Here is a 144179-nt window from a genome sequence, read left to right on the forward strand (position 1 = left end):
CAGCCAGTGTTTGCTGGTAAGGGGAAGAGCAGAGGATAGATCACATGGAAGGAAGAGCTGACAAAAGCTAGGGATCAGGCACCACAAAACAGGTCAGTCTTCTATCCCATTAGGGATGGGAAAATGAGCCAGAAATGTAGTTTTGTGCACTGTTAAGACACTGGTACCCTTTTTGGAGTTGTTGGTCATGAATTGTTGGTAGAAGGGTGTTATGACTCAGGAGCTTCCAGTTTCATCCCTGACATGTTTCATATTTGGGTGATTGACATCCAGATCCAGCCACCTTGTGGACAGACAATGAAGATAAATATAATAATATTTATCTTTATTTGGATCAGGTCTGGTGAATCCTCTTAGTAATACCATCTATAGAAGGCTGGGTAACTACCAGGGCCAACATATACATTTTTATCCTTCACCCTGAGGTCTAATTTAGCCACCTAAATATAAGAGAGAGTCAGTTAAGCAATGGAGACAATCAATGGCTATTAAAATAATAGTGGTCCTTGGCTATTGCACGTGGCTAAGATTTGAGAGAGGATTTAATTTGTTCCATACATTTAATGTGGAACAATGGACAGAATAAAAGCAATGACTGGATGTAGGAAAATGAATAGGAACTAGAGGATAATAGTCATTAGTAGAAGATATATTTTAAGAAAAAACCTTTTTTTTTTGTCTGTGGAAAGAGGAGTAGGAGTGCTGATAGAGTGTCATGGGAAGTTTCTTTATTCTAAATGTCTTTATTCTAAAATCATCTCATCATCTATAAATATTCAAGAAAAACATTACAATGATATTTAAACTCATTTAACTTTGTTTTCCTAGTTAGACTATAGACTTTGATATTCATAGATTCCCAGATTATTGTAGTGAGGAGGGGCTGTCCCAGTGAAGAGCAGGAAAACTACTCAGGCAGCTTAAGGGCCACACTTTTATAGTACTGATTTAAAAGAGTTAATTTTAGTACTTCTTAAAGAGCCAGTGAAAAGGATTTCAAAATTGACAAAATATTAACTGTTTTCTAGCTTTCACCTAAGGTTGATGTATCCCTCATGTATATACATAGAGTTAATGAAATACATATTTACAAGACATCACATTAATAAAAAAGAGTGATTGGAAAAAGCATCATCTGTATTTTGTTAATTTGCTGCAGGCTCACTCTCCCTACACCTGGCACATATTTTTAATCTTTTTATTTGGCAGGAGAAAACTATCTGTGGTGGGGAAACCAGCAGTAGTTCTTTCTTTTCATGAAGGGAGGGATGCTGAAAATCTGAGTAATTACAACCCCATTTCAGTTTTACTCACAGCAGTTAAATTATTTAAATGTCTCTTCTGCTGTCAAAATGAATATTTTTTCATTTACAAATATTTTATTACCATTAGAACAATTTTGTTTCCGTTATCTTAGCTTCCCAATTCTGTGTTGTTAAAAATGAGAAATAAACCTCACAAAGTGATTCCAAATTAGAGTTCTGGGGTCAAATTTTATTTATTGATTTTTTTAGGTTTTTTGACTAGGGGCACTATGTATATATCAATAGATAAGTTACATTCTCTTATATATATTTTGAATTTGAGTCAAGCAAGAAGCATTATATTTCAGGCCAAAAGTAAAATCTGTTGTGTGCATTACAGTGTTTCTTCAGTAGGAGACTTAATACTAACCACTCTTAAGTTAGAATTTACGATGTAACCATTTTATTGATTATATCATGAGTTTGGTGTCTTGGGGCTGCTGATATTGTAAAGAAACAATTAAGAAACTTTTTTATTTTTATCCCATTATCTTTTGTGAACTCAGCTACATTTGATTTTTTTAATTTTGGAAAATCATATTTTAATAACTTGAGAGTATTTACACAGAGGATATGAGAGTAAAACTTTGATAGGTTTTGGTTAGGCTCAGAAGTTTTCAGTTCTTATTCTGTTGGTCATGATAAAATGCTTTATCTCTCTCTGTGGTTTAGAGGAGGAAACCTTCTTATAATGCTTACTATCTACATGGAACATCAGAAGGAGATGATGAGGTAATTAGAAATTTTGTTTTATGTGTACATTGACTGCTATGTAAACCTATGCTCAAGAGAATCAACTGTACAAAGAGATTTTCAGTTTTTCATTATTTGACATTCTATATTATTAATATTTCTTATTTGATAGAATATTTGCACTTTTGCATATTGACTTACAAACTAAGTACGATTATACCATTATCAACATTTTGTACTGTTATTCCTAGGGCTGAATCTTAGAGCGGTTAAATATCTAATTGCTTAGTGATTAGAAAGTAGGTTCTGTGGTTAGCACTTTGGGATTAAGAATGCTTTTATTTTATCTAATAAGGCAAAGCAGGTATGAAAAATACCTAAATTGTCCATTTCAGAAGCAAGACTTCTGGAATAGCAAAGTAAGAAACTTCAAAAAATCTGCTTCTCCATAAAATCAATAAGGATACTGGAAAAAATTGTCAAAGTCAACTTTTTCAGAACTCTGGAAAATAACAGAATGCTTTACAGTATATGAATTATATTTTAATAAATCAGTTATAAAAAAGTGTTCAATCTAGGTTCACCAAAATAACTTCCTTATTTCTCTCTCTGTGGTTGGACGTTTAGATCTCTTCTATTTACAGATGATAGTGTATGTGATGCATATATTGGAGAAAAGTGAAAAATCAGAAATAGCCTGAAAAGTAGACAGCCAGTCAGGAATCATGTTCATGGGCATGATATATGAGTTATCAGTGCTTGGAAAATCTCAGTATTTAACAAGAATTGAAAGAGATCTTGTCAAGCCACACAATGAAAGCTTAGCTTCACTCAAGGCCAAACCCCGACAGAACACAGAACAAAAGCCTTGGAGTGAGGCAGTAGAGTTTAATGAAGAGAATCAGAGGCATTTGGGTCTGAGTTCATGTCACATCTCACCCACTTATAAGCTGTGTGACTTAAATTATTCACTCTAAGCCTTAATTCCTCAGTTGTAAAACAGAAGCACCACTAGATATCAAAGCTCTATTGTGTACATTAAATGTGATAACTGTGAGTAAAACACCTAGCACAAGTCCAGGAACCTAATATTCACTTCCTACTTCCCCACATCTAAGCCAAATATAAACAGGTCACTCGGCCAGTTTCTTATTCTTATTCTACTGAGTTGCAATATTAGAGTCAAATTTATATTATGAGAGTGAATTTCAAACTTTACACTCAGATGTATGGGAAATATAACCTTATTTGGTTTAATTTGATTTGATTACAGATCTACATTCAACCTCAATTATTATTTAGGTCCCCTTTCTTTCTCAACTTTGCAACTGATCTTACAGTCTGTATAATCTACTTTATGCATTATAGGACCAATTGCAGCTCAGTGTAAGGTCACAGGGTCTCTTACAGTCCAGTGTTTTTCTACTTTTCTGCCATTCATAGACCCAGAGCAGGTAAACCTGGCTTTTAGGCTCCAAACTCCCTTGGCACACTGTGTACCTAGTCCTTTCTAAGATTTGCCCACTTTTTGAGGGAGTTGCCCCATAGAGTTTTCTACTCTGCTGGGAATTTCCCTCCTCCATCTCCATTCTAGGCAGCCCTGTAGACATTGCCACACTAAAGGCAATTTCCATTTGCTTCCCACCTCTCCTCAAAACCCAGCATCCTCTCTTTAATAAGAGTAGGCTTTAACCAAAAACAGATGGTCCCTGACTTAGAATTTTTCAACTTTACAGTGGTGGTGAAGTGATACACATTCAGTAGAAACTGTTCTTTGAATTCTAAATTTTGATCTTTTCCCAGGCTACTGATATGCTGTACAATACTCTGGGATGCTGGGCAGTGGCAGTGAGCCGCAGCTCCCAGTCAACCCTGGAACCATGTGGGTAGATGATACACTTAGAACCATTCTGTACCCATACAGCCATTCTGTTTTTCACTTTCAATACAGCATTCAATAGATTACATGAGACATTCAACCCTTTATTATAAAATAGTCTTGTGTTAGATGATTTTGCCCAACTGTAGACTAATGTAAGTGTCCTGACAGAGCATGTTTAAGGTAGGCTAGGCTCAACTGTGATGTTCTGTTGGTTAGGTGTATTTAATGCATTTTTGACATAAAATATTTTCAGCTTAGGGTGGATTTATTGGAACATAACCCCATGATAAGTTGAGGAATATCTGTATATGAAGCAGTTCTATCATTAAACACCTTCTGCTTTCAGCCCTTTCAAACTTCCTGAAGGAAGGAAATACAGTACCTGACCACATGTTGGAATTTGAGGGTACGTGGAAGACAAGTGGAGTGCATGTGCGTGCACACACACACACTATTATGTCAGTAAACTGCCTTCTACAATTTGGGAAGAAATATGATACTGTAGATAAACTCTTCTGATAGCATTTCAGTGAAAATTCTGGTACAATACTATGAAAAAGCTGATCATAACAGACTTACTTCCTAGTGGTAATTACCTCTATATTCCGCATTCAGCTTCCCATGTATCTACAAAATCATATCATTGGAATTTCATAGGAACTTCAGAACCTTTTGGAGAGAGTGGCATGGACTTATATATACTACCAAATGTAAAATAGATAGCTACTGGGAAGCAGCCGCATAGCACAGGGAGGTCAACTCAGTGCTTTGTGACCACCTAGAGGGGTGGGATAGGGAGGGTGGGAGGGAGAGGCAAGAAGGAGGACATATGAGGATATATGTATATGTATAGCTAATTCACTTTGTTATAAAGCAGAAACTAACACACCATTGTAAAGCAATTATACTCCAATAAAGATGTTAAAAAAAATTGTTGATGTAACCCAATATTTTGTACATGGTAGATGCTGAATAAATTAAACTGGTATTGGAAGATGATTTGATAATGAAATGGAAAGGCAATTTTTAAATTACTTAGTTTTCATATAGAGGACAAGATTAAACTCAAATTTATTCTAATCAGTATATAACATTCAACTGATAAGTTCACATTCAGTGTAATGTAGTCAAAAAAGAGTACTAAACCAATAGCCAAGATTCTTGGCTTCTAGTTAAGGCTGTGTCACCAGATGGACAACCTTGAGAAAATTGTTAAAACTTCTGTGCTTGTGTTTTCAGAACAATAAAGCAGTGACAATCCCATATTTTTTTTTATTTACCTTATATCCTTGTTAGAAAGACCAAATGAGGCAAAATGAATGTTGGGATTTAAATACAAAGTTACAGAATAAGGAACCTCCATACTGTTCTCCATAGTGGCTGTATCAATTTACATTACCACCAACAGTGCAAGAAGGTTCCCTTTTCTCCACACCCTCTCCAGCATTTATTGTTTGTAGATTTTTTGATGATGGCCATTCTGACTGGTGTGAGATGATATCTCATTGTAGTTTTGATTTGCACTTCTCTAATGATTAATGATGTTGAGCATTCTTTCATGTGTTTATTGGCAATCTGTATATCTTCTTTGGAGAAATGTCTATTTAGGTCTTCTGCCCATTTTTGGATTGCTTTGTTTGTTTTTTTGATATTGAGCTGCATGGGTTGCTTGTATGTTTTGGAGAATAATCCTTTGTCAGTTGCTTCATTTGCAAATATTTTCTCTCATTCTGAGGGTTGTCTTTTCGTCTTATTTATGGTTTCCTTTGCTGTGCAAAAGCTTTGAAGTTTCATTAGGTCCCATTTGATTATTTTTGTTTTTATTTCCATTTCTCAAGGAGGTGGGTCAAAAAGGATCTTGCTGTAATTTATGTCATAGAGTGTTGTGTCTATGTTTTCCTCTAAGAGTTTGATGGTGTCTGGCCTTACATTTAGGTCTTTAATCCATTTTGAGTTTATTTTTGTGTATGGTGTTAGGGAGTGTTCTAATTTCATTCTTTTACATGTAGCTGTCCAGTTTTCCCAGCACCACTTATTGAAGAGGCTGTCTTTTCTCCACTGTATATTCTTGACTCCTTTAGCAAAGATAAGGTTACCAGATGTGCGTGGGTTTATCTCTGCTCTTTCTATCCTGTTCCATTGATCTATCTTTCTGTTTTTGTGCCAGTACCATACTGTCTTCATTACTGTAGCTTTGTAGTGTAGTCTGAAGTCAGGGAGCCTGATTCCTCCAGCTCCGTTTTTCTTTCTCAAGATTGCTTTGGCTATTCGGAGTCTTTTGTGTTTCCATACAAATTGTGAAATTTTTTGTTCTAGTTCTGTGAAAAATGCCAGTGGTAGTTTGATAGGGATTGCATTGAATCTGTAGATTGCTTTGGGTAGTAGAGTCATTTTCACAATGTTGATTCTTCTAATCCAAGAACATGGTATATTTCTCCATCTATTTGTATCATTGTTAATTTCTTTCATCAGTGTCTTATAATTTTCTGCATACAGGTCTTTTGTCTCCTTAGGTAGGTTTATTCCTAGATATTTTATTCTTTTGTTGCAAGGGTAAATGGGAGTGTTTTCTTAAAAATCTAAAAATAGAACTACCATACGACCCAGCAATCTCACTACTGGGCATATACCCTGAGAAAACCATAATTCAAAAAGAGTCATGTCCCAAAATGTTCATTGCAGCTCTGTTTACAATAGCCAGGACATGGAAGCAACCTAAGTGTCCATCAGCAGATGAATGGATAAAGATGTGCCACATATATACAATGGAATATTACTCAGCCATAAAAAGGAATGAAACTGAGTTATTTGTAGCAAGGTGGATGGACCTAGAGACTGTCATACAGAGTGGAGTAAGTCAGAAAAAGAAAAACAAATACTGTATGCTAACACACATTTATATAGAATCTAAAAAAAAAAGAAGAAAGAAAAAAAGATGGTCAGAAGAAACTAGGGGCAAGACAGGAATAAAGATGCAGACCTACTAGAGAATGAATTTGAGGATATGGGGAAGGGGAAGGGTAAGCTTGGACAAAGTGAGAGAGTGGCATGGACATATATACACTACCAAACGTAAAATAGATAGCTAGTGGGAAGTAGCACAGGGAGATCAACTAGGTGCTTTGTGACCACCTATAGGGTTGGGATAGGGAGTGTGGGAGGGAGGGAGACGCAAGAGGGAAGAGATATGGGGACATATGTACATGTGTAATTGATTCATTTTGTTATAAAGCAGAAACTAACACACCATTGTAAAGCAATTATACTCCAATAAAGATGTTAAATAAAAACAAAGCAAAAAAACAGAAAAAAACCCTAAAGTTACAGAATAAAGTTGTGAAATCTTTACTTACTTAAGTATTTAAGAAAGAGGCAAAGGGGTTGTGTTTATTATGTTAACACACCAGTACTTTACAGATCATTTAGATAGACAAAGAAGATGATTTAGATTCTTTCTAAATCCTACTAAACAAGGTGGTTATGAGATTATTGACCAACTAAAGAATAAACTTTTCTATTGTCTAATTTCAAAAGTTCCTTTTGCTAGGAATACTGTTTGTCCCAGGGCTCTATATTGATAGGATTACTCAGTTCTGGAGTAAGGAGGTAATGCCAATCTGAAATCTGAACAGATGTTAACATGATAGAGTGGTTAGGTTGTGTACTATGGCACTGTCTAGATTTATGGGTTATTGTCCCAGATTACCACAAAGAATGCCACTATTGGGAAAGTATAGATCACATCTGTAATTTAGTCTCTATTATCTGAGATAAAAATAAGATCAGTAACATCTAAGATATTATATCTATCATTAACATGTGTGGTGATTAGTTTTATGTGTCATGTTGAAGGGTATTTCTGGATGAGATAAGCATTTAATTTGATAAACTTTGAATAAGCAGATTGCCCCTTATAAGTAAGTAGGCCCCATCCAAGCAGTTGATGGCCTGAATACAACAAAAAGATCATTCTCCCAGATCAAGAGGGAATTGTCCAGCAGACTGCCCTCAGACTTCATTTGCACCTAGATTTACCTCCTAGATTTCCAGTTTGCCAGCCTACACTGCAGATTTTGGACTCACCAGTATCCATAACACATGTATCGCTTTCTTATAATAATTACATATATTGCTTTCTTATAATAATTCTCCTTCTGTATATTTACATTATATCTACATCCTATTAGTTCTGTTTCACTGGAGAACCCAGTCCAGTAAACACAGCATGTATCAACTTTTAGACATGTAGTGAAGAGAGATATCCTGTTTATCAATAATATGAGAGAAAATATCCTACTTTACTCATTTTTAATGTTGATGCTTCTTGAGCAGAAGGACTTTGAGATATACCAAAGTGTAAGAAGAAAGAAACATATTATATTCAGTATGCATATGAAAGTACAAGGGATGAGTGGAAAACAGACACAAGAAAAACCAAGTGAATATAAATGAAAAAGTGCATGACTTAATGTCAATTTTCTTCTCAGAATGTCAATACTGATATAACAGTCTACCCTCTGAATTAACCTGATATTTTAATGTGAAAAATTTTCAGAGATTATTGTGTCAAATTCTAAATAAATCAATAACAAATATGGAGATTTAAAACCACCTAGTTATAATTTGAATGTCATTTGGAGAGCTGGAGAGATAAGGTAGCTTTATGCTTGTTCAATACAGCATCATTATCCTCTTACCAAAGCAAGAAACAGGCACAGATGTTGTCGAAAGCCTCTCGCATCAGGATACTTTTATTACAATCAGGCAATCTTTGCACTTAGAGCCTACAAGATATTAAAATTTAGAATATTAAATAATAAGATCACATACAACTGCATTTCAATACCATTAGCTTCCAATAAATCTAATTTGCAGGAATTAAAGTATCTAGTTATTATGTTTCTGTGAGAGGAAATATTAAAATTCATGAGTATTCTAAAGGACACCATAACTAAATCAGAATAGATTACAGTTCTGCCAATAATTAGAACTGGAAATTTCTAATAGGTCTTTACCATGAAATTATCAGAAATCAACAGGAAAATAAATATCTTCACTGAAAAAAATGTGTAGGATTAACTTGAATGTTGGTTATAGAAGATAAAAAAGTTAAAGATGTAATTTAAAAATAGCTGATATCGGGCTTCCCTGGTGGCGCAGTGGTTGAGAGTCCGCCTGCCAATGCGGGGGACACGGGTTCCTTCCCCGGTCTGGGAAGATCCCACATGCCGTGGAGTGGCTGGGCCCGTGAGCCATGGCCGCTGAACCTGCGCGTCGGGAGCCTGTGCTCCGCAACGGGAGAGGCCACAACAGTGAGAGGCCTGCGCGGACCGCAAAAAAAAAAAAAAAAAAAAAAACAAAAAACAATAGCTGATATCATTTATAGCTACTAGGAAAGAAAAAATACCAGCAAAGAGGTTGAAGAGAACATGAAGGGCATCTTAAAATAGTCTAAGGAGAACAAGATAGGAAAAAGATGAAATATACCCTTTTAGAAAAAATTGATTATAGGAGCCATAGAAATTGATAAATAATAATTAGATTTAGAAATAGCATAATTTATAGTAGAGAGAATATTGAAATTTTATAAACTGCTGTCAAAGGTCTTTATATATTATAAAATTGAGAAGCAATATGAATTCAGAAAAAGTAAAGAAAAACTTTAAAAAGTGATATAGAATATTATTTAAATGCTCACCTTCAATAAAGGTATCTCATTGCTAATGATTTCTTTTTTTAATACTGGCAACAAAATCATTCAATATTTAAATAGAAATATTCATTATATTCAGGGACACTATAAACCTTTTTAATCACAAGCTTTTTTCATTATTAATATCCTAAAAGCATGATAAACTATTATGCCTGAGATGCATCAGTCAATTGAACTGACAAATTGATTTATCTTTTAGCTTAAGCTTTCTTGCTCATATACCCTACCCAGGAAACATTGCTAGTGCTTCGATTCACAATGGGAGATGTTCATAAAGGAATCATTTGGGGATGCTTTAATTTATTAGGTTCTTTTGATTTAGAGTATAGGAACAGTAATAATTAGCAAATAGGTTTAAGCTTTTTCTCTTATGTTATAATTCCCTTTAAGTAGCCCATTACTTTCTGTACATGACACTGTCCTTAGATTTATACAACCTAAGATTCAGTTAGATTTTTCTATCTCATATTGTTTCCCATATTGTTCGCTTATATTGAACTTGTATGTCTCTAAAACCTCCTACATTTAACTCTTGTGAATGACTCAAGCCAAGTCTTGCCAATAAATTGTTCAATAAAGTCTTTTTAACAGAATATCTTCTCCCATTTCCCTTACCAATAATTTCTTTTAACAATCCTCTTGCTTTTTGCTCCCTCCAGAAGTCTGTATACTATGTGAAGCTCTCCTGAGATCCCATTTAGCCTGCAGAGAAGAGAAAATCTCTGATTATCTAATGGAGTTGAAAAGTCAATCAATAAGCAACGTGAATTTAGTAACAACAAATAAAGCCAAGCACTAAGGCTTTGTTGTTTGCTGCAAAACTAGTGGCATTCTGAAAGAAAAGTATTTCTTTTATATTAGCAGTCAGGTAGACTTCTTAAAAAAAATAAAGACCCTGTCTGAGGCCAAATTTGCATATAATAGTGTGTCATGGGACTTAACTAAATAAATAATTGAGGCAAGGATTATTTATCACTAATTTAAAAGAGAACAATATGTTTAGTTATGAGTAACAATCTTGGAGAAGTGGCTAGATGTCCTTGAGCATAGCAAAAGAGAGACATAATGATTATTGGAGGCTAAAAAAGCATAACTATAAAGAGAGAGGAAATGAGCTAAAAACATTCAGACTAAGGAAAAGAAGACCAAAAACAAATCAACTATAAAAGATATTGAGGGGGAAACATCAGATACTCTTTCATGACTCCAAAATGAAATGAAAACAGATAGAGTATAAAATTTGCTGCAGAAAAAATTTGAAGTTAAGTATTAGGATTCGTCTGAGAATTCAGTCAAGAATACAAGGAGATTTCTGTCAAGAGTGTAGAAATGCCTGCTCTTTGTGAGTCAAATCATAATAAAGAGATTGGTTTATGGATGTAAGTGTGCCGATAGGCTCCCTGCCCCTGCAGTTGCTTCCCTTAATTCTCTTGATCTCTGGCTAGCTAAAGATTCAGTCACTGGAATTGATTTCTATGAAAAAAAAAAATCTAAGACTTCTAAATCCTAGTTATATCAGTATACTTAATGAGGTTATATTTGCTTATTGAATTATTTAGATTTTTGTTTTGGAAAACCATGGTATATGTCAGTTATGGTTTATGTTGGGTTCCTCTCTCTAGTCTGGAGCCCTACCCAGAGGGATGCTATCCCATCCAAACATCCCTGGAAAGTTGGAGCAAAGGAAAGCCATTCCTAAAGCATTCTGTGGAAGCATATCTAGGAAGGGATAGCAGAATTAGAAAACCAAAAAATTAAAAGTAAACTCATGCCTTGAGCATGAAGGGCTGAGGATGGATGCCAGATTGAATAACAGGACAGGGAAGTGAGTGGCAGGGAGAATTAAAATCTGGTTGCTCAAAAGGAAGCCTTAGGTGAGGTAGTTCTGCATTTGTCATCCAAGAGTAAAACCTGACCATTGCTTTTAGAAGCTTTTGTTGTGGTGTGTGTCAGCTTAAAGCAATTGTATGTACATCTTTGGAGAGCTTATACCTATCTTTCATTGTTTAACCATATGCTTCTGTTTCACTAGTCTGGTACTATAAGATGAGATCATGCTCTGTTATTACCCAACATGGTTAGGGGATGGATTCATCCCTGATATCCTTCTGGGAAATTAGTATCCCTTTAAGGATAGAATACCTATATTTTATTCTTGGCGTTTCTTAGAGTAATAACCCTACTATGCTCTGGTAAAAGTCCTCCATTTCCTCTGATCTGGTCTCACATCTTCTAATTTTGTCAACGTCTAGCTGTTTCAACTACTACTCACCCATGTGATTGAGCTCTTGGCTAAGCAAAGCTAATCCACTGGCAGCTAGTCTAATGCACTGCTTTCAGCAATTCATGACCTACAATTTTCATTTATTCTCACCTGTTCCTTCCAGCTTAATGTATGATGTTACCTTCTAGGCCATATGACTCTTCCAATTCTGCCTCCTCATCCCAGATACTACATGGCCTCGAGGAAGGCAACTTTAGTCCCTTTATTTCCCTACAGCACAAGTTAGAGCAAAGTTGGACTTTTAACAAGACTGCAGATACTTTGCAGTAGTGGACAATATATGGAAGAGCTTACAGTTTGTCCTAGACACAATTACTTATAATTACTAACTAGTTGAAACTTTTTTTCAGGATATCTGCCAGGCTCCTGCAAGGTTTCCCTGTGCTACCAGGGGGCAAACTCAGTCCCCACAATAGGAATCTCCTGAGTCTTGTACATCTCAGTTCTTACATACACTTTCCTTGTGTTCCTCTGAGAAACGCAGAGCTCCTTCCTCCTCCAGTCTATTGGTCTACTGAGAGTTCTGTCATAGGAGCCTGACATATTCTCAAGAAATTTCCCCAAATTTCTGATGCCCATTTTGGCCTTTCTCCACAAATGTGTGGAATGAATTTTATGTACCACACAAACCAATCATTCTATTCCGTAGTATATTTATCAAAACTGAGTTTTTGAATCCTAAGTTATGCCGTTCATTGTGTTTTTGGCTTAGTTTGGAGCTGTGCCAAGCCCATTCCCATTCCTTTACATATTTTTTTCCGTTACATGAGGTGGAAGTAAGGTCAGGACTCTATTATTCTTAGGACAAAGTCTGTTCTAGGGCGTTAACATGCATACACATTCTTCCTTAGAAAGATACACATATACCAAGTACAGATGACTTACAACATCCAGATTTTTGAGAGGAAAACAAAATAAATTGATAATTAAAAGATTTTTCCAACTTTCTATGGGTACTCCTCTGCTAAGGAAACCTATTAAAGTTAACAGACCAAAGATCAAATCCCTCTCTCTCAAATTTTCCTCAAGAACAATAGAGAGGTCTGTTTCTTATATATGTATAAATTGGAGTTCAGTTAATCCATCCAAGCTGATCAAAGAGTGGTCTTCCCTAAAAACAAATGCTATTTTTATCCTAGAATACAAAGTGAGATTTGAGATTTGTGCCATCTCAAAATGGCAGTATTCCAGCCTCAAAATTGAAGGAGACATTCTTTATCACATGCATCATTATAAGGATATTAAAGAACTAAACATTGAGTATTGATAAGCCTGAGTCGGACTCTTTCTTAAGAGGAAATGTTGACTTGGTAAGACCCTCCTTTAGGTTTAGTTTTCTTCCTGAATGTGAAGTCTGTGTAGCTACTCTGCTTATTTATGGTCCTCACATGGATGTGGTCTCAGTGGTAAAGTTTTAATTATTTTAGAAAATGTAGAGCTCTTACAGATTTATGATGTTTTCTCATTGGGGCAAGGAAAGAGTTATATACAAAAATCTGTAATTTTTCCTTCCAGAAGTAGCTATGCTATAAACATTTATATCCATAGCTCTATCTATATCTATGCTATATACATTTACAAAATAAGGTTATTATTTATTTTTATAGTTACATTTTTGGACTCCATTAAGACTGCTTTGGGAAGTAGATAGATTTTCTTGATGTTGACTATAATCATGACGTCATTAGAGGTTACTCTCTCCTTTGAGATGCATATAAAATTGATTTGCATCCTCTATTTTATGTCCAGTAAGAAATCCAGTGCTTTTCCCAACATTTCTGTGAATTCCCAGGAATGTGTATTTTCACAGTCACTTCTAATTTCAATTTCTTGTTCACTCTGAATTTAATCTACCTATTTGTCACTTCTCCTAGCCGCTTTCTCCATTATCTAGTCAAATAAGGAACATTTCCCATGTATTTAAGTTCTCTCATGTACCACTTACAGAGAGCATTTGTAGTTACAGCAGATTACTCTGAAAATTTAGAGTTAAGGGGTGTGTTAAGGGGGAGTTAAGAGTTAAGGGGGTGTGAGAAGGGACACGACAGTACTATATAGCAGTTCATGTAAAAAGTATTAGATATCCTGTTCTCTGAAGTTCTTTTCTTACCATCTCATCTTTTGCACCAACAGCCAAAAATTTCTAACTGGCAAAATTTTTGCAGGTGCTCCACTGGGGTAAGTAGATTTTCACGTACAAAGTGTTTTCTGAAATAAAATAGAGAAAATAACCAAGTGTGATTAAACATAATCAATTTTTATAAAGTTCAGTTAACCATTTTAATTTTTATTATTTTTTAAACTTTTTATACAATTTTTAAAGATATACTCCATTTACAGTTATTACAAAATATTGGCTATATTCCCTGTGTTGTACAATACATCCTTGTAGCCTATCTTACACCCAGTTGTTTGTACCTCCCATTCCCCCATCCCTATATTGCACCTCCCCCACCCCTGGTAACCACTAGTTCGTTCTCTATATTGGTGAGTCAGCTTCTTTTTTTGTTACATTCGCTAGTTTGTTACATTTTTTACATCCCACATGTAAGTGATACCATATAGTATTTGTCTTTCTCTGGCTGACTTATTTCACTTAGCTAATGCCCTCCAAGTCTATCCACGCTGCTGCAAATGGTAAAATTTCATTCTTTTTCATGGCTGAGTAGTATTCCTGTGTGTGTGTGTGTGTGAGTGTGCGTGTATTATATATTGTATATATAGTATATATATGTATGTATATTGTGTATATGTAGTGTGTATATATATATATATATATATATATATATCACATCATCTTTATCCATTCATCTGTTGATGGACACTAAGGTTGTTTCCATATCTTGGTCATTGTAAATAATGCTGCTATGAACATGTATCTTTTTGAATTCGTGTTTTAGATTTTTTTTTGGATATATACCCAGGAGTGGAATTGCTGGGTCATATGGTAATTCTATTTTTAGTTTTTTGAGAAACCTCCATACTGTTTTCCACAGTGACTGCAACAGTTTACATTTCCACCAAGAGTGTACAAGGGTTCCCTTTTCTCCATATCCTTGGCAGCATTTGTTATTTGTGTACTTTTTGATAACAGCCATTCTGACAGGTGTGAGGTGATATCTCATTGTGGTTTTGATTTGCATTTCCCTGATGATTAGTGATGTTGAACGTATTTTCATGTGCCCCTTGGTCATCTACATTCCTCTATGGAAAAATGTCTATTCAGTTCTGCCTATTTTTAAATTGTGTTGTTTGTTTTTTTGATGTTGAGTTGTATGGGCTGTTTATATATGTTGGATATTAATTAATTAATTAATAATTAATCCCATTTGCAAATATTTTATCCCAGTCAGTAGGTTGTCTTTTCCTTTTATTGATGGTTTCCTTTGTGTGCAAATGCTTTTGTTTAATTAGGCCCCATTTGTTTATTTTTGCTTTTATTTCCTTTAGGAGATGGATCCAAAAAAAATATTGCTGTGATTTATGGCAGAGTGTTCTGCCTATATTTTCCTCTAGGAGTTTTATAGTATCTGGTCTTACATTTAGGTCTTTAATCTATTTTGAGTTATTTTTGTACATGGTGTTATAGAATGTTGTAATTTCATTTTTTACATGTAGCTGTCCACTTTTCCCAGCACCACTTGTTGAAGAGACTGTCTTTTCTCCATTGTATATTCTTGCCTCCTTTCTTATAGATTAACTGTCCATGGGTGCATGGGTTTATTTCTGGGCTCTCTATCCTGTTCCATTGATATATGTGTCTGTTTTTGTACCAGTACCATACTATTTTGATTACTGTAGCTTCATAGTATAGTCTGAAGACAGGGAGACTGACTTCACCAGCTCTATTCTTCTTCCATAAGATTGTTTTGACGAGTTGGGGTCTTTTGTGTTTCCATACAAATTTGAAAATTTAGTTGTTCTATTTCTGTGCAAAATGCCATTGATATTTTGATAGGGATTGCATTGAATCTGTAGATTGCCTCGGGTAGTATGGTCATTTTAACAATATTGATTCTTCAATCCATTAACATGGTATACCTTTCCATATACCATGTATTGTGTAGTCTTCAATTTCTTTCATCACTGTCTTATAGTTTTCCAGCTACAAGTCTTTTGCCTCCTTAGATAGGTTAATTCTTATGATTTTTTATTTTCTTAAATTCTAAAAAAGTTGGTAGTTTTTTCAGGCTAAATTTTGATAGATTTATCTCAGAGATAAGTACATTTATCTATATCAAATTGTATCAATTATGGCTTTGTTTTTCTTTTGTCACTCTTTTTTTTTTTTTTTTTGTGGTACGCAGGCCTCTCACTGTTGTGCCCTCTCCCATTACGGAGCACAGGCCCCAGACACGCAGGCTCAGTGGCCATGGCTCATGGGCCCAGCCACTCCGCAGCATGTGGGATCCTCCTGGACCGGGGCACGAACCCATGTTCCCTGCATCGGCAGGCAGACTCTCAACCACTGCGCCACCAGGGAAGCCCATGTCACTCTTTTGTGTTTAATAATAATTTGAATTTCCCCATGTCAAATTTTTCAAATCTAAAATTTTTCTATAAATCGATTTTTCTAGCAATTTTTAATGATTAACATGTTTTGATATGTGCATTGTTGGCCATTGTCAACTTTTTATGTTGGTTATTTCTACCAGAAATATTCTTTTTAATTTGAATAGAGACAGCTTAAATTTAACATTTAATTGATAACATTCTCACTTTAATAATTAACAACCATATTGTTTAATGAATTTAAGTAATATAAGCCTTTGGTTGTGAAGATCTGTTTATTGTGGTTTCAAATGAAATGGGAAAGAGAAGGGGTATACATAGAGGACTCAGAACCAGAGGTGGAGAAACAGACAGGTGGGTACAGAAACAGGATCATTGAACAATTCAGAGAGGTGCTACTTCTTTTTGGTTCCATAGCTCTTATTGCTATGCATGGCAGTGTCAGAATTCCCCTAGGGCCAACGTGCTGATGTCAAAAGGATGAAATGAAAAGCTTTCATGGTTCTATTTTAGATCGTACCTCCAAATGCCTCTTCATCTGCTCAGCTCTACTCTTATCCTGTATTCCAGTCTCTACTATATTTGCTACACCCTCCAATTCTCATTGTTTCTTACAGAGAGCAGTTTAGAGAGTTTCACGTCTCCAGCTAAAACCCTAGTTTCCCACCTAAAGCAATATGTTCTGCTAGATATGTGACCATCCACCCTGGAGAGGAATTGCCCTCTTTCTTAGGGGAAGAATTAACTACAAAAGATTGTGGTGTTCCTTGAATGAGTTAATTACCCTGTTATCTTTCCCCTCTGTGCTTGTTCCAGTAGCATCTTGGTTTCCATCCCCATCCTCCAGCACTCTTTGCAAGTGCTTCTCTTGTTCCTAGTTCCTAGACTTTTGTTTTCTGTAGGACAGGAGATTTCCATTCAGGAGCCTCCTCACTCTACCACAGCCTATTCCAAATATACTTATTGCTTGAGGGGATTTTCAGGGCTGGAACTAGCTGGTAGAGATGATTCTGTACCCCTCTTTCCAGTTGGTCCTGCTCATATGATACCATGTTATTTCACTTATGTGTAAGGCTAGCATTAAGGATCCAAACCGTTGTGAGAATAAGTAGAACATACTATGCTTAAAACCTCTATTTGACATGAAGAATATATTAGAATGTGCTTTTATTGTTCTGTTTTCTCAAAGCTAAGAATTTAGAATATAAACTTGTTTCTTCAGTAAGCCTGATAGCCATTGCATTTTCTTAATATTTATACCAAATTGCACAAATGAAAGAATTTTACCTCATCTGAAACATCCTGTTAAGTTTATGGTTATATTTAAATATAAAATATCTGCCTTGTTGTTTAAAGCACATGCACAGATTTGAGTGTGGAGATTTATTTATTTATTTTAAAGTCATGATGTGAATCTATTCAACCATATTTTCTTGCTCCAGGCTCTAGCCTACACACAATTTTTCATTAAAATATTATTTGAACTGAGGACATCTGCAGTTGTCTGGAACATATTTTCTCCAGTACTTAATTTTAAGCTCTCTATACATCTTGGAATTCTCTAAAAAATTCTATGGCATGTTTGAGTATCACTGAACAAACAACAGCTATCCTTCTATCGAGAATAGTGCTAGTCTGAGTGGAAAATATGCCAGCTTTATTAAGAGCATCTTTAACAGATTTAATTTTCTTATTCTGTCAATAACACTGCTCTCTGAATAAAGAACTTCTCCATACATAACACATTATTTATTATGAGATGGTTTAAGAATAAAGAAAAATGTAATGAAAATAATAATGAATATTTACCATCACCCAGCTTTGTCAAACCTTAATATTTTATCATGTATGCTTCTGATATTTTAATTAAACATTACATATTAATTTGACTCACATTGCTCAATTACCTCCCATTTTCCTTTCCTTCTTTCCAGAAGTAACTGATATATTTATTGTTTATCAAAACAATGTATGTTTACATTTTTATTATGTTTGTGTGTATTCTGAACCAATATTTAAGTTTTTGTTATTAAAACATATAAATCTTATCACAATATATCAATTTCTTCACATTATACTTTTAAGATTGTTTTACCTGTTAATACTTGCAGGAGTAATTTATTCATTTTTCACTGTATAAGGATTCCTTTATATGAACACAGCACAATTTATTTCCCCTTGTCTTGTCTTCCTTACTTTTTTCACAGCAGTTACACTCTAAGGGCTCTTTGATACAAAAACGTGTGAGCTTTAATAAATGGTTTCTCTTTTAAGCCATTGAGATTAGGAATGTTTTTTTGGGCAGCAATAGTGCTAATTCCTTCAGTTGAAAATAACAGAGTATCTTTTCTTAATCCCCAAAGCACTTTCTATTTCTCATTGGATCCATGTTTGTAATGTCTTTGATTGTGGTTATTGAGGGTCTCTGTCTTAGTTCACCACTGAAATGTGTGTTCTTTGAGAGATGGGCCTGGAATCCCTGTTTAATTGTTTATTCCCCTACACCATTATTCCTGGCTTGGCAGTTGTAACAGTTATTTCATTCCTATAAGAAGGGAAACAAGTTAATGTTAAAATAAATTTTGTTAGTGTTTTTCTTTTCTACAAAAGCCTACTCTTTGTTTTCATTTAAAACTAGTATACCCCACATTTCCTTACTGAGTTTTTCTAGACTCAGTGTAGACAATCAAAAAGAGCGTATTCTTGGTCCTTTCATTGCCCTCTCCAGTGCTGCCCACCATTAATTTTCTCTGCTGTCTCCAGCTTAGTCCACTGAGGGCATAAGAGCTCCCTCTGAAATGATGAGAAGTCCATGTTATTGGTGATACCAACAACTTGTCTGTTTTTCCCTTTTAGCTTGAGACCAACTCCTGGAGTCAACTTCTGACTTCAGCCCTACTTACTCTTCAGTATTTGGGGTCTCCTGATTTTTTAAAACATTTATTTATTTGTTTCTGTTTCCTACTGTGACATTGTAATTTATAAGAAATATGTATTTAGTCATTCAGATGACCAAAATATATTTCTCATATATATTTGGTCTTCATCTGCAGTTTCTGGCTCACAGATGCCAAAATCTTTGGGATTTTTAACTATTAAAAGTGATAAAGGGTCCTTTGCTGTACTAATGAGGTAGCTTTTGAAAACATCTAAGGATGGGGGCTGATTGCTGGGGAAACTGATTGTGTGATTAGAGGGATGGAACTTTCAGTCTTACCCCCTGATCTCTTGGGAAGGGGGAAGGCTTAGAGGTTGAGTCAGTCCCCAGTGGCCAATGATTTAATCAATCATGCCTATGTAATGAAGTCTCCATAAAAATCCAAAGGGACAGGATTCAGAGAGCTTCTGGGTTGGTGAACATGTGGCGATTTGGGGATAGTGGCCAACCTGAAGAGGGCATGAAAGCTCTGAATCCTTCCCTCATGCCTCACCCTATCATCTCTTCTATCTGGCTATTCCTGTATTGTATCCTTTTACAGTAAATTGGCAATCTAGTAAGTAAAATTTATTCTGATTCTGGGAGCTTCTCTTGCAAATTAATGGGACCCAAGGAGGAGGTCGCGGGAACCTCTGATGGGTGGTTCAGTGGGTCAGAAGTACAGGTGACAACCTGGCCTTGAGACTGGTGTCTGAAGGGGGCAGACTTGTAAGACTAAGCCCTTGACCTGTGGAATCTGATGCTATCTCTGTAGACAGTGTCAGAATTGAGTTAAATTGTAGGACACCCTGCTTGTGTCTGAGAATTGTTTGGTATTTTGTGCCAATCCCCCTAACCCTCCCCCCACCATACACATTGGAATTGAGTTCAGGAACCTAATTTACCTACTTAGCTTACTTCTTGATATTCGGGAGTGGACTTAGATCTATTTCTTGAACAAATGATTGATTTATTTTTATTATTTGATCCACTGGTAAATTTTAACTCATCCTTAACAAACTTTACCCTACATTCTTTGTTCCCTGACTCTCCCTTGCCCCTGTGAGAGATCATCCTATTTAGTAATTTTTCTGGTATAGTTTTACAAATGAAAAAGCCAATATTTTTGTCTTATAAACATTCCTCCCTTTTATTCTCTTTCTTTTTACTAGACTCTATATCTTGAATACCAATTGTTCATTTTGAGTACCAAGTTATCAATTTTATTCCTTTAATAGTTGCCTTAATTTGGCCATTAATATGACTTAAAATTACTCAGCTGCAAACAATCCATTGTTTATGCTTAGGTAGTATGAGGGTGATGAAAAATGCCAGCCTCAACATTGTAATTTTTGATTTGATACACTCAATAGATATGGTCCATGTTGAAATAAAATGTTCTTGTTTTACCTTTCTTCACTGTGTTTCCTAATGATTGTGATAGAAAAGTTATCTTATGATTTCTTCATCATTTTAGATACATTACAATCGTGTTGTTAATAATCACAAGATGTTCAATCCTTAGTTCATGATTTAAATTTTTCTTTATTTATAGAGGTTTCACGATGTCCTTACTCATAGTTCCTTCTTTTGTTATTTTCCTAGATCTATTGAAACTCTGGCCCAGTTATAGTTTTCTTTAAAAAAACAGATGGTTTATTGGGGTCCATGGTATACTCTGCATGAGCCAAACATGCTAAGCCATCTCTTCTATGGTCTATTTTCTTATCCAAAATATAGATGATGATGAGTAAGTATGAAGCAGTTGGGAAGAATGTTTTCTGAAAAAGCTACTTGGTTACTGATTAACTCTGTTCCCCAGAAAGTACAAATCTCTATGACTCTCAGAATTATTTAGATATCATCAAGAATGGACTCATCCAACCATAGAATATCAGAGCTTGGAAGGATCTTAAAGTCCGTCTAATAAAATCTTATTTTATCAAGGCATGAATTGAATGAAATAGTCAAAATTTGATCAGTTTTGCTTTTCAAAATGTAATATTCATATGATTCACCTAATAGGTGAGGTGGGGAGGCCCTAGTCACTTGTTGATGAGATGTGTCTAGGACAGGGCCACTGCACTATGTAGATTTATCTCTATGATCTCAATGGTACCACCTGTTCTAATACTCACCTTACCTATCATTAAAAAAATTACGATAGTTGATATATATTTGGAATGGAAGAAGAGAGAAAAGAACCACACAAAAATTTCTCCCAAGGGAAACTAGGACATTTCAAATGAGATGAACTACCAAGATATATTAGTGCAATTCTTTGCCAGCAGGGAAGCATCCTGGATCGTTTCCTTTGTTCCAAGCCATTCTATTATTATCTAAATAGACTCTTCTCAAGTGATGAGTCGGTAGCACTTCAAAAATAATTTGTGAGTTCCTCTAGATCTTGGAAAGCATTTTGCTATACAAAAAACATAATAAATGATTATTACGTTCCCTGACAAATATCGCAAAATTACTTAAATACGCAAGGTACCTACATATATTGGAATTGTTCTAAATATATCTAACTATCATATGTCTCATTATTTCTATGGGAAAATTGCTTTCATAATTCTAAATCTTACCCCATCAGTAGTAGCAGCTATTTCCAGCATTGATGTAGAATAGGGTCTTCATTAGAGATAGGTTGTGGGGTACACCCAGGAACCATTAAGAAACTTTTTTACTCAATCCATTTTTGTATCCTCTTGATAGGAAGGGTGTTTGAGGATAACCACTCTCCAGTTGTTCAGAAGAAAAATAAAAGGAGAGCTGCACCCATGAGGAGCATGCAGCTGTAGACTTGTGTGGAAATGTGTTATGATATAGTTGTTTATGACATGAGGACCACCTAATCCTTGATTTCTATGTTCTGAGCTTCCCATTTTCTATCTTGATCTCATTTAAAAAGTTATGCTATTTTGTGACTAGCTTGTGAAAATTTGAGTGCTGCATTTAATTAGAACAGCAATGTTATACTGAACTACTTCAGTATTTCTTGGGTCTGAACTTTTCAAATCGTTTTTTATTCAACCCAATGCTATATTTTCTTTCAACTTCATGACTTTTTAAATGTGCACTGTGGTAGCAGGAACTTTCAAAATTAAAAATTAACTCTGAATTTCTGAAAGAAGCTTTGTTTCGGAAAGTAATTATTTGCAATAATTGCTACACCATTTTCTGAAGAGGTAAGATTCCTGGTGTCACATGGCAACCTCATCCCTGGGTCTCCTGCTGGCACTTGTCAGGTTAATGTGTGCTATTCCCCTGCTGAAAAACCCACATGGGTTCTTCTCCAGGCCAACTGTGGAGGAGGAGAGGATTTTTAATTTTTTCCTTAAATTTCCAAGAGACTGAGAATATCTAGAATGTGAATTGGAGGACAATGTATCACTTACAGTAATGCTGTTTTTTGAGAATATTCAGTCTCAGGAACAAAACAATTTGAACTCTGGTCTTGCATTATCTTATAGTTTTTCTTAAAGAATTTGACAAGACTTTGCTGCATCTATATGCCCTCCAGATTCTGTTCAAATCTTGCTATCTTCTACTTCCTTACTTTAAATCAAGTTTTCTTTAAAAAGGAGCAAATATTGGCTCTTGGTAAAGGTGGAGAATGTTCAGACATGAATCTCTTACTTTTTAAATCACCCAGTGTCTGGGTTGATAATATCTGTACTTCCCCCCACTACTTGCTATCATTATTAAAATTTTTCTCAAAGTGAAGCCACCATCAGTGAACTTCAGGTGCTAGAACCTCCTCTCCATTGTCTTCCCTTACTGGGGAGGGGAGAAGCTTGCAAGTGAGGATGGCTGCATTCTTGTCAGGCAGTGTCAGACTGCATTTCCTTTTAAAGATCACCAGGCCAATATGGATCTGAAATACCAAAGGTGCCAAGTGTGAGGGCTGGATAAGTCTTTTGGATTTGCCATATCAGATATTTGAAATCAATTGTAAACCCTACTGGAATGTCTTTTAATTTCAAAAAGCTTATCTGCAGCCTCCTGAAATATTTATTTGTTTCTTTATTTCCTCTATTTTAGTGGACTCTCTTCTCTGCTGTTAGGTGAATGGTGTGAAGGTCTACGTGGTTGGGTTTTGATGTGGGAAGGGCTTTATGAGTCATTCCTTATGTTCTCAAGAATGAAACCCTTTATCTTTTTTTTTTTTTTTTTGAAACCCTTTATCTTAATGAATAAAATTTCCAGACAACATATTCCCTACTTCTGGGGTAAGAATTAAGCTTTTAATATTTGTTGACTGAAAAAAATAGGTGATGACTGACATTTGCTATAAATTTAGTAAAGATTTTGAAAGTATTTTATTAATCACCAAGTCATTTTAATATAACACATGACAAGGAGTATACGTGTGTGAAGTATATTTTAGTCAGTCTACAATGTCTAGAGAGCAAATAGATGCTGTGATCTCTAATTCTACCCCCGTGGTGCTCCCTTAAGGCACCCAGAGGTTGTCTCTTATTGAGAACTGCAGGCTGTTGTGGCATAAGTTGTGATTGTGTTGTTTTATTAGGATGTTACATATATGATAATCATTTACTTATAAGATGAGTTGTGGACCATAAATTATGCTCTATGTGAAATGCATTTCTTAACTTTCTAGGAAAAAAAAAAGAAAGATAAGATGATTTAATGTTCTGGTTTATACCAAATCTGATATTTGTTACAATGCATAAACCTTTACTTAACCCCAGCTCTTAAGTGATACTGTGTTTTGTGTTTATGTGAACTGATCTCTCCTTAGCCCCACTTACTCATCACTTAGGAAGGCTTAGCTCCATTGCTGGTTACTCATAATATTTAGCAAGGAAATTATTTTCATTTCTCAAATTTAGTTCTGGTGAATTGCTATTAACAGTCATCTGCCTTATTGGAGGAATTTCCTACCAGATACATATATATCCTTGACTTTGCTGATAAATGCTGCTAGCAGGGAATATAGAAGGCTTCTAGCTCAGCATGACCCATGGTAAATCCATTATCTTCCCAGATCCTTGTACATTTATGTCTCTTTCTCAAAGGGTCTTGCTCTTGGGCTTCCCTGGTGGCACAGTGGTTGAGAATCTGCCTGCCAATGCAGGGGACACGGGTTCGAGCCCTGGTCTGGGAAGATCCCACATGCCGCGGAGCAACTAGGCCCGTGAGCCACAACTACTGAGCCTGCGCGTCTGGAGCCTGTGCTCCGCAACAAGAGAGGCTGTGATAGTGAGAGGCCCGCGCACCGCGATGAAGAGTGGCCCCCACTTGCCACAACTAGAGAAAGCCCTTGCACAGAAACGAAGACCCAACACAGCCATAACTAAATAAATAAATAATAAAAATAAAGGAATTCCCTTAAAAAAAAAATGGGTCTTGCTGTTGATTTTTTGTTCTATGAGAGTAAAGTTTTGTTTTTTACATGAAAATGGGAACATATTCTTTCCCTTAATACCTGATTGTGACTTAAGGCATAACTGCTTCTAGAGATAGTTCTCTAAGGGTAGGGAAAGTGCCTATTTTGCCCATTCTGGTATCCTAAATGACTAACATAGGAAACTGCCCCTAGTAAGTCTCAATAAATATTATATGAATGAATGCACAAGTGTCCAAATGACTCTTGAGTAGCAAAACTCATTCGAGTATATATATTTTTTCTGAGCCCTCAAATTATACCACTCCTGTTACCTATTAATGGAGCTATGCAATTGTGAAGTCTAGGCATAGGGGCTATTTTGTTGCTTTTCAAAATCTATATCATTATCTTACAGGATATCTACTCTCTTATTCAAATGCTGTCACCTGATTTTGGTACATTGTTTTATTTATTTATTTATTTATTTTGCGCTACGCGGGCCTCTCACTGTTGTGGCCTCTCCCGTTGCGGAGTACAGGCTCTGGACGTGCAGGCTCAGCGGCGATGGCTCACGGACCCAGCCGCTCTGCGGCATGTGGGACCTTTCCGGACCGGGGCACAAACCCATGTCGCCTGCATTGGCAGGCGGACTCTCAACCACTGCGCCACCAGGGAAGCCCCCTTTTTTATTAATTTTTATTTTTGCTTTGCAATGTTAGTTTCTGCTGTACAGCAAAGTGAATCAGCTATATGTATACATATCCCCTCTTTTTTGGATTTCCTTCCCATTTAGGTCACCACAGAGCATTGAGTAGAGTTCCCCGTACTGTACAGTAGGTTCTCATTAGTTATCTATTTTATACATATTAGTGTATATATGTCAACCCCAATCTCCCAATTCATCCCACTCCCACTTCCCTGCTGGTATCCATATGTCCATTCTCTATGGCTGTGTCTCTATTTCTGTTTTGCAAATGAGTTCATCTGTAACATTTTTCTAGATTCCACATATAAGCAGTATTATACAGTACTTGTTTTTCTCTTTATGACTTACTTCACTCTGTATGACAGTCTCTAGATCCATCCATGTCTCTGAAAATTGCACAATTTTGTTTCTTTTTACGGCTGAGTAATATTCCATTGTATATATGTAAATATGTACCACATCTTCTTTATCCATTCTTCTGTTGATGGACATTTAGGTTGCTTCCATGTCCTGACTGCAGTGAAATAGTGCTGCAGTGAACATTGGGGAGCATGTATCTTTTTGAATTATGGTTTTCTCTGGGTATATGCCCAGTAGTGGGATTGCTGGATCATATGGTAGCTGTATTTTTAGTTTTTTAAGGAACGTACATACTGTTTTCCACAGTGGCTGTATCAATTTACATTCCCACCAACAGTGTAAGAGGGTTCCCTTTTCTCCACGCCCTCTCCAGCATTTATTGTTCGTAGATTTTTTGATGATGGCCATTCTGACCAGTGTGAGGTGATACCTCATTGTAGTTTTGATTTGCATTTCTCTAATAATTAGTGTTGTTGAGCATCTTTTCATGTATTTGTTGTCCATCTGTATGTCTTCTTTGGAGAAATGTCTAGTTAGGTCTTCCGCCCATTTTATGATTGGGTTGTTTGTTTTTTGTATTGAGCTGCATGAGCTGTTTGCATATTTTGGAGATTAATCCCTTGTCAGTTGCTTCATTTGCAAATATTTTCTTCCATTCTGAGGGTTGTCTTTTCATCTTGTTTGTGGTTTCCTTTGCTGTGCAAAAGCTTTGAAGTTTAATTAGGTCCCATTTGATTATTTTTGTTTTTATTTCCATTTCTCTAGGAGGTGGGTCAAAAAAGATCCTGCTGTGATTTATGTCAAAGAGTGTTCTGCCTATGTTTTTCCTCTAAGAGTTTTACAGTGTATGGCTTGTGGATCTTAGGTCTTTTCTTATTTGATATTCTCCATAAGACTGCATGCATTGGTATGGACTAAGGACAAAGTTACATCAGAACTTAGAATATAAATCCCATTTCACTGGTGAGCAGCTCTGACAGTAATAGATTGCTCATTTAATGGAAGAATCTGTGATGATATCTGCTGAGATCAGCAACAGGGGCCCAGGTAGTGTACATGAAATTACCACTTTATCAAATGATAATATGGCTATTAATACATTGATGCTCTTGTAAGTGTTTCCCTTCTCAAGGAATCATAATAGATTCCTTGGGCACATCTGAAAGTAAATCTGTAGAGACAGAAAAAACCCTCTGTCTCTCTTGCTCTCACTCTCAGAGCTAATGGATAGAAGATATACCTACAGCAAATAGGATTTTTTTTTTTTTTAGTGACACTTATCACAGTGACATGACCCATTCAAAGGTTTATAGGATATTTTGCCAAAGCACCACCGGAGCTGTCGTTTTGCTCAGCTCCTAATAGGTTTTGGCAGTTATCCATTTTGGGAGGCCTGGAGGCTCTGAGAAAGGTCGGAGTCTTCATTGCCTCTCAGACACCTTTCTGTGACTTGGAATGAGATAGATCTGCTCAGAAAGGGGAGAGGAGAAAAGGTTGATAAAAATCTTCATCTACCATTGAGAATTTTTTTGTTTGCTTTGGAACCTTGCTTGTCAGAATTTGGAAAATTTAAGGAAAAACAAATGTCCAATCTGCTATGAGGTTGTATATAAAAGGTACATCTTTTGTGACATGACATACTAAAAGGTCAATTGAACTGACATGTTATGCCTAAGAAATGAGATTTTATTTATGCCTCCTTCACAAGAAATAATTGATGACTTTCAACTGTCCCTTGAATACACCTGAGTCATCACTGAACATGAGAAAAGGAATCAAGGTCCTATTCTTGAAGGTTGACTGTTGATCTCAACTATTGAGCAGAGTTGTCATGACTGTCACATACATGTGTATAGGATATTTGCTAGTGATAGAAATATTTCAAGGAATAATAAAAAATATTGGGTTCTGCTGGTTAAAGCCCTGGGATTAAAAGAGCAGCTAAATAGTAATTGTCAATATTGAGTTCTTCAGAGAAATGTGCAAGATAAACGAGGTTATTTTTAATCCATTTGTTTAGCAGGATGATCATATTCAGTAATGAGCATTTTTATGTCTCTAAACTCAGAGAACATGGTTCTTCATGAGATTTACATGATTGGGGAAAATTTCATGAATATGTGTGTACTATGAGAGCTTCCCAGTCAACAAAGCTGCTTTGCCTAAAAAGAGCTGGGCATCATCTGGGTTCTTTCCGCCATAGTTAATATTTCACAGAGATCACACCTACAGGACAGTATACACTGATGGTGTAACTTAATTTTCATATTACCTGCTTACTAGTGCTGCTCATGGTAAATTTGAACATTAATAATTGGAATTTTTTTTGAGCCTTGTAATACCTGTTTCTATTGGCCACTCCTCCTCCCCCACCCCCATGATGAGCTTCTTTTCCTTGTCCTGTAGCTCCTACAGGTTAACATGAATAAGAATCACCTTGGAAGCTTGTTATAATGAGATTTTAATTTAGTATGTGGGGATGATCTCAGGAATTGCATTGAAAAGAAACTCTCTGAATAACTCCAGTGAATGGTTGCCTACACTTGGAGAAACATAGTTTAGACTTTCCTTTGGTTAGCCTCCTCCTTCTGATTAGCATTAGACTGGCTTTCCAGCCTCCTGGATGTGGATTCTGCAGTGTTTAAGCTGCCCTTTTCTTTGCCACCTATACTTTGTAGTGTTGCAGATAGATCAAAAAATAGGGTGGTTGAAGATCTGTGAATATAAGAACTGCTACCTGACATGGCAAGAGGGACTTTGCAGATGTGATTAAGTTAAGGATTTTGCTATAGGGAGACTATGTTGAATTGTCTTGCTGGGCCCAATATAATTACAAGGGTCAGAGTGAGAGAGAGAGAGAGAGTGAGAACGAGAGAGAAACATGGTATGATACTGGCCGTGAAAATAGAGGAAGGGACTAGGGAAACTCTTCCGTCGACCCTCCAGAAGTAACACTAGCTTGCCAACACTTTGATTTGGGGCCAGTAAAACTGATTTTAGACTTCTGACCTCCAGAATTATAAGGTAATAAATTCGTGTTGTTCCAAGTCATGAAGTTTGTGGTAATATGTTGCAGTAGCTAATGGGAGTCTAATATATTGTCTTTAAACTTGTTTGTTCAGTTCAATGAAAAAATAAGAATAATAATTCCTACTCCTTAGAATTTTTGAGCAGATCAGATGAGATACGTCACATAAAATATATGGGTGCATATTAAATATATGCTGCTGCTGAAGATGGTGATGACAAGGATGCCAACAACTCTGCTTCTTCACTTCTAGTTAGGCAGAGCCTCCACCACTGCTAAAAATGAGGGTTATTCCTAACTCATTTGATTTTAGATCACTTTCTACTTCCCACTGTCCCCCTAGATAATAAATTTTCTCCCTTTTGTGTGTTTCTAGGAAAAGGTAGCCATATTCTTGTTCCCATATTAAATCAATCCAATTAACAAGACTTTTTGATCATCTACCAATTACCCAGAGTTATATGTGCCAGGAATCACTTGGCTCCATCATATTTCCCTTGAGTTTCTATAACTTATAGTTTGAAGGTTGGATGAGGCTATTTTTCCCTCCAAGTAGAGCTTCTTTTGAAAGTCTTATGGTCCCATGACTCTCTACTGCTTCTCTTTTTCAGCATCTAGCATGCTCTGAAATGATGTAAATGATTAAAAAAAATGATTTGCCTCTTAAGGAGCTGATAATCTACTGTTACAAGTGTAGCATGATCAGATGCCAATTAAATGGAGTACAGTTGAAGAATGGTAAGAACTCAAGAGAAGAGGAGCTCTATATTGCTAGCTTTGGAAAAGGCTTTAGGGAGGAAGTAAGTCTTGAGACCTGATTTGATGGATGTGTATAATTTGGATAGAAAAAAAGGGATGAGGCGAGGTACTTTAAATTAGGGGGACAATGAAAAATCCATTGAGTCCGTTTAGAGATGATGGTGAGCAGGGATTGCATTGGAGGGGATCAGGGAGGTGGAATTAAGTTGAATCATGATGTGTTCAGGCTTTACAGGTATTGTATGCAATGCTTATTCCATTGTATTCTTGAACCTCCTTAGAAATCCATACTAACACATCTGTAAGTTGAAACAAAAATATATTTCTTCCTTTTTCTTTTGTAACAATCAGATTGAATAGTGTATGCTCTTTTTCATCCACGCTGATTCTCAGCTTGAGATACCAGTGTTAATGGACATTCATCCTCTCTCCTGCCAAATAGCTTGCACCCTCTAATACTGAATGCCATTAATGGTGATGAAGTTCCAATTTTAGATAGTTTTAAAAGGAAAAAAAATTATCTGACAGGCATAAGGAGAGAAGAGAACAGGACTCTTCTAAGTATCAAGGGAACTGTTTTGGAGAAGGAACAAAGCAATCAGCAGTTTATTACTGCTTCTCCCCAGTCACATTAATATAAAAGGGGCCAATGACTCAGTGAAGAAGTAGTGCAGGAGGCATTAGCACCAGAAACCCTGGCAAAATCTCAGCTGCCTTCTGGGTAGGAGCAAAAGAATAGGAAGCAAATGAGACGATTCAAGAAAATAGCAGGGATGGTGAATCAGAGCAGTCATAGACTCCTTCAGAGATAATTTATGTTCATGTTCAAAAGACGGTGACTTCTTCCTCAAAGACACATAATCAAATAAACAAATAACAGAAAATAGTCCATTTCATGAGCCCAAAGTAAGTAAGGAAAGACATGGGGTTTTAAGGCAAGGGGCATCTTCAAGTTCATTTCTGAGATCTGTCAGAAGAGGTGCATCCCTTACTAAAGAAGTCCCAGGGCGCTTGGCCTGCAGGAGCTGTTGCATGCCACTTCTCGCGTTTCCTTTCCTAAGGCTTTCGTGAGCCTCCGACTATATGCACCAAGATAAAATGAATCAGCACAACACCCTCAAGTTTTCTACTGACTTAAAAAAATAACATGCAAAAAAGTACATAAAGCAAACAACCTGTTAGTGAATAATCATAAAATAAACCCAAATGTAATGCCTGTCCCAATCAAGACATAGCGTATTGTTAGTAGCACAGGTGCAGCCCCCCCACCACCGCGGGGCCCTTCACATCACTATTTCCTTCTGTCCCCCAAAGGTAACCACTATCCTGAGTTTCTTGGCAGTCACTTCGAGTTCTTCTTTATACAGTTGGCACTTATGTATATATTCCATAAACACTGCAATTTTGTTTTACTTGTTTTGTTGGTGTTATGTAAATGGAATTGTATGATAAGCATTCTTTTGTGTCTGGCTTTTCTTTTTTCCTTTTAATGTTATGTTTACGAGATTGATCTATGGTGTTGCTTGTGGTTCTTGCAGTTGTCTTTGAAGTCACTCTAATGGCTATAGGCAGACCTCAGAGATATTACGGGTTTTGTTCCAGACCACTGCAATTAAGTAAATATTGCAATAAAGTGAGTCACAGAGGTAATTTTTCGTTTTCCAGTGTGTATAAAAGTTGTGTTTACACTATACTGTAGTCTGTTAAGTGTGCAATAGCGTTACATCTAAAAAAAGCAATATACGTACCTCAATTGAAAAATAATGCTGTTGGAAAAATGGCTGATAGACTTGTTCAACTCAGGGTTGCTACAAACCTTCAATTTGTAAAAAATGCAATATCTGAGCAATAAAGCAAACAGCAGTAAAATGAGTTATGCCTATATTATAGTGTGTACATGGATTATAGAATGCATATGTAAATAGTGGCTGTATGTTTCAGATAACATTTCTGTATAGAATCTCTGTTAAGATGAACACTCATCAGCTTCTAAGGGAGTTGTATTTCTGCCTAATAAATTCCCACAAATTTAGCAGCTTCAAGTACCACCTATGTAGTATCCCACAGTTCTGGAGGTAAGACATTTGGGAGAGCTTGACTGGTTTCTCTCATAAGGCCAACATCAAGGTGTTAGTCTATTCTCTGATCTGAAGGTGTGGTGAAGAATTCACTTCCAACTCATTCAAGTTGTTGTCATAATTCAGTTTCTTGTGGTTGTAGAACTGTTACCAACCAGGGTTCTTGGACTCCCTAATCAATGGAAATTGATAAGAGGCCAGAGGAGACATTCAGGCAAGGCTTTATTGGGACTCCCGCTGCAGCAGGAGGGAGTGAAAACAAGTAACAGGTTCCCTTGCTTGCGCTCTGAGGGGGGCGAGGCAAGCTGGCCCCTTAAATGGAGTTGGAATGGAGTCAGGCTGGAAAGGTGGCTTAGGTGGTCAGCCCACCCCCTTAGTGATGCTGTGTGCAGGGGACATGCGCAGTACCATGCTTTTGCTCCCGAAACCTCAGAAGTGGCAGTTGGGTTTTTGGTCTTTTTGTATTTTGTTTATTATTGTTTGTTTATTATTTGCCTCAACTGCACATGTACAGTTATTTTAGTCCCTTATATTTTCTTTGTGTTCTGTTGTTGGAGGAGGTGTAAGTACTGCAGCAAAGGACAACAGGTGTTGGTCCCAGCCTGTCTCAGAACTAAAGTCCCATCTCCTTGCTGGCTCTTGGCAGGAGGTCGCTCTCAGCCATTAGAAGTTGAGCCAAGGTTCTTCCTTGTGGCCCCCTAGTCTTCACAGCCAACCAGATCTCAGGCTTCCAATCTCTCTCATTTTCCCTCTGTCAAGAACAGGAGAAAACTCTGGTTTGAAGTGATTGGATTCATGTAATTAGATTACCCACCAGGAAAATTTCTTTTGTCATACAATGTAACATAATCATGGGAGTGATATATCATCATATTTACAGGTTTCACCCACACTCAAAGGGAGTTTTACAAGGTGAGGATCATCAGGGGCATCTTTGGATTCTGCCTTGTGTAGGAGAAGAAAATAATTTTATTTGTTTAAAATTCAGTGTTTCTAAACACTACATCCATTGTGTCCCACTGTTGCTGAAGCTTGGTGCTTAAAATGACCAGGGGCACTCATACTTCATATAAAATTGATAGCTATCTTTAACAGGGAAGGCTGATATTTGGCATGCTATTTTTCTCTATTCCTTAATTCAAGTATATTTATTGAGCATATTCTATTAGTAAAGCACTGTGGATGGATACAAGGATGATGTGACAGTTACATAATAACCTATGGAACAAAAGAGAAACTGTGACAGCACTATATTTGGAATTTGATATCGGTTCAAGGGAGGGCAAGACTACATTCTCCTGAGGAAGTTAGGGAAGGCTTCATGTTTCAACCAAATTTAATACCCATCCTTTTTCTTTGGCCTATCTCCCTTATTTCTGTTCACCTCACCAATTTTTTTTTTTTTTTTTTTTTTTTTTTTTTTGCGGTACGCGGGCCTCTCACTGCTGTGGCCTCTCCCATTGCGGAGCACAGGCTCTGGACGCGCAGGCTCAGCGGCCATGGCTCACGGGCCCAGCCGCTCTGCGGCATGTGAGATCTTCCCGGACCGGGGCATGAACCCGTGTCCCCTGTATCGGCAGGCGGACTCTCAACCACTGCGCCACGAGAGAAGCCCTCACCTCACCAATTTTTAAAATTTATTTAACAAACATTTAATTAGCGTTTCCTGCCAAGTACTGTTGAAAGCCGTTATAGATATGAACTCATTTAACCCCACAACAACTCTATGAAGTAGCTGTATTCTTGTTATCTCATTTCACTGGGAAAAATACCTGAGCACAAAAGCTAAGTAACTTGTTCAGGTTTCAACAATAGGTAAGTAGCACATCCAGGGTTTGAACCCAGCCATGCTGGCTCAGAGTCCTTGTTTTAAAACCATTAAGCTGTACTGCACCAAAATATAGATAAAATTCAGATTTAACCATGTAATATACAGGTTCATATCATTACAAATCATAGAGGGCAGTGGTTTTCATCAGAGTCTATTTTTGTCCTCCCCCAACTGGACTCGATGTTTGGCAATATCTGGAGACCTCTCTGGTTGTCACAGTGACACTAGCATTTAGTGGGTAGAGGCTAGAGATGCTGCTAACTATTCTAATTCTTTGCCTCCCACAACAAAGAATTATCCAGCCCCAAATGTCAGTCGTGCTGATGTTGAGACACTCCTGTAGCCCCCATGACCCCCAGGATTAAATCAATGATCTCAAACATGGCCAACAAGGTGATTCTCTACTTGGCCTGTCCCTTTGTGCTCATCAATCCCTTCCAGTAGTTTATGTGCACAAGGTGCATGCACAGTGCTGTTTCTTGTCACCGTGGCTGTATTTATTCTCTCCACTCCGCCCAGAATGCCTTCTCTACCCATCCTCTCACCCACAACAATTCCCAGCCATTTACTCATCCTTTGGATCTTAGCTCAGGCCGTTGTCATTCTTGGAGCCTTTTCCCTATACTCCAGTCAGGGTGAGGTGCCCCCACATCATCGTTCCACATTATAGTCTGCAGTATTGAAGTGTTACACTTGACACACTAAACACTCTTTCTTTGCCCCTCTCAATATGAGTTTGGGAATCCCATGGGAGCAAGGACTCTGTCAGACTCACATCAGTGTCAAAAGTACCTGGTAGAGTGTGATTTCTGACACAGATGAATTCATTACATCTTAGTTGAGTGAATTAGTGAGGAAAAGTGTTATATTCCTCTGCTAGGGCTGCTATAACAAAATACAGCAGACTGGGTGACTTAAACAACAGAAATTTAGTTCTGGAGGTTCAGAAGTCCAAGATCATTGTGCCAGCAAGTTTGGTTTCTCCTTGGCTTGCAGATGGCCACCTTTTCTCTGTGTCCTCAGGTAGCCTTTCTTTGTACGTGTGCGTTCCTGTTGTCGCTTCCTCTTCTTATAAAGAAACCCATGCTATTGCATTAGGACCCCACCCTTATGACCTCATTTAAGCTTACTTGTCTCTTTAAAGGCCCTATCTCCAAATATAGACACATTGGGGGTTAGGGCTTCTGCATATGAATTTTGAGGTGAGATAATTCAGTACAAATCAAGTATGAAATGAAAAAATACAGGAAATAGCAGTTGTTTCAGTTTAGATAGGAAAATGCTTCTCAAATCTAGTCATTTGATATAATTAAAATATTAATAGCTTTCCCTTGACACAAGGGTTTAAAAAATATATTAATAGCTTTGATTGTTTAATTTTTTCTTTCAAATGAATGTATTTATAACTGCAAATGAAAATCAAGCTTATGTCCTTAAACAAAAGGTATCCACATAAAGGCATGCAATGAAAACAAAATAGTTATTATATTGTAGCCAAAAAATGTTGCCCATGGAAATATCTGGACTTGCGTTTATGCTCTATTTATTATTAAAAAGATTACCAAATGTTTGAGACATGTAAAGAGTCACTTGCACCAAAGCAATACAGTCAAAAAGAAGGAATGAAAACTGAAAAATGGAATGTCATACTTACCATGTGAGTCAATGCTGTTTCTTCCACATCTTCACCAAGCTAGATGCATCCCAAACTTGGTCACAGATTAGATTAGAGCCTAGGATGAGGAGTGTGGGGACTCTCGGCTGCTGAAGCTGATGAGGGCTGGGAGGCAGGAGACTGTGCCCTGACTGATGGCTAGGGCTCTGTTTGTTCACCCTTGTCTGCATTATTTGATATTGTATAACTAAAAGTTACTTGGATTTCAAGTATCAAAAAATTTTTACCAAAGGTAGTCTTTTAGTACTAAGAGAATTTGCAAACAGACTTTATAAACCTTTTAAAGTTTCAATGCTAATTTGATTCCCATTCCATAATCATGTTTTATTTTTGGTGGTTTCATTCTCCAAGCGGTGCTTTGGTTTGATATTGTAGTGATGTATGGCAAGGAGTCTCACATTTGGCATGCAGCAAAATCACCTGGAGGGCTTGTTAAGACAGAGTTTGCTGGGCCCCTTATTCCCAGAGTATCTGATTAGTAGACGTTGATAGGGCCTGAGAATTTGTATTTCTAACAAGTTCTCAGATGATGCTGATGATGCTTTTCTGGGAACCCTATTCTGAGAACTACTACTTAATGGTTCTTCTAAAAAACTGCCTTGCCTCCTTGGAAAAGCCATAGATGAAATGCAACCCCATATTGCTCTTCCAGACTGAGAGATTAAAGCCATATGTAGGTGCAGTTTTTCTGCCAGAGCATTTTGGAAGCTTCCTTGGTATTTCAAGTGCAGTTCTTATTTGGACCTTCATCCAATTGCTGAAGACTGATTTATTGAAATTCTTCATTTGCCAGGTTCTGTGCTAGGTAATTGGTATGCAACACTGTGCATGGGTAAGATTGCAGACTTTTTAAAGACAATAGTGTTTACAGGCAGTTATGTGGCTATTTTAGTCAATCTGTGAGCTCACAGACCTGGGAATAAGGTTCTGTCTCAGTTTGCCAAACTCTAGCTTTGTGACCTTGAACAAATCATGGAACTTGCCTGGGTTCTAGGTCCCTCTTCTCAACAATGAGATTAACATCACATTCAGTGAGTCAAATATTTCTGGAAAGGTATGACATTAAAAATATGTCTGGAAAATTATAACATATGATAAGCTCACTTTTTTCTCTCACTAGGTGGCATAATGGTATGAACTGAAACAGTCACTATTAGTAAAACACAATAATAATTTGTCTAGCGTTTAAGATTGGTTCATTAGAATCTTGTTTAATCAGAATTACTTCTTCTACTTGGGACCTGATATAGTGGAAGCTATCTGAAATAAGTGTCAAACATAACACAAATCAGCAAATTACATTGAAACCATCTGAATCATCCTGCAGTGTGTCCACCATGAAGTCTTTCCTGTCTCTTTTATGAGGTTTAACCCTACCTGTTGGCAGCTCTGCCATAACTGAGCACACACATGCTGAAATAAGTCAGCCCCCTATCTCCAGGCAAAGGCAGGACAGCCATCTAAGAGACATTTAACAGACACTCCCCACACCCCCCAAAAAATTCTGGGTGCTTGGATAAATGTAATGGGTAGCATATGCCATTTCACTCATTTGGAATGGTTGTATTTTTCTCCTAAAAGTGAACAGAATATTGGCTTTGGAGCTATACGGATTTGGATTTGAATCCTGACTAAGCTACTTATGACTTTGGTGATATCAGACAGGTTACTACAACTCATTCACAGTTTTGTCACCTATAAAATGTGACTAATATAACTCATAGGATGTTACGACAGTTGAACGTGATAACACATGTAAACATCTAGCAACATTTGTGACATATTGTAGATGATAAATCCTATTTAATTTATTTATTTATTCTTATTAGTCATCCATTTTATACACATCAGTGTATACACGTCAACCAAATATCTCCCAAATCATCACACCACCACCCAAACCCCCGTCACTTTCCCCACTTGGTGTCCATACATTTGTTCTCTACATCTGTGTCTCAATTTTTACCCTGCAAACAGGTTCATCCGTACCAATTTTCTACTTTCCACATATATGCATTAATATATGATATTTATTTTTCTCTTTCTGACTTACTTCACTCTGTATGACAGTCTCTAGATCCATCCACGTCTCTACAAATGACCCAATTTCATTCCTTTTTATGACTAATATTCCATTGTATATATATACCACACCTTCTTTACCCATTCGTCTGTTGATGGGCATTTAGGTTGTTTCCGTGACCTGGCTATTGTAAAAGTGCTGCAATGAACATTGGGGTGCATGTGTCTTTTTGAATTATGGTTTTCTCTGAGTATGTGCCCAGTAGTGGGAATGCTGGGTCCTACGGTAATTCTATTTTTAGTTTTTTAAGAAACCTCCATACGGTTCTCCTTAGTGGCTGTATCAATTTACATTCCCACCAACACTGCAGGACGGTTCCCCTTTTTCCACACCATCTCCAGCGTTTGTTGTTTGTAGATTTTCTGATGATGCCCATTCTAACTGGTGTGAGGTTAGTAGTTTAGTTTAGCAGTACTCATTGTAGCTTTGATTTTCATTTCTCTAATAATTAGTGATGTTGAGCAGCTTTTCATGGGCTTCTTGGCCATCTGTATGTCTTCTTTGGAGAAATGTCTATTTATGTCTCTGCCCATTTTTGGATTGGGTTGTTTTTTTTTTTTAATATTGAGCTGCATGAGTTATTTATATATTTTGGAGATTAATCCCTTGTCCGTTGATTCATCTGCAAATATTTTCTCCCATTCTGTGGGTTGTCTTTTGGTCTGGTTTGCAGTTACTTTTGCTGTGCAAAACCTTTTAAGTTTCATTAGGTCCCATTTGTTTAGTTTTGTTTTTATTGCCATTACTCTAGGAGGTGGATCAAAAAAGATCTTGCTGTGATTAATGTGAAAGAGTGTTCTTCCTATGTTTTCCTCTAAGAGTTTTATAGTGTCCAGTCTTACATTTAGGTCTCTAATCCATTTTGAGTTTATTTTTGTGTATGGTGTTAGGGAGTGTTCTAATTTCATTTTTTACATGTAGCTGTCCACTTTTCCCAGCACTACTTATTGAAGGGACTGTCTTTTCTCCATTGTATATCCTTGCCTCCTTTGTCATAGATTAGTTGACCATAGGTGCGGGGGTTTATCTCTGGGTTTTCTATCTTGTTCCATTGATCAATATTTCTGTTTTTGTGCCAGTACCATATTGTCTTGATTACTGTAGCTTTGTAGTATAGTCTGAAGTCAGGGAGTCTGATTTTTCCAGCTCCACTTTTTTCCCTCAAGACTGCTTTGGCTATTCGGGGTCTTTTGTGTCTCCATACAAATTATGCAATTTTTTGTTCTAGTTCTGTAAAAAATGCCATTGGTAATTTGATAGGGATTGCATTGAATCTGTAGATTGCTTTGGGTAGTAGAGTCATTTTCACAATATTGATTCTTCCAATCCAAGAACATGGTATATCTCTCTATCTGTTGGTATCATCATCATTTCTTTCATCAGTGTCTTATAGTTTTCTGCATACAGATCTTTTGTCTCCCTAGGTAGGTTTATTCCTAGGTATTTTATTCTTTCTGTTGCAGTGGTAAATGGGAGTGTTTCCTTAATTTCTCTTTCAGATTTTTCATCATTAGTATATAGGAGTGCAAGAGATTTCTGTGCATTAATTTTGTACCCTGCAACTTTCCCAAATTCATTGATTAGCTCTAGTAGTTTTCTGGTGGCATCTTTAGGATTCTCTATGTATAGTATTATGTCATCTGCAAACAGGGGCAGTTTTACTTCTTCTTTTCCAATTTGTATTCCTTTTATTTCTTTTTCTTCTCTGATTGCCATGGCTAGGACTTCCAAAACTATGTTGAATAATCATGGTTAGAGTGGACATCCTTGTCTTGTTCCTGATCTTAGAGGAAATTCTTTCAGCTTTTCACCATTGAGAATAATGTTTGCTGTGGGTTTGTCATATATGGCCTTTATTATATTGAGGTAGGTTCCCTCTATGCCCACTTTCTGGAGAGTTTTTATCATAGATGGGTGTTGAATTTTGTCAAAAGCTTTTTCTCCATCTATTGAGATGATCATATAGTTTTTATTCTTCAATTTGTTAATATGGTGTATTACCTTGATTGATTTGCATATGTTGAAGAATCCTTGCATCCCTGGGATAAATCCCACTTGATCGTGGTGTATGATCCTTTTAATGCGTTGGTGGATTCTGTTTGCTAGTATTTTTTTTTTTTAACATCTTTATTGGGGTATAATTGCTTTACAATGGTGTGTTAGTTTCTGCTTTATAACAAAGTGAATCAGTTATACATATACATATGTTCCCATATCTCTTCCCTCTTGTGTCTCCCTCCCTCCCACCCTCCCTATCCCACCCCTCCAGGCTGTCACAAAGCACCGAGCCAATATCCCTGTGCCATGCGGCTGCTTCCCACTAGTTATCTACCTTACTACGTTTGTTAGTGTGTATATGTCCATGACTCTCTCTCGCCCTGTCACAGCTCACCCTTCCCCCTCCCCATAACCTCAAGTCCGTTCTCTAGGAGGTCTGCGTCTTTATTCCTGCCTTACCCCTATGTTCTTCATGACATTTTCTTTTTTCTTAAATTCCATATATATGTGTTAGCATACGGTATTTGTCTTTTTCTTTCTGACTTACTTCACTGTGTATGACAGACTCTAGGTCTATCCACCTCATTACAAATAGCTCAATTTCGTTTCTTTTTATGGCTGAGTAATATTCTATTGTATATATGTGCCACATCTTCTTTATCCATTCATCTGATGATGGACACTTAGGTTGTTTCCATCTCCGGGCTATTGTAAATAGAGCTGCAATGAACATTTTGGTACATGACTCTTTTTGAATTTCGGTTTTCTCAGGGTATATGCCCAGTAGTGGGATTGCTGGGTCATATGGTAGTTCTATTTGTAGTTTTTTAAGGAACCTCCATACTGTTCTCCATAGTGGCTGAACCAATTTACATTCCCACCAGCAGTGCAAGAGTGTTCCCTTTTCTCCACACCCTCTCCAGCATTTATTGTTTCTAGATTTTTTGATGATGGCCATTCTGACTGGTGTGAGATGATATCTCATTGTAGTTTTGATTTGCATTTCTCTAATGATTAATGATGTTGAGCATTCTTTCATGTGTTTGTTGGCAGTCTGTATATCTTCTTTGGAGAAATGTCTGTTTAGGTCTTCTGCCCATTTTTGGATTGGGTTGTTTGTTTTTTTGTTATTGAGCTGCATGAGCTGCTTGTAAATTTTGGAGATTAATCCTTTGTCGGTTGTTTCATTTGCAAATATTTTCTCCCATTCTGAGGGTTGTCTTTTGGTCTTGTTTATGGTTTCCTTTGCTGTGCAAAAGCTTTGAAGTTTCATTAGGTCCCATTTGTTTATTTTTGTTTTTATTTCCATTACTCTAGGAGGTGGGTCAGAAAGTATCTTGCTGTGATTTATGTCATAGAGTGTTCTGCCTATGTTTTCCTCTAAGAGTTTGATAGTTTCTGGCCTTATATTTAGGTCTTTAATCCATTTTGAGCTTATTTTTGTGTATGGTGTTAGGGAGTGATCTAATCTCATACTTTTACATGTACCTGCCCAGTTTTCCCAGCACCACTTATTGAAGAGGCTGTCCTTTCTCCACTGTACATTCCTGCCACCTTTATCAAAGATAAGGTGTCCATATGTGCATGGGTTTATTTCTGGGCTTTCTATCCTGTTCCATTGATCTATCTTTCTGTTTTTGTGCCAGTACCATACCGTCTTGATAACTGTAGCTTTGTAGTATAGTCTGAAGTCAGGGAGCCTGATTCCTCCAGTTCCTTTTTTTGTTCTCAAGATTGCTTTGGCTATTCGGGGTCTTTTGTGTTTCCATACAAATTGCGAAATTTTTTGTTCTAGTTCTGTGAAAAATGCCAGTGGTAGTTTGATAGGGATTGCATTGAATCTATAGATTGCTTTGGGTAGTAGAGTCATTTTCACAATGTTGATTCTTCCAATCCAAGAACATGGTATATCTCTCCATCTATTTGTATCATCTTTAATTTCTTTCATCAGTGTCTTGTAATTTTCTGCATACAGGTCTTTTGTGTCCTTAGGTAGGTTTATTCCTAGATATTTTATTCTTTTTGTTGCAATGGTAAATGGGAGTGTTTTCTTGATTTCACTTTCAGATTTTTCATCATTAGTATATAGGAATGCCAGAGATTTCTGTGCATTAATTTTGTATCCTGCCACTTTACCAAATTCATTGATTAGCTCTAGTAGTTTTCTGGTAGCATCTTTAGGATTCTCTATGTATAGGATCATGTCATCTGCAAACAGTGACAGCTTTACTTCTTCTTTTCCAATTTGGATTCCTTTTATTTCCTTCTCTTCTCTGATTGCTGTGGCTAAAACTTCCAAAACTATGTTGAATAAGAGTGGTGAGAGTGGGCACCCTTGTCTTGTTCCTGATCTTAGTGGAAATGCTTTCAGTTTTTCACCATTGAGGATGATGTTTGCTGTGGGCTTGTCATATATGGCCTTTATTATGTTGAGGAAAGTTCCCTCTATGCCTACTTTCTGCAGGGTTTTTATCATAAATGGGTGTTGAATTTTGTCAAAAGCTTTCTCTGCATCTATTGAGATGATCATATGGTTTTTCTCCTTCAATTTGTTAATATGGTTTATCACATTGATAGATTTGCGTATATTGAAGAATCCTTGCATTCCTGGAATAAACCCCACTTGATCATGGTGTATGATCCTTTTAATGTGCTGTTGGATTCTGTTTGCTAGTATTTTGTTGAGGATTTTTACATCTATATTCATCAGTGATATTGGTCTGTAGTTCTCTTTTTTTGTCATATCCTTGTCTGCTTTTGGAATCAGGATGATGGTGCCCTCATAGAATGAGTTCCTCTGCAACTTTTTAGAAGAGTTTGAGAAGGATGGGTGTTAGCTCTTCTCTAAATCTTTGATAGAATTCACCTGTGAAGCCATCTGGTCCTGGACTTTTGTTTGCTGGAAGATTTTTAATCACAGTTTCAATTTCATTACTCATGCTTCATCTATTCATGTTTTCTATTTCTTCCTGCTTCAGTCTTAGAATGTTATACCTTTCTAGAATTTGTCCATTTCTTCCAGGTTGTCCATTTTAATGGCATAGAGCTGCTTGTAGTAGTCTCTTAGGATGTTTTGTATTTCTGCAGTGTCTGTTGTAACTTCTCCTTTTACATTTCTAATTTTATTTATTTGAGTCCTCTCCCTCTTTTTCTTGATGAGTCTGGCTAATGGTTTATCAATTTTGTTTATCTTCTCAAAGAACGAGCTTTTAGTTTTATTGATCTTTGCTATTGTTTTCTTTGTTTCTATTTCATTTATTTCTGCTCTGATCTTTATGATTTCTTTCCTTCTGCTACTTTTGGGTTTTGTTTTTTCTTCTTTCTCTAGTTCCTTTAAGTGTAAGATTAGGTTGTTTATTTGAGATGTTTCTTGTTTCTTGAGGTTGACTTGTATAGCTATAAACTTCCCTCTTAGAACTGCTTTTGCTGCATCCCATAGGTTTTGGATCATCGTGTTTTCATTGTCATTTGTCTCTAGGTATTTTTTGATTTCCTCTTTGATTTCTTTAGTGATCTTCTGGTTATTTAGTAACGTATTGTTTAGCCTCCAAGTGTTTGTGTTTTTTATGTTTTTTTTCGCCTGTAATTGATTTCTAATCTCATAGCGTTGTGGTCAGAAAAGATGCTTGATATGATTTCAATGTTCTTAAATTTACTGAGGCTTGAATTGTGACCCAAGATGTGATCTATCCTGGAGAATGTTCCATGCGCACTTGAGAAGATAGTGTAATCTGCTGTTTTTGGATGGAATGTCCTATAAATATCCATTAAATCTATCTGGTCTATTGTGTCATTTAAAGCTTGTGTTTCCTTGTTTAATTTTCTGTTTGGATGATCTGTCCATTGTTGTCAGTGAGGTGTTAAAGTCCCCCGCTATTATTGTTTTCTGTCGATTTCCTCTTTTACAGCTGTTAGCAGTTGCCTTATGTATTGAGATGCTCCTATGTTGGGTGCATATATATTTATAATTGTTATATCTTCTTCTTGGATTGATCCCTTGATCATTATGTAGTGTCCTTCCTTGTCTCTTGTAACATTCTTTATTTTAAAGTCTATTTTATCTGATATGAGTATTGCTACTCCAGCTTTCTTTTGATTTCCATTTGCATGGAATATCTTTTTGCATCCCCTCACTTTCAGTCTGTATGTGTCCCTAGGTCTGAACTGGGTCTCTTGTAGACAGCTTATATATGAGTCTTGTTTTTGTGTCTATTCAGCAAGCCTGTGTCTCTTGGTTGGAACATTTAATCCATTCACGTTTAAGGTAATTATTGATATGTATGTTCCTATGACCATTTTGTTAATTGTTTTGGGTTTGTTTTTGTAGCTCCTTTTCTTCTCTTGTGTTTCTCACTTAGAGAAGTTCCTTTAGCATTTTTTATAGAGCTGGTCTGGTGGTGCTGAATTCTCTTCACTTTTGCTTGTCTGTAAATCTTTTGATTTCTCCATGGAATCTGAATGGGATCCTTGCCGGTAGAGTAATCTTGGTTGTATGTTCTTCCTTTTCATCACTTTAAGTATATCATGCCACTCCCTTCTGGCTTGTAGTATATCATGCCACTCCCTTCTGCTGAGAAATCATCTGTTAACTTTATGGGAGTTCCCTTGTATATTATTTTTCGTTTTTCCCTTGCTGCTTTCAATAATTTTTCTTTGTCTTAATTTTTGCCAATTTTATTACTATGTGTCTCAGTGTGTTTCTCCTTGGGTTTATCCTGTATGGGACTCTCCGCACTTCCTGGACTTGGGTGGATATCTCCTTTCCCATGTTAGGGATGTTTTCGACTATAATCTCTTCAAATATTTTCTCAGGTCTTTTTTCTCTCTCTCCTCCTTCTGGGACCCCTATAATGTGAATGTTGTTGCATTTAATATTGTCCCAGAGGTCTCTTAGGCTGTCCTCATTTCTTTTCATTCTTTTTTCTTTATTCTGTTCCACAGCAGTGAATTCCACCATTCTGTCTTCCAGGTCACTTATCCATTCTTCTGCCTCAGTTATTCTGCTATTGATTCCTTCTAGTGTAGTTTTCATTCCAGTTATTGTATTGTTCATCTCTGTTTGTTCTTTAATTCTTCTTGGTCTTTGTTAAACATTTCTTGCATCTTCTCGATCTTTGCCTCCATTCCTTTTCCAAGGTCCTGGATCAACTTCGCTATCATTATTTTGAATTCTTTTTCTGGAAGGTTGCCTATCTCCACTTCATTTAGTTGATTTTTGGGGGTTTTATCTTTTTCCTTCATCTGATACATAGCCCTCTGCCTTTTCATCTTGTCTATCTTTCTGTGAATGTGGTTTTTGTTCCATCAGCTGCAGGATTGTAGTTCTTCTTGCTTCTGCTCTCTGCCCTCTGGTGGATGAGGCTTTCTAAGAGGCTTGTGCAAGTTTCCTGATGGAAGGGACTGGTGGTGGGTAGAGCTGGCTGTTGCTCTGTTGGGCAGAGCTCAAAAGTAAAACTTTAATCCTCTTGACTGCTGATGGGTGAGGCTGGGTTCCCTCCCTGTTGGTTGTTTGGCCTGAGGCGACCCAACACTGGAGCCTACCCGAGCTCTTTGGTGGGCCTAATGGCGGACTCTGGGAGGGCTCACACCAAGGAGTACTCCCCAGAACTTCTGCTGCTAGTGTCCTTGTCCTCATGGTGAGACAGAGCCACCCTCCACCTCTGCAGGAGACCATCCAACACTAGCAGGTAGGTCTGGTTCAGTCTCCCCTGTGGTCACTGCTCCTTCCCCTGGGTCCTGATGCACACACTACTTTGTGTGTACCCTCCAAGAGTGGAGTCTCTGTTTCCCCCAGTCCTGTTGAAGTCCTGCAATCAAATCCCGCTAGCCTTCAAAGTCTGATTCTCTAGGAATTCCTCCTCCTGTTGCCAGATCCCCAGGTTTGGAAGCCTGATGTGGGGCTCAGAACCTTCACACCAGTGGGTGGACTTCTGTGGTATAAGTTTTCTCCAGTTTGTGAGTCACCCACCCAGCAGTTATGGGACTTGATTGTATTGTGATTGCACTCCTCCTACCATCTCATTGTGGTTACTCCTTTATCTTTGGATGTGCAGTATCTTTTTTGGTGAGTTCCAGTGTCTTCCTGTCGATGATTGTTCAGCAATTAGTTGTGATTCTGGTGTTCTTGCCTTAGATGCTATTTTAAAAATAACTTGTGAATGGAAAACTGTTTCAACTATATTATAGATAATCACTTTGGGCCCAGAAAGTATAATAGTATAAGGACATGGATTGCTGAGAACTGCTCCTGCATGGATAACCTGAGGCAGAAGTCCGAAGGGAGGTTTAGGGAAATATCTTAGTTTGGGTTCTTCTGAATCCCAGAGACTGAGACAAGATCTTGGTTACACTAGGAAGTAGGAATTAGGGAGGGGGGGGAGAATTGGACAGGGAAGGATCAAAGGTCAATATCCAGGTGTGTTTTTTGAGGTAATCACTGTCAATTCCCCAGGATTGATTCTCCAGGATCTCCTGAGAAGTATGGAGGACTCCTCCTACAAGAGACCAGCTGAGAGAAGAGCTGCCAGGAGCATGGGGTGAGGATTGTCATGGGAGCTTTAACCCACACTTCTGGACTGTATTTACACATGGATTAAGGGAGTTCCCATTACCTTGGAGAAGATGCCTAATAAAAAGTGGAAGGTTCATCTAAGCATCCTTGACAGGTAGAAATGCCACCAGCAAACATTGACAGTCTGAGCTGCAGCTGAAGTCAGAGCTTGGCTGAGGGACTCTGACATGGGGGAAGCCAAGGCATCTACCAAATGAGGCTACAGTAGTTTTGCTCAGAATTCTATAAGGCCACCCCTTATATATAAGTATAAGTGAAGGCCACCCCTTCACTTTCCACAATTCCCTAAGGTTATTAATCTTCATGTTCAACTCAATGAGTATTGCCTTATTTGAAGCATAAACTAAAAGAAAACTATATACTTGACTTCATACATTTTCAAGTACAGCAATGCTCCTAGGCATAATGACACAATAATAGACATTGTCTAGACAAATGTTTTGGATAAGGTGACCCTTAAACTACCTATACCAGAATTACCATTAAGACCCACTACATTAAAATCTCTCAAGATAAGGTGTCTTTTCTTTAGTAAGCTCTGTACTGGAATTTGGGGAATTAGTATGCTATATTATTTTAATCTTGGGGTTTTCTTATTTCTTGTAACATTCACTGTCTTAACATTTTCTTCTTAACCCCTTATGTGGTAGAATAGAATTTTAGATAGTTCTCCCCCATGTCTTTTGGTGAGGGTATGGGGAAATCATTCACGGAGCTATTTGTTTTGGTTATATTGTGTGCGATATGTGGATGAGAGAGTCCTTCATCTTCGTCTATGTGATTAAACATACACACACTTGATGTAGCCTGCATACCTTAGAATCATCCCATCTGCCAGGTATAACAGGGAGAGTAAAGTTGACTATATCATTTAAGGAAACAGAGCTTCATAACACTTGAATGTTTTATTTCAGCCCAGATACCAAAACATAGCTCCAGCTGAGATCAGAGCCCTGTTCGATGCCCTAATATTGTTGGGACAACAGCTGTCTGGAAAGTGGCTGATGGTAAATGGCTCATAGGTTTCTTGTTTCATCTTTAAAAGGAGATAACAACCATATACATTTCTCAGAACCTCTTTTCTCAGACAGACTATAGTTTTCCTTTAGACATTTTATAAAAGTACTTAATCTTATTGAGCATATAGTCAGTGATATCTGAACACAATGAACTGATTTAAGAATAAAGAGAACCCTTAAGCTCAGGATTTACTTTCTTGTCAGCTGGTGTCACTGATTAGTTTTACCAATATGTAGGGTTTCTAAAAATATATTCTCTATGACTGGAAACATGCCATTCAATGTATGGCAGATAAATGTATGGACTGTGTCTTCCAAATTCTCCTTTGTTCAATATCCTCAGAATGTCCTCCTATCATTTCAGGTTCTCAGGGCTCAAACAGGTTTGCTAATAAGATCAGAGTGAAAACTTTATTAAATATTGGTTCATGGAAGATTTTATGGTTTTATTATACAGTTTCACTGTACTATCTTAAGACTCTATTGTATCGCTCCCTAAATTCCATGCTCTTGAAATGTTCTCTTTCCAAAAGGGCATCACTAAAATGGCATTGTAGTGACAAGAGGAGAAATTAATTGATTTCTCATTTCTCATTACCTGTAATAGGTCAGAAAGTAAATGTTTAGAATTTATTAGATCATACATGGGTAATCAAATATTTGGGTGGTAGAACAGATTGGATAAGTGAGATGGAAACTATTGGAGCTGAAATTCTTTGGGGCTGGTTAAATCTCAGAAGCATTGTTTCTATGTAGTCGCTTTAGTATTAAACATACAAAAAGCATAATTAACCTTTATTTTAATACCTCACTTATCAGGGAGATTCTCACTCAGCTTTCACAAAGGTACAGAACACAACATAGAACATAACACTAAAATTAAATTTTTTTTTTTAAGTGTGGGTGGGTGAGTAGGTATAAATGACAGCAAACCATTACTGAGTTCATATACCTGATAGCTATCGTTTTTCTGCATCTCTCCCCACTGCTAGACTGAGCAAGTACTTCTTTCTGCCTTAGTCTCCTTATCTGTGAGATAAAGATAAATATAATAGTCACCTCTCAATGGGATTGTATATCTATACACACACACACATACATATTATGTATATACATTTTGACTGACATCATACTGTTACACAGTGTGCATAAACCATCTAGAGGTGATTTGGTATAATTTTACACACAATGCTAACAACGTTGGCTATTTTATTAGTCCACAGAAAATTTTATTAAAGAGGATATTGATATATAGAGGCATACTACACACAAAAATTATCATTAATAATAACAATATAGCTTACAGCTGATATAGTGATAGTGCTTATTATGGGCCAATCCCTACAAATACTTTGTGTATAAATTGATCTACTGTTCACAAATCCACTTTGAGGTAGCTACTATTATAATCTTTATTTTACAGATCAGGAAACTAAAACAGAAAAAAATGATTGCTCTCAGTCTGACAGTGGGCAGAGAGGCAGAAAACTTATGAATATCTGGTATATTAAATAAAAAATCAGAAATCTGTAGTTATTTATTCTATGTCAAGGCATCCCTCAGTAACCTCTTCAGACAAAGTAGTGTGTCAGCTAAGTAAAATACGTGGGGTTCATAGTGACAATCCTGAAACACACTAAACAAAGGAGCCAGTTGTTGGGCCCTTTAAGACAAAGATATGTCTCATATATTTCAAAATTATTTTCACCTAATTTGAAAGAAAACTAAAAAATTAAGTTCCTTTCCATTGGTCAGGATATTAAAGAAAACATCTGTTTAATTATGCCCAGAGTAAAAAATATCAATAATATTCATCATAGCTTTCATACATTAAAAAAAAAATAAAAGCAAAAATAGCAACCACACACATACATACACACACACTCACACGCACACATACACATACACACACAAGAGTTTTTGAAATTTAAGGAGGTAATCTGGAACTTCCTGTTTCAAAACAGGTTTTAAAGTCAAGTAAAATTTCCCCTTTGTTTTTCTGCCAATTGTGTTGTATTAGAGGCCTGTCACTCTGCATCAAGCATGCTTATAGCTACCCACACCTTTCCTGTTAATAATGAAATGAGATGATAACTCATCCATTTATCTAGATTAATATTCACTTTCCTTCAAGTTGATAAATAGGAATTACATGTTTTGGAATTCATCTGCTCTGTTGATGTTGAACATAAGGGGAGATTCAAGGATGTGCCCAGGATGATTTTTAAAACAAGGACCATTTATACTTCTGAAATGAGACTTAGGTACTGAGACCTCTTAGACTTTTTGATTGTAATCTGACCCTACTAAAAAGGGGATTGCATTGAAATTAAGGACTTTTGTTTAACAAAGTTACAAAGTAGTACAAAGAAGTACAAAGAAGTACAAAGACGGGTGATAGGAAGAATATACTTCAGTAACAAAATAAGGCATGAGATGTAGAGATATCAAGAATATTTAAGGAACTCTTTTAGCAATAGGGTATTCAAGAGAAGAGAGAACTTAGAAAATGAATAGTAATTCACAGAGGTGGAAATCAGAAAGACCAGTAAGCATTTGAAGAGCTGTTTATTCTTGCTATTCATCAGGGAAATGTAAGTTAAAGAACACTTTGAGTTCTCCAGAATGACAAAAATTAGAAAGTCACATAATATCTAAGCCTAGTGAGGATATGGCAAAATGAGATCTCAAGTGCGTGGCTGTTGGTGGTATAAATACTGTAGGGCAGTTTGGCAGTATGTAGTGCCTGTGATCTAACATTGTCTTTTCTGGGTCTATTCTTTCAAGATCGTGTACCTCATAAGAGAACAGGTAGTGGGATTTTCATATCCACACTTGGGTGATAGCAAGAATTGCAGGGTATACAATGACTATCACTATATAACAATAGGAAAAAGTGGAGTGATATTAGAAGCACAGTTCAGCTTAAATGAACACCCACCAGCAATACGACAATATGGTTTCAAGGATATAACACTATTCAAAATATCCTTGAATGATAGATGGGAAGGATCTATATTACTAGCACTAAAAAGTGCTTTTGTGGGAGTGGAGGCTTAGAAGAGAACAAAAAGAAGAGAATCATTTAAAAAAAGAAAAGTAGATGATCATTATTTAAATCAATTATGGGATAAGAATAATTAACTCAATTGAGTATGCACTCCAAAAAAGGAAATGGACAAACAAACAACCCTCTACACCATACTATCCTGTCCCTTCATGCAATTTATATGAATACAAGGCAAAGTGGGCTAAGACTGGGGATGGTTTTGGAAAAGAGAAGAGGAATTTCTGTGATCTATAGAAGTCTTGTCCAAAGATCTTTGGTGCTTCTTTGTGAGCAGCTTTCAGGCCTCTGATGAGCCTCGCTGGCTTCACAAAGATATTACAATCTTCCAGAATACTAAACTAAGAATGATCTATTTAATCCTTCTATTTATTTGATGATTCAAAGTACCATGATTTCTGATGAGTAACCACTGTCACATGTTACAATACAGAGCTCCTTTTGGATGATATGCTTAACCTGAGAAAGAGTGTAGACATAGTATTGACCACCAAATATATAGAGTTTGAATTGTAGCCACGATGTACCAGATATGAAGTTAAAAACAAGTTGTTTTGTTAAGAAATATTAAGAAATATTGCCATCTAGTTTATTTTCCACTGCATTTGCTATTGATCTTGGCACTTGCAGTTCTAATTAGGAAATGGGTGAACTTAGCAAGTAATGTAAGTTTAATAAGAATACCTTATAAAGAGATCAAATATATTTATAAAGCATCTCATGCACTAATATAAATCATAATTGTATTAATATATTAAGATATTAATTAATTAAAATTAATTAAATTAATTAAAATTAATTAATTAATTAATTAAAATCTTATATTAATACCTTAGAATTGATTTTTAAAAATAAAAGTTGTTTTGATTTTCATGAAATCAAATCTTATTTATTTATGATTGAAAAACAATAGAAGAGAAATATATACACTGTGTTGAAAACTTTACATGTTTGGTAATAGTAAAAAGATTCCAGATAGGGATAGTATACATGACAAAAAGAGTCACTAGTTGTGAATTATATATATATTTCAGTGATTTAAAACTGATTGAGCTTGACAATGAATGCAACCAATGACCGAAAACTGGCTACCTGACACTATTTATTTAGAGCAAGTGAATGTTAACCATCAAAGGAAATGAAATATTAGATATGCCCCAAGATAAAATAATTATACTTTGAGAATTAATATTAACGTAAATTCAAAGATGACTAATGATCTGTAATAATGCTTATCATGCAACAATATAATTACCTGATTACTGGATTGTCAGACTACCAATATTCTTTCAAGCTATGTATTTTATTTTATTGAATAAAAGAATGAATGATTAAATGCATGGACATATGGCTATATTGGTGAAAAGATGAAAACAATAAAAAAATTTAGAATCATCTTAAGTGGGAGAAGACATGACTTTATCTATTTATCATTAGAAATTGAAGAATTTAGGCTGCATTGGTATTTGGAAATAATTCTCAGTTAAAGTTTTAGCTGTCATCACATATAAAGTTCAGAATCTTACTGAAAATATGGAACTTAGAACCATATTTCCTAAAATAGAAGTAATGGAATAAAGGAAAAATACAATAAAAGCTGAGAGTCTTGTAGTACTGATCTCATAATTTGTAGTCACTGCCAGAAATAAGCTGCGTGAGTGAGGTGAGGGTCAGTGTCAGAAAGGGCTGTGGCTAATTTTTTAAAAATAATGTACTAGAAGCATTTATGACATCTATAAAGGTATTTTATTTTTGACCAGTGGCAAAGATCAAGGTACAGGACAGATTTGGCTATGCTACACTATTTTGGCCAAATGTCAAATGGGAGACATGGTCTCATTTATATAATGCAGTAAAGAATATAAATTTTGTTTAATTTGCTCCTTTAGATTGAATATTAAGAAAACATACCTGTGATAAAATGTTTATGATCCTTAATTTGTACTTCAAATAATATGCTATGACAACCATTCCATATGTACTCTGGAATGTACATCTAAACAAGATATCCAGAGTAAATATATTTTTTAAAGGTATTTCTCTGTGATTTGAAACACAATAAATGATTTTAGATTTATTTATAGGTTTATATCCCTTATCTTGTTTCCTAAGTGTTTAAATTTCTCACAAAGTGTATATAATACAGGATAAAGCAAAATTTTAGATTAAAGTGGAAATGAAAACCCAATTAAAATATGTAAATGTGGACCATTTTGTATACTTGCTACAGATGGATCTCGGAATGACTCTGTCACAGCAAAAGAAAATATATAAAATTTTTGTTTGTTGGGTTAAAAACCATTTAACAATCAGTTTAGTACAGCTTTTCTTTTTCTTTCTTTTTTTTTTTGCGGTACGCGGGCCTCTCACTGTTGTGGCCTCTCCCGTTGCGGAGCACAGGCTCCGGACGCGCAGGCTCAGCGGCCATGGCTCACGGGCCCAGCCGCTCCGCGGCATGTGGGATCCTCCCGGATCGGGGCACGAACCCGTGTCCCTTGCATTGGCAGACGGACTCTCAACCACTGCGCCACCAGGGAAGCCCTAGTATAGCTTTTCTTGATATCAGGATCTGATAGGAAATTCCCTCATGACTTCCATCAAGGATGTTTTAGCTAATGGTATCTCTAAACCTACAGTTTCTATCACTGAGTATGTGTGTATATCCTAAATTCACACACACACACACACACACACACACACACACACACACACACACGTAAAATGCAGTAATGGAAATTCTATTGGGTAGGTTGCAAAATTAGTACAAATTGATACTCTGGTCTCTGATGACATGACCTCTTAATCCAAGGAAATAATTTAGATTGTCTTAACAGGGTTTCTTACCCCAAGATGTGTATCATCATAGGGGTTCCATTATTGGGATGAAGGAATTTTGTAAGGCACCCAAAACTGTATGTAAATACTGCATGTACCATTTTACTTTTCCCCTACTTCCAGTATCATATAGCATTCTCAAAATAAACTGTAACATACAAAATGTAGAGAACCATTGCACACAATGTGCTTATTGAATTAACTGTTTTAATTCTGAATTAGCATATATGGTTATGTTCTTTGATAATTTTTAGCTTTTATGTAATTTTCTATTGGTATCAACAATGTCAGAAATGAAAGCCCCTTTATTTTATGGTATTCATGATATCTTATTTAAAATTACAGATTTAGATATGTTATATGATTTTCTCCTAGAATTTTCCTTTATAGAGTTTAACATATGGCTGGAAAGTCTTAACTATCACAGAGATTGATTTGTTATTGTAAAAGCCACAGATACATTGTTTATGAATCATTATTTGGAGAAGGATTTCACTTTTTGTTAATATTTATATTGTCTCAATCAATGAAACTATTTCTTCATATAATACCCAGGTATCTCTCTGTATAAATCAGCAATATCATTTAATTCTTATGGTATAAACTGTTTTCTCCCAGAACAGAATTTATACTTGCTACTTTGTGATCTTAATCCATTTACAACCCCAAAGACATGTGGGATGATAGGGGTGGAGGATAGGACAACTGCTATCTACGTGCAAGGTAACTGCCTCAGGTGAGGTTACTGCAAATCACCAGGCAAGGCAGGACTTCTGTCACTAGACAGGAGAAAAGGCACTTTTTCTGCTCTTCAAGAGATTTTTTTGTTATTTGTGAGTTAAAATCCATAGACTCATCATAATTCATCCAAATGCCCCATTCCACTTTTTGGAGACTTAGTCAATCTCGTAAATTTTATGAGATCTGGGGGGCTGATAAATCCGTTTATGTTATAATTTAGCAACCTGTAGGAGAAATTTCTGCTCTGCTTTTCAATTTCAGCAACACAACCTTGCATCTGCAAGAGATATGAGATACCTTTAGGATAAACATGGGAACTTTCTTGTTCTTTATTATTACTTAAGCTGAGAACTTAAAACCTTGAACTTACCTTTTTTTTTTAATTAAAACTTCCTACTGCCATCAGCATAGCCGGCTGCATTATTTGTATTACTCAGTCTTGTCATAACAGCCTGTCACAGCAGCCAGCCTGTCTGCCAGAGGTTGCCTTCAATGAGCATTTCATTCCAGGGATTTAGAGGATAATAATTTACGGAACTGTTTCAGCACACATCTGTGGACTAATGGTATCCCATTTTCCAACTTCCAAAACAACCAAGCTAAATAAGTCAACTATGAGAGTCAGTTTCCTGCAACCTCTCTAGTTACCGAATACTCTCTCAGGCAAAATTCTAGGTGTTTTAAAAAGAGAGGGGTTTAATTTGGGGAATTTGGTGTCAAACGGTATTAGAATTGTTTGGTTAAGAAGAGTTGTAAACATCACTCAACCTTTGATTTAAAGCCCAAATCATTTAATCTAGAAGTCAGGAAGCTGCCACTACTGCCATCAGTGTTGCTACCTCCACAATTAGCCTTCATTTATGACACTGAAACTAGATACTGGAACATGAAGTCTACCTCCTACACCCACTCATGTCTTTTAGAACTTGTTTAAGAGCTGTAGAAGGATTACTTCTATTTTACCCCTACCTTTCAAATCTTTCATGGATGCATCTCAATGGCAGAAACTAAATTGTGTCTAGTACCTTAGCCAAAAAGGAATCTGAGGAAAGGACTCTTTGCCCTTGCAATACAGGTTGGAGCATGGGAAAGATCTGTTTTACTCAGTCTTCTCAGCATCAGTTGACATAGTTGATTTTTGTCTTTCTTAAAGCACTTTCTGCTCTTGCTTTCCATGTAACCATATTTTTCTGTTTTCTCTCATATGTTGCCTGCTATTTCTGAGGATCCTTTTCTGGATGAAATGAATAACGATAATGGAGGCAGAAGGATGAGTTCTTTATCTTTGATATGATGGCAGGGAAGACTTAGAATAGATACCATCTAAATGGAATACACACATACAAATGTGGGGTGGGTTTTAGGAATAACCAATCTTTTTCTTTCTTCCTTTCTCCCCTCTTTCTCTTCTGTGGTGACTGTGGAGGCCAAATGCAGAAGGTGGTAGCATCGCAAGGTGGAATTCCTTGGCATCCATGTGTAACTTCTTGAAGAGGGGCCCCACAAGAGAGAGCTACCTATCATAAAGAACTATGTGGACTGTCATACTAAAAATAAATAATTTTTACTTTGTCTTAAGCCACTTAAAATAAAAGAGAACATTTAGTCTGTTTCATGCAGGTTTGAGGTTTATCAGAAAATAACGCTAGAAGGGACAAGAAAAAATGTGGGCGTAGGCAATAAAGTGATTGTCATGGTAGACAATGAAATTTAGGTCAAACAGGAACAAGTGGTATTGATAGATAGTTAGAAAGTGATAGTGTCAAATATGTTTACGACATTGATGGGTAATAGGATTGTGAGGATATTTGACCAAGTGAGAAGAGTATGGAATACTGTTTTAAAGTGTATGTTTGCTGTTGAGAGTTGATGCGATGTTCGTTTTCTTGTGATATTAAGATCAAGGGTGTGACCATAGAAGTGAATGATTGAGGAAATATAAAGGAGAAATGAATACCAACTATGAGGAGATCAACAAACTAAGGCCAGAGGTTTATGCAGGATCATTTGAAAGACATGTATCTATTCCAATATTTAATTTTTTCTAGTTTTATTAGTAGATGAAGCCAGAATAGCAGAAAACTCTTATTGGTCCTCTCTGGACCCTTTGCTCTTTATATTTTACAGACTTACTTCTGGTGAAGCAAAGATAATGTTGCATATAAAAACATGGACATTGGTGTCAGACTGCCCAGCTTCTGATTTTGGTTTAGTCATTTACTAGTTAAGTGGCACTTGGAAATTGGCTTACTCTTGAAATACATTTTTTTTTCCCGATGTGAAAGGAGTTTTGAAGATTGAAGACAATGATTTTGAACATCTTGGTTATTAAATTACTATCATTATTGTGTAATATTATGGCTCCTACTTGGCTTGATGACTTTTTAGTGGCATTAAAATTTGCCACTACATTTACTGTAGGGACGTTGGCGAGGACAGTATCCACTATATGGTTACCTATATAACTCCTTACTTGACCACACACACACATGCACACACACACAAAACAGAAATAGAAATAAACTTCCAGATTGAAATGACAAAAGAAATTTGCTTCCACTGAAAATCTGTTGTGTATTCTCAAATTCTGACAAATCATGCTAACAAATATTCAATCCTTTTTAGTTTTGGAGATTATATAATTAAAGTCAAAATTGTGGCTTAACTTTAATGTAAGAAATGACTCTGTGAATATAGTATACACACTCCCCTCCATTAATTATATACTTTATTTTTATTTTAGATTTAACATTTATTCATTTTTTTATTGCATACATTTTCCAAGTCACCTCAGTTCTTCTGTGTGTGCATATGTGTGTACAAATAACCTCAATAGCCTAGATTTTGAGACCACAAACTATTGAAGGAAAATGGATGCCCAGAAGAAGAAGATTCCTACTGGTATAGAAATATTTTTTTTAAACAGTGCAGGGTTTTTTTATTCAAGGACTAGGATGAATCAGCTCTTCTTTTGTGAGGTGCAAGTTGAGCCTGTGTTCCATTACAACTCTTTCTACAGGTCCCATTTTGATTTAGAAGGTTAGTTGTGCATCACCTATTGACACCGTTTCTTAATTTGTTCCAATCTATGTTATAATTATTATTTCTTTACATCGTGATTCCTAGAGTCTAATGAGGGTTCTAGAGCTCTTTTCTCAATTACATTTATATGGATATTTTAACGGTAAGGGGAGATAAAAAAAATAAGGTACTGTTTCCTACTCTACCATTGAATCAAGGAGATATCACTTTAATAATGTCCTATTTCCATCCCTGCAAGTAGAGCTTGCTGCACTGTGGCTGAGACACTATGTTAAGTAGGACAACTGTGAGCATCTTTGAGAAATTGCTCAGAGATTAAATGTCTCTTACTTTTCATACCAGCAAATGATCTCATCTTTGACCCATAATTTGACATTCTAAGTATAGGTTGTTCTGTATTTTAGTATCATGTGTAATTAAACCCATTGGATTTCATCCAATGTCCTATTAATTTTGAAACTGAGAAGGCTGAGGATACGGCATTGAATTTGAAGCCTACGCAAGTTTCAAGCAAGGCAAATACAGAAGCAGATAAAGAAAGTGCAGTTCTTGTGAGTCCTGACAACTCTGTGAAGTCTCGCACATGATAAAACAATTAGGGTACTCATAAACTGTTCTCTTCTGGACAGATTTATATTTAGTTTTAGGAGACATTTGTTGTATACCTACTGTGTGGAATATAATAAGTTCTTAAAAGACAAAAGAAATGAAAACAAAATAGTCTGGGCTTCAAGGAGCAGTTCTTGTATTCATAGTATTACCCAAGTTCAGAGGGAAAAAATGTGCTCTTTATAATGTGTACCTGATGAGGTAACTTTTTGCAAATTTCTAAGTAATAGAAAATTATGAGTATGTACCACTGGGCACTGAGGTAACTTTAGGAAATAAGAGGTCAGGGGCTAACTGAAATCAGAGGTCAGGGCCTAACTCAAGTTCAGATTCACCATTCATTTACCTGATTTTTGAGTTCTCTAAAATTTTTCCCTACTCTGTATTCAGTCTGATTTTCTACTGCATCTGTCTACATCTGATTCATTTAAGCTTATATATTTTAATTCATTCATTAAAAAATTTGAAATCAAAGAAGAACTAAATAAGTGGAGAAGTGTTTTATGTTCCTGGACAGGAAGACTCAAGATGTCCATTCTTCCAAGATTTGCTTGTGTTCATTATTATTTCTTTTCTTATGCTTACTGTGGATTTAATTTGCTCTTTTTCCAGTTTTCTAAGGTGGAAACTTAAGATATTACTTCTTTTCTAATATATGCACTTGGTATTGATTTCACTGCAACCCGTGGATTTGGATAAGTTGTGTTTTCATTTTCATTTGGTTAAAAATAGTTTTTAATTTCTCTAGACATTTCTTCTTTGACACATGTCAAATAAGTGTGTTGTTTAATCTCTATATATTGTGGGATTTTTCATTTATCTTTCTGTTACTGATTTCTAATTTAATTCCATTGTGGTCTGAGAGCAGACATTGTATGATTTCTAGACTTCTAAATTTGCCAGAGGGTGTTTCATGGTCTATAATTGTGGTTAATGTTCCGTATGAGCTTGACAAAAATATATTCTGCTATTGTTGTATGAAGTAGTCTATAGATGGCCATTATATCTAGTTGATCGATGGTATTGTTGAGTTCAACTATGCCCTTACTCATTTTCCATTTGCTGAATCTGTCCATTTCTGATAGAGGATGTTGAAGTCTTTGAATCCACTGTATAGTGGATTCATCTGTTTCTCTTTGCAGTTCTATTAGTTTTTACCTCATGTATTTTTACACTCTGTTGTTGGGTGCATAAATATTAAAAATTGTTATGTCTTCTTGGAGAAATGACTTATCATTTTGTAATGCCCTTCTTTAACCCTGATAACTTTCCTTGCTTGGAAGTGTGGTTTGTCTAAAATTAACACAGATTCTCCTGCTTTTTTGGATTAATGCTAGCGTGTTATATTTTATTCCATCTATTTACTTTTAATCCTTATGTGAATTTATATTAAAGTGGGTTATTTATAGACAACATATAGTTGGGTCTTGTTTCTTGATACACTCTGTCTTTTAATTTGTGCATTTAAACCACTGATATTCATAGTGATTATTGACATAGTTGGATTAATGTCTAACATATTTGTTAGTATTTTTCTGTTTGCCACCTTTGTTATTTATTCCTATTTTTGTCTTCCACTCGTTTTCTGTCTTTTGTGTTTTTAATTGAGCATTTTGTATGATTTCATTTTTTCTTTATCATGTTCATTTTACTTGTTTCTACTTTTATTTTGGTGGTTGCAATATATATTTACAGCTAACCCAAGTCCACTTTTAAATAACACTGTAATGATTCACAAGTAGTGAGTACCTTAAATAATAAAATGATCCTTATTCTTTCCTTCTGACCCTTTTATCATTGCTGTCATTCATTTCACTTATACATAAGCACATATAAATATACATAAGCATATGACTGACTACACTGGTACCATTATTATTTTGAACATACTGTTAGCTAATAGATCACTTAATAATAAGAAAAATAAACTTTTTAAATTTTACCTTTACTTATTTCTTCTCTGTTTCTCTTCCTGTCTTTATATAGATCTGAGTTTCTGTCCTTTATCATTTGCCCTGTCTCTAAAGAATTTTTTTTAACATTTCCTGCAAGGTGTTCTACTGTCATTACTGTTTCAAATATTTCTTCTGTTCCTTTCTTTCTTTCCTCTCCCACTAGAATTCTCATTAGGCATGTGTTATAACTTTTTCAGTTGTCCCACATATTTGGATATTTTGTTTCTTCTGGTTTTTTTTTCTTTCTTCAGTCCTTTTTCTCATTGCTTTTCAGTTTCAGTGGTTTCCATTAAGATATCCTGTAGCTCAGAGAATCTTTCCTCAGCTGTATCCAGTCTACTAATAATCCCATCAAAGGCATTCTTCATTTCTCTTTTCTTTTACAGTGTTTTTTCATCTCTCTTTGTCGTATTTTTATTTTTCTTTTTTTGGTTCTTTGTTACAAGTTCCTCTCTGCCTTCATTGTCCATCTGTTCTTGCATGTTGTACTTTATCCAATGGAGGCCTTAGCATCTTATTCATAGTTGTTTTAAACTCCTGGTCTGATAATTCCCACATGCCTGCACTATCTTAGTCTAGTTCTGATCCTTACTATTTCTCTTCAAACTTTGATTTTTCTATTTTAGTATGTCTTGTACTTTTTTCTTCATAGCTGAGCATTATGTACTTGGTAAAGGGAACTGCTGTAATTAGGCCTTCAGTGGTAAGGTCTGGGTGGAGGGGAAGTGTTCCATAGTCTTATGAGTAGGTTTCAGTCTTTGAGCGAGCTTGTACCACTGAACTGTGAACTTCACACAGGCTTCTTAATTTTTTGCTCCCCTTCATTGGGACAAGATGGCTAGAGTGGGCTGGATTTGGGTATATCCCCTCTTCCACATGGAAGGCTAGAGTGGGCTGGATTTGGGTATATCCTCTCTTCCACATGGAAGGCTAGAGGGGGCTGGAATTGGGTTTTTCCTTCCTCCAGGTCAATTAAGCTCTGATTAGCCCCAGCAGGTTAGGCTCTAGCTAAATTGTTTCACCTGAGGACAGACATTTTAAAGACAAACAGGGTGCTCTGGCGTATTTCACAATGGCTCCTTTTCCTCTCTTCCTGCCAGAAGCACAAAGGGATTTTTCTCTGCTATTCACTGCAAGAACCTGGTCCACCTCCTGGAGGTAAGACGCAAAAGTGTGGGGATCCCCTGATGTTAAAGGCCAAAGACAGTTTGTTATTTCAGTATTGCTTTTTCCCATTTTACAGGTAACCCGAGATGTAGGTAAGTTTTGTATTATATTTATTTTACCTGAAGGATGTCCTTTAATATGTGTTGTGTATTGAATTCTCTGTTTTTGTCTGTGAAAGTTGTTATTTAGCTTTCCTCTTCGCAAAATATTTTCACTTGTTACAAAGTTCTTGGGCTGATGTTTTCCTTTCAGAACTTGAAAGTTGCTGGTCAGTTGTCTTTTGGCTTGCATAAAACTTGAGTGTGGATTTTGTTGTACCTATAGTTACCCTTAGTGCTTATTTTGCTCCAAAATTGTTCAGGGTTACCTTGTGCATAGGGTGCGAGTTGGATTTTTTTCTTGATGCCCCGGTTCTCCTATTACCTTTAAGATTTTCCCTGTGTGCTTCCACAGGTCTCTCTCCATATATCTCACCTCAGGCATGGACTACAGCATAAGTCAGCACAGAGTAGCATGGTGGTAGGGGCAGGGGGGCCTTCTCTGTTGTCTTGTTCCAATCTCAGGCTTAGATTGGCTTGGTGTTCCTGGTTCTTGGGGATGGGCTTTCTCTATGATCTTGCTCTGGTTCCTTTTGCTAAATGCCTCTAAGAGCCAGAGTCTGGAGAATCTCTAACCCTCCTTCCAAGGGTAGAATTTTTTTTCTTTTTGGTGCCCCAGGTGCAGCTGTTTGCTCTTTCCCCTCCTCTTTCCCCAACTCACAGCTCAAGAATTTTTTTCCCTGTAGGAGAGAAGTTTCCAAATGGAACTTTATGCTTTCCTGCAGTGGCAGCTGCTTTTCTTGTTCAGGCTTGAACCACAAAGGGGGCCTTTTTGTAGTGTCTCACTCTGCTCAAAATTGTTTTTGTTGCCCTGTGGTGACATCCATGGAAAACTCTGAGACTGAGTGTAAAATCCCTGGTATTTTGGGCTCTTGGGAGTTCTATATTCTCAGGTTATGCTACACTGGTAGGAATTTGCTAAAATTTTTAGCTGAAATCTTTTTATTGGCTTATATGTCAGCCCAGGTTTCCTACTCTGTTCTGCCCCAGATAAGCCACTGCTTGTATTTCCTTGAAGGTGCCTGTCTTTTCTCAGATATCAGCCTACTGGCTTTCTCTGTGATCTCAGCTATTTTAGTAGCTAAGAACAAATTATAATTTTGTAGATTATTTGGCTTTTTCCTGTTGTCTGAGTGGGAGCTCTTTCTACATTTCTGTATCTTAATGGGAAGACAATCCTTTCCGGAGAAGAGTTTTCGTTCAGCTGGAAACCATTAAAACTGACACCTGCTTCACATAATGAGAAAGTAACTCATAATTGTTTTTGGCTATTGATACTATTAGTTTCATTAGCAGATGTATTGGCATCACCCTTTGAAAATTTAGATCTTTAACAGGGCAGAACACAATTTTTCTATGACTAAAATGTGTATGTGATACTATCTTGTAAATGTGATGCCTTTGGCATATCATTATTAAACTGTTGGCTTTAAGTTGCATTTTATTTTTTATTAGTAGAGTTACACATAAAATGGATGTTTTTATGTATAAAAAAATCAGAAATTTAACACCATCTCACAGAAAGCTGATTTTATTTTCTGTTCATTTAAATTTTGAAATTTATCTTTAGGACATTTCAGAATGTGAGCACAGTAATTCCTTAGACAATCAAGCAATTTTAGCATATCATAATTCTTAATTCTAATGTATTGCATCATTTCGATTATATTTCATTTCATCACTCTGGCCATTATCACGTTTAACTTGATCAGTGTCAAAACTACTTGAAAGTTCAGCTTATATATAAGATACTAATGCACTCTTGACTTCTGATGAATAGAGTAATAGTCTAATGCACTCAGAAAAATGTTTTTCCAAAGCTGTTATGAGTAATAGACAGAAGTATTCTGTATTTACCCAGTTGGGTCAAAAAGCTAGAAGCAGAGTGACACTGAAAAATATAACAACCATATATAATGAATGTGTTATGGTCTCACATTATCTTTTTATGTTGTCATTTTCAAGAATTGGATGAAGTAATGAGTAATGCAAAATCAGTTTAACCATGTGACCTTTATTTGTGAAATAGATGTTGTTCATTAATTCAATATATTTATTGAGTGGCTCTTATGACAAGTGCTGTTCAAGGAACTGTGGAGTCAGTAGTGACTGAGAACAAGCCCTGCTTTATGTATATATAGCTCTCCATTTTTCAACAAAACTTAAAAATATTTACTGCTTTTTTTTTTTTTTTGCGGTACACGGGCCTCTTACTGTTGTGGCCTCTCCCGTGGCGGAGCACAGGCTCCGGACACGCAGGCTCAGCGGCCATGGCTCACGGGCCCAGCCGCTCCGCGGCATTTGGGATTCTCCCAGGCCGGGGAACGAACCCATGTCCCCTGCATTGACAGGCGGACTCTCAACCACTGCGCCACCAGGGAAGCCCTATTGCTTTTTTTTTTTTTTTTTTTTTTCGGTACGTGGGCCTCTCACCGTTGCGGCCTCTCCTGCCGCAGAGCACAGGCTCCGGACGCACAGGCCCAGCGGCCATGGCTCACGGGCCCAGCTGCTCCAAGGCACGTGGGATCCTCCCGGACCGGGGCATGAACCCGTGTCCCCTGCATTGGCAGGCGGACCCTCAACAACTGCGCCACCAGGGAAGCCCTAGTGCTCTTTTATATTAACTTTCCTGAGGAGATCTCAGGTGGGATAGCTTAACTTTGAATGTCATTTATAATTTTTAGCAGTTGACTGCAGATTTGACTGCTATATCTTTTCTCTAGCATACATAAATGTGCTTTTTTTGTATTTGAACAATTCAGAGCAGACTATATGTATTTTCTTCTCTAAGGTTGTCAGTAAAATTGAGGAATTATAGTAGAACATGAAATAACTGGTTCAAATTTAAGCAAAGGCTTATGAAAAGTTTCATGTATTGATTTGCCCCTTTTGTTTTAAGATATTTGTGTGGCTCTTCTCAGCACTCTCTGTGCATGAGACAATACTAGGTTTTTAGCACCCTTGGCAACATGAGGAACAGGTCTCCTTATCAGGTCTAGGTTTAAGGTTGTGTTTCACTGTCTTGGTTTTTGGTTTCCTGTGGTGTGCCGGATCTTACTAGCTTTTTGATAGCCAATTGTTAAATTTTCTAGAGATTGGAGTCTGGTAGTTTAACAGTTGGTAGCTTAAGCTCTGACATACTGAAGTATTTTATTACAGTGGAGGCATTTTATTGTTGTGTTTTGGAGTCCCCAACACCATTCTCACATTAAAAGATTGCCTAGAATGATTCGTCGGACTTAAATCTTTAGGAGTAAAACTAGATTTTATCACACAGGTGTAGTTAAGATAAACAGCTGGATCATAAGGGAAAGAGACATAAGTAGAGTGTAGATGAATCTGCCTACAGACTTCCTTATGCTTTCTCTGTCTCATTAGGTGTCACATGGAGCACGTGTTTACCTAACAATGAAAATGCAGCAACATGTGTACTGTGGTTTTGTCGAGGGAAGTTGACTGGAGACTCATGGCCTAGGTTTTTTTTTATTATTATTAATTTATTTAATTTATTTATTTTTGGCTGCATTGGGTCTTCGTTGCTGTGCATGGGCTTTCTCTAGTTGCAGTGAGCTGGGGCTACCCTTCGTTGCGGAGTGCAGGCTTCTCATTGCGGTGGCTTTTCTTGTTGTGGAGCACAGTCTCTAGGTGTGCGGCCTTCAGTAGTTGTAGCATGCAGGCTCGGTAGTGGTGGCTCGTGGGCTCTAGAGTGCAGGGTCAGTAGTTGTGGCGCACGGGCTTAGTTGCTCTGCAGCATGTGAGATCTTCCCGGACCAGGGCTCAAACCTGTGCCCCCTTCATTGGCAGGCAGATTCTTAACCACTGTACCACCAGGGAAGTCCCTTTTTTAAAATATTTATTTATTTATTTATTTTTGATGGCCTAGTTTTTTACTGGGAGCTGGTCACATAGGCACTCACTGCCTAGCACATACCAAAATTCCAGACTCCCAGAAGGAAAGCAGATGTAATGTAAAGCACATCATTTGCACAAGTATTTCAGACACAATATACAATGCTTACTATTTTGGGAATGGTAAGAATACTCTTCAAGTCCACGTTCACAGATACCAGACAAGGGCCAGTTTTGAAAGTAGGCCTTCTAGGGATAGCAGTCTTGGGCCAGCTATGTTAACCCTTTTCTGCACAAGTAACTTTGTTTCTAATAGCCTCGTTGTAAAAATCTTGCATGCTAGAAATAATAACCAAGTTTCTAACTACCTATGTACCTTAATTAGAATAACCAGGTTAGAGTTATTAATCAGATCTTATTAACCAGAGTTATCTTTCTACTTTCTACTCTAGTTCTGGTAATAGATCACCCTGATCCTTCTCTGTGCTGGTCTCATTATTCATTTTTTTTTTGTGCGTTACGCGGGCCTCTCACTGTTGTGGCCTCTCCCGTTGCGGAGCACAGGCTCCGGACGCGCAGGCTCAGCGGCCATGGCTCACGGGCCCAGCCACTCCACGGCATGTGGGATCCTCCCGGTCTGGGGCACGAACCCGTGTCCCCTGCATCGGCAGGCGGACTCTCAACCACTGCGCCACCAGGGAAGCCTCTCATTATTCATTTTATACATTTACTCCTTCAGTAAACATTCACTGCTCTATATGCCATCAACATAATTCAAAATATACAGCACAGTGTACCACAAAATACCTCTGTAAAGGAACTTACACTTTTTTGTGGTGAGGTTGTGTGTATTGGAGTATAGAGACTTTCAACTTATTTAATACTTTGAAAAAAAATCTAAGGAGAAGAGAGAGTGACAGAGTTGGATTTGAGTTAGTTTATATGTTGTTTTCAGTGAAGGCCTCTCTGGACATTTGAACACAGAAGTGAAAGAAGTACAGGAGTAAATTACACATATACCTAGAGGAAGTTCCCTCCAAACAGAATTCCATATTCCAGAGTCAGAAATTGACAGAAGAAAGGCAAGGAGGTCAACATGCCTGATGTAGAACAAACAAGATATTTAGAGAACAGGTGACAGAGAGAAGGAAGGGAAAAATGGAAAACATATTTTAGGAATTTGTAGTTCCTGTTAACATCTTTAAATTTTCCTCTGAGAAGAATCCTGGAGATTTTGAGGAAAAAAGAGTGATGTGATCTTATGTACATTTTAAAAGTCAGAGCAAATAATAGGCTTAAAGGATGAGGATGGAATATTAGGAGAGAATACACAGAGACTATTAGGAATATATTGCAATAATCCAGAAACAAAGATCATGGTGAGGATCAGAAGAATAGCAGTGAGTAGAAATGGTAAGAAGATTTGGGCTGGGTATATTTTGACATTTCCTTTTCCAGTAGGAAAAGAATAGAACAAAGAGAATCTTTTTGGATGCTACTTTCAAGGTCGTTTAAGATTTTTGGTTGAAATAACTTGAAAGATGTTGACATTAATTGAAATGAGGACAACTGAGAGAGAAGTGTGCTTTGGGGTAATCAAGAATTTGTATTTGGATGTGTTATGTTTGAGATACATATTTGACGACCAAGTGGAGAGGCTGAGTAAACAGTGGAACATAGGAGTCCAAAGATGGTCAGAGGTGAGGACTTGGAGATCAAAACTTGGGAGTCATCAAATTAAAGATGACATTTAAAGCTATGGGAATGGAAGACATCACAACATGTAGTTAGAAAAAGTTACAAGGACAAAGCCATGGAGCATTCTAACTGGTACAATAGTGGAAGGTGAGAACTGCCTGTAGTGGAGGCTGAAAGAAGTACAATTAGTCCCCTACATATGAACCTTCAAGTTGTGAACTTTCAAAGATGTGAACATGTGATGTGTGCCAGCCCCTGTATGCCAGCTGCTGTACTGTACTACTATACTTTTCAAGGTACTATACTGCAAGATTAAAAATGTTTTCTTTATTTTTTGTGTTTGTTTTTTTATGTACGTATTATTGTGTGAAAAGTATTATAAACCTATTACAGTACAGTAGTATATAGCCGGTTGTGTTAGTTGGGTACCTAGGCTAACTTTGGACTTATGAACAAATTGGACTTATGAACATGCTCTCGGAACGGAACTCGTTCATATATAGGGGACTTACTATAGTCAACGAAGTAAGAGAACCAAGAAAAAGTGGTGTCTAGAATCAGTGTGAAGAAAGTCTTTCAAGAAGTGATCAACATTGTCAAATGTTGCTGATTGTTTGCATTAGGTAAAGTTTGAGAATTAACTGGCAGACTTAAGGTAGATGTTCCTAATATTGGCAAGAGCAAATTATATATGTTATACTAATGGTATAAATTCATGTGGGCTCAAAAGAGGATAGGAGAAATGTAAAGATGGACTATAAATACAGATTGTAGGTTCAGAAGATTCGGGAGTCAGAAGGATTTTTTATAGGCACTAATACAGCACTTTTTATGATAAAAATTGTTCAAGAGAGAAAAACCTGATAAGTCAGAAATTAAAACAATATCATAAATGAGATGGGATGGAATCCAATGCATAATTGGAGGGATTCATCTTGGACAGGAATATTGATACACAGCAACAGCAGAAGAAAAGGTAGAGTATATGAGAATCGCAGTAGGTGGGATGATGGATGTGATGTTGGCCATTTCTGAACGCTTCTATTTTGTCAGTGAAATATTTACAAGGTGAATAACTGAAAATAAAGAATGCCCTGAGGGCAGGGTGGTGGGAGAAGTTTTGTTAATTTGAGGAGAGAGGAAGATGGTACTATGTATCTAGAAGGTTGGGTGTCTGAATTGACTGAGGAAATTAAGGACACATTCTGAGATATGTGATCAGGAATTTAGCAGTTAGTGAGTCAGTTCAGGTCCTGCAAGAAGCAGATGCCAAGGTGGGATTAACCATGTAAGATAGTTACTGGGGGAAATGCCTGCAAAGAGTAAAGGGTTAAGCATAGGTGAGGGGAGTCCTCAGACTGTGATGCAGGTCTGACACCTATGAAATGAAAGGCAGGAAAACTGGGTGAGAGAACTTCAGACTGCAGTGCAGATCTGAGAATGTCTTGGCCAGGCCAAGGTGCCCCTCAACCCCACCCCAGCGAAGGCTGACTATTGGGAGTGTCCCACTTTGGGCAGAAATAGCCCAGCCATAGTAGTCTCGTCATATCCAGTTATTGGCTGGGAGAAGCCTAAGGGAAGCCCAGCTTTGGTGTGAGCCTGAGAGAGAACCTGCAGGTGCTGCAGGCAGAGGCTCTCAGTCAGTGTGTTCACTGCAGCAGGGTCTCCTGAAGGGAGAGCTGAGCTGTGTGTACACGTCCGTGGCCAACATGTTCGATTTGATTGTATGTTTTCCTCCAACCGTGTTTAGCTGCTCTGATGTATTTGAGGAAGGAAGTAGGATGTTAAATTTAAGTAGATGTGAGAATTTCCAGAGTAGTGAAATGAAGGGAAAGAGGGATAAGCAAACTGAAGCATAACTAAGCAGTTAAAAAGAGGAAGCAGAATCTAAGCTGGTTATGGACATGAGTGCCTGAGGGTGCTTTAGTTCTACCCATGCAAACAAGGACCTGGAGTGTCTTTAGTAAGGCTAACATCCTTAATTTTCTTTGCAAGTTTTGGAGCATGAAAGCATAAAAGACTTATAATCACATATACCGACATATACATAGAGAGAGAGAGGGAGGGAGAGAGAAACAATTTCAAAAGTTATCAATTTAAGTATATACATATGACTTAGATCTAAGAGGGGAGAGAAGAATTTGTTACATCCTGGGTAGGTTTCAATTCCCATGTGTTTCTTACACACTTAACCACACTGACTTCGATTTTAATTTTCTATATCTGTTGTACTGTGGGCCTCAAATTCCAATGAACTACTTTATCATACGTTCAAATGAAAGCATTTAACTTGTTATGTTTGGAGATGATGTGCAAATCTACAAAGTAGTGCTTTGCTATGAGAATATGAAGGGTACTTTAGGGAATTTAAGGTTTTCCAATGACTAGGTTTAAGACCAGCTTTGAAACTACTACCTTATACCTGGATTCCCACTTAGTTTACCTCTGCTTGCCTGTGTGGATCCTCCACTCTCTCAGTGAGTATTGTGGAACTAGCAAGTCTTTGCCTACTTGTGACTGTGCCCACCAGATGCCAAGTTCTAACTGCAAAACTGAAATTTATTCCCATTTGTCCTGGGTCCATCACCTCAGTTCTTTTCCTACTTCAATGGCCAGGTCTGGTTCAATATATCGTGTCCTGCTTCAACTGAGAAAACCATGCCTGACTGTCAGATATATTCATAAGTAAATAATAATGGTTATAATTAGTACTGCTGTCACCAGAAAGTACCAGGAAGTAAGTCCTGTTCTGAGAGCCTTAAGAAATATTCACATTCAATCCTCTGTAACAACACTGTATTTTATTATTGTTATCCCTATTGACAGATGATAAAAATGAAGCCCACATTATATAACTTGCCTAAATTTATGCAATAAATTGTGGAGCTACAGAGAAACCAAGCTGATTACAAATTTTTAATTACTATCTTATACCCTTAGTGCTATACACTAAATATATCAATTAATAAATATCTTATGGCTCACATTTTCAGTACATTCAGAGATTTATCTCCTTTTGAAGTTCTCCACATTAATAAAGAAAAAGCACTGTCTACTTAACAGAAAAAAATAACAATAAGGACTTCTCTGGTGACACAGTGGTTAAGAATCTGCCTGCCAGTGCAGGGGACATGGGTTTGAGCCCTGGTCTGGGAAGATCCTACATGTCGTGGAGCAACTAAGTCCGTGTGTCACAACTACTTAGCCTGCACTCTAGAGCCCACGAGCCACAACTACTGAGCCTGCGCACCTAGAGCCCACGCTTCACAACAGTAGAAGCCATGACAATGAGAAGTCTGCGTACTGCAACAAAGAGTAGCCCCCACCCGCGGCAACTACAGGAAGCCTGTGCACAGCAACAAAGACTCAATGAAGCCAAAAGTAAATAAATTTATTAACAAAAAAACCCAAAAACAATCATATGTCTATACCAGGCCACCATTAGGTACTTGTTGATTTCTTTTAGACCCTGAACACGTGGCTTAGTGCTTACATTTATTGATGCTTCAGAGTAACTATTTTTGGTTATGGCAATAATCATAACCCTTGAACAGAAGTGTATGTAATTTTTTTCCTTATAGTTTCAAGTCCTATTTTCATTAGAATTATTGCTATAGGGCTTGAGGCTTTTCAGATCATAAAGCTGGTCTCCTAAATCAGAAACAGACTCTTCTACAAGATGATATATGCTTCCAGATGTGTATGTCAAAATAAAGCAATATTCTTGTTAAAGCATGATTTTTACCTATTTCTCTTTTTTGTTTTCTGGTATAAGTTATACTTTCTAAAACTATACTGGAAAATTAATTACTTAAAATTGCAATGGATGGAAAGCAAATTGAAACTTTAGTAAAGTCACTGATAGATTTTCGCTGCTGAAGTAAACCAGTTACCTGTCAGAGACATTGTCCTGTTTCTTTAACACTTTCTATCCATTAATTGTAGAATTTGTTTCTGAATGTCATGAGAAAATAGGTTTACAGCATTTAAGGCAAGGATTTCATTTTAAGTAAACAATTTTATTTTATAGAATTAGACATTCTTTTTCTTGCTTAGTCTCATAGTCTTTGCAGCAACTGGGTTTGTTTTGTTCTACACAGAACTTTTTCCCACTGGATTGACTATTATGTAAGAGTATTAATTTTACTGAAAAATTTTTACAAAATTCTTGTGTCACATTAATCTTTCTGTTACATAGGAATTAATAAAACAATTGGAACTAATCAGGTTTGGAATAATTAAGGATTAGTTTTTCAGGAAAAACATAAGAAAACTTTGAACTTGGTAAGTATATATATTGTAAGAAATATTTTCTATTAAAATATTTTTGAATTTGATATGAATAGTTTGGGTATGGGGAAATAACAGTTAAAAGGAAAAAAATAAATCTTTCCTATATGTATTCTATATTCCTTACATATCATGAAACTGATTTTGAATTGGCAAGCCAAGTGAAAAGGAAGATGGAAATAATTATTCATATAATATAGCAGTGCTCAAAATTAACCATGCTATTGGGAAGACAGTTTCACTTCCTATACCTCATAGTTTCTCCCCTTACAGTCTTTCATATGCACTTCTTCCTTTATATTATTAATAATATCATCTTAGTCAGAATTTGATAACTTCACATTTATGTAACTTCAATATGCTTATAATTGCTGCCACCAAACTCTTGTTATTTTCAAACTGCTTCCAGGTGGGTATTTTTAAAACCTCACTTTCACTTGGTTGTCCCTCTTTAAAATTCTTTATCCCTTAGTTTCCACTCAGTCTCACTTGACGGCCCTCTGCCCAGCACTCTTCAGAGAGGCCAGCTTCTCTATTGATAACCATGAATGTTCGGATTAGTTTTGCTGCTATTGTTTACGCTGTTCCTCAGATAAGCCGGATGCTGCCTTTCCTTTATGTCCAGCCCTGAATTCATTTCCTCTATAAAGTCTCACCCAATTGATTTGTCTGGGTTTATGATTTTCTCTTCTCTCAGTATTGTATTATCGCAAACTAGACTCTCAAATCCTATGGTACATGGTTGCTTCATGTACCATATTATTTCTCCAGGTAGATAATTCATCTTAGAATATTACTATGTTCTCTACCAAGGCTGTGGAACACTAAGAAACAAATAGATATTTAAGTAATTATAAAACATTTCAGTACATGGTCTACCACAGTAATAAGATTTGTTAAAATACAGTAGCATGCAGCTTAAGACAGTAAGTGGTAAAATGCTCAACAAGGTGTTTGCTGTTTTTTTTATTGAAATACAGTTGATTTACAATATTAATGATTCAATATTTTTACAGATTATATTCCATTAAAAGTTATTACAAGATGATGGCTATAATTCCCTGTTAAACAATATATCCTTATTACTTTTCTATTTTATACATAGTAGTTTGTATCACTTAATCTCATACCCCTAATTGTCCCTCCCCCTTTCCCTTGCCCCTCTGGTAACCACTAGTCATCTATATTTACGAATGTTTCTGTTTTGCATTTATATTCATTTGTATTATTTTTAAGATTCCATATATGAGTGGTATCGTACAGTATTTGTCTTTGATTTATTTCACTAAGCATAACATTCTCTAGGTCCATCCACATTGCTACAAATGGTAAAAGTTCATTCTTTTTTTTTTTTTTTGCTGAGTAATATTCTTGTGTGTGTGTACACATACACATCACATCTTTATCCATTCATCTGTTTATGGACACTTGGGTTGCTGCCATGTCTTGGCTATTGTAAATAGTGCGGCTATGAACATTGGGCTGTATGTACGTTTTCGAATTATGGTTTTCTCTGGATACATACCCAAGAGGGGAATTAATGGATCATATGGTAGTTCTATTTTTAGTTCTTTAAGGAACATCCTTAGTGTTCCTCAGTTTCCGTAGTGGCTGCATCAATTTGCATTCCCACCAACATTGTACAAGGGTTCCCTTTTCTCCACATCCTTCAACATTTGTTATTTGTAAGCTTTTTGATGATAGCCATCTGACAAGTGTGAGGTGATAGCTTATGGTGGTTTTGATTTGCATTTTTTGATTAGTGATGTTGAGCATCTTTTCATGTGCCTGTTGGTCATCTGTTTGTCTTTGGAAAAATGTCTATTCAGGTCTTCTGCTCATTTTTTTTATTGGGTTGTTTGTTTTTTTTGGTATTGAGTTGTATAACCTGTTTATGTATTTTGGATATTAACCCCTTGTAAATATGAATAACGCTTGTTGTTCATATTATTTGAAAATATTTTCTCCCATTCTGTAGGTTGTCTTTTCATTTTCTCGATGGTTTCCTTTGCTTGCAAAAGGTTTTAAGTTTAATTAGGTTCCATTATTTTATGGTTGCTTTTATTTCTGCTGCCTCAGGAGAAAGATACAAGAAAAGATTGCTACAATTTATGTCAAAGAGTGTTCTGCCTATGTTCCCTTCTAGGATTTTTATGGTTTCCTGTATTACATTTAGGTTTTTAATCCATTTTGAGTTTGTTTTTGTATATGGTGTGAGGAAATGTTCTAATGTTATTGTTTTTACACATAGCTGTTCTCTTCCCATCACCACTTATTGAAGAGATGGCCTTTAAAAAATGGTCTCTAAAACATTGTGAGGCAAAGGAGGCAAGAATATAAAGTAGAAAAGACAGTCATTATAGATTGATATACCTGAAATTAGCTACATCTTATTAAGTTTCTTCCAAGTAAAAAGTAGCAAGATAGATCGTATTCTGAATGAAAACTTCCAAATTGATAACTAAGTTCAAACATTACATGTCCAAAATCTCATAAGCTGAGTAAAATATTTTTCAACAATAATTTTTTAATTATGTTAATCAAATAAGAAAAAAATAACACTCAGCTTTTCCTTCTTAACTTTTTGTTTTATATATAATTTTGGGAACGTGATAATTTGTGGACCTGCCTAATATTTCTCCTTTCCAAATACAATGTACCTAAACACAAGCAATATTTTCATGCCATTAGCTTTCATTTGTATTGGAAGTAGATTTCCTTTGCCTAAAATATATGCCAAATTAAAAAAGACATTGCCAAACCCCAAGTTTGAAAGAAACTAATGGCTTCCTTTAAAAAATAAAAGACATAAGTAAAAATTGGGGAAGTAAAACCCTAGAGAAAAGTTAATTCTGCTTAAAAGTATACCTAAATGAGTAAGTTGCTGGTACTGGCTTGAATAAGAAGTTACTATTTTGGACTTGACTTTGACATGGTAAAGCTCATGTCATCTTTAATATGCAGTTGAGCTTTTTAACTTTTCTTTTTGATGATAATAAAAGTTGCTAATCTGATTCAGAGAGGTTCATAGAAGCACATCAAATCAGAATCCCTATAGCTCCTGTTGCCAAGCAAGGGTTAGCTTGTGTCAAGGAATTCCTGATTTTCTTCCAAGGCTGAGTCAGATTCATGTTAGACTATTTATTATCTTTTCAAATGGATGAGGTCAAATTGTGTGTGTATATTTTTTTTTAAATGTGGTATTCATTATGTTATTTTAGTAAGAAAATATTTAAATCTACACTTTAATTTTAAAATTGTAGGAGAATTAAATTTCAAAAGGGTCCTGCAGTATTTTCTGGTATTTTCAGATTTTTACCTATTAAGAAACTGACAAGTCTTTTTGATTTCTGATTTCAACCTAGAGAAACACTTCTTCCAGCCTTCTCCAGTGCCTCTTTCACTCTCATATTCTCCTTAGTTTTTCCATGTCACTCAAACTTCCTTTGGTAGCACCAGAGATCAAGGGGATAGTGATAAAAGTCAAGCGTTCATGTAGTTGTCACAAGCCAAACTAACGCATCAAGCCCATCAGGAGAATGGGCTTTCCAGAGGTTTGTCTATGGTGTGGTGGCATCTGATGCATCAGATGAATTCATCACCACCTGGGTCATTTGTTCTTAAGTTTTATCTGGAATCCTAATCTGAAAAGCCATTAAAATATTCTTTATTGGCAACTCATATACATCCCCTTATAATAACTTTTCTCTGCTTCTAAAAGATCATAATGGAGACTTATGGAAGTGGTATTATATCGTTTGGTTGAACTCCAGCTTTTCTTTTTTTGTTTGTTTTGGCCCCTCTCATCTCTCTGATCACACAAATCATAAATGCTGTACAGCCTCCTTCTCTTTAACTCATTTCTCCAGAATAAATTATTGATCAAATGTGTTCTAAGTTTGCTAATGTGGCACAAACCGTTTCTGACAGCATTGCAAGTTTGTGTGTATGCACACACATACAAGCTTATAATTTTGCCTAAAACATATTTAATAAAATTATTTATGTTCAGCTGTACCCAAAAAATGCTTCTCTCACATGTTCCATGTGTTTACTTAAATTTCCATTATCCCTATATAAAAGTTCACCTTTAACTTCCTACATTCTTCTCTTATAAATATTTTCCATCAGTGTCCTTAAAAATACTCTTCTATTTTAGCCAAAGATTTTCTGAAGCATAAACAAGGATGACAGCTGAACCTTGTTTTGAAAGATTTACCCCATTTTCTATGGCAAATTTAGCTGCCATTTATAGCCAATCTAAGAATGTGCTTTTCTCTGACACAACATTCTGAGAATTAATTTTTGTATTCTTTGAAAAATATTAAGCTCCATGCTGTGGCAGTTGAATGTGGGTTCAGGCAACTTGCTACTATAGGATCAGTCATATCCTGAGCTCTTAAGTCAAACTGTCATTCAGTGGAACAGTGATTCCTAAATCATTTTCGAGGGACACTTGGGGTTCCCTGAGACCCTTTCAGGGAGTTTGCAATGTCAAAACAATTTTTACAATAATACTAAGATTTCATTTGCCTCTTTGACTCTGATTTTCTCATAAGTGAAGAGTGGATTTTAGAGGTTATGTAATTTGGTATTGCAACCAAGTGAACGCAGAAGCAGGTGTGAAAATTCAGCTGTTTCTGTTACGAGAGATATTAAGAAGCAACATTGTAAAATGTAAACAATGCCACTCTTCACTCTAAATTTTGCTCCAGAAATACAGATTTTTAAAAATAAAACATGTAATTTACGTTAAATGTAATGGCTTTATTGATGTTGATTTTAAAATATTTATTTCATTTAAAATTTCTCAGTTTTAATTTCTAATGCAGTAATTACAGATATAGCTTGCATAAACCAAAGCTCTTTGGGATCTTCAGTATCTTGTAAGAGGCTAAAAGGGCCCTGAAGGCAAACGTTTGAAGAAACACTTTTGTAGAGGCTGCCTACTTTCTTCTTGAATATTTAAGTATAGCTGATCTCCTATACATAATTGGAGAACAAATTATAAAGCCAGCTCTAGTCAGTGCCAAATCCAAGTATTTATCCAGATCCTATGTGTAGATGGGTTTCTTGGTCATCTGATCTACATTCTTGTTTTCCTAGACTTCTGACCCTGGCTGAAAGCCCTGCGGTTTGAAAACTTATTTGTATGCCCTTCTCTGGCTTATTGATCCCTGCTTTCTAGTTTTACTCTCTTGACTCCAGTGTTACCAAGGTTTTAGGAGGAAGACACTCCTTGTACCAAAACAAGCTAGAGGAACTCTTTCCTGGATTCAGCTAAGAATATACACATCTTTGCCTGCATTTATACATTAGGAGTCTGGAGTAATTGACATTGCTACCAATTGCATACCTGACATTTGTGGATCTAATAGTTGATAATTCCCAACAGTGTCCATGATGTGTTTATTGTCTCTTGTCTTTCCCAAGTTCCAAGTTATAACATTCCTTTATGATTAAAAGTTTTCCTTGCCTCCCCCTTTAATTCATTCTGCTGTTACCCTCACCCTCCAGTATGTCTACTGATTGGTGTTCTGCCCCTGATGTCTAGTCCTTGGAGCTGGACTCAACCACCTATAATTAGAAATACCTCTCATTCCCTAGTTTAGCCCTTTCTTATTCCAGCCTACTACTGAAACACCTAGTTGACTAATCTGGATTTTCTTTGTTACAATTGAAAAAGAATTTATTCAAGTATAACATGCATATATACACAAATTATAGTCATGTAGGCTGAATTTTCACAGATTGAACATATTCAAGAAAATTAAAATTCAGATCGTGAAACAACACTGCCAGCATCCCAGAATTCCACTCTATTTACTTCTAGTCACTGTTCCAAAAGTAAAACCCACTTTCCTATCTTCTAACAGTATATGGGTTTACTTGTGTTGTAAATATATATACACATACACACATACATATGATCAAACAATATAAACTCTTTGGTATACAGTTTCTTTAGCATTTATTGTTTGTGAATTATCCATATTTTTGTGTATAGTTACATTGTTCTCTTTGCATAGAATTACATTGTGAGAAAATACTGCAATTTATTTCACCATTCCACTATTTTTCAGCTTATCTGTAGTTTCTGAATAGTACTACTCTGAACGTTTAGTATTTCTTTTTCATGAACATATGCATGCATTTCTATCAGTTATATGCTTAGGAATAGAAGCTAGATTATAGGACATGCTTATGTCCAGTACTGTCCAATCTACAGTAAATCTATCGATAGCATTTTAAATTTAAACTGCTCACACAAATTTATACTCCCATCAGTAGTGTAAGAGTTCTGACTATGCCATATCCTTACAACACTTCTATTTTCGGACTTTCTGTTTTTGCATAATAGTAACACATCATGGTTAAATTTGCATTTCTCAGAATAATGTTAAGTATCTTTTCATATATTTATTAGCCATTTGGATATACCTTTTTGTGCTTCTCCAAGTATTTTGCCCATTTTTTTTCTGTTAGTTCATCATTTTCCTACTGATTTACAGTACTCTGTATATTCGGGACATAAGCCCTTTGTCAGATGTGTTGCAAATATTTTGCCTCACTCTGTGGGTTATGTTTTCATCCTTTTCGGGTCCTTCTTGAATGAATTAAAGCTCTTGATTTTCCAATTATCTAATCTGTTATTTTTCTTTACAATTAGCTCTCTGTTTTAGAAATATTTGTTTATTCAAGGGTCAGAAAGATGTTTTTCTATGTTTCTTCTTACAATGTTACTGTTTTACTTTTTACTTTATTGTTTCAAGTAAATTTTAAAATTTTATCTTACTGTTTAAAACTTTTGTTTAGATTGCAATCCATGAGGAATTGAGTTTTGTATATGGCATGGAATAGGGGTCAAGATAAAGTTTTCATATGAAAATTCAATCCAACAACATTTATTTTAAAGATCATTGTTTCCACTGCCCTGTAGTATTTGCTTTGTTAAAAGTTACTTGATTCTGACTTCAAGCATTGTTTTCTATTTCATTGTCCTATGTGTCTTCTATTGTTGTGCCAGTCTTGTACTCTTTTACTAGTACAGCTTTTTAATAGATGTTGTAATATGTTTTACAGCTTTGAACTTTATTTTTGCTTTATGTATTCTTGGCCTTTTATATTTTCATACAGATTTAGAACCACCTTTAACAATTTTCATGAAAATAAATATTTGGAATTTTGCTTGGCATTGCTATAATAGATTAATTTGGGGAGAATTGGTATATTTAAAACATCGAGCATCTAAAGCCATGGATCATGTTATAGTAAGGAAGTTACCTTTTTACTCCTAGTTTGCTTAAAGGTCTTATCATCTATGAGTAATGAGTTTTAATTCTGCATATATTTAGAACCCCATAAGACATAGTTATATATTCAGTATTTATCTATATTTGCCTGTACATTTGCCCTTTCTGGTGTCCTTTATTCCTTTCTCTATTTTTATGTTTCCAGCAGAGGTAGTCTCCATTTAAAAAAACTCCTATTTAGCATCTCTTTTTAGTGCAGGCCAGCCTGCAACAGATTCTCTCAAACTGTTGAAAATGCCTTTAGTCAACCCTTATTTTTGAAGGATGTATTTTCTGTGTATAGAGTTACAGGTTTGGTTACTTTTTTCAAAGATTCATTCCATTGCCATCTGTTCAAGAATTCAGCAGTCTTAGTTTTTCAACTTACACATCCATGAACCTTATTAGAGTTCTCACAGGACGATAGAGTTGGTTGGTATTAATACCCCTGCTCTCCATTTCTTTCACAAAAGTGTAATTTCTTACTTCCTTTTGTAACTTCTTAAGAATCATTTACTACCAAAGGTAGCTGAGGAAATTCTAATATTTTTCATTTTATACTTCAAATAAATAATAGACCAAGATAAGCTTTCTCATCTTTGACCTCAAGTTGATATCTATCACTCACACATCCAGTTATACACTTACATAAGAGTGATCTTATCCAAGGGTGGATTTATTTTCTCGTTTCCTATTTCTCATCTTATTCTTAGCCAGTTGCCTTTACTTCTATGTCTACATAGCGATTCATTTACACCTGGGTCCCTCTAGTGTGTGCCCTCAGGGTCATTGGTGGAGATAAGACTGTATGTAATTAGTTGCTTTAACAAACCAAGGAACAACCTTTTCCTCTGTTCACTTCACCCACCTCCATGAAGGGTAGGCAACCTTGGATTTTCTGCTAGGAATACAGCAGAAGCTCCTGGCCTCCAATTATGCACTTCTATTATTTTGTGAATAAAGTGAACTCTGTACCATGCTTTAGAATAGTCTTTTCTAACTCTGATTTGCATGTTTTAGAATTTCTTAAACTAGAATCAATATCTGGGTAGTGTCTTTTAGGAGTAATGACAGATGAAGTAGGCATTTTTCTCTCTTCTCTACTTTAATATTGGGCTGCCACCAAGTGTGTTGTAAGAACCGCATTAAGTTTCTTACAAATGTAACCTCTTTCCCAATATTAACATTAGGCTGGGAAATTTCTCTTTTCTTTCCAAGTACTCTTTTTCGATTTTCTTTTTTTTTAAACCAGCCATAATCCTGGTGTGAGGTCATAAATGAATCTGGCAATATCGTCTGCATGCTCTCTTGTCCTCTCAGTAGGAGCATAAAGAAAGGCATACAGTTGAAGGGGGTCCTCAAATGATCATATCTACCATATCTTGAGTTAGTGGCACACTGGAGGAAGTTCTGTTTTGATTTTCATATAATAAACTCTACTCAGCTGCTGTCCTTACCATTTCCAATGTTTCAGTGCTGCATTACATATTATTGTGAGATAGAGAAGGGACCATTTGTCCTATTGGTATTTACCTCAGACTGGCTTTTACTGAACCTAAGATGATACTTCATTCAGGTTGTTAGTGGATTAAATGCCAAAGACTTCACCTAACTTTGTGGGTCAGCACTCATAACTGAAGTCCTCAATTGGGTAATATCAAAGTTGAGCGTGTTTTTCTCCAAGTCCTCAAAAAAACAAAAAACCCAAAACACTGGGATGTAAATATAAGCCAGATTTTGTTAAAAGTTCAGGCTTAAAGGTCTTATCAGAGTCTCCTTGCTCCTTGTTTAATGGTTTCACTATTTTCAAAGCAGTTATGAATAAGTTTTTATTTTTTCCTACAGTTTCTCTTGGCTTTCCTTACTTTTCCACATATTAGCTAATTGATTGGTTTCCTGTTTCATGATATAAAATTTTTGTTATACCAAAACATGGATAGGTCAGTAACCATTTGCCCATCAAAATTTTATCAATTCCTCCTTTTTCATACTTTCTGGGGACAAAGTATTTATATTTTATTATTCTTTTATTCAGTCAAGTGTCTTTTTGTTGATTCTAATCCAGTGAAACCAATCTACTTATTGTAAGACTTCTGACTCAGTGTCAGTTCAGCCTAAGTATATGATCGATGGAAAGACTCACAAGACACTTTATGTTCCCACCATTGGTTTAATAAGTTTTTTCATTTGATTTTTTTTAGAAGACTTTATTTTTTAGAGCAGTTTTAGGTTCATAGCAAGACTGAGCAGAAGATAGTTTTCCTGTATACCTCCTTCCCCACACATAAATATCTTCCTCCATTATCAGCATCTGTCACCAGAGTGGTACATTTGTTACCATTGAAGAACTGATATTGCCACAACATTATTATCCAACATTCATAATTGATGTTTGGGTGCACTTTTAATGTTGTACATTCTATGGCTTTGGATTAATGTATAATATGTATCAGCCATTACAGTATTAGAATAGTTTCACTAAAAATTCTCTATACTTAGCTTTTCATCCTCCACTGTCCACTAACCCTTAGCAACTTCTGATATTTTCACCTTCTCCATAGTTTTGCAGTGACCAGAATGTCAAATAGTTGGATTCATATGATATGTAGCCTTTTCATAATGGCTTCTTTCACTTAATAATAAGCATTTAAGTTTCCTCTGTGTCTTTTTTACAACTTGATTGCTTATTTCTTTTTTTGCACTGAATAATATTCCATTGTCTGGATGTACCACAGTTTATCTATTCACTTACTGAAGGACATCTTTGTTGCTTGCAAGTTTTGACAGTGATGAATAAAGCTGCTATAAAATGTGTGGAGCTTTTTCTGTAGACGTAAGTTTTCAACTCCTTTGTGTAAATACTAAGGTGTGCAATTGATGGATCATATGGTAATCGTATGTTTAAGTCTGTGAGATATTGCCAAACTGTCTTCCAAAGTGGCTGTACCATTTTTCATTCCCATCAGTAATGAATGAGAGTTCATGTTGTTCTATATCCTCACCAGGATTTGATGTCAGTGTTCTTGGTTTTGACCATTCTAATAGGTGTGCAATGCCATCTCATTGTTTTAATTTCCCTGAAGACATATGATGTGGAACATCTTTTCCCATGCTTCTCTGGCATCTGTATCTTCTCTGGCAAGGTTTGTTTGGCTCTTTTAGCCCAGTTTTTAATTGGATTGTTTGCGTTCTTACTGAGTTTTTGAGTTCCTTGTATATTTTGGATGAGTCTTTTCATCAGATATGACTTTTTGTGAGTATTTTCTCTATCTGTGGCTTGTCCTTTAATTCTCTTGACAATGTCTTTTGCAGATCACATGTTTTCCATTTTAAGGAAGTCCAGCTTTCTATCCATCTCATGGATCATGCCTTTGGTGTTGTTTCTAAAAAGCCATCTCTGTGCCCAAGGTCCTCCAGATTTTGTCCTGTGCTATCTTCTAGAGTTTTATAGTTTTGTGTTTACATTGAGGTCTGTGATCATTTTAAATTACTTTTTGTGATTTCATTCGATTTTTTGCATTTGATTTGCTAGGTTATAAGAGCTGATGTTTAAGCAAGTGTGAGCAACATCAAACCTGTGAGGCTAAAGCCTCTATTTACTATTTATAAAGTCTGCTACAAATATCCCAGTCTTATCCTAGCCATTCAGTCTGTAATTTATACATTAGGGGTCTCAAGACTTTAGGATGCTTGAGACATCCTGGCATACAGTTAATAATTCTCATTTATCTTATGTCATTGCATTTCAGTTGCAAGAAAGTAATTCCAGGGACATATTTCCCACTTGTCAGGGTACGAGTTCAGACCCTTTGAGTCTTTCTCTGAGAACCTCATATAATATCTTATTTCTTAAAGCTCTTTTTAAAAAAGTAATGCTGATATTACTTGTCTTCAATTTCAGAGGATTAAAGTTCTGCAAGCGCCTTATCTCAGCTACATATTTTTCTAACAGGTAACAAAAGAGACATTTTCTTCACTTTCTAGAAATATATTCTGTAATATATTAGCTAAAGGTGTACATATATCCCCATATCCCCTCCCTCTTGCGTCTGCCTCCCACCCTCCCTATCCCACCCCTCTAGGTGGTCACAAAGCACTGAGCTGATCTCCCTTTGCTATGCAGCTGCTTCCCACTAGCCATCTATTTTACATTTGGTAGTGTATATATGTTAATGCCAATGAATGAGGTTACTTAAAAAATTTCAAACTCAAACTTTGTTCAACTGAACCAATATGCCAGCTAATAAATACTTATTTTGAAAAATACCACTTTAAAGTATTCTACTGAATTGGCTAAAACAAGTGTTTTTGTTCCATCCACAAAACAATGTTCATATAAATAAACAATGTGCTAGTGGAGGTGCAATTTTGTGTCAGTGTTTTACATCATCCTACCAGTGTTTTTTTTTTTTACATCTTTCTTGGAGTATAATTGCTTTACAATAGTGTGTTAGTTTCTGCTTTATAACAAAGTGAATCAGTTATACATATACATATGTTCCCATATCTCTTCCCTCTTGCGTCTCCCTCCCTCCCACCCTCCCTATCCCACCCCTCCAGGCGGTCACAAAGCACCAAGCTGATCTCCCTGTGCCATGCAGCTGCTTCCCCCTAGCTATCTACCTTATGTTTGGTAGTGTATATATGTCCATGCCTCTCTCTCGCTTTGTCACAGCCTTCCCTTCCCCCTCCGCATATCTTCAAGTCCATTCTCTAGTAGGTCTGTGTCTTTATTCCTGTCTTACCCCTAGGTTCTCCATGACATTTTTTTTTCTTAAATTCCATATATATGTGTTAGCATACGGTATTTGTCTTTTTCTTTCTGACTTACTTCACTCTGTATGACAGACTCTAGGTCTATCCACCTCATTACAAATAGCTCGATTTCATTTCTTTTTATGGCTGAGTAATATTCCATTGTATATATGTGCCACATCTTCTTTATCCATTCATCCGATGATGGACACTTAGGTTGTTTCCATCTCCGGGCTGTTGTAAATAGAGCTGCAATGAACATTTTGGTACATGACTCTTTTTGAATTATGGTTTTCTGTGTATATGCCCAGTAGTGGGATTGCTGGGTCATATGGTAGTTCTATTTGTAGTTTTTTAAGGAACCTCCATACTGTTCTCCATAGAGGCTGTACCAATTCACATTCCCAACAGCAGTGCAAGAGGGTTCCCTTTTCTCCACACCCTCTCCAGCATTTATTGTTTCTAGATTTTTTGATGATGGCCATTCTGACTGGTGTGAGATGATATCTCATTGTAGTATTGATTTGCATTTCTCTAATGATTAATGGTGTTGAGCATTCTTTCATGTGTTTGTTGGCAGTCTGTATATCTTCTTTGGAGAAATGTCTGTTTAGGTCTTCTGCCCATTTTTGGATTGGGTTGTTTGTTTTTTATTGAGCTGCATGAGCTGCTTATAAATTTTGGAGATTAATCCTTTGTCATCCTACCAGTCTTTCACTTACTTGTCAACATTCAGTGATTCTCCCAGTGGATGCTGTGCTAAGCTCTGTTATTGTGGCTGGGGAGGATGAATATGGAAAGATAGAGGAAGAATATACATATAAAGAAACAAAACACATCTGCCCTAGAGATAGTTTTAGTCCATTTGGGAAGTATTTGCAATACACATGGAAATAACCTAGGAACATGTTCTGAATAAAAACACTTCTCATTAAAATTCCAATTTTCTTTAGTAAAGAAGGAGAAGAAAACATATTTTATACTTTGATTTGGTTAGACATCAAACATTTTAAAAAGAGTTTAATATTTACTTATAATAATAATGCCATCTGGGGCTTCCCTGGTGGAGCAGTGGTTGAGAATATGCCTGCCAGTGCAGAGGACACGGGGTCAAGCCCTGGTCTGGGAAGATCCTACATGCCGCAGAGCAACTGGGCCCGTGAGCCACCACTACTGAGCCTGTGCGTCTGGAGCCTGTGCTCCGCAACAAGAGAAGCCGCAATAGTGAGAGGCCCGCGCACCGCTATGAAGAGTGACCCCCACTCGCCGCAACTAGAGAAAGCCCTCACACAGAAACGAAGACCCAACAGAGCCAAAAATAAATAAATTTATTTTAAAAAATAATAATAATACCATCTATAGGTCTCATTTTATGGGAGATTCTAATCATAATTGAAGAACTTAAGTTCAAGGTTAAAGGGTCAGAGACGCCAAGTTATTTGATCTCAGGTCTAACATCTCAAAGCTCATGTTACTTTTACTATTTCCTGTTATATAGGAAAAAAGCCAAAAGTTTTTCTAAAGATTTTTAATCACATTGTGGTAAACAAGACAAAAATTATATTTTAATCTACATTTATACTGAAATATAAAACATTCCATTCAGTCTTTTACTAATGGCAATATGACCTGGGAAGGATTTATTGCAAATGAAAATGTATATTCAATGTACACATGAAGACATTATTTAAAATCATGGCCAAATCACAAGGTCACATTCAAACAAATGTACTAGACTTAGACAAGAAGTCTTATTTAAGTAAAGTCAAAAATATAACAAGTCTCTCCATCTATTTGTATCATCTTTAATTTCTTTCATCAGTGTCTTGTAATTTTCTGCATACAGGTCTTTTGTGTCCTTAGGTAGGTTTATTCCTAGATATTTTATTCTTTTTGTTGCAATGGTAAATGGGAGTGTTTTCTTGATTTCACTTTCAGATTTTTCATCATTAGTATATAGGAATGCCAGAGATTTCTGTGCATTAATTTTGTATCCTGCCACTTTACCAAATTCATTGATTAGCTCTAGTAGTTTTCTGGTAGCATCTTTAGGGTTCTCTATGTATAGGATCATGTCATCTGCAAACAGTGACAGCTTTACTTCTTCTTTTCCAATTTGGATTCCTTTTATTTCCTTTTCTTCTCTGATTGCTGTGGCTAAAACTTCCAAAACTATGTTGAATAAGAGTGGTGAGAGTGGACAACCTTGTCTTGTTCCTGATCTTAGTGGAAATGCTTTCAGTTTTTCACCATTGAGGATGATGTTTGCTGTGGGCTTGTCATATATGGCCTTTATTATGTTGAGGAAAGTTCCCTCTATGCCTACTTTCTGCAGAGTTTTTATCATAAATGGGTGTTGAATTAGATGGAGAGATATACCATGTTCTTGGATTGGAAGAATCAACATTGTGAAAATGACTCTACTACCCAAAGCAATCTATAGATTCAATGCAATCCCTATCAAACTACCACTGGCATTTCTCACAGAACTAGAACAAAAAATTTCACAATTTGTATGGAAACACAAAAGACCCCGAATAGCCAAAGCAATCTTGAGAACAAAAAAAGGAACTGGAGGAATCAGGCTCCCTGACTTCAGACTATACTACAAAGCTACAGTTATCAAGACGGTATGGTACTGGCACAAAAACAGAAAGATCAATCAATGGAACAGGGTAGAAAGCCCAGAGATAAACCCATGCACATATGGACACCTTATCTTTGATAAAGGTGGCAGTAATGTACAGTGGAGAAAGGACAGCCTCTTCAATAAGTGGTGCTGGGAAAACTGGACAGGTACATGTAAAAGTATGAGGTTAGATCACTCCCTAACACCATACACAAAAATAAGCTCAAAATGGATTAAAGACCTAAATGTAAGGCCAGAAACTATCAAACTCTTAGAGGAAAACATAGGCAGAACACTCTATGACATAAATCACAGCAAGATCCTTTCTGACCCACCTCCTAGAGTAATGGAAATAAAAACAAAAATAAACAAATGGGACCTAATGAAACTTCAAAGCTTTTGCACAGCAAAGGAAACCATAAACAAGACCAAAAGACAACCCTCAGAATGGGAGAAAATATTTGCAAATGAAACAACCGACAAAGGATTAATCTCCAAAATTTACAAGCAGCTCATGCAGCTCAATAACAAGAAAACAAACAACCCAATCCAAAAATGGGCAGAAGACCTAAATAGACATTTCTCCAAAGAAGATATACAGACTGCCAACAAACACATGAAAGAATGCTCAACATCATTAATCATTAGAGAAATGCAAATCAAAACTACAATGAGATATCATCTCACACCAGTCAGAATGGCCATCATCAAAAAATCTAGAAACAATAAATGCTGGAGAGGGTGTGGAGAAAAGGGAACACTCCTGCACTGCTGGTGGGAATGTGAATTGGTTCAGCCACTATGGAGAACAGTATGGAGGTTCCTTAAAAAACTACAAATAGAACTACCATATGACCCAGCAATCCCACTACTGGGCATATACCCTGAGAAAACCAAAATTCAAAAAGAGTCATGTACCAAAATGTTCATTGCAGCTCTATTTACAATAGCCCGGAGATGGAAACAACCTAAGTGCCCGTCATCGGATGAATGGATAAAGAAGGTGTGGCACATATATACAATGGAATATTACTCAGCCATAAAAAGAAACGAAATTGAGCTATTTGTAATGAGGTGGATAGACCTAGAGTCTGTCATACAGAGTGAAGTAAGTCAGAAAGAAAAAGACAAATACCGTATGCTAACACAGATATATGGAATTTAAGGAAAAAAATGTCATGAAGAACCTAGGGGTAAAGCAGGAATAAAGACGCAGACCTCCTAGAGAACGGACTTGAGGTTATGGGGAGGGGGAAGGGTGAGTGTGACAGGGCGAGAGAGAGTCATGGACATATACACACTAACAAACGTAGTAAGGTAGATAGCTAGTGGGAAGCAGCCGCATGGCACAGGGATATTGTCTCGGTGCTTTGTGACAGCCTGGAGGGGTGGGATAGGGAGGGTGGGAGGGAGGGAGACGCAACAGGGAAGATATATGGGAACATATGTTTATGTATGATTGATTCGCTTTGTTGTAAGGCAGAAACTAACACACCATTGTAAAGCAATTATACCCCGGTGGAGATGTTAAAAAAAAAAAAACAACTTAAAAAATAAAAAAAAAATAAAAAAAAAATATAACAAGTCATTTTACAAAAAAAAGAAAATCTCAAATTTTAGCAAATATTTATATAGGGCTACTCAATCAATGTACATCGTAGATAATGTTGATCATAAGAATGTCCTATTACTAAACAATTAAATATACAAACTTTGAATCACTAAATATGTGCTTATTAAAAATAGCCTGTAATATCTTTGGGACATATTTCTGACAGAATATAATAATTAGCTCATTGTTTGGGTAAAGATATACTTCTAAGTTTAGTACTAAATTACAAGAATCACAAAAATATGATTTCTTTCAACCCCAAAATATTTCATAGACCTTTACCAAATACAACTTTTCAACTAGAATGTAAAATCCAGGGAGGAAAGAATTAAAACTGGTTGACTTTCTTTTTTTTCCCATAGCATAGTCCAAGTTGTTTGTTTTTCCCTTAATGAATTATTTTGGAATTTAGCTTAACTTATACTATTTTGGGTCTTTTTATTCCACAGATACCTAGTTGACTAATTTGATAGATCTATTTTGACTAAAGTCAATTCTAATGGTTTTCATCAAGATCAAAATCTTGATATAATGATTGATATAACCTTCGATAATTCACCTAAAAAATACTGCTTCAGCAGATACTACTTGCAAGGAAAGGGGCATGAAACTCATATATTGTATGATTGAAATTCTTTGTTGTTGAGTAAAAATTTCAAGATTTTAGGGGAATTAAGTTAGATAACCTCCTCTGGAGAGGAAGGCAATACATGCGTTGTCTAATTAAAGAAACCAGTGCAAAAATCAAATGGGTAACCTGTCACAATATAGGATTTTTTAAAAAAATTTATTTATTTTTGGCTGTGTTGGGTCTTCGTTCCTGCGTGCAGGCTTCCTCTAGTTGCGGCGAGCAGGGGCTACTCTTTGTTGCGGTGCGCAGGCTTCTCATTGCAGTGGCTTCGCTTGTTGCAGAGCATGGGCTCTAGGCGCGTGGGCTTCAGTAGTTGTGGCACGCAGGCTCAGTAGTTGTGGCTCAGGGGCTCTAAAGCACGGGCTCAGTAGCTGTGGCACACAGGCTTAGTTGCTTCGCGGCATGTGGGATCTTCCCAGACCAGGGCTTGAACCCGTGTCCCCTTCATTGGCAGGCGGATTCTTAACCACAGTGCCACCAGGGAAGTCCCACAATATAGGATTTTTGAAATGAGATCATTATTTTAACTATTCATTTATTTTATTTATTCCTGCTCTGTGTTTTACAAAAAACTAGAAAAAAATGTGAAAATAAGAAGAACAGGTCTGGAACTTTCAGTTGGACAAATATTTATTGCTGTTTTGCCTTCAGGCTGTCAAGTTGCTTCATGACAGACATTTTACTTTCAACCAATTTTGCCACATGTAGATACAGTCTATGAATCTCCTTTGGTAATAGAATCTGTATGGATTTTAAATTGAAGGCTTTTGCTTCAAGGAAGAGAAGAACATTTTAAGCAGTAAATAAATAATGCAAAGCATCACAGAGAAAAATCACCTCTGATTTGTTTCTATACATTAGATGCTGATCTTTATGTTAAAGCAGAAACAGAAATCATGAAAGAGACTATTTCTAAGAAGTAATAAAACCCAGAAAAACAACTTTGATTTATTCATTCTTTTGACTTCTTGATTGGCAAATTGTTTTTCTGTTCATGTTTTGTTTTTTTAAAGTTGTAAAAGGCAAACAATAGAAAAGAATCCAGATATTACATTACCTGATTATTTAAAATGAACTAGAATTATGTAAAATAGACTTACCTTTATTAGAAAGGTTAAGGCACTTTTGTGTTTATGTGAACTAGGTGAATACTTGACTAACCTGATAGCCTATACGTACTTTCTGTTTTTATGAACATAATTTGAATGGAATCTCAGTAGTACAATTCCCTGTGAAAGCAGAGAAGGAAAAAAATGTTCCAATAAATGACATTCTCCTATTGGCAACTTGAAACAGATTGCGTAGACTTTTGGAAGCTTACTTCCATTTATTTGATTATTACATAGTAAGTTAAAGCAAATTAAAGAAAAATATACTTCACAGGCCTAACACACTGTGCACAAATTTGGCAGTGACATCAGTTGCTGCTACAGAAAGTTTATTTACGTAAAAATACAATAGTCAATGTCTATATTCACGGAAATAGTATATAAGCCACCCAGTGCTAAAACAGAAGTTATAATTTTTTCCCTTAATTCTCCTTATGAATGGATTTAGGCTTTGGATTACTTATTTAAGCCATCACAAATTCATTGCTTTTATTTAACTTGCACAGATTTTATAAACATATTATTGAAGAAATATAGAAGCCAGTAGGAACAGAAATGTTGAGTGTAAATGTCAGATTCTTAGAGGCTTCCAAATGTATTTCACTGTGGAAATCAAACTGTCTCTCATTTTCAGATTGTTCTCCTTCATTATATTATCAGCTGCCTATTACTATTACTTAGCCATATTGAATTTTACATTATTTAGAGTGGAATTTGTATCACGTTCATTTTTATATTCCTGTTCTCACGCATGAGTAATAACATACAGAGTAGAATGCTTTATATACCAGGAGTTCCCAATCAAGATATATTATGTAGAGGTGGATTTCAACATAAATGAATATGTCAAATTTTATTTTAGCCTTCAAGTTGAAAAAAACTGTTCTTTGTAACATAGATCCGGTGAAAAGGGGTAACATAAGATATATGATGACAATAATTTAATATCAAATATAATTCAGTATCAAGTCAAAACAACACTAGAAATTTTATAGAATAACAGAAATTCAGCAAGGCCAGTGTTTCTGGCACATAGAAAAAATAGTGTTAACTGTTATTTATCATTGATGAATGATTAAGCCTTGATGTTCCCAGGAAGTAACTTACCTATTTGAGTCTCAATAGGTGTTTGACCCTTCCTTCTCCTTTGCACATGAAATTATTAATGTATTCAGAGTGAAGACAGCCAGTTCAGTAATTTTTCTTATTGAGTCAACTAATTGGAAATTGTCTATCTCCATTTTGTTGACAAGATCCATCGCACATGTTGAGCAAACCCTATAACGTGGCCATTGTGTACTTTCTGTCACCAACATTACAGTGACAATTTTTTGTACATTTTCTGCTGAATCTTTCAGACTGCCTCAGTTAATAAACAAACAAAAAAGCCATTATCGGCAGGAGTAATGTTGATGCATTAGGCAATGATGAAATGAAGACTTGCTGAAGGATAGCTTATATGGGCATAGCTTGCAGAATAGCTCCCAAGAGCAGTATTATAAAAGACGGAAACTCAGGCAGTTTCCCCTATAAATGTTTTAGTACTAACCAAAAAATCTTGAAATTTGACAGCTATTTCTTGAGCAGTAGTCACAAGTTACAGGGCACAAGAGAACATAATTCAAGAATCTGAACATAAATTATGTTACCCTAACCCTAAACTCATGGTTTGATAGTAATCTAGTCTTAAATTTCAAAGAAAATAACTATTTTATAAAATTTAAATCTCCCTTAAAGAAGTAAATTCAAGATAATACTATGACTCAGTAGGTTAAAAACTGCATAAATATGAGAGCTTTATAAACTGAAACTTCATAAAATCAGTGACTTAAAACTTACAAAGCCTTTTTGCATTATCATTGGTTAGCATAATATTACTCAACTTTATCCCCTGTACTGTGAGGAATTTTCTACACCTGCTCCTGTTAGTATATTCATCCATCTGTCTTTCCACCCAAGCTATTAGGCTGGGCATAATTTTTGACTTTCCCTGCTCCCTTAATCCTCAAATTGACTGAACAAATAAACATCTCATTTTCCCTTTAAATTATTTCTCAAAATTTCTCTCCTATTTATCTTCCATAACATATCAAATCCCTTTCAAATTTCATCTACAGTATTGCAGTTATCTTTTTAAAAACTGAGGTGTAATTGATATAACATGAATTTTAGTTGTAGAACATAGTGATTTGATATTTATATATATTGTGAGGTGATCACCATAATTTAGTTGATATCTATCATACATAGTTAGAAATAAATTTTTGTGATGACTTCAGATATACTCATAACAACTTTCAAGTATGAAGTACGATATTATGAAATATAGTCACCATGCTGTTCAGTACTTCTCCAGAACTTATTTATTCTGTAAGTGGTAACTGTAGCTTTGGACTACCTTCACCCATTCTCTGCCCCCTCCACCCCCCTGCAAGATCTAAGAGCTTGGTTTTTTGCTTTTAAATTCCACATGTCGGATCATATGATACTTGTATTTCTCTGACTTACTTCACTTAGCATAATGCTTTCAAAGTTCATCCATGTTGATGCAAATGACAAGATTTCATTCTTTTTTGTGCATGAGCAACTTTCCATTGTATGTATACCACATTTTCTTTATTCATCCATCAGTGGACACTTAAGTTGTTGCCATGTCTTGCCCATTGAAAATAATGCAGTGAACGTGGGGGTGCATATCTTTTTTGACTTTGTGTTTTTGTTTTCTTCGGATAAAGACCCAGAAGTGGAAATTGCTGGATCATATGGTAGTTCTGTTTTTAATTTTTCAAGGAACCTTCCTACTGATTTCCATAGTGGTTGCACCAATTTACATTCCAGCAAAGTGCGTAACAGTTCCTTTTCTACACATCTTTGTCAGCACTTGTTATTTCTTCTCTTTTTGATAATAGTCATTCTAATAGGTGTGAGGTGATCTTGTATCTTGTGTGTCTGTATCCACAGTATTACAGTTACCTTTCTAATTATTCTCCTCACTTGAATCTTGCCTCCATCAATGAGCAAAATATGCCTTTTTGAATGATCTGATTCAGGATTTCTCAAAATTCAGTGCACATAGAAATTACCTGGTGATCCTGTTAAAATGCAGATTTGGATTCAATATATCTGGAATGCAGCCTGAGCTTTTGCATTTACAAGCTCACACATGGTTCTGATAACATTCTGCAGATCATACTCTGAGAAGCAAGCAACTCAGTAAAATTTTAATTGCTCATATTACTCCCTTTCATTAAATTTGTCATGGCAACCCATCCCTGTTGGAATGGAGTCAATCTTCTTGAGCATGGAATACAAAGTTATTTAGGGTTTTCATCATCAAATCCTTGACATTTACAGCCACTTGTTTTAAGCTCCCTCTTTATCAGCTTTAAGTTTTAATATGTAGTCTACAATGGCAAATTTGAGTCTTTCTCCCCAAAATGAAGTTGAGTCATTCTATGTGACTGTTGACTCACACTCTTGTCCCTGCCTAGGAATTTTTCATTGCTGATTTCTCTTGTCCTTTAAGGCCCACTTTAATTGTTACCTCTTCTTGAAAGCCTTTATTGGCAACCTGAAGCTTGGTTTGACTACTCTTACACATACTCCCTTATCACTCTGGGTTAATTCTGACAACACTGTAGATTTTTCTGAAACGTTTAAGTGTTTATCCCATTGGCCACGGTATTTTCATCTTTGTGTCCCACAGACTCTGTCAAGGTACTGATACATAATAAGAGCTAGTAAATATTTGCCTAACTCAACTGAAGTTATATGAGATCACTTCTGAAATGTGTCCAAATTATACATGTAACTGAATTATTGCTGGAATAAGCAGGATATCTTAAATAATGTTCCTTGAAAATAACATTTACTTATTTCCATTTCTTATTTTTTATGGTCTTTAGTAATGTCCCTTTTACTGTTGGTATTGGCTATTTGTGCTGTCTCCTTTACTTGATTTCTTTGCTGGGAGTATCAATTTTATTAGGATATTTCCTGGCTATATAGATCACCTTTGTTGTTTCCTATTTTCTTGTCTTCATTTCTTTCCTTCTTAATTCTTCGATTTTCTTCATTTTTACTGTTTTTCTATCTTTGAGTCATGCTTAGGTCTTTAAATTTTAGTCGTACTATTTTCTAATGTGTTTAAATCTATAAATTTTCCTCTAAACCAATTTATAGATGAACCTTACAAAATCTAATATGTATAATTATTATTTAATTCAAAATGTTTTATAGCTCCCATTGTGATTTCTTCTTGACCTCAAGTTATTTAGAATTGTACTGCTTAATTTCAAAATATGGACAGGAATAAAGATGCAGACATAGAGAATGGACTTGAGGACACGGGGAGGGGGAAGGGTAAGATGTGACAGAGAGTGTGGCATGGACATATATACACTACCAAACGTAAGGTAGATAGCTAGTGGGAAGCAGCTGCGTAGTGCAGGGAGACCAGCTCGGTGCTTTGTGACCACCTGGAGGGGTGGGATAGGGAGGGTGGGAGGTAGGTGCAAGAGGGAGGGGATATGGGGATATACATACATGTATAGCTGATTCACTTTGTTATGCAGCAGAAACTAACACAACAATGTAAAGCAATTATACTCCAATAAAGATGTTAAAAAAAAAGAGGATCGTTAACATTTTATTACTGATTTCTGTCTTAATTACTTCATGGTCAAAGAGCATACTTCATATAATTTGAATCCTTTTACATTAGAGACTAACTTTATGACACTACAAAGGACCAACTTTGTTGAAATGTTTAATGTGAAGTTGAAAATAATATGTATTGTGCTATTTTTTGTGCATGTTCTGTAATTATCAGGTGAGCCAATTTCGTTAATCGTTGTGTTCAAATATTATGTATCTCTTTTTTTTTCTTTGTATCCTATCAGTAGTGATAGAATGTCATTAAAATCTCATTGGGGTTTGTCTATTTCTTATCAAGGAAACATTAGATTCAAATGCCCAGGTTACCTCTCTTCTCTCCTTTTGAATCTTTGACATAAACATTTTTTGTAATGTTTGACCCCAATTGAGTTCATTTTTAAAGAAAATTTGTTTACATTTTAAGTTTTCATTGCCTACATATTTAGCCATTGCCAGAGGCCCTGGGTGGCTTTTTTAATTGTAGATCATCTTTAATTTCTAGTACAGCAAAGAGTCAATTCAAGTTTATTCTTATTGTTCAAATTTGGTATTTCATAATCTGGTTGGAAATCTGTTTTTTATATTTTCACATTTTCCTCTTAGAGTTGTTCTTAATGTTTTTTATCTTCTATCTCTATGTACGAAGACTCACATAAGTATCTGATCTTTAGGAACAAAAATATACCCTTTCCAAAATGAAATGAATAAAAATGAAAATAAGTGAAATAAAATTTAAAAAATCTAATCTAAAGTTAGAGTGAATCCAGGAAACAGAGTACACGTTAAAGAACCTTATGATATTTTAATGAGTGTATTCTAATGAAATGTCAGAACATAAATACAAACCATATGATATTATTTTTTTCTTTATGCACTAATTTTGAGAAGATTTGCATCTTTATATGACTGAGTTCCCATTCAGGAATACTATATATTTCCTATGTTGATTCTTTTGCATACCTCTGAAGAGACTTTTCTATAATTTATTGCTGTTTTTTAAAATACAAATTCTGTAAAATTCTTGACAGTTTCTGCTCCCCGTTTATGTTCCAAAGTGTTAAGATCAGTATACAGAAAAAGTCTCGTTCTTAGGCCACTTTGTTGCATCAGGGCTTTTGTACAAGATTTCGTTTTCCTTTTTCCTGCATGGAACAAACTTTCCAAACCTACTTATTCATCTAAAAAACTCTTATTCACCATTCAGTTTTTGACTTACTGCTTTTCCCTAAGAATTCTTTCTTGATTTTTTGAATTTGGGCAAGGCCCCTCTCTTCTCTATTTCATTTATCATAATATGTAACTCACTGCATTGTAATTACTTAGGATTAGTGGCTTTATTTATTTTATTTTTTAATTTATTTTTGGCTGCATTGGGTCTTCATTGCTGCGCATGGGCTTTCTCTAGTTGCAGTAAGCGGGGCCTACTCTTCATTGCAGTGCATTGGCTTCTTGTTGCCATGGCTTCTCTTGTTGTGGATCACGGGCTCTAGGCACACAGGCTTCAGTAACTGTGGCACGCAGGCTCAGTAGTTGTGGCATGCAGGCTCAGTAGTTGTGGCTTGTGGGCTCTAGAGTGCAGGCTCAGTAGTTGTGGCACACAGGCTTAGTTGCTCCCCGTGGCATGTGGGATCTTCCCAGACTAGGGCTTGAACCCTTGTCCCCTGCACTGGCAGGCAGCTTCTTAACCACTGTGCCACCAGGGAAGCCTAGGATTAGTGACTTTATACATAAAAGAATTGGAAAAAAAATTTTTTTTTCTCTCTCTCTCTCCTAAAATAAAGGCACCTATGATTCAACAGTTCTGATATGTGGCTCATGCTTGTGTATTTAGCAAGAGCCTCCTCAGGCAATTCCAGTGTGGCTCTGGCTGAGGACCACTGCTGTAGATAAGCCCTTTGTAGAAGGGACTCTGAAACATTCAGTTTTAAGTAACACAATATTTGGCATACAAGTACTCAATCAGTTAACTGAAGAATGAATACACTATTGATTTCTTACCATGTATTTTGTAGTCAGCCACTTTAATGTTCTTCCAGAGGCAGTCATTGTTTCAATTTTTTAAAATACTCTTTTCCTATTTCATTTTATTATGAAATTACACTAAGAATTCCAGAACAAAGTTAAATTATATAAGGCTACATTTTTGTCTTGTTTATTTTTTCATCTACTTTCAAGTATTATATTTTTTCAGTTTTATTGAGATATAGTTGACATATAACATTGTATAAGTATAAAGTATACAGGGATGACTTGCTATATATATATGTGTGTGTGTATATATATATATATATATATATATATACTGCAAAATGATTACCACAATAAGGATAGTTAACACATCCATCACCTCTTAGAGTTAACGTTTCTTTTTTTTTTTTTTTTGGTGGTGAGACCTCTTAAGATTTACTACTCTTAACAACTTTCAAGTATATGATCAGTATTGTTAACTATGGTCACCATGCTATGTTATGTTCCCCTAGAACTTATTCATCTTATAACTGGAAATTTGTACCCTTTGACCACCTGTACCCTATTTTCCCCCACCACCTAGCTCCTGGCAACCAAACTTACTCTGTTTCCATAAGTGCAGTTTTGCTCAGATTCTACATATAAGTGATATCATACAGTATTTGTCTTTCTGTCTCTGACTACTTTCACCTAACATAATGTACTCAAGGTTCATCCATGTTGTCACAAATGACAGGGTTTTTCTTATGTCTGAATAATACTTCATTATATAATCTTGTTTTCTTTATCCATTTATTCATTGAAGGACACTTAGATTGTTTCCATGTCTTGGTTATTGTGAACAGTTCTGCAGTGAACATGGGGTGGGGGGTGCAGATAACTCTTCAAGACTGTGCTTTTTGATACTAGCCATCCTAACAAGTGTGAAGTTATAGCTCATTATGGTTTGGGTTAGCATTTCCCTGATGATTAGTGAGGTTGATTACATTTTCATATACTTATGTTTCTGGTGTCATAAACAAAAAAATCATTGCCAAGACCAATGTCAAAGAGCTTTTTCAGTATGTATAAGTTTAGCTACCTCTGCTTTCTTTTGGTTACTATTTGCCAGAAATATCTTTTTCTATCCCTTTATGCTCAGTCTGTGTGTGCCCTTAAAGGTAAAGTGAGTATATTGTGGGACCTTGTTTTTTATTCTTTCAGCTATTCTGTCTTTTTAATGGATACTTTAACCCATTTACCGTTAAACTGATTATTTATAGGTAAGGACTTACTAGTATTGAGATTCTGTTGTTTTCTGACTGTTTTGTAGGTCCTTTGTTCCTTGCTTCCTCTCTTGCTGTCTTCCTTTGTGATTTGAAAACTTTTTGAGGCATATTCTTTGAGTCCTTTAGCATAATCTTTTGTGTATCTACTACAGGTGTTTCCTTTGTGGTTACCATTAACCTTACATAGGATGTTTTAAATTTGTACTTTTACTTTTCCCCTTCCTCAGATTTTAGGTGATTGATATTACAAGTTACATCTTTTTATAGTGTGCATCCACAACCAAATTATTACAGTTTTTAATGTATTAGTTAACTTTTAAACTTAGTTGTGATTTATGTACCACCATAACAATATTAGAGAATCTAACTTTGAATATATATTTATATTTACCAGTGTCAACTGAAGAAAGTTCACATGAGAGTTGTAAGTTAAGTTTTATTTGGAGCAAAATGAGGACTGTAGCGTGAGAGACAGCATCTTGGATAACTCGGAGGTACCGGCTTCAAAGAGGTTGGAGGAAAGGTCAGTATTATATATGATTTTAGGGGTACGTGCAGTCAAGCAAATATTTTGGTAGAGGCTTGCTGCATCACAAAGAGCAGATGTCACCATTAATGGTTTTAGTGCTTTTCTAGATATGAGGAGATGTAAGAATTAGGCTTATAAAATATTCTTCTGAAAATTTCTAACTATCTGAATCTCTGTACTGCCAGTTTATCCCAGAGCACAGAGTGCCTCATTCCTGATCTCCACCCTGAACTCCTTTCAGGGTGTGTTGAAGCTCAGCAGCTATAGTAGCTAGTGTCTTAATCCTTGTAGAGGCAGATGGCAAGTGCCAATATTTTAGTTGGCACCGGTGAGTATATTTATGTGTTTCCTTTGGTGGTTTCCTGCTGACCCAGTTCCTAGTGATCCTGATATCTTTGCATTGGTAACTGTGCATTTGAGTAAGCAGTCTCCTCTTCCAGGCTTTACAGGTTTGATTCTGCAGGGAAAGACCATCACCAGTCAGATCAGCTTGGGGGACTGGAGGGCTCAGCTGGTAGCATTGGCAGGCAGGAAGGCAGGCCTTGCTATTGGGGTTTCTGGTTGGACCACACCACTGTCTTCGTTCTGACTTGGGAGAGGGTTACTGCTGGCTGGGTTCTGCAGTTGGAAGAGTGTGCTGGGCTTCGAGTTCAAGTGAGACCACAGGATGGGCTTTCTGCTTGGCCGGGCTGCAGACTATGCTCCAAGGTCAGGTAGGGCCACTAGGTGGGCTCTGCAATGACTCTTTGTTGGGTGGGGCCTCAGGACGTGCTCTCAACTGGACTCAGTGCTCCTGACTGGACCCAGTTTTCAGACAAGGCCACATCAGAGCTTTGTTGTTGGTCAGAGACTCATGATATGCTATGTAATCTGGTGGGGCCACAGGCTGTGTGCTGAAGTTGTTCAGGGATGGAGACTGGGCTTCCTGATCAGGTAGGCTGCTGGTTGTGTTCTGCTGTGGGGTGAGGCCACTGGCCTGGCTTTCTAGTGGGTGGGGCATCCTTTATCCTGCTATTGGGTGGGGCTAAAGATGGTGGTCAATGGTTGGGCAGGGTCAATGGCTGGGCTGCCTGCTTGGGCTAGGCCTCAGGCTGTTCAGCAATCAGTCAGGGCCATAGGCTGGGCTCAGAGGTTGCCTAGGTTCACTGTTCAGACACCCTGGTTCTGTGAGGCCAGAGGCTATGCTTGATAGTTGGGCAAGACTGTTGGCTTGGCTCCTTGTCTGACTGTCAACTAGGTTCCCTGGCCAGATAGAGACACAGGCTTGGTTTTGCAGAGCCGCTGGCTGGGCTCTCTGCCACTGTTACCAGGAATGCTGTTCACCAGGATCTGAGCACTGGTTAATACAAGGAAGGCCCTCTCCCCTTCATTGTCTATTGCATACCCAGTGATTGAGCCCTGCAGACCCTCCCACCCCCAGTGATCCCTGTGAGGTGAGACCCCAGTGGGCCTCTTAGGAAGCATCCTAAGAGGATGCTTGATATTGGGGAGCTGGATATCCATGTCAAGCTGTTTTTCCACTGGAGAAAGTCCTCTTTGTGCAGTCCTGTGCTGGCCTGGGAGAGGCGTGATGTGGTCAAAATGAAACTGTTTCTCTTTCCCTTCTAATGCTGTCCTTCTCAGTCAAGGGGGTGCTTTAGCCTGACCTCCAGGTTCTGGGATTTTCACAATGGTGTCTTGCCTGTGGATAGTTGCTATTTGGTCTTCTGCTGAGGAAGACTGAAGCGGGGAATAACCTATGCCACCATCTTGATACATAACTCGTTCTCTTGTTTCTTATTTGTTTGGAATGTAGTGTTTCACCATTAAGTATCACATGACATTGACAGTCATTTGGAGATTTATATTAACTATTTTAATCTTTCTAGTCTTATTTTACTAAGGGTTTCTTAAAAATAAAGATTGGATGTTGTATTTTACCAGGTGTCTTTTTATAAACTCCCTACATCTATGTACATAGGTAAATCCTTTCTCATTTTCATGTATTATGATAATGTGTACTGAAAAAATCCCCACACTGGAAGGACAATGTTAGTAGCTGGCTCTGTGGCTTCTCCTATAGGCTCATAAATACCTGATGCCTTAGCTCCTAGGCAGATTATTTTTGCATCATTAACTTAAGGAACCTATACAAAACAATAGAGCCACTATAAATGGGAATCAGATCAAGAACTATCAATATGTGCCAGACCAACAACCAGTACTTCATCACTGATATTATTTATTGAATAGCTGGTAACCAGTATTGATAAGCTGTAATGGCACTGTAGAATGTGAGATAGTCATTACTCTTAAGGGGTTCTGTGACTAGCAGTGTATAATGGGTGCATGGAAATTACAACTTCCCTGCACTTGGAGGAACATGTGTGTCTTAAGCGTGAAATTATTTGGGGACATAAGAAGCTGCGCCTGAGAGTCATAGGAGCTTCACTTTCATGTTGCTGTACATGCTACATTGTTACCCTTTTTATTTTTTACATTTTAAATATATACATTTATATTTGCCAAAAGAAGATTCAATTGTACCTTCTATATTCTAATCTATTTTTTAATTTTAATACACATTTTAATGGTTATACTCCATTTACAGTTATTACCAAATATTGGCTATATTCCCCATGTTGTGCAATACATCCTTGTGGCCTATCTTACACCCAATAGTTTGTTCCTCCCAATTACTCACCCTTATGTTGCTTCCCCCTTCCCTCTCTCCACTGGTAACTACCAGATTGTTTTCTATATTTGTGAGTCTGCTTTTTTTCATTATATTCACTAGTTTTTTCTTTTTTTTTTTAATTCCACATAAAATTGATATCATACAGCATTTGTCTTTCTCTGTCTTACTTAGTTCACTTACCTTAATGCCTTCCAAGTCCATCCATGTTGCTGAAAATGACAAAATTTCATTCTTTTTTATGGCTGAGTAGTATTCTGTTGTGTGAGTGTGTGTGTGTGGTGTGTGTGTATACACACACCACTTCTTTATCTATTGAAGGACACTTAGGTTGCTTCCATATATTGGCAATAGTAAATCATACTGCTGTGAACGGTAGGGTGCATCTATCTTTTCAAATTAGTGCTTTTGTTTTTTTCAGATATGTCCCAGGAGTGGTACTTCTGAGTTACATGGTATTCCTAATTTTAGTTTTTTGAGAAACCTCCATCCATAGTGTTTTCCATAGTGGCTACACCAAATACATTCCCACCAACAGTGGACAAAGGTCCCCTTTTCTCCACATCCTTTCCAGTGTTTGTTATTAGTGTTCTTTTTGATGATAGCCATTCTGAGAGGTGTGAGGCCATATCTCATTGTGGTTTTGATTTGCATTTCCCTGATGACTAGTGATGTTGAACATCTTTTCATGTGCCTGTTGGCCATCTACATTTCCTTTTTGGAAAAAATGTCTATTCAGTCCTTCTGCTCATTATTTGATTGGGTTTTTTTTTTTTTTTTGATGATGAGATGTATGAGCTATTTATATATGTTGGATATCAACCCCGTATTGGTCCTATTATTTGCAAATATTTTCTCCCATTCAATAGGTTGTCTTTTCATTTTGTCAGTGGTTTCCTTTGGTATGCAAAAGCTTTGAATTAGATTCCATTTGTTTATATTTGTTTTCATTTCCATTTTTCTGGGAGACAGATCCAAAAAACTATTGCTGTGATTTATGGCAAAGAGTGTTCTACCTATGTTTTACTCTAAGAGTTTTATAGTACCTGGCCTTACATTTAGGTCTTTAATCTATTTTGAGTTTACTTTTGTATATGGTGTCACAGAATGTTCTAATTTCATGCTGTTACATGTAGCTGTTTTTTATTTTTTTACATGTTGTTTTCCCAGCACCGCTATCAAGAAGACTGTCTTTTCTCCATTTTATATTCTTGCCTCTTTTGTCATAGATTAATTGTCCATGGGTGTGTGGATTTATTTCTGGGTTCTCTCTCCTGTTCCATTGATTTATGTATCTGTTTTTGTGCCAGTACCACACCGTTTTGATTGCTGTAGCTTTGTAGTGTAGTCTGAAGTCAGGGAGCATTATTCCTCCACCTCTATTCTTAACATTGTTTTGCCTATTCAGGGACTTTTGTGTTTCCATACAAATTTTAAAATTACTTGTTCTAGTTCTGTGAAAATGCCATTGTAATTTTAATAAGGATTGCATTGAATCTTTATATTGCCTTGGGTAGTATGGTCATTTTAACAATATTGATTCTTCTAATCCATGAACATGGTATATCTTTCCATCTGTTTGTCATCTTCAATTTCTTTCATCAGTGTCTTATGGCTTTCTGAGTACAGATCTTTCACCTCTTTAGGTAGGTTTATTCCATTTATTCCTAGTTATTCTTTTTCATGTGATGGTAAATTGGTTTCCTGAATTTCTCTTTCTGATAGTTCATTGTTAGTGTATAGAAATGCAACATATTTCTGTATATTAATTTTGTATCTTGCAACTTAACTGAATTTATCAATAAGCCCTAGTAGTTTTCTGGTGGCATCTTTAGGATTTTCTATGTTTAGTATCATGTCTTCTGCAGACAGTGACAGTTTTACTTCATCCTTTCCAGTTTGGATTCCTTTTATTTATTTTTCTTCTGATTACTGTGGCTAGGACTTCCAAAATTATGTTGATTAAAAGTGGGAAAAGTGGACATCCTTGTCTTGTTCTTGATCTTAGAGGAAATGCTTTCAGCTTTTCACCACTGAGTATGATGTTAGCTGTGGGTTTGTCATATGTGGCCTTTATTATGTTGAGGTAAGTTCCCTCTATTCCCACTTTCTGGAGAGTTTTTATCATAAATGGATGTTGAATTTTGTCAAAGGCTTTTTATGAACCTATTGAGATGATCACATGGTTTTTAATCTTCAATTTGTCAATATGACATATGACATCAGTTGGTTTATGGATATTGAAAAATCTTTGCATCCCTGGGTTAAATCCCACTTGATCATTTTGTATGATCCTTTGAATGTATTGTTGGATTTGGTTTGCTAATATTTTGTTGAGTATTTTTGTATCTATATTCATCAGTGATATTGACCTGTAATTTTATTGTGGTATCTTTGTCTCATTTTGGTATCAGGTTGATGCTTGCTTCATAGAATGAGTTCAGAAGTGTTCCTTCCTCTGCAAATTTTTTGGAATACTTTCAGAAGGATAGGTTTTAACTCTTCTCTATATGTTTGGTAGAATTTTCCTGTGAAGCCATCTGGTCCTGGACTTTCATTTGTTGGGGGTTTTAAAACTACTGATTCAATTTTAGTACTGGCAATTTGTCTGTTCATATTTTCTATTTCTTCCTGGTTCAGTCTTGGAAGGTTGTACTTTTCTAAGAATTTGTCCATTTCTTCTAGGTTGTCCATTTTATTGGCATATAGTTGCTTGTAATAGTCTCTTATGATCATTTGGATTTCTGTGGTGTCTATTGTAACATCTCCGTTTTCATTTTTGATCTTACTGATTTGAGCCCTGTTTTTTTCTTGATGAATATGGTTAAAGGTTTATCAAGTTTGCTTATTTTTTCAAAGAACCATATTGTAGGTTCATGGATCTTTTCTATTTTTATTTTTTTTAGTGTCTATTTTATTTACTTCTGCTCTGATCTCTGCTCTTTCTTTTTTTAATTACACTAACTTTGGGTTTTGTTTGTTCTTTTTCTAGTTCCTTTAGGTGTATTAGGTTGTTTATTTGAGGTTTGTCTTGTTTCCTGAGGTAAGCTTTCATTTCTGTAAACTTCCCTCTTAGAATTGATTTTGCTGTGTCCCAGAGGTTTTGGATTGTTGTGTTCTCATTTTCATTTGTCTCTAGGTATTTTTTAATTTCCTCTTTGATTTCTTCAGTGATCCATGGGTTGTTGAGTAGCATATTGTTTAGCCTCCATGTGTTTGTGTTTTTGCCACTTTTTTCTTGTAGTTGATTTCTGGTCTCATAGTGCTGTTTAGAAAAGATGCTTGATATGATATCAGTTTTCTTAAATTTACTGAGGCTTTTTTTGTGGCCTAGCATGGGATCTATCTTAGAGAATGTTCCATGTGTACTTGAAAATAATGTGTTACCTGTCATTACCCATCTTATATTCTTAATTAAGGCTAGATAAATTTGGTGTTATTTGAAATGTACTGTGTCTTATGAGTTTCACAGTCAGTTTGAATGCAAAGTTACCACTGCTGATTGAACAGAGTGTGCTAACATAGAAACATCTTCATATCCTGAACTAAACCTACTTGGACATGGTGTATTAGTCTTAAAATATACTGTCAATTTTATCCCATAGGATAAATTTATAATTTATAATTACTTATAATTACTATAATTTACTTAGGAATTTTACAGTTATATTTCAGAAATAGTCTTTATATATATATTTTTTTCCTTTTCTACCACATTCCAGTTCAAGCATTGCAGTAGCTTAAAAAAAAGTTTTCCAATTTTAGATGTATTTATAATTTCTATTTCTTTTCTGTTTCTATTACTTCTATATACATTAATTTCTCATATTTTGATTTATTTTTTTTTCCTAAATATCTAAAGTGAAGTAGTCATTTTTTTCAGTTATGGCCTCAAATCATAGACAGGAGCATATGGACACGCACACACATGGGCATGCAAGCACACACACACACGTGTTTTCAATACTAAAATTCAATTTGAAGTATATCACCTACTCACACAATTGCAGGCCAAGGTAAAGTGAGTCTCATCGCACATTAAGATAACTAAAGACAAACATCTCATCGTTGTGTTAATAAGCCTTCTGGTTTTGAACTAATGTCTTGGTAATGTCTGACTGGATCATGTACACTAGTAAAAAGAAAACTCAAGACTTCTGTCTCTAGATATGATAGAGTGCTGGACTTTCATTCATGCTTTAAATAACTAGGAAACCAGACAAAATACATAAAGCAACTCTTTTCATATACTTGATAACTAGCAGGACCAGAGTGTGATCAATAAAGAAAGGATAAACAAATAAGTTCATGCAGTGACAGCTGCTGGTTTCTGCTTATGAAAGGTATAAAAATAAATAAAAAAGAATATCTAGAAATGAGAAATACAATAACTGAAATAAAAATTTTTCTAGATGAAATAAACCAGATTACAGTAAACATCTGCAGAATAAAAGATCAGTGAACCTGAACACATAGCAATAGAAACTATCCAAATTGAAGCATAGATTAAATACTGAAGAAAAGAAATAGATTCAGTGACTTGTGGGATAATATCAAACTATCTAAGTTCCATGTAACATTTAAGACGTTATATAGAAACTAGGCAAATAAGGCTATGAAATGACATCCTAGACACATAAGAAAGAAAAGTAACATGCATATATACCATAAATATTTAATGGAAAAATTTGCCAAGTTACTAAATTTTCATGGTGTAAATAGTAATGTGAGGAGGACTGAGTGAGGAAAAAAGATTCTACAAGTGAAGGGAATCTGTATAGAATAATATTCTTAATATATATAATTTGATAATAAAAATAGGCAAAAAAAACAGTAGAAATATGGATTATTACTAGCTCATCCCACTTATTTGCATTCCAGAGGAAAGAATAATATTTAAATATAGAGCTATGAGCTCAATCATGTATCATGAAATTATTAATTTTTAATATCTCAGAGGTGATAGTTAATACATGATTGCAAATAATTCTTCAGTCTAAGTAAGACATTAAAAATCTTACCTATTTTCCCACCTTTCTCTGGCTGCCTTAGATCTGGCCTAAATGTTGCATTTTCACTAAGTTCAAAGGAATTCCTGTTCTAAGGTCACATATAAAGAAGCATAATACCTACCATGCATTATATTTAGAGATATACATTTTTAATATTTTCCATAGTTTTTTGTTTTTGGAAATATATATATAGCCCAGAAAGTTTACTGTAACAAAATATTTTCCAACTGGTATCCATTTTAAAATCTGATCAAGGCAGATCCAGGTTTTATGGTGCCTAAAGCTTACACAATTTCGGGGGGAGGGGTGGCGAAGGATACAAAAGGAAAAGGATAAAAACTATGAATAAAATTAGATATGGAAGTCAATGTTTACTTTGTGTGAGATTGGCACCAAATTACAATTTTGAAAAAGCTGATAACACCATCATAAAATCCATAAATAGGTAAATTATTTCTAATTATATAAACATGTGGTATGTTTATCTAAAATTTTCACTTCACACTATTTGCCTCCACATCTCTGCAAATGGTACTATCTCATTCCTTTTTATGGCTGAGTAATATTCCATTGTATATAGGTACCACATCTTTATCCATTCTGTCAGTGGACATTTAGGTTCCTTCCATATCCTGGCTATTGTAAATAGTGCTGCAATGAACATCGGAGTGCATGCATCCTTTCAAAATCTGGTTTTCTCTAGATATGTGCCCAGGAGTGGAATTGCTGAATCATATGGCAACACTATTTTTCGTCTTCTAAGGAACCTCCCTACTGTCCTCCATAGTGGCTGTACCAATCTACATTCACGCAAACAGTGTAGGAGGGTTCCCTTTTCTCCACACCCTCTCCAACATTTATTGTTTGTAGATTTTTTGATGATGGCCATTCTGACTGGTGTGAGGTGATACCTCATTGTAGTTTTGATTTGTATTTCTTTAATAATTAGTGACATTGAGCATCTTTTCATGTATTTGTTGGCCATCTGTATGTCTTCTTTGGAGAAATGTCTATTCAGGTCTTCTGCCCATTTTTTGACTGGGTTGTTTGTTTTCTGATATTGAGCTGCATGAGCAGTTTGTATATCTTAGAAATTAATTCCTTGTCAGTTGCTTCATTTGCAAATATTTTCTCCCAATCTGAAGGCTGTCTTTTCGTTTTGTTTATGGTTTCCTTTGCTGTGCAAAAGTTTTTAAGTTTAATTAGGTCTCATTTAGGTTTATTTTTGTTTTTATTTTCATTACTCTAGGTGGTGGATTGAAAAATATCTTGCTGTGATTTATGTCAAAAAGTGTTCTGCCTATATTTTCTGCCAAGAGTTTTATAGTGTCTGGCCTTATATTTAGGTCTTTAATCCATTTTGAGTTTTTTTTTGTGTAGGGTGTTAGGGAGTGTTCTAATTTCATTCTTCTACATTTAGCTGTCCAGTTTTCCCAGCACCACTTATTGAAGAGGCTGTCTTTTCTCCATTGTATATCCTTGCCTCCTTTGTCATAGATTAGTTGACCATAGGTGCATGTGTTTATCTCTGGGCTTTCTATCCTGTTCCATTGATCTATATTTCTGTTTTTGTGCCAGTAGCATATTGTTGTGATTACTGTAGGTTTGTAGTATAGTCTGAGGTCCAGGAGCCTGACTCCTCCAGTTCCATTCTTCTTTCTCAAGATTGCTTTCACCATTCAGGGTCTTTTTTGTTTCCATACAAAGTGTAAAATTTTTTCTAATTCTGTGAAAAATGCCTTTGGTAATTTGATAGGGATTGCACTAAATCTGTAAGTTGCTTTGGGTAGTATAGTTATTTTCGCAATATTGATTCTTCCAATCCAAGAACATGGTATATCTCTCCATCAGTTTGTATCATCTTTGATTTCAGAGTACAGGTCTTTTGCTTCCTTAGGTAGGTTTATTCTTAGGTATTTTATTCTTTTTGGTGTGATGGTAAATGGGATTGGTTCTTTAATCTCTCTTTCTGATCTTTCATTGTTAGTGTATAGGAATGCAAGAGATTTCTGTGCATTAATTTTGTCTCCTGCAACTTTACCAGATTCATTGACTTCTAGTAGTTTTCTGGTAATATATTTAGGATTTTCTATGTATAGTATCATGTCATCTTCAAACAGTGACAGTTTTACTTCTTACTTCCCAATTTTGATTCCTTTTATTTCTTTTTCTTCTCTGATAGTCATGGCTAGGACTCCCAAAACTATGTTGAATAATAGAGGTGAGAGTGGGTGTCCTCGTTTTGTTCCTGATCTTAGAGGAAATGCTTTCAGCTTTTCACCATTGAGTATGATGTTAGGTTTGTCATATATGGCCTTTATTGTGTTGAGGTAAGTTCCCTCTATGCCTACTTTCTGGAGAGGTTTTATCTCTCTCAAATGGGTGTTGAATTTTGTCGAAAGTTTTTTCTGCATCTATTGAGATGATCATATGTTTTTTATTCAGTTTGTTAATGTGTATCACATTGATCGATTTGTGTATATTGAAGAATCCTAGCAACCCTGGGATAAATCCCACTTGATCAGGGTGTATGATTCTTTCAATGTGTTGTTGGATTCGATTTGCTAGTATTTTTTGCATCTATGTTCTTCAGTGATTTTGGCCTGTAATTTTATTTTGATATCTTTGTCTTTAGAAGACATTTTAGAAATAAAATAACTTGGGGAACATCAATATGTTAAAGAGATACCCATCACTTTCTGTTAATACAAATTAAAAAAATTTTGATTTATACTTTATTTCCACAAGATCCATCAGTAAGAATATTGGAGATGATCCAAAGTAAGCAAAACATTAAAACTGGAGGCTGTAGATTACATAGGCTTATAGCAGATTTTGCAGTTAGATAATTTCGGATTTATTCCCTTTCATGATGTCAATACATTCTTGATTCATATAAGTAATTACTTGTAACTAATGCCACATATTTTTGTTGTATCTTGTATTGCATCATGGCTAGCAATACGTAAGCTCTACCAAAACAGATATCCTCTCTGTTGCTTCAGTTGTGTTCTTGGCACCTATAATAGGTGTTGGGAACACAAATATTTGGTGTGTTAATTTGTTGAATATATTAATGTCAAAACAACCATAATGTAATGGCAATCACTATTTCAGCATCTGTTTTCCAGTTATAATCATATGTGCTTTACAGGTATTAACTCATTCTGTGCTAATAAGTAAGATAGGTATAGTAGTACATCCAAAAGATTAGATTTTCCAAGGTTCAGAACCAGTTTGGATCAGAGCTGAACTTAAACTCTATGCATCCTTACTCCAGAGTAAATACTTTTAACTATTAATGCTACATTGCTCAAAATGAACTGAACTTAAAACAATTAGAATAAAATAATAATTAAAAATAGAGAAATTTTAATTAAAATAGATAATCAGTTTCATCATCACACTGATCACATATCAAGATCTCAATAGATCTACATGTACCCGGTAGATATTGTCTTTGATAGTGCAGGTATAGAACATGCCCATTGTCACAGAAAGCTCTAGTCAATGGTGTTGACCTGGAGCAGGTATTGGCAACCTTTTTCTGTAAAGAACCAGATAGTGTTTAGTTGTTGCAAACCAGAATCCTCTTGCAGCTACTCGCCATTGCCATTACAATGCAACACAGCCATAGACAATATTTAAGATGAATCTGGCTGTGTTCCAATGCCATTTTATTTATGGCAAATGAAATCTGAGTTTCAGATAACTTTACATTTTATGAAATATTATTTTTTCTCCAACCATTAGAAGTATAAAAACTGTTCTTAAGTCTCAGCTCAGGTAGTAACAGGCAATGGGCTAAAATTTACTGATTCCTGTTTCAGAATTTCTCTATTTTAATTCTAAAATGCTACACTTTTTATGGAACCCACAAATTTTAGCAAAACTATTATCTATCTTATTATGGAATGTTACTAATGACTACCTTTTAAGACTCATTCTCCCATGTTTTTTAACATAATTTGAATATTTCAGTATTCAGGGAAGTATAGTTAATTGTCTGAAGACTCGTCTCTCAAACTAGTTGGTGTTCCTTAAGGCTAAAATCCATGTCTAACGTTTATTGTAGTAGTCTCAGAACTTGGCAAATTTGCTGGCCATTAGTAGAAACCTGGCTCCTATTTCTTGAATTAGTGAGTAAATAAGTTTAAAAATTCAAAAATATTTTCACAAGCAATTGCTTGTTGTACAGGTAATGTTTCACATACCATGACTCTTACATAGCAAGGTTTGTACAATATAAAGCATTATCATCATAAACACTTTTACAAAATTGATATAAACACTTAAAAAATAATAGTGAAATATGAAAAGAAAAGAGGATTAAGATCATCTTTGGGATTATGTCAGCTGACAATATCAGTTGACAATGTATAAGGTTCTCCAACATCGTCATTTCTAAGAGTAAAGAGTGGTCTACCATTTTTATTTACATGAGGTATTTTTCAAGTCATTTAAGAAACTTAATGAGTATTTACAAGGTTTAGTATACCATTGTAACTTTCCTTCTACATCTGAAGCAGCAGATTGAAGATATTTGTTTCTGATTTTTTCCTGAAAATTCAGACTATAGTGAAGATTTTATCAGTAATCTAAAAGAAAAATATCTGTAAACTTACACAAGTGGTTTTCAACATGATGCCCAGGACCTACAACAGAACATAAAGTTGTGGTGGAGTGAGGTGGTGAGTGGGCATCAAAAATTACTTTTAAGTTACCAGGAGATTCTAATATGCAACAAGAATTGGGAATCACTGATTTGACAATACAATCACTGATTTGACATACATACAATTAAGGCTATTTCCTCAATTTTTTTATGATAGTAAAATTAGAGTCTGAGCTATCCACAGAATGCCTTAACAACTGCACAGCACACCACTGAAAAGAATAGAGGACCAAACTCTTTGCTGGTACAGTGATCATCAAAGATCCCTAAACAAATTATTAAATAATTTGTTTAATATCTTAATTTATAACAGATACCATACATCAGATCCTATGATGTATGAATTTAGGAATAGGTAAAAATAAGATCATAGTAATATAAGGAAGCATAAGATAAAAAATGTCAGATTATATCATATTAAAGAACTAAAGGTTAAAGGTACTCAGGATATGAAAATGGTAAATTTAATGTGATTTTTTAAATAAAAAATCTAAATGTGATATAAATGGTATTATGGTCCTTCTGAGAAGACTAAAGCGTTACAGATGATTTATAGATGTATTGGAAAATTGAAGTTAGTATTCTCAGGAAATAAATAAAAATAGCAAAGGACTTACCATTAGGATTAATTATTCTAAAAATGATATGAAATCCTTGATAGGAAAATAATTGTATTAGGATGAAATAACCATATTTTCATTTTAAAGTATGTGAAAATGTGTAATTTGTCTATGATTAAGAATGTTTCACAGCATTTTCCCCTTAGAAGATAAATAATACTGAATTTTATGTCAGAATATTTTTTTCATAGTCACATAGCTAGTATTTTAACCAGTGATTTTACCAAGATCAATTAAGGACACTTATTCATAGTAAAAATAGTTAGTTCATGACATAAGTAAATGGAATAATTTTGTATAATGTGATAGACATTATGCATGTTTAGGTGATGGTAATTAATAAACTAATGTGAAAAGATTTGTAATGACACAATTTGTATATATCTCTCATTTTTAAACTCATTTTTGTGAGTATATTATATTGGAACTCATGGACACTTGTTATGACTTTCTGTAACGAGATCTTTTGGAATGACAAAAAGTGAATTATGGTGAAGTGATAAAGTCTCCAATAGCCAAAGTTTGAATTTCCTTGTCTGCTGAGCTTTGAATTTGAAAGTTTTACATGTGTGACCTAATTATAGGCGTAAAACCCTTAGAATGTTAAAACATAAAAAAGGTACATCAGTATCAAACTAATAATGTAACTTAAAGTCATCAAGGAATCAATTCTGATGATGATTTAAGTTTATTTTGGGAATGTGTCATTCAAGGATCAATTGTTTTGAGACCTCAATATTTTCTGCAGTGCACAAAAGGTCCTCCTATTATGAATTTGATGTATGTAGACATAGTCCATTATTTGGTTTTAAATCTTATCGTCACTCATGTATCATTGTTCTTTGAAGTCAAAGGGAAAATAATATGGCACTGTCACAAAAGCAATAGTGATTTAGGCTTTCTGGAAAATAAAATGATCTGTCAGTATTTTTGCAAAATAACAGATAGAAGTATAATTTAACAGATATAAATGAACATAGATTTCCATAGCTCAGATGCTCAGATGTGACTGTGTATTGATATAGGTTAATAACGAATGTGCAAAAATCAACCTGGAAAACAGAACCTGTGGAAGAGAGAAATGGAGAAATGCTATTTCTAAAATGCTTAGTTAGTCATACAATACGCCAGCTTTAAGAGAAAGGAAAACATTCTTTACTTCCTGTTAGATCTTGTATAGTTTTGCAGTTCCTGAGATTTTGACCAAGTTTCGGTACACAGAAACCTAGGTAAGCATATTTGCTGGTAAACCAAGCCTGCTGATGCAGTGGTTTTTCTTAGAACATAATGGTAACCTAATACTCTAAATATGTTTTTGATTAGATAAATGTATATAAGTGTATAAGTCATGAATCATTTCAACTTGATTCACCACAATGGTAACACCTCTTTAATACTGCATATTGAGAGTTCAGTTTTATTAGATTCTGAAGACTTGAAATTTGAATTTCAAGTTGTTTGATAAAACATCTTGACAGATCCCTAAATATTTACGTATAGTTCTTAATACTTTTCCAGTAATTATTTCTCTAGATTTAAAAAATTCCATTATTTTAACATCTTTATTGGAGTATAATTACTTTACAATGGTGTGTTAGTTTCTGCTGTATAACAAAGTGAATCAGATGTATATATACATACATCCCCATATCTCTTCCCTCTTACATCTCCCTCCCACACTCCTTATCCCACCCTTCTAGGTGGTTACAAAGAACCGAGCTGATCTCCCTGTGCTATGCAGCTGCTTCCCCCAAGCTATCTATTTTACATTTGGTGGTGTATATATGTCAATGTTACTCTCTCACTTTGTCCCAGATAACCCTTCCCCCTCCCCATGTCCTCAAGTCCATTATCTACATCTGCGTCTTTGTTCCTGTCCTGCCCCAAGGTTCATAAGCACCATTTTTTTTTTTTTTTGGATTCCATACATATGTGTTAGCATATGATATATGTTTTTCTCTTTCTGACTTACTTCACTCTGTATGACAGACTCTAGGTCCATCCACCTCACTACAAGTAACTCAATTTCATTTCATTTTATGGCTGAGTAATATTCCATTGTTTATATGTGCCACATCTTCTTTAATCATCTCTTGATGGACACGTAGGTTGCATCCCTGTCCTGGCTATTGTAAATAGTGCTGCAGTTAACATTGTGGTACATGACTCTTTTTGAATTATGGTTTTCTCAGGGTATATGCCCAGTAGTGGGATTGCTGGGTCATATGGAAGTTCTGTTTTTAGTTTTTTAAAGAACCTCCATACTGTTCTCTATAGTGGCTGTATCAATTTACATTCCCACAAACAGTGCAAGAGGATTCCCTTTTCTCCAAACCCTCTCCAGCATTATTGTTTGTAGATTTTTTGATGATAGCCATGTTGACGTGTGTGAGGTGATATCTCATTGTAGTTTTGATTTGCATTTCTCTAATGATTAGTGATGTTGAGCATCCTTTCATGTGTGTGTTGGCAGAAATGTCTATTTAGATCTTCTGCCCATTTTTGGATTGGGTGGTTTGTTTTTTTGGTATTGAGCTGCATGAGCTGCTTGTAAAATTGGAGATTAATCCTTTGTCAGTTGCTTAGTTTGCAAATATTTTCTCCCATTTTGAGAGAAAATATTGTCTTTTCATCTTGTTTATGGTTTCCTTTGCTGTGCAAAAGCTTTTAAGTTTCATTAGGTCCCATTTGTTTATTTTTATTTCCATTTCTCTAGAAGGTGCGTCAAAAAGGATCTTACTGTGATTGATGTCATACAGTGTTCTGCCTATGTTTTCCTCTAAGAGTTTTATACTGTCTAGCCTTACAATTAGGTTTTAATCCATTTTGAGTTTATTTTTGTGTATAGTGTTAGGAAGTGTTCTAATTTCATTCTTTTACATTTAGCTGTCCAGTTTTCCCAACACCACTTATTGAAGAGGCAGTCTTTTCTCCATTATATACTCTTGCCTCCTTTGTCAAACATAAGGTGACCATATGTGCATGGGATTATCTCTGGGCTTTCTATCCTGTTCCATTGATCTATATTTCTGTTTTTGTTCCAGTACCATACTGTCTTGATTACTGTAACTTGGTAGTATAGTCTGAAGTCAGGGAGCCTGATTCCTCCAGCTCCATTTTTCCTTCTCAAGATTGCTTTGGCTATTAGGGGTCTTTTGTGTTTCCATACAAATTGTGAATTTTTTTTGTTCTAGCTCTGTAAAAAAAAAATGCCATTGGTAGCTTGATAGGGACTGCATTGAATCTGTAGATTGCTTTGGGTAGTAGAGTCATTTTCACAGTGTTGATTCTTCCAATCCAAGAACATGGTATATCTCTGCATCTGTTTGTGTCATCTTTAATTTCTTTCATCAGTGTCTTAAAGTTTTCTGCCTACAGGTCTTTTGTCTTCTTAGGTAGGTTTATTCCTAGGTTATTTATTTTTTTTGTTGCAGTGGTAAATGGGAGTGTTTCTTTAAGTTCTCTTTCAGATTTTTCATCATTAGTTTATAGGAATGCAAGGGATTTCTGTGCATTTATTTTGTATCCTGCTAATCTACCAAATTCATTGATTAGCTCTAGTAGTTTTCTGGTAACATCTTTAGGATTCTCTATGTATAGTATCATGTCATCTGCAAACAGTGACAGTTTTACTCCTTCTTTTCCAATTTGTATTCCTTTTATTTCTTTCTCTTCTCTGATTGCTGTCATAAAACTTCCAAAACTATGTTGATTAATAATAGTGAGAGTGGGCAACCTTCTCTTGTTCCTGATCTTAGAGGAAATGGTTTCAGATTTTCACCTTTGAGACTAATGTTTGCTGTGGGTTTGTCATATATGGCCTTTATTATGTTGAGCTAGTTCCCTGTATGCCTACTTTCTGGAGAGTTTTTATCATAAATGGGTGTTGAATTTTGCCAAACCTTTTTCTGCACCTGTTGAGATTATCATATGGTTTTTATCCTTCAATTTGTAAATATGGTATATTACATTGATGGACTTGTATATATTGAAGAATCCTTGCATTCCTGGGATAAACCCCACTAGATCATGGTGTATAATCCTTTTTTATGTGTTGTTGGATTCTGTTTACTAGTATTTTGTTCAGGATTTTTGCATCTGTGTTCATCAGTGATATTGGCCTGTAGTTTTCTTTCTTTGTGACATCTTTGTCTGGTTTTGGTATCAGCATGATAGTGGCCTCGTAGATTGAGATTGGGAGTGTTTTTCCCTCTGCTATATTTTGGAAGAGTTTGAGAAGGATGGGTGTTAGCTCTTGTCTAAATGTTTGATAGAACTTGCCTGTGAAGGCGTCTCATCCTGGACTTCTGTTTGTTGGAAGATTTTAATAACAGTCTCAATTTCAGTGCTTGTGATTGGTCTATTCATATTTTCTATTTCTTCCTGGTTCAGACTCTGAAGGTTGTGCTTTTCTAAGAATTTGTCCATTTCTTCCAGCTTGTCCATTTTATTGGCATATAGTTACTTGCGGTGATCTCTCATGATCCTTTGTATTTCTACAGTGTCAGTTGTTACTTCTCCTTTTTCATTTCTTATTCTGTTGATTTGAGGTTTCTCCCTTTTTTTCTTGATGAGTCTGGCTAATGGCTTACCAATTTTGTTTACCTTCTCAAAGAACCAGTGCTTAGTTTTATTGATCTTTGCTATTGTTTCCTTCATTTCTTTTTCATTTATTTCTGATCTGATATTTATGGTTTCTTTCCTTCTGCTAACTTTGGGATTTTTTGTTGTTCTTTCTCTAATTGTTTTAGCTGTAAGTTTAGGTTGTTTATTTGGTTGTTTTCTTGTTTCTTGATGTAGGATTGTATTGCTATAAACTTCCCTCTTAGAACTGATTTTGCTGCATCCCATAGGTTTTGCATTGTCGTGTTTTCATTGTCATTTGTTTCCAGGTATTTTTTGATTTCATCAGTGATCTCTTGGTTATTTAGTACTGTATTTTTTAGCCTCCATGTGTTTTTATTTTTTACATTTCATTTCCTGTAATTGATTTGCAACCACAAAGCTGTGATACTAGGTAAGATACTTGATACGATTTCAATTTTCTTAAATTTACCAAGGCTTGATTTGTAACCTCAGATATGGATTATCCTGGAGAATGTTCCATGAGCACTTGAGAAGAAAGTGTATTTTGTTGCTTTTGGATGGAATGTCTTATAAATATCAATTAAGCCCACCTTGTTTAATGTGTCAATTTTAGCTTGTGCTTCCTTATTTTCATTCTGGTGATCTGTCCATTGGTGAAATTAGGAAGTTAAAGTCCTCTACTATGATTGTGTTACTGTCGATTTCCCCTTTTACAGTTGTTAGTATTTGCCTTATGTATTCATGTGCTCCTATGGTGGGTGCATAAATATTTACAATTGTTATATCTTCTCCTTGGATTGATCCCTTGATTATTATGTAGTGTCCTTCTTTGTGTCTTCTAGTAGTCTTTATTTTAAAGTCTATTTTGTCTGATACGAGAATTGCTACTCCAGCTTTCTTTTGATTTCCATTTGCATGGAATATCTTTTTCCATCCCCTCACTTTCAGTCTGTATGTGTCCCTCTGTCTGAAGTGGGTCTCTTGTAGACAGCATATATATGGGTCTTGTTTTTGTACCCATTCAGCAATCCTGTGTCTTTTGGTTGGAGCATTTAGTCCATTCACGTTTAAGGTAATTATTGATATGTATGTTCCTATGACCATTTTCTTAATTGTTTTGGGTTTGTTTTTGTAGGTCCTTTTCTTCTCTTGTGTTTCCCACTTAGAGAAGTTCCTTTAGCATTTGTTGTAGAGCTGGTTTGGTTGAGCTCAATTCTCTTAATTTTTGCTTATCTGTAAAGTTTTAAATTTCTCCATTGAATCTAAATGAGATCCTTGCTGGGTAGAGTAATCTTGGTTGTAGGTATTTCCCTTTCACCAGTTTAAATATGTCCTGCCAGTCCCTTCTGGCTTGCAGAGTTTCTGCTGAAAAATAAGCTGTTAACCTTATGGGGATTACCTTGTATGTTTTTTTTTGTTTTTCCCTTGCTGCTTTTAATATTTTTTCTTTGTATTTAATTTTTGATTGTTTGATTAATATGTGTCTTGGCATGTTTCTCTTTGAGTTTATCCTGTATGGTACACTCTGTGCTTCCTAGACTTCATTGACTGTTTCCTTTTCCATGTTAGGGAAGTTTTCAGCTATAATCTTTGCAAATATTTTCTCAGACCCTTTCTTTTTGTCTTCTTTTTCTTGAACCCCTATAATCCAAATGTTTGTTTGTTTAGTGTTGTCCCAGAGTCTCTGAGACTGTCCTCAATTCTTTTCATTGTTTTTTCTTTATTCTGCTCCCTGACAGTTATTTCCACCATTTTATCTTCCAGGTCATTTATCCTTTCTTATGACTCACTTATTCTGCTGTTGATTCCTTCTAGAGTATTTTTAATTTCAGTAATTGTGTTGTTCATCACTGTTTGTATGCTCTTTAGTTTTTCTAGATCCTTGTTAAATGTTTCTTGTTTTTTCTGCATTCTGTTTCTGAGATTTTGGATCATTTTTACTATCATTACTCTGAATTCTTTTTCAGGTAGGTTGCATATTTTGTCTTCATTTATTTTGTCTTGTTGGTTTTTACCTCGGTCTTTCTTCTGTCACATATTTTTTTGGTGTTTAATTTTTTTAATCGGTGGTCCTGTATTCCTGTCTTATTGTTTGTTTGACCTGAGGCATCTGGCACTGGAGTTTGCAGGCAGTTGCATAGCGCCGGCTCTTGGTGCTGAGATGAGGACCTCCAGGAGGCCTCACTACAATTGATATTCCCTGGGGTCTGAGGTTCTCTGTAGTCCAGCCTTTTGGACTTGGAGCTCTCACTGCAGGAGCTCGGACCCAACCTCCAGCCTGGGAGCCATGAGCCCGCAAGCTTCATGGCATGGTATAAATAAAAGAAAGAAAGAAAGAAAGGAGCAGTATAATATCAAAGAATAAAACACAAGAGAAAATTATAAAGATACAAAAATATATTAGGAAAAATAAAACTGTATTTGGAGCAACTGGTCACTGGGGCTTCCTTCAATCCCCTTAGGTGTCCATGTTTCCCCCACCGGTGCCTGGCATGGGCCCTACTTGTGAGGAGATGTGAATTCTGCATTCTCCTAGTACGCCATCTTGACCAAAAGTTCCATTTATCAGATCAGCTTCTGCAGTGCTTCCTTATATCTTAGTTTGACGTGTTTGAGGTCAGAGAACTTCTCAATAATGATGGGAAACTGGGATTTTCACTGCAACCAGACTCAAATTTGATATGGTTTCATAGAAAAATTTATGGCAAATGCTGCAAAATCCCATGGTATTGATTGCAGCTTAATTGGACTGTGTCTACAACTTAGTGGATCATTTTCATGCAAAATGATCTGGTGTCCCTGTGATTTTCTGTCACTTGGAAAATATGCTTCTAAAGAGGTCTAGAATTTCAGCAGAAGGTGCATTTTAATTCTACTGTTCAGTTTTATGACTAAGGTATAAATTACTACTTGGCCTTTACTTATCTTTCTAACCTGATTTAATACTGTGAATAGCTCTAAATCCTCTATGCCCAATAAATTGTTCTTCCTGATGTTCCCTTTCATTGTTTGAACAACTCTGACTCTGTGTTTTGGCTCATCCTGCTTCTTCTGTTTGGAATTTGTACCTACTCCCTCCCACCCTCTCCCTCCCCTTTTACTCCTTTGATTTTACTTAAATGTTTCATATCCTGTTTTCAGGGTCAAGTTTTTGTTCCAAATTCCATGAAGCCTTTCCTTACTGTCTCACCTTATTGATTTGTTTCTCCCCTGAAATCCTCCATTTATTTTTTTCACCATTTGTATGGAACTTGATCTATACTATGGTTTCCTGTTACATATTTTTTTCAAATACATATGCCCTGTTATTTTCTAATGACTTTAAATATCAAGAGGATCCCTGGCTCAGAAGTTTCATAGTTCAGTCCCTGTGAGATACCAAGAAAAATTGTCTGTAGTTTCTTAGTAATAGTGTTTTTCCTGGTGCTAATATTATTGGCCTGGAAGAGTTGGAGTCACAGGGTTTTATTATAGTCATTTTCTTTTACCCATTTTCAAGTCACCATTCCTAGATTTCACTAGAACAGCTATTTATCCAACAAATATTTGAGTACTTAATGACTGTAGAGCACAGTTCTAGGCTCTGGCAAGAAACTGATAAAAAGACTGAGATATTTGTCCCCATGGAACTTGTATCCTAGGTTCAGAAAATTGCTTAAATGTTGTCACAGTAGAAATTGCTTAGAATTCACTATTCATATGTAGAAAATGAATTGAGCACTTTCATATTCACAAGCTGAATCAAGGACTCATCACCACACAGGTTCTTGGAAGCAGAGGCTTAATTTTGAAAGTGTAGTGGGTCAGCATATTGAGGGTCAGTATATGTTGGATTGCAACCTTTATGGGGTGCTTCCTGGGTGCAGCCTGAAGCTGGGCCCCCCCTATGTGGAAGGCAGGGAGAGACTAAAAGAGGCAGAGTACTTCAGATTGGTAGGTGGCAGGTTTAGTAAGCAAGGAACTAATTCATCTTGGGTGGCTGCAAAGGAGTAGATTTCTGCAACTACACATTGAATCTTAACAGTTTATATAGAGACTTTAACTGGGTTCAGTCATGTATATCCTCCAGAGAGTCTTGGGTGTACATATGGGGCAGCTTCTGTGAAAGGGGAATGCTAGTGAAACACACATTCCAAGTACAGGAAGAGGGGGTGAGGATCCTCCAACTGCCTGAGTCTAGCTTGTGGGCCAAACTGTAGTCATGTCTTCTTGATGACCTCCCTGAATAGTAGTGTAGTTAAGAGCACGGGGCCTGCTCTAAGTTTCAGAAACTGGCTTTGGGCCCTTCTCAAACTATTCCAAAAATTACAGAGGAAGGAACACTTATGAAATCATTCTATGAGGCCACCCTGATTAAAAAACAAAAAAACAAACAAAAAAAACAGATGAAGATATCACAAAAGAGAAAATTACAGGCCAATATCACTGAAGAACATAAATGCAAAAATCCTTAACAAAATATTAGCAAACCAAATCCAACAGTATATTAAATTTCACTTGATCGTGGTATATGATACTTTTATCCCAAGGATACAAGGATTTTTTTTTAGTATCTGCAAATCAATGCGATGTACCACATTAACAAATTGAAGGATAAAAACCATATGATCATTTCAATAGAAGCAGAAAAAGATTTTAACAAAATTCAAATCTATTTTTGATAAAACTCTCCAGAAAGTGGGCATAAAGGGAATATACCTCAACATAATTAAGGCCATATATGACAGACCCACAGCTAACATACTCAGTGGTGTAAAGCTGAAAGCATTTCCACTAAGATCAAGAACAAGACAAAGATGTCCTCTCTCACCACTTTTATTCAAAATAGTTTTGGAAGTCCTACCCATGACTATCAGGAAAGAAAAAGAAAAGGAATCCAAATTGGGAAGTAAGAAGTAAAACTATCACTGTTTGCAGATGACATGATACTGTACATAGAAAATCCTAAAGACACTACCAGAAAACTACTAGAGTTCATCAGTGAATTTAATAGAGCTGTAGGATACAAAATTAATACACAGAAATCTGTTGCATTTTTATACACTAACAAAGATTAGAAAGAGAAATTAAGGAAACAATCCCATTTACCATCACAGTAAAAATAATAAAATATCTAAGAATAAACCTAAGGAGGTAAAAGATATTTACTCAGAAATTTGTAAGACACAGTTGAAAGAAATTGAAAATGACACAAATGCAATGATATACTGTATTCTTGGGTTGGAAGAAATAATATTGTTAAAATGACCATACTACCCAAGACAATATACAGGGTCAATGCAATCCCTAGCAAATTACCAATGGCATTTTTCACAGAACTAGAACAACTAACTTTAAAATTTGTATGGAAACACAAATGACCCTGAATAGCCAAAACAATCTTAAGAACAGAGCTGGAGGAATAATGCTACCTGACTTCAGACTATACTACAAAGCTACAGCAATCAAAATAGTATGATACTGGCACAAAAACAGACACACAAATCAATGGTAGAGGATACAGAGCCCAGAAATAAGCCCATGTACCCATGGACAGTTAATCTATGATAAATGAGGCAGAATATACAACAGAGAAAAGATAGTCTTCTCAATAGCAGTACTGGGAAAACTGGACAGCTACATGTAAAAGAATGAAATTAGAACATTGTCTAATACCATATACAAAAATAAAATCAAAATAGCTTAAAGACCTAAATGTAAGTCCAGGTATTAAAAAAAACTCCTAGATGAAAACATAGGCAGAACACTTTAACATAAATCACAGTAATAGTTTTTTGGTTCAGTCTCCTAAAATAAAGGAAATCAAAAAATAAACAAATGGGACTTAATTAAAATCTTTTGCATCAAGGAAACCATCAACAAAATGAAAAGACAACCTACTGAATGGGAGAAAATATTTGCAAATGATAGGACTGATAAGGGGTTACTATCCAACATATATAAACAGCTCATGGACCTCAACATGAAAAAAACAAGCAACCCAATTCAAAAAATGGGCAGAAGAACTGTGTAGACATTTTTTTCCAAAGAGGAAATGCAGATGGCCAATAGTCACATGAAAAGATGCCCACTGTTACTAATCATTGGGAAATGCAACTCAAAACCTCAGTGAGGTATTGCCTTACACCTGTCAGAATGGCTACGACTACTTAAATCTTGTCTGACTTTAAACCAAAGAAAAGAAAGAAAAAAATAAAGCATGTTAAAAGATAAGGAAAAACAATTCCGAAGTGAAAAAAGAATCAGAACCAGACTCAAATATGATGTAGATGTTACAATTTTAAGTGAAGAAATTTAAAATAACTATGATTAATATATTAAGGCCTGCAATGAAAAAAGTAATGTTAGCAGAGAAACAAACTCTAAGGAAGAATCAAGTGAAATTATAGAAATCAAAAGCAAACTAACAGAAATGAAAATTCTTTCTTTATAAGTAGACCAACATGGTCAAGCGAATACAGTTGACCCTCGAATAACATGAGGGTTAATTCACATGTAACTTATAGTCAGCCCTCTGTATGTGTGCTTCCTGTGCATCCATTGATTCAACCAACCAGGGACTGTGTAGTACTTAGTATTTACTATCAAAAAATATCCACATATAGGTGGATACCTGCAATTCAAACCTGTTTTTTTTTTGTTTGTTTGTTTGTTTTTATGCGGTACGTGGGTCTCTCACTGTTGTGGCCTCTCCCGTTGCAGAGCACAGGCTCCGGACGCACAGGCTCAGCAGCCATGGCTCACGGGCCCAGCCACTCCGCGGCATGTGGGATCCTCCCGGACCGGGGCACGAATCCATGTCCCCTGCATCGGCAGGCGGACTCTCAACCACTGCGCCACTGGGGAAGCCCTAGAAGAAATTTTTGATATTATAATGGCTAAATACTCTCCTAAATACTCTTAGGCATACATTCAAACTTCTTAAAATTAAGGACAGAGAAAATCTTAACAAAAACCTTACCTAAAGAGGAACAAGGATAAGAATTATAACCAACTTCTCATGTGAAACCATGTGATTAAGAAGGGAGTAGAGTGAAATATTTAAAGTGTTGGGGGAAAAAAAACCTGCACAAACCTAGAATTCCATATCCAGTGATGTTCTCTTTCAAAAGTTAAAGAAATACTCTCAGGCACACAAAATTGAAGTAATTCATCTCCAGAAGATCTGTTATTCAAGAAATATGAAAAGAAGTTCTTTAGGAAGAGGGAAAATGATATAGATCAGATACTTAGGTGTATATAAGGAAAGGAGGAACTCCAAAAATGAAGAGTTAAAATAAAATCTTTTATATTTGGATCAATTATGAATAACAAAAATAACTGCTTAAAATATTATCTATGTGGTGGGTGATTATAGCATATAGAGAAATAAAGTGAATAATAGCAATGTCATTAGTGATGGGAGGGAAGAATTGGGAATATTGTTATAAGGTAACTACTACATGTGAAATGGTATAGTGCTACTTGAAAATGAACTTACATTAATTAAAAATGTGTATTGCAAACGTTAGGGAACCACAAAAACTTAGTTTTTTTAAAGCTGTGTATGCTGATTTGCTAAAAGATAAAACTTTATGAAATAATCAATTAAAACTAGAAAAGGCATAAAAAGAAGGGGGGAGGAAACAAGTGCATCAAGTAGGAAAGAGTTACAAACTTGGTAGATGTAAGTCCAACTATATTAAAAATCACTTTAAATGTGAGTGTTCTAAATATGTTAATTAAAATACATGCTTGCCACTGGGCTTTTTAAAAAGCACACACAAGACCCAATTCTAGGTTGTTTATGAGAAACCCACTTTAAATATAAAGACAAGCTAGAGGGAGAGAAAGATACACCATACTAACAATAATTTTTTAAGAAAAGCTGGCATAGCTATATTAATTTTAGACAAAGGTGACTTATGAATAAAATTATCGGGGTAAAGAGGGATGGGGGCATTTATCCAAGAAGATGTAACAATCCTTCATATGTGTGTGCTTATAGAGAATCAAAATATTTAAGAAAAGAAGCTGCTAGAACTACAAAAACACTATTGTAGTTGGAGACTTTAATACCTCCATTATCACTAATTGACAGATCCAGAAGTCAGAAAATCAGTAAGGATATAGCTGAACTGAATAGCATCATTAATCAACTGGATCTAATGGACATTTATAGAATAGTGCATCCAATAATAGCTGAATACACATTCTTAATTTTGCTTGAAACATTGACCAAGATAGACACATTCTGAGCCATAAAACACACTTTAACAAATTTAAAATAATAAGAAGCATACAATGTGTATGCTCAAACAGTTACAGATTTAAACTAGAAATCAATAATAGAAAAATACCTGGAAAATCCTCAAATATTTGAAGATTATTTACCACATTTTAAAATATCACATAGGTCAAAGAAATCTTGAAATTTAAAAATATTTTGAAGTAAATGAAAAAAATGTATCAAAATTTGTGGGTTGCAGTAAAAGCAGTGCTAAGAGGGAAATTTGTAGCATTAATATGCATATATTAGAAAAAAATCTAAAATCAATAGTCTAAGCTTCTGCCTTAGGAAACTAGAGAAAGAAGAGCAGTTGAAGCCTGAAGAAAGCAGAAGAAAATAAAGTTAGAGCATCAATCAATTTGAAAATAGGGAAACAGAAAAAATCAATAAAATAAAAAGCTGGTTCTATGAAAAGATGAATAAAACTAGATAAAGCTCTAACCAAGCTAACCAAGAAAAAAGACACATACCAACATCAGAAATGAAAGATGATGCTACCTATACACACACACATAAAACAGTGGAATATTACTCAACCATAAAAAATAATGAAGTTTTGTCATTTGTGACAACATGGATGGAACTGGAGGGTATTATGCTTAGTGAAGTAAGTCAGAGAAAGACAAATACTGTGTTTTTACTTATATGTGGAATCTAAAAAATAAAACAAACGAATGAATATAACAAAACAAATAGACTCAGATACAGAGAACAAACTAGTGATTAACGGGGGGGGGGATGTTCAAGATAGATGAAGGGGATTAAGAGGTACAGACTGCTAGGTATAAAGTTACAATGGTGTAATGTATAACACAGGGAATATAGCCAATATTTTATAACTTTATATGGAATATAATCTATAAAAATATTAAATCACTATGTTGCACACCTGAAACTAATAAAATATTGAGTCACATATACTTCATAAAAGACTTTGAAGAAACAAAAATGAAGAAGGGTAATAACTGGTCAAAATGGTATTAAAAGGAGTATAAAGTAATACTATAAACAACTCTATGCCTGTATTGAATTTGATAATCTAGATAAAATAGACCAATTCTTTGAAAGATACAAATAACCCAAGCTCACACAAGGATAAATAATCTGATAATAAATGAGCCCCATATCAAAGAAATTGAGTCAATAATTAATAATCTTTCAAATGGGAAAGCATCATGACCAGTTGGTTTCACTGGTGAATACTACCAAATATTTAAGGAAGAAATTATACCAGTTCTCCAAAATTTCACTACCTTAGCCAGGTAATCAAAGTCTGCATCAGCATTGATAAGTATATTGGTAGTACATATTATTCATGTGAGGTAACAGAAATAGTATTTTATTGCTGTGGCCTTACAAAAACCATAACCCCAGTCTAATCATGATTTTAAAAAGTCAGATCACAGTTGAGGGAAGTTGACCAATACTCCTTGAAACTGTAAAGGTTATCAAAAATAACAGAAGTTGAGAATCTGTCTTAGTCAAGAGGATCTTTAGGAGAAAAGAGAACTAAATGTAATGTGGTTTTTGTGGTATCCTGTACACATTATTGGAACAGAAAATGGATGTTAGGTAAACACTAGGGAAATCTGAATAAAGCATGGACTCTAGTTAACAATGATGCTACAATTAATAATATACTGTACTAATGTAGGATGTTAATATTAGGGGGAAAATGGATGCAGGGAAATTTCTGTACTATCTTTGCAATTTTTCTGTAAATTTAAAACTGTTCTAAAATATCTTATTTAAAAAATATCTCTATCTAATGGCTCAAATTCTCTGTATCTCAGAAAAAAGCAATGTATTTAACTTCTCTATACCCAGTTTTGTGATCTGCAGAATAGGAATAATATTATTCTCTATCTTAGAGAGATATTATAAAGTGGAAATAAATTGATGCAGGTAGAGAATTTAGAAGAATGTCTTACATATAATAAGCACTCAGTAAATGTTAGTTTTATCAATGATGACAATGATTTCATTATTGTCAAGAAGTCCCACCTAGCACTATCTTTTCCAAATAAAGCTCCTTTGGTGTCATAAGATAGAATGATGCATTGTGACCTGAACTTGGTCTTCCTCTAGAGGAGAATTGTCAGAACTGGGAGCTACTATTCGCTGATTCATTTTTTCCAAGACTGCTATGGCAGAGTGCAGACCTAATTTCCATAGGCTTATTCACACCACAGATTCTAAATCAGAAGTGGGGAGGATGAAACTACTTTATTTTTGTTGGCAATCTCCTCCTCACATTACATCTTTAACTCCTACTTTGAATGTTTCCTTCTTCTTACTCTAGTAGGAAAGACTTTTGAAGACATTGCTTCCTTTGCAGACCATAGGTCTAATAGGTAATTACCTTACATTATTATCTTACTATGTTTATTTTTTAGCTTATTATGTTTATTATTATATAATATTTGTTTTAATTAACTTAATAGGTTTAACTTATTTTCATGTTTATTTTCTGTCTCTCTACCTCTCATACCAGAATTTGAGCTCCATTGGGTTGGGGATCTTTACTTAATTTTGTCACTTAAGTGTTCCAAGTGTCTCTACAAACAATTCATGCCATTTTATAGATACCTACTAGATATGTGTGGTACATTGAATAAATATATAATGTAATCATCTTCTATCATTATGTGGCTTATCTTTCTAATTTGTTTTTGTTGTGTTTTGTTATACTGATGATTTTAAATATTATTTCTTTATAAGGTTAAATTTTATGGTTAGGCTTTTGTTGTCACAAAGCATCTTTCCATAATCAATATCAAGAGCCTTACTTTCTTCTCTAAAATTACTTATTTAAAAAAATAAATAAATTAAAAAAACTAAAATTACTTATTTTTTTATTCTTCAATTTACGTGGAAATTTTAAAAAATGGGACAGTTTATTATTTTTTGATATGGTTAGTCAATTGTCCCAGGAGTATTGCTTGAACCTTTCCTACTGATTTTTGTGCTACAAAATCTTGTACCATATTTCTAGGTAAGCATTAGTCTATTCTGTTCTTTTCACTATATGTCTATCATTTGGCTAATGCCATTGTCTTAATAACAAAAGTTGCGTTTTCTTCTTTCGATTTTCCAAAGTTATGTTGATTATTCTTGGACACTTTTCAATGTTAATTTGAGAATTACCTTGTCATTGGTCTATGAAAAGCTCTTTTAGAATTTTCATCAGATCACACCGAATTTACAGCTTACTTAGGGGAAAAATATCTTCACAGTATTTAATCTTCCTACCTTCATACTTTTAAACTTTTAAATTGAGATATAGTTGACATATAACATGTTAATTTCAGGTGTACAACATAGTGATTCGATACTTGTATATATTATGAAATGATCACCATAATAAGTCTAGTTAATATCCATTACCACAGAGTTAGTTTTGTTCTTGTGATGAAAACTTTTAAGATCTACTTTCTTTGCAACTTTCAAATATACAATATAGTATTAACTATAGTCTCCATGCTGTACATAACATTCTGTGACATTTTATAACTGGAAGTTTATACCTTTTGCCCCACCTCCAACCATTTTGCCCACCGCCACCCCCTGCCTCTGGCAACTAACAATCTGTTCTCTGTATATGTGAGTTTAGCTTTTGTTTTTGTTGTTTAGGTTACACATATAATTGAGATCATAGGTATTTGACTTTCTCTGTCTGACTTACTTCACTTAGCATAATGCCCTCAAGGACCATCTACATTGCTGCAAATGGCAAGGTATCCTTCTCTTTTACAGCTGAATAATGTTCCATTGTATATTTTTCTTTATCCATTCATCCATTGGTGGACACTTAGCTTGTTTCATGTCTTGGCTATTATATATAATGCTGCAGTGAACATGGGGGTGCATATATCTTTTTAAATTGGTGGTTTCATTTTCTTAAGGTATATACCCAGAAGAGGAATTCCTAGATAATGTGGTAGTTCTCTTTTTAATTTTTGAGGAAACTATATCATTTTCAGTGGTGGTTTTACCTATTTACAATCCCACCAATGGTGCACAAGATTCCCCTTTTCTCTGCAACCTCACCAACACTTGTTATTTATTCTCTTTTTGATGATAGCCATTCTAATAGGTGTGAGGTGATATCTCTTTGTGGTTTTGACTTGCTTTCTCTGATGATTAGTGGTGTTGAAAACTTTTTTATATACCTGTTGGCCATTTGTATGTCTTCTTTGGAAAAAGTGTCTATTGAGTTCTTCTGCCCCTTTTTTACTAATTGTTTGCTTTCTTGCTATTAAGTTCTTTACATATTTTGGATACTAGTCCCTTATCAGATATAGCTTACAGATATTTTCTTTTGTTTGGTAGGTTTTCTTCCCTTTTTGCTGATGGTTTCCTTTGCTTTGCAGAAGCATTTTTGTTTGATGTAGTTCTGCTTGTTTTTGCTTTTGTTGCCTTTGCTTTTGGTGTCAAATCCAAAAATCATCACCAAGACTGATGCCAAGGAATGTACTGCTTATGTTTACTTCTAGGTGTTTTATGGTTTCAGGTATACATTCAAATCTTGAATCTGTTTTGAGTTGGATTTTGTGTATCATGTAAGATAATGGTCCAGTTTAATTCTTTTGCATGTGGCTATGCAGTTTTCTCAACACCACTTACTGAAGAGTGTGTCTCTTCCTCATTGTATATTCTTGGCTCCTTTGTCATAAATTAATTGATCATATATGCATGGATTTATTTCTGGGCTCTTTATTCTGTTCCATTGATCAATATGTATGTTATTTATGTCAATACCCTGCTGCCTTGATTACTATAGCTTTGTAATATAGTTTGCAAGTATCTCCATATTTTACCTTTTCTCTGTTACAGGTTTTCTTTTAAGGTTGTAAATTATTCATTTAATTTTACTCAAGAATTTCTTGATTATATATTGATTAAATTATTTCTAGCTACTTATAGTATGTGTTGCTCCTGTTAAGAGTATTTTCCTAAAACCCTATTACATTTTTAAAAAGACTTTATTTTTTAGAACAGTTTGAGGTTTACAACAAAATTGAGAGAAAGGTACAGTGATTTTTCTGACTTCCTGCCCCCATACATACATGGTCTGCCCCATTACATAGATCACCAGCATGGTACCTTTTTCACCAAAGATGAACTTACATTGACATATCATAATCACCAAAAGTCCATCCTTTACCTCAGTGTGCACTCTTGTTATGGTACTTTTTATGTATTTGGGCAAATAAAAAATAGATTGTATCCATCATTGTAGTATCATAGAGTATTTTCACAACCCCAAATTCCTCTGTGTTCTGCCTATTTATCTTCCCCTGCCTCCACCCTGGTAACCACTGATCTTTCTTCTGTATCTACAGTTTTACAGTTTCCAGAATGTTTCATAGTTGGAATCATACAGTACATAGTCTCTTTAGTTTGGCTTCTTTCACTTAGTAATATGCATTTAATGTTCCTCCATGTATTTTTATGGCTTGATAGCTCATTGGTTTTTAGGGATGAATAATAGTCCATTATCTGGATTTACCACAGTCTTTTTATCCATTCACTTACTGAAGGGCATTTTGCTTGGTACCACGTTTTAGCAATTCTAATAGGTATATGGTGGTCTATCATGGTTGCCCAAATCATTTTGGGTATAGCAACTTTTCTCTTGACAGTCTATATTCATTTAATACTTCTAGTGATTGTAGGACAGGATTGCATGGGTCTCTATTTTCTCTTGGGTCTATATTGGCAATTTATTGAAGATTTCTGATTTAAAATTACTTGTTTTGGTTCCAAACATAAAGTAATAAAATGTAAAATATACAGAGAAAAAGCTAAATCTCTGCTCAAAGATACTAATCTTCTTCAGATACTATGGACAGAACAGAAATTTATTGATGAGTTCTAAAGCCAAAAACAGTTTGAATTGTGTTCATAAGTCTGTCTATTCACTTCCCAAGTTTAAAAGAATAATGAAGATATTAATTCCATTTTATTGACCTTTATCTGAGTCTTCAACTAACTGTTGAGGACTGGATTTTAATTGTGGTTTGATTCCATGTTAAGTTTGATACAAGGTCCAGACATTTTATTTGCTTTTAGTAAACAAAAATTAGGGATGAACAAGATTTCCAAGGTGAATTAACATTTGTGACCACAGAGATCCTATAAACTATTAATGTTTTTTAGAAAAAAAATAGGTAAATAATAGGGATGGACAAAAAACTTTTTTCATAGTCCCTCTTGGAAATGAGATTTTCATATGGCATTTGAGATGGGGACATTATGCATACATGATAATGTAAGGGGACACTGCTAATGACTTGGAAAGAGTCTATTTCTGTTATTGCTTATTAAAGACATGGTGTAATGCCCAAATACTGCTCCATCATTTTCTCAGTGTTTCTTCCTGATGAAAGTTGTTCTCAGTGGATAAATCATTACTCAGATCTGAGAATAGTTGCGGCTGCTGTGCATATTTAAGTACTGCCAGGGAATGAGATTACCAAATTGGACAGAAACCTGGTTTTTGTACCTTCTTGTGCAGAGACAACAGATCATTTTCCAAGTTATTCTGTTTCAAATTGTCTACTCAACACCTGTGAACAACATAAAGAGAAGGAATAGTAGACACAGATATGTTTACTCTGACAGTGGGAGCCAGGATTTTGTGATCCTGTCATGCTTTGGAGAGCCTCCTTGGTCTTTCAGAAGACATGTTTTTCATTAAACTTATAAAGTATACATAGTAGTCATTTTTTTATAGGAGAATCAGGTGGCTGAACATTTAAACTTTCTCCTTTCATTCTACCTTATTACTATCATCATTTATCATTATTTTGTAATTTCTTCCTTTTTGGGGGAGGTTTATCTACTAACTGAGGTGGTGGGAATTTCCTGTATTTGTATTTTTTTTTTATTTTATCATTTTAACAGATTTTGGAACTCTGACTTCGATTAAAAGATGATCAGTAATTGGCATTGTCCAGAATTATTCCTAAAAGGCAAATGCCTTTTTAAACATTTTTTAAACTTGTTTACAGTCCATTAATTGGCTTTTACTTCTGTGACATTAGCATCATTAATGTTTTCCCCTTTAGAATAATAATTTTCCTTTCCTTTTGTCTTCATATTACTAAAATAAACTTAACATTATCATTTAAATTCTAAAAATAATTACTTTTAAAAATAAAATATTAGGTGAAAATAATGCTTACACTTTACTATTTTCTTATTTGGATAACCAAATAATGTAGAAGGTGCTCTTCTTATATATTCTGCAATCATACAAACATAATTCATAAAGAAACAGTAGCAGAAAATTGAACTAAAAAAAAAAACCCTCCAAAGGTTTAATATGTCACTTTTCCTTGTGATTGAGTAGTATGTGAAGGTGTGAAAGCAATGATTTGAAAAATTTGCTCTTCAGAATAAGTATCACATTGGTACCTGATATTCATTCCAGTTCTTTCCTTGTTTGTCCTCCCTGGACAAATTCTGGCTTCCTTTATTTTTTCAGTCCCTTATTTATAAAGAATTCATTTTTTGGTTGGCTTTGAGACATATTAATTAATTACACTCAATTCTTACCAGACTTTTGCCTGATTTGTCTCTCTTCATTTTTTTTCCCTGTAAATGGGGATTAAACCATCTTCAGAAAAGTGTGATTATTTAGGTGAACTATATTGCTATTTAGCATTCCCATTTTGGAACTATAAAGGATAAGATTTTTTTTTCTATCACTAGGAAAACTTGTGACTAATGGAGTAGAGAATCCACATGATTCATTCCTACACATGTTCTCAGAGAATTCATTTTCCAAAATCCATTGGCCAAAATGGTAAACCAACTGTGTATCAATAAAAATTACTTTAAAAATTCACAGTTCTAAAATAAATTACTTTATGTCTTAGTCTTCATGATTTGATGACTCTTAGACAAAGCACACTTTACTGTTAGAACAAACCCAAGAATCCTCTTCCAAGATTTCCTTATCTTAATACCAAGCATGAAAGGGATAATTGAAATGAAGATGGAGGAGGGAAAGATGATGACTGTGGAGAAGAAATATTTCCCTATGTACAAAATTATGTGATTATAGCATTTGAAAAAGACTATCCATCTCAAATACTTTTGAGGAATTAATGATGATGGAGAGAGGCTTGGAAATTGTGATTGGCCATCTAATTTTTCTGTATAGATGAGCAGTTTATTTAGGCTTTTAACATATTAAAATACTTGTCATATCCTGTGGGATAAGCATCCTTTGTCATTGTAAAATTTGCATCACAGAATTAGATACTTTATGGGGTCAGTAATAGATGGTATGGTTTAAAAGGAGCACAGAGGAACAAGATTTAAGGTCCAAGTCTTAGTCATTGCCCTATGGCTATTCCTTTAAGTGTATCTTATGTAGTAAAATACATAACATGTACTGAGAGTTTACTCTGTGCTAAGTACTATGCTAAACCTTTACAGGCATTATCTTATGTAGTCTCAGAACAAATTGCAGATGAGCAAAGAAAAAGAGGTTCAGAGAGAAGTGACTTGCCCAGATTCATGGAGTTGTTAATACATGGGAGAGCAGGGATTTGAACTCAGGCAATCTGATTACAGAGCCCTCAGTCTATATTTGCAGAACAGTGGGCCAGCTTAGAACTGCCAATGTTGACCAGCTCTGTTTATCATCTCTTCCACAGTACTTTGAAAGAGTACCACCAGACTCCATCAGAGCATGCTCTTTAGGACACTACTCTACATTAATAGCATATGGAACAGGTACATGTTTCCTTTGTTAGGCTAATATTCAATATTTAGGAAAATAAAAAGTCAGTTATATCTAGGTAAATTTCTTGGTAAAAGTAGTCAAACCAATAAAGTCATATCTATTGCCTTTTTTTATTTAACTTTGTCTAACTGAAGCAAAGCCCCCTAAATACAGTCATCGTTTCCTTCATAATATCAATCTTATGTTAAACACACACTTATAATTTGCAATGGACTAAAATTTCAAAACTGGGAATAATTCTATAGTTTTATTCTCAGTATAATGAGAGAAAAATGTAAGTTTTCTTTTAAGAAGACCAACAATAGGAAAGTAGCTTTCAGTTTGATAGTTTTTCATGCAGAAATGCTTACCTTTTTGGATTGAATATATATTTTTAAATTAATTAATTTATTTATATTTTTGGCAGCTGTGTTGCTGTGTGCGGGCTTTTCTCTAGCTGCAGCAAGCAGGGGCTACTCTTTGTTGCAGTGTGCAGGCTTCTCATTGCGGCAGCTTCTTTTGTTGCAGAGCACAGGGCTCTAGGTGCACGGGCTTCAGTAGTTGTGGCACACCGGCTCAGTAGTTGTGGCTCGCAGGCTCTAGAGTGCAGTAGTTGTGGCACATGGGCTTTGTTGCTCCACAGCATGTGGGATCTTCCCGGACCAGGGCACGAACCCGTGTCCCCTGCATCGGCAGGCGGACTCTCAACCACTGCCCCACCAGGGAAGCCCTCATTTCTAATTTTTAAAGCAACATGTGTTTGATGAAATATTCCAGATCAGTAAACAATCTTAAAGACTGATGGTCTCTTAAATCCCTTGAAACACAACCAATGGATGATGATTACTCCATGAAATTCCAACTCTGTTTTGGAGAATGATTTTTCAGAAGCCATAGAAAGAAACATTGTTTTAAAAATATTTAGCACCCTTTGAGACTATGAGGTTTCTGGAGGATATATCCTCTTTTCCCCTTCCTCCTTTCTTTCTCCCTTTTATGTATTTTTTTTTCAACAAATAGAGTGGGCATTTAACATATTTTAGGCCCCATGCCACATTCTGGGAATGTAAGCCTGAATAAGACACAGTTCCTATCCTTTAGGGTCTTATAATCTATTTAATAAGAGGAACAACTAAGAAGAAAATCCCCAGTAGAATATCACACTGTCACTGGTAGATCTTTACCTGTTATTTAAAAACAAACCAAAACACTTTCTTGAAAGGCTTTACCAAAGGTATGTCATATATTAAGATTGTTAAAGGTTCTAGCAAACTTATATCCTGAAAAGAAAGGCAACCTCTAACTGTAATTGAAAGCTAGAGTTTTTAAAACTTTTCAAGTCATAATTTTCATGAATAAAATCTCAATATATTTTTAGAATTTTTATGAGTATAGTTGATTTACAATGTTGTTTCTGCTGTACAACAAAGTGAATCAGTTATACATATATTCACTCTGTTTTTAGATTATTTTCCTGTATAGGTCAGTACAGAGTATTGAGTAGAGTTCCCTGTGCTATACAGTAGGTCCTTATTAGTTATCTATTTTATATATAGTAGTGTGTATATGCCAATCCCAATCTCCCAATCCCTTCTCCCCTCCTCCCCCCCCAGTAACCATAAGTTTGTTTTCTATGTCTGTGAGTCTGTTTCTGCTTCATAAATAAGTTCATTTGTATCATTTTTCAGATTCCACATATAAGCAATATCATATGATACTTGACTTTCTCTGTCTGACTTACTTCACTTAGTATGATAATCTCTAAGTCCATCCATGTTGCTGCAAATGGCATTAATTCATTCTTTTTTATGGCTGAGCAATATTCCATTGTATATACGTACCACATCTTTATCCATTCATCTGTTCATGGACATTTAGGTTGCTTCCATGCCTTGGCTATTGTAAATAGTGCTGCTAAAAGCATTAGGGTGCATGTATCTTTTCAAATTAGAGTTTTCTCTGGGTATATGCCCAGGAGTGGGATTGCTCAATCATATGGTAGTTCTATTTTTAGTTTTTTAAAGAACCTCCATACTGTTCTCCGTAATGGGTCCTACACTGTTGGTGGGAAAGCTAGATGTTTTAATAACATATATTTAATAACATGTTCAATGAAGAGACCTTTAATTAAAAATAGCACTGAATCCTGAAGATCTCTTTTCTGTGAATTAACAGCTCCAGGAATGAGACTAGGTTGTGGGTTATAAGAACAACTGACATAGCAGAATACTGAATCTGAGCAAATTGAGCCCTGCCCCTGCCAACCTGGTACCCAGAATTTCCTCTGTAGTCTTCCTTGTGGAGATTAAAGTGGTTCTTGGATACATGTTTAGCTTTACAGTGTCCCCTTTCAGTCCTTGTTTATACACCATTTATGAATTCTTACACCTCTTCTACTTATGGTAAAAAATATATCATGACTAATGTATATCATTCTAAATATATCATTCTAAAATGCTGGATATAAGTTGATTTTCTTCTGTGGAGTTTTTCTTTAGGAGATTCTCAAATATTTCTAAAAGCAGTCCTTGATTTTGCATAATTTATTTACTACTTGGCCTTCCATTTGAAATTTCTAAAAAGAAATTAGAATTAGTCTACTTATATGCTGGAATTTGTGAGGTGGGATAGAGAATTTGAGAATTCCTTTTCATGTTGTATTAATCTGTTATTATGAAATGGCTTTTAAAATTATTTCCCTGATTTATATAAACATATAAAATATGAAATAAGCCTGCTCATAACAAAACTCATATTTAACCACTAATAGTATTTTAGCATCAGTGTTGGTATTCTTATATATTTCTTACATACTTGTTATCATACTATATACACACAGCATTAATCCTCTTTTTAAAATTAACATGAGATTTTTTTCCCTATCTCATTAAAAGATTCCTATTTAATGGCTGCATTATATTACATGATATGGTTCATTTCTCTGTTCTTGGATTTTTAAAGTTGAATCCATATTTCAAAGTATTAAATATTTTCTTTCATTTTTTCAAATTTTCCATACACTATCCTCTCCCCTTTGTCATCTGATCTTTGCTACAATTAAGGAAACACCCTAATCTTATCAAAGGTCAGTCCTTCCGCCTGTGCTCCAGGTCCATCCTATTTCATCTTCTAAGGTTATTAATCCTGAAATTTCTTCTGCACCATCAATTCCTCCCTATCTATTATATTCATCAAAATAAAACATTCTTTAGGTTCTCCCAACTATTAAAAACAAAACACTTGCTACTTTTAAAATATAACCACATTTCTTTCCTCCCTTTTATAGCATAGCTTTTTGAATGAGTTGTCAGTAGCAAAACTTTCTCATCTGCATTTTCCTCTTCATCAAGTTCAGCCAGACTTCTGCTCTTCACTACCCTACTCAATCTGCTCTTACCAGATCACCAGTGACCACTATGTTACCAAATGCTAAATAACTCCTTCTCAGTTCTCAAATTACCTTATCACGAGGCTCATTCTGTCTAGTTTGACCAATCCCATTTTCTCTAAATAAACATTATTCTCAGTTTCTTTTGTATTATACTCTATTGGATTTTCTCCTGAGAGTTTCTCCCCCATCTCCATTGCTGGCTGCATGGTTGTTAGGTCAAACTCCAAACTGTGTATCATCATCATACACTGAAGTATAATAAAATCACAGGATATCTGTGTTGGAAAAGTTTATTCTGTAATATTACATATAATACTGGGACTACAGTGAAAATAATTTCAATCTCCAATTTAGATTCTAGGATAGATTAGCCATGCCCTAACCGTAGTAGATCAAATTCACAGATTTCTTGCACCCTATTTACTTTGGCTCCTGTGATGTCTCTGGTAATGGGAATGATACTAAGGTGCTATGTGGGCTAAGTTATGATAAAATAAAGGATGTATCAGCCACCTACTTTGCCAACAAAAACAACATCCTGTACTAAACTAACTATACAAAACTTAAAAAACATCATAAGAAAGTTCAAGAAGAAGGTCCTTTATAACCACCTGAATTGGAATAGAGAAGATATGTTACTGATATAAATAATCAGTTGACTTTAGGCATTCACAATTTGGAAGCTCTTTCTCTTGCTCTCACTTTCTTGGTAGTGGGGTTTGAGAGTCTCATCCAAGTTTTCTTGAGGGAAAAATAAATGGACAACTTACTCCCTACTTTTACTCAGCTCAAGAGTCAAAATTTATGAAAAGAAGTCCAGTTGACCAAGTTAAGATCACACCCTTCAAGTACAGAGAGAAATTTGGAGGGGAGGATCTAATCACCAGAAAATAACAATGGGGAAGATGCAGTTGTATTTTGCAAAAGGAAATCATATATTATTAGGGAGAGGAATGGATATTGAGGACCTCAAACAAGAAAATGTTCTAAAATTCTTCCAAACCCACAATTCTTGATTTTTTTCTGACACCTCTCTTCTTGGCTTGTAGATGGCAATTTCTCCCTCTGTCTTCACATGGTCTTTTCTCTGTACAAGTCTGTGTCCTATTAGGACACCAGCCATATGGTCTTAGGGCCCACATTAACAACTTCATTTGACCTTAATTACCTCTTTAAAGGATCTGTCTTCAAATACAGTTACATTCTGAGGTACTAGGGGTTAGGACTTGAACATACACATTTTTGGGGGTGAGGACATAATTCAGCCTGTAACAATGATATCTCTGGAAATTTATTTACGGAAACTCTGAATTGGCAACACTTACCCACTAGGGAAAACATTCACTACATTCTTCTAAGTTCTTGGAATTACAATAAATTGTGGAAGAAAGATTATAATGAAATGTTAAAAAAAATACACTTTCAATCAATTTCACAGTGAATGAAAATCCTAATCAGACACCTAATATTTTAATTAAGACTATTTTCTAAATATGTATATAAACATAGTTTATGACTTAGTTATTCCTCCTAGCATAAGGGAGCTTTATTGACCAAATAGCATTAGATACATATCAGGCAGTTGTTCAAAGAAGAGCAAGCACACTGTTTGATTGATTAAGGGATCTGTGGTGCATATTAGACTATGATAGTATATTGTGATTCTAGAAAACAGTATCCCCCCTCGATAAGCCCTGAAAGTTCACTGAGAAATCACTTTCAGTGGCACCACAACTATGTTACAATACACAAAATTAACATAGCTATTCCCATCTAGAGAGCTTATTTTTCATTTTTAACATCTTTATTGGAGTATAATTGCTTTACAATAGTGTGTTAGTTTCTGCTTTATAACAAAGTGAATCAGTTATACATACATATATATATGTTCCCATATCTCTTCCTTCTTGGGTCTGCCTCCCTACCACCCTCCCTATCCCACCCCTCTAGGTGGTCACAAAGCACCGAGCTGATCTCTCTGTGCTATGCGGCTGCTTCCCACTAGCTATCTATTTTACATTTGGTAGTGTGTATATGTGCCACTCTCTCACTTTGTCACAGCTTCCCCTTCCCCTTCCCCATATCCTCAAGTCCATTCTCTAGTAGGTCTGTGTTTTTATTCCCGTCTTTCCCCTATGTTCTTCATGACCTTTTTTCTTTTTTTTTCTTAGATTCCATATATATGTGTTAGCATACTGTATTTGTTTCTGACTTACTTCACTCTGTATGACAGACTCTAGATCCATCCACCTCACTACAAATAACTCAATTTCGTTTCCTTTTATGGCTGAGTAATATTCCATTGTGTATATGTGGCACATCTTCTCTGTCCATTCATCCGATGATGGACACTTAGGTTGCTTCCATGTCCTGGCTATTGTAAATAGAGCTGCAAGGAACATTTTGGTACATGACACTTTTTGAATTATGGTTTGCTCAGGGTATATGCCCAGTAGTGGATTTGCTGGGTCGTATGGTAGTTCTATTTTTAGTTTTTTAAGAAACCTCCATATTCTCCATAGTGGCTGTATCAATTTACATTCCCACAAACAGTGTAAGAGTGTTCCCTTTTCTCTACACCCTCTCCAGAATTTATTGTTTCTAGATTTTTTGATGATGGCCATTTTGAATGGTGTGAGATATCTCATTGTAGTTTTGATTTGCATTTCTCTAATGATTAATGAGGTTGAGCATTCTTTCATGTGTTTGTTGGCAATCTGTATATATCTTCTTTGGAGAAATGTCTATTGAGCTCTTCTGCCCATTTTTGGATTGGGTTGTTTGTTTTTTTGTTATTGAGCTGCATGAGCTGCTTGTAAATTTTGGAGATTAATCCTTTGTCAGTTGCTTCATTTGCAAATATTTTCTCCCATTCTGAAGGTTGTCTTTTGGTCTTGTGTATGGTTTCATTTGCTGTGCAAAAGCTTTGAAGTTTCATTAGGTCCCATTTGTGTATTTTTGTTTTTATTTCCATTTCTCTAGGAGGTGGGTCAAAAAGGATTTTGCTGTGATTTATGTCATAGAGTGTTCTGCCTATGTTTTCCTCTAAGAGTTTGATAGTGTCTAGCCTTACATTTAGGTCTTTAATCAATTTTGAGTTTACTTTTGTGTATGGTGTTAGGGAGTATCCTAATTGCATACTTCTACATGTAGCTGTCCACTTTTTCCAACACCACTTATTGAAGAGTTTGTCTTTTCTCCACTGTTTATCCTTGCCTCCTTTATCAAAGATAAGGTGACCATATGTGTGTGGGTTTATCTCTGGGCTCTCTATCCTGTTCCATTGAGCTATATTTCTGTTTTTGTGTCAGTACCATACTGTCTTGATTACTGTACCTTTGAAGTATAGTCTGAAGTCAGGGAGCCTGATTCCTCCAGCTCTATTTATCGTTCTCAAGATCGCTTTGGCTATTCGGGGTCTTTTGTGTTTCCATAGAAATTGTGAAATTGTTTGTTCTAGTTCTGTGAAAAATGCCAGTGGTAGTCTGATAGGGATTGCATTGAATCTGTAGACTGCTTTGGGTAATAGAGTCATTTACACAATGTTGATTCTTCCAATCAAAGAACATGGTATATCTCTCCATCTATTTGTATCATCTTTAATTTCTTTCATCAGTTTCTTATAATTTTCTACATACAGGTCTTTTTTCTCCTTAGGTAGTTTTATTCATAGATATTTTATTCATTTTGTTGCAATGGTAAATGGGAGTGTTTTCTTAATTTCACTTTCAGATTTTTCATCATTAGTGTATAGGAGTGCCAGAGATTTCTGTGCATTAATTTTGTATCCTGCTACTTTACCAAATTCATTGATTAGTTCTAGAGGTTTTATGGTAGCATCTTTAGGATTCTCTATGTGTACTGTCATATCATCTACAAACAGTGACAGCTTTACTTCTTTTACAATTTGGATTCCTTTTATTTCTTTTTCTTCTCTGATTGCTGTGGCTAATACTTCCAAAACTATGTTGAATAAGAGTGGTGAGAGTGGGGAACCTTGTCTTGTTCCTGATCTTAGTGGAAATGGTTTCAGTTTTTCACCATTGAGGATGATGTTGGCTGTGAGTTTGTCATATATGGCCTTTATTATGTTGAGGAAAGTTTCCTCTATGCCTACTTTCTGCAGGGCTTTTATCATAAATGGGTGTTGAATTTTGTCAAAAGCTTTCTCTGCATCTATTGAGATGATCATATTGTTTTTCTCCTTCAATTTGTTAATATGGTGTATCACGTTGATTGATTTGCATATATTGAAGAATCCTTGCATTCCTGGAATAAACCCCATTTGATCATGGTGTATGATCCTTTTAATGTGCTGTTGGATTCTGTTTGCTAGTATTTTGTTGAGGATTTTTGCATCTATGTTCATCAGTGATATTGGCCTGTAGCTTTCTTTCTTTGTGACGTCCTTGTCTGGTTTTGGTATCAGGGTGATGGTGGACTCGTAGAATGAGATTGGGAGTGTTCCTCCCTCTGTTATATTTTGGAAGAGTTTGAGAAGGTTAGGTGTTAGCTCTTCTCTAAATGTTTGATAGAATTCGACTGTGAAGCCATCTGGTCCTGGGCTTTTGTTTGTTGGAAGACTTTTAATCACAGTTTCAATTTCAGTGCTTGTGATTGGTCTGTTCATATTTTCTATTTCTTCCTGGTTCAGTCTCAGCAGGTTGTGCATTTCTAAGCATTTGTCCATTTCTTCCATGTTGTCCATTTTACTGGCATAGGGTTGCTTGTAATAATCTCTCATGACTGTTTGTATTTCTGCAGTGTCAGTTGTTATTTCTCCTTTTTTATATCTAATTCTGTTGATTTGAGTCTTCTCTCTTTTTTTCTTCATGAGTCTGGCTAATGGTTTATCAATTTTATTTATCTCTCAAAGAACCAGCATTTAGTTTTATTGTTCTTTGCTATCATTTCCTTCATTTCTTTTTCATTTATTTCTGATCTGATTTTATGATTTCCTTCCTTCTGCTAACTTTGTTTTTTTTTTGTTCTTCTTTCTCTAATTGCTTTAGGTGCAAGGTTAGGTTGTTTATTTGAGATGTTTTCTGTTTCTTAAGGTAGGATTGTATTGCTATAATCTTCCCTCTTAGAACTGCTTTTGCTGCATACCATAGGTTTTGGGTCATCATGTCTCCATTGTCATTTGTTTCTAGGTATTTTTAAATTTCCCCTTTGATTTCTTCAGTGATCACTTGGTTATTAAGTAGTGTATTGTTTAGCCTCCATATATTTGTATTTTTTACATATATTTTCCTGTAATTGATATCTAGTCTCATAGCGTTGTTTTCAGAAAAGATACATGATACGATTTCAATTTTCTTAAATTTACCAAGGTTTGATTTGTGAACCAAGGTATGATCTATCCTGGAGAATGTTCCATGAGCACTTGAGAAGTATGTGTATTCTGTTGTTTTTGGATGGAATGTCCTATAAATATCAATTAAGTCCATCTTGTTTAATGTATCATGTAAAGCTTGTGTTTCCTTATTTATTTTCATTTTGGATCATCTGTCCCCTGGTGAAAGTGGGGTGTTAAAGTCCCCTACGATGATTGTGTTACTATCAATTTCCCATTTTATGGCTGTTAGTATTTGCCTTATGTATTGAGGTGCTCCTATGTTGCGTGCATAAATATTTACAATTTTTATATCTTCTTCTTGGATCGATCCCTTGATCATTATGTAGTGTTCTTCTTTGTCCCTTGTAATAGTCTTTATTTTATTTTATTTTTGCGGTACATGGGCCTCTCACAGTTGTGGCCTCTCCCATTGTGGAGCACAGGCTCTGGACGCGCAGGCTCAGCAGCCATGGCTCACGGGCCCAGCCACTCCGCAGCATGTGGGATCTTCCCAGACTGGGGCATGAACCCGTGTCCCCTGCATCAGCAGGCAGACTCTCAACCACTGCGCCACCAGGGAAGCCCTAGTCTTTATTTTAAAGTCTATTTTGTCTGATATGAGAATTGTTACTCCAGCTTTCTTTTGATTTAAATTTTCATGGAATATCTTTTTCCATCCCCTCATTTTCAGTCTGTATGTGTCCCTAGGTCTGAAGTTGGTCTCTTGTAGACAGCATATATACAGGTCTTGTTTTTGTAACCATTCAGCCAGTCTGTGTCTTTTGGTGGGGGCATTTAATCCATTATGTTTACATTTAAGGTAATTATCGATATGTATGTTCATATTCCCATTTTCTTAATTGTTTTGGGTTTGTTGTTGCAGGTGTTTTCCTTCTGTTGTGTTTCTTGCCTAGAGAAGTTCCTTTAGCATTTGTTGTAAAGCTGGTTTGGTGGTGCTGAACTCTCTCAGCTTTTGCTTGTCTGTAAAGGCTTTAATTTCTCCATCAAATCTGAATGAGATCCTTGCTGGGTAGAGTAATCTTGGTTGTGTTTTTGTCCTTCATCACTTTAAATATGTCATGCCACTCCTTTCTGGCTTGCAGAGTTTCTGCTGAAAGATCAGCTGTTAACCTTGTGGGGATTCCCTTGTGTGTTATTTGTTGTTTTTCCCTTGCTGCTTTTAATATGTTTTCTTTGTATTTAATTTTTGATAGTTTGATTATTATGTGTCTTGGCATGTTTCTCCTTGGATTTATCGTGTATGGGACTCTCTGTGCTTCCTCGACTTGATTAACTATTTCCTTTCCCATATTAAGGAAGTTTTCAACTATAATCTCTTCAAATATTTTCTCAGTCCCTGTCTTTTTCTCATCTTCTTCTGGGACCCCTATACTTCAAATGCTGATGTGTTTAATGTTGTCCCAGAGGTCTCTGAGACTGTCCACAGTTCTTTTCATTCTTTATTCTTTATTTGGCTCTGCAGTAGTTATTTCCACTATTTTATCTTCCAGGTCACTTATCCGTTCTTCTGCCTCAGTTATTCTGCTATTGATCCCTTCTGGAGTATTTTTAATTTCATTTATTGTGGTGTTCATCGTTGTTTGTTTCATCTTTAGTTCTTCTAGGTCCTTGTTAAATGTTTCTTGCATTTTCTCTATTCTATTTCCAAGATTTTGGATCATCTTTACTATCATTATTCTGAATTCTTTTTCAGGTAGACTGCCTATTTCCTCTTCATTTGTTAGGTCTGGTGTGTTTTTATCTTGCTCCTTCATCTGCTGTGTGTTTTTCTGTCTTCTCATTTTGCTTATCTTACTGTGTTTGGGGTCTCCTTTTCACAGGCTGCAGGTTCGTAGTTCACGTTGTTATTGGTGTCTGTCCCCAGTGGCTAAGATTGGTTCAGTGGGTTGTGTAGGCTTCCCGCTGGAGGGGACTAGTGCCTGTGTTCTGGTGGATGAGACTGGATCTTGTCTTTCTGGTGGGCAGGTCCACGTCTGGTGGTGTGTTTTGGGGTGTCTGTGGACTTATTATGATTTTAGGCAGTCTCTCTGCTAATGGGTTGGGTTGTGTTCCTGTCTTGCTAGTTTTTTGGCATAGGTTGTCCAGCACTGTAGCTTGCTGGTCATTGAGTGAAGCTGGGTGTTGGTGTTGAGATGGAGATCTCTGGGAGATTTTCACCGTTTGATATTATGTGGAGCTGGGAGGTCTCTTGTGGACCAGTGTCCCGAAGTTGGCTCTCCCAGCTCAGAGGCACAGCCCTGATGCCTGGCTGGAGCACCAAGAGCCTTTCATCCTCATGGCTCAGAATAAAAGGGAGAACAAATAGAAAGAAAGAAAGAAAGAAAGAGGATAAAATAAAGATAAAATAAAGTTATTAAAATAAAAAATAATTATTAAGAAAAATTTAAAAAGTTAAAACGAAAAATAAAAAAAACAAAAACGGCCGGACAGAACCCTAGGACAAATGGTGAAAGCAAAGCTATACAGACAAAATCACACAGAGAAACATACACATACACACTCACAAAAAGAGGAAAAGGGGAAAAAATAATATATTTTGCTCCCAAAGTCCACATCCTCAATTTGGGATGATTCGTTGTCTATTCAGGTGTTCCACAGATGCTGGGTACCTCAAGTTGATTGTGGAGCTTTAATCCCCTGCTTCTGAGGCTGCTGGGAGAGATTTCCCTTTCTCTTCTTTGTTCATACTCCCAGGGTTCAGCTTTGGATTTGGACCCGCCTCTGCGTGTAGGTTGCCTGAGGGCATCTGTTCTTTGCTCAGACAGGACGGGGTTAAAGGAGCAGCTGATTCGGGGGCTCTGGCTCACTCAGGCCGGGGGGAGGGAGGGGTACGGAGTGTGGGATGAGCCTGCAGCGGCAGAGGCTGTTCTTATGTCGCACTAGACTGAGGCATGCCTTGTGTTCTCCCGGGGAAGTTGTCCCTGGATCACGGGAACCTGGCAGTGGCGGGCTGCACAGGCTCTCGGGAGGGGGGTATGGATAGTGACCTGTGCTCACACACAGGCTTCTTGGTGGCAGCAGCAGCAGCCTTAACGTGTCATGCCCATCTCTGGGGTCCGCGCTGATAGCCGTGGCTAGCGCCCGTTTCTGGAGCTCCTTTGAGCAGCGCTCTTAATCCCCTCTCCTTGCACACTAGGAAATAAAGAGGGAAGAAGAAGTCTCTTGTCTCTTCCGCAGGTCCAGAACTTTTGCCGGCCTCCCTCCCGCCTAGCCGTGGTGCACTAACCCCTTCAGGCTGTGTTCTCGCCACCAGTTCGCTCCCTGGGATCCTGAAGCCCGAGCCTCAGCTCCCAGCCCCCGCCCGCCCCGGCGGGTGAGCAGATGAGCCTCTCGGGCTAGTGAGTGCTGGTCGGCACTGATCTTCTGTGGGGAATCTCTCCGCTTTGCCTTCCACACCCCTGTTACTGCGCTCTCCTCCACGGCTCCAAAGCTTTCCCCCTCTGCCACCCGCAGTCTCCGCCCGCGAAGGGGCTTCCTAGTGTGTGGAAACCTTTCCTCCTTCACAGCTCCCTCCCACTGGTGCAGGTCCCCTCCCTATTCTTTTGTCTCTGTTTTTTCTTTTTTCTTTTGCCCTACCCAGGTCCGTGGGGAATTTCTTGCATTTTGGGAGGTCTGAGGTCTTCTGCCAGCGTTCAGTAGGTGTTCTGTAGGAGTTGTTCCACGTGTAGATGTATTTCTGATGTATCTGTGTGGAGGAAGGTGATCTCTGCGTCATACTCTTCCGCCATCTTCCTCCCTTCCGAGAGCTTATTTTTATAATAAAATTTATAGATCATTTCTATCCAAATCAGCCCTTGACTTGGCATTTGGCTGACTTAACATAATTTTGTAACACCCTACTCCAGAGTCTGTTTACTTATAAATGATTTGTTTGGTGCTGATGACAATCTCTTGTTAGGTGTACAACTCAGGAGAATATGTGATAGAAATCTATGCTTAAAAAATCTGTTCAGTGCTTAGATAGCAGTCACCTTACTTTAAATCTATGCATAATATAAAAAGTCAGTAAGGAGCAGATCAAGATGATAAATTGTCTGTTTTGACCATTTTAAAGATTCTCCAAATGGAAGATTCTTTTCATAAATGCCAGCTATACTAAAATGCAAAGCATCAACCTGATAAAATAGTGCATATGGCCATTCAATTAGATTATCCTCTCCCTCTAAAGGAGAACTGCAACTAATGGATGTAATTGCCTCTGAGAGCTTGAGACATTTTTATCCCATGCCACATGCTTTATATTTCATTTGAATAACAAGAGCTTTCTGTGTTAATGCCCTTAC

This window comes from Globicephala melas, chromosome 4, assembly GCF_963455315.2.
Source record: "Globicephala melas chromosome 4, mGloMel1.2, whole genome shotgun sequence".
In the NCBI taxonomy this organism is placed as follows: Eukaryota; Metazoa; Chordata; class Mammalia; order Artiodactyla; family Delphinidae; genus Globicephala; species Globicephala melas.